At 45.9% G+C, this 142144-nt stretch overlaps 2 protein-coding genes across 15 annotated transcripts; one reads left to right on the top strand and one right to left on the bottom strand.

Annotated features, from left to right (window-relative positions):
* The first annotated feature begins 20620 nt into the window (after positions 1 to 20620).
* On the top strand, positions 20621 to 112021 carry CHD2 (chromodomain helicase DNA binding protein 2). 14 transcript variants are annotated; one of them, XM_052807869.1, is made up of 44 exons: positions 20621 to 20937; positions 32512 to 32591; positions 41368 to 41439; positions 42155 to 42244; positions 46445 to 46505; positions 52091 to 55296; positions 55632 to 55765; positions 69348 to 69567; positions 72365 to 72451; positions 78831 to 78892; positions 80267 to 80389; positions 80720 to 80869; positions 82381 to 82514; positions 83167 to 83392; positions 84124 to 84224; positions 84898 to 84942; positions 85102 to 85277; positions 85953 to 86077; positions 86710 to 86926; positions 87568 to 87657; positions 88585 to 88775; positions 89811 to 89999; positions 90514 to 90676; positions 91065 to 91217; positions 91731 to 91802; positions 92989 to 93138; positions 93764 to 93912; positions 94434 to 94530; positions 95279 to 95371; positions 95854 to 96027; positions 96959 to 97134; positions 98602 to 98643; positions 99686 to 99825; positions 100576 to 100714; positions 100853 to 101003; positions 102158 to 102280; positions 102603 to 102731; positions 103481 to 103621; positions 104803 to 104937; positions 106269 to 106447; positions 106852 to 106951; positions 107497 to 107713; positions 108084 to 108333; positions 108448 to 112021. In XM_052807869.1, exons 7-44 carry the CDS (start codon positions 55704 to 55706, stop codon positions 108779 to 108781), a joined length of 5505 nt encoding a protein of 1834 aa, XP_052663829.1. In that variant the 5' UTR covers positions 20621 to 20937; positions 32512 to 32591; positions 41368 to 41439; positions 42155 to 42244; positions 46445 to 46505; positions 52091 to 55296; positions 55632 to 55703; the 3' UTR covers positions 108782 to 112021. The 14 variants fall into 14 exon arrangements, with proteins under 14 accessions (XP_052663829.1, XP_052663830.1, XP_052663825.1 ...); XM_052807870.1 differs by lacking the exon at positions 20621 to 20937 and adding an exon at positions 23675 to 23814; XM_052807865.1 differs by lacking the exons at positions 20621 to 20937; positions 32512 to 32591 and adding an exon at positions 38268 to 38699.
* Positions 112022 to 114886: 2865 nt separating this feature from the next.
* Positions 114887 to 141081, bottom strand: RGMA (repulsive guidance molecule BMP co-receptor a). Its single transcript, XM_052808606.1, has 4 exons — positions 141003 to 141081; positions 133734 to 133849; positions 120495 to 121006; positions 114887 to 118078 (listed from the first exon to the last, which is right to left on the bottom strand). Exons 1-4 carry the CDS (start codon positions 141014 to 141016, stop codon positions 117377 to 117379), a joined length of 1344 nt encoding a protein of 447 aa, XP_052664566.1. The 5' UTR covers positions 141017 to 141081; the 3' UTR covers positions 114887 to 117376.
* Positions 141082 to 142144: the final 1063 nt, after the last annotated feature.

Raw genomic sequence — 142144 nt, 5'->3', positions numbered from 1 at the left:
CCAAAAGTGCTAAAGGATTCTCTGTTGTTTTCCTTCTGGCTGTATCACATATCTCTGGGGCTTCAGATGGAGCATCTCCCCATACACTGCACTTTTTAGGCTTTTCCCCCCATGGCATGATCTTAATGAGCATCGCCTTTAAGGCCTGCAGGCATCAGCAGATATGAGACTTCCAATCTGCCTGGCTCTGAGATTCATTACACTGAGATATTTTCACTCTGAGTTTCTAGTCTATCCAGATTCCTTTGCATTATCTTTCTGGTTTCCCTGGTGTTTGTGATCCCTTTCAACTTCATGTCACTTTTGTGAATGCCTGTCATCCTTTTGTTCAATCCTTCTTTAGAGTCATCAATAAAAATGTCAAAAAAGACCAAAGTCCTGATCTCTGCGATGCCCTAATAAACATAATTCTATAACACAATAACTCCCTGTTTAGTATTCCTCTTTGTTGGCAGCCGTTCAGCTGTGATTTGGTCCATGGACTATTGCATTCAGATCATCCAAAGAGCTAAATTTTATGATATGATATCAAATGCTTTACCAAATCCAAACATGCTCACAGATTTTTAAGATCAGAAAGAAGCATGAGAGCATCAAATCTGCTCCTTTCAACCCTTGGTTGAGCTTGCTAACAGGTATCACTAAAGCATGTCTTCCAGAATGTCTGGAGTTGAAGACCCCATGAGATGGGAAATAAAATACTTTGCTTCATTAATCACACATATTGCTTTTTTTGTTTTAAAAAACTTATTGTTAAATTTAATCAGGCTTTACTTGCTAGACATTGGTTTTGTGTCTTTTTTTCTCTACATTAAAGATTGTCTAGTATCCACTTGTTTCTTGCTATGCTTATTGATGTTTCGTGCAGTGATCTTTTGGGGTTTTTTTCTTTTTTTTACTAACACTGCTCTTGATTCTGCAAACTCTTCTTTTCATACGTACCTGCGTGTAGAAGTCAGTCAGTCTCTCTGATGAGGAGGATCTGCTCTCATGGGGCAATTTGCAGACTTTGAATTAGTGTTTCTAATTCTCCCCATAAACAGCTATCTGTCAGCTCTGGCAAGGCTCCCTTTCCTGCACATCTTGCTATCGCTTGTGGGTTCCCTGATGTACTTTAATTTTTATGTCTCCATACATAACTCATTTTCAATCATTTAAAAGCGTAGGTAAGGTTCAAGACTATCTTTAAACAATGGTCCTGATTCCCTACTCACTCAGATGTGGGCAAATGCAGAGCAACTGCTTTGAAGTCAGTGATGGAAGACAGGTATAAATGTCAGGGGAGACAGACACAACTCTTTTGATATCCCTGGCGCAGGTCATGCAGAAATAGCATCCCAAACAATATCTATGACCAGCTGTTCATCCTATGCCTCCAGTCATTCTCCACATACCTCAGATCCCATCTCCCAGCTGACAAGAAAACCAACTAATCAAAAAAATGGAATTACCTAATTTTCTTCCCCATTATCTGAGGCTCATAATAGAAATGTGAAATGACCTGCTGTATTTCAGCAGCAAAACCGAAGATGCTAGTTAACTCTCAGGTCTCAATTCTCACTACATCATATTTCCATTTGCAAAGGTCAGGGTCAAGCCTGGTGGGGTTTTTTCTTCAGGAAAAGCTCCCTACAGATTAAATGGGATTCTTTTGGAGTTAAAGAGGGAAGGGGGAGAAAAGGAAAGAAAGAGCCCCATGATTTATTTAATGGAAAAAGCCTAATTCTCAGGTGGTATAACTGAGGGTAGTTCTGCTGACTTACACCAGTTGAAGACTGGGAGCATCCTGTGCCTGTGCTCCACTGCCTTACCCCATCAGTTGTGGCCAGGATGATCTAGGCTTCACTCTGTCCTTTCATTTCAGTCAACAAGGGCTGTCTCATGCCTCTCTCTGTGGCAAGGACAGTGACTCACCTGCCATGATGTGGATTCAGGGATTCCCCAGAGCCGTCAGTGGAGGAGAGACAGGCAGCTCTCTCCTCACACTCGTACCTGTGATGGTTAGTAATCCCACAGGCAGGGAATCAAGAGGAGGGAGAGATATTTAAACATTTTCTTTACTTGCTCAACCTCTGAGTCCAAATATATGGGTGTCTGTGTCTGGGCTTCAGCTTGAGAACTGTAAATAAGGACCTGTAAGCTATCTTAAGCTTGTAAAACTCCCCGTCATCCTGAGAAATCAACTGATGTCGTCAGTCAGACCTGCCAGAACACACTTCATTACGCTCATTACTCAGGGTTGAAAGCAAGCTCCAGAGCAGCCTGCAGAGCTCAGACCTCGCAGAGCAAACAGAAAGCAGGGCGAGCACGGTACCCGTAAGGAGCCCGCCAAGGCGGTCAGCAGAGCTGAGGTGCTTCCTCTCCCGGGCTGTAGCGTTAGGTGAACGTGGCCGGCAGCCGGCTGCGATGCCGTGCAGAGCCGGTGGTGTGTTCCGTTTCCTGGCACCGAGGTTGCCAAGGAAGCAAAGTCGCAGGATCTCCTCCACGACCATCTGTGTTGTCTCATAAGGCATCAAATACATCAAGGAGATTTCTCCCCTGGGACATCATCTAGATGCTTGCCGGTGTGTTTGACTTGCACGGTAGTGAAATGCCATAAAGTTAAATGAATTATTCCAAAAGTGGAGAAGGTGAAAAGCCCTTTGCTGTGAGCTCAGTGCCACAGCAGTAGGAAATTATTTTGCTCTCCGTTTTGAGTTTCACAGTGTCAGAAAGGCCCACATTTTATATCTGAGTACCAGACCTCTACATCCTTGTTCATGTGCCTAAATGAGTGTCAGCCCCAGGCTATGAATTCAGGCCAGGGCGTGTTTGCCAGGGCTCTGCAACAGCTTTTCATAACAAGCTGCTCTCAGACCAGCTTCCCCGGTTGCGTGGCTTCCCACGCACGGCACCGCTTCCTAGGCATGCAGGTGATGGAGGGCACAGGACCTGCCTGCAGCTTAGTGACGACACTGGTAAAGACATCCTTTCTTCTCTGGCCATCCTTTTGCAGCAGAGGCTGCAGCGGGACTGTGGAAGCACAGGTTTCTCTGGGGACAGTGAAGCCAGAGGGTTGAAAGGGAGCAGCTTCTCTGAAGTGAGGAAGGGGGAGAGTGAGTCAGGTGGGAGCACTGATCCACGTGCTGCACTGTGAAGCTGCTGTACTGCACATCGGGGGCTTTTTGGAGAGAGAGGCCAAGCCCTGGCTGGCAAAGTTACATCCAGACTGTGATTCATGTAGCAAATGTGCTCCCGTGATGGAAATCAATTTGTTGGAGAACTGATGGTGCTCAGCATAGGTCAGTTCATCTCTCCCGGTTCCCTGCCCCTCTGCCCTAGATCCTGCAGGACCCAGAGACCACAGCCCACCCTCCACCAGCCCCAAGCATCACTCAGGTTGTAGGAGCGACTCAAGGCATCTGCAGGGGGTCAGCTCTTTTGGAAGGATGGATGGTTGTCCAGGTCCATTTGTGGGCAGCTGAGAGTTGTTCGGGAGCTTCGGCAACCTGGCTGAAAACAGCTTTGCAGCCCCCACTGAAAAGCTGCCCATGGCTGTAGGGAGGCTGCAGCGACTTCGTGCCGCAGGCTATGCAGTCTGGGCTAGATAAGCAGATTGCAAGGAAGCAAAGGGGTCTAGAAGAGCGTGTTTCTCGGTTCAGACTGGAAATAAGAGTGGAAGTTGCAATAGGACAAATCCTTGGTGGGAAACTGCAGGAGGAATGAAAGCTGGAGACTTCTGTGCTACTGTGTGAAACAGTGTTTGGGACTCCAGGGATAAGATAGTCCTTTTAAGCTCCTATTCCATTCTTCATCAGGGTGCAGTCAAGAAACAATATGAGAACAGTGATACGACCTGGGGACAGGACTCCAGTTCTCAATGAATACAAGGTTAAATCCAAGCAATTTTGTAACTTTCTCTTCCCAAGTTCAGGACCATTTTGCAGAACCTTTGGGGATAACAGAAGGAAATTTTCCTCCTCGTTGGAAGCTTCATTGCCATGTGATGCAGGCAGGCTGGGAAGAACCACGGAGCCACATGTGGTGGAAGAACAATGCCAGCCTGCCTCAGAGATTGGTGTTGCTGCAGCTTTCTCTTCTGCTATATTTCAAGAGGTTTTTAGTAACTCTTGGGTCCTCTTAAAACAGATTGTCTGATTCTTGGCAGTATATTTTGAGCGCCCAATTTGTTTCATGGCACAGAAGCATTTGCGGACCATGATGTTTCTATGTCAACACATGCTTGAGGAGGTAATTTTTTCACCAGAAGTGGCAGGTGTTAGAATCCAGATCAGGGCTCTCTCCACATCATTATTTTTAGTAGAGGACTTTTTTAATAAGACATGTTGATATGTTTTCTCTATGTGGGATTAAAAGCACTTTAGGCTCATGCACGGAATTTCGCTTTATAAATCTGTGGGAGTGCAGATTTTCTCCACTCTTGTCCACTCTTGTTATATTGCCTTTGTGAAATGGGAATAATAAACCTTGTCTGCCTCCTGAAGGGGCAGAGAATTAACTCTTTGAAGTTTGTAAGACCATATAAATGCCTTGCTATTATTAAAGTTACTACTACTCGGGGCTTTTAAACAGCTGCCACATTTCACTTCAGAGGAGGTTGCCTTGAACTGGTGGGTGAAGCGAACACAGTATATCAGGGTGTTATGCTGAAAAAAAGCTTTGGGATCCGTTAGGTTGAAAGGCACTATATAAATATGAGTTATTTGTAGAAATGGATTTTATAACCCTATCATTCTCCTCTGGTGTACCTCTTAATCTAAGGGTTTCAGTATCCTTTATGAACACTTAACAAGACCTATATTAAGCTTCAAGCCTCTTCAGTGCACATATTTTACATTTACATTGAGTCAATGCGGCGGGGACAGATACATTTTTTTGTTCAGCTTACACAGCAGGTCAGTGACAGACCTTACTGGCCTGCTTTGGTAATTAGTAATTCATAATGACCCGCTACACAGAAAACAGTGAGAGAAATACAGTAGCTTTAAGAAGAGGTGGCCTCTCAGCACTGTCATGGCTTTGGAAGATTCGCTGCCTCTTCCTCTCCTTGCAGCTTTTCTAGAAATAGCTGAAGACTGATGGTCTCGTTTAACAAATGTAGGCTCCTGCTGAGTGGTTTTGGATTACAGGCACAAGGGCCAGTCTCTGAGCCTGGTTTGATCTGATTGTGTTTGATCTGCATACACCCGTTCCCATACCTTTCATAAATACCGGGACAAGAATAATAAATGAAAGCCTGTGAGTGTCCCAATTAATGCAGTTCTAGAGACACAATGGGGAAACTGAGGCAATGAACTGGTATTTCAGACAATTCTGTATTCAGAGTGCCAGACTTTTGATTGCTGGAAGGTGTAGGAGTTAGGCATATAAGCATTTCTTGAAGGAAGACGCATTAAGATTTCACTGCTCCTAGTCCCTAAATTTCTATGCTGGGAACCTTTTGAATCTGCCTTGAATCTTTGTCAACGGAGCAAAAACATTTTTGCTAACTTTTGATTTAGTATTTCTGCTTGAGGAAGAAAGAATCAAATTTTGATCCATGATACTTCAGCAGTGCTGAACAACACTAATGGACAGTAGCTGTTTCAGCCTGTGTCTGGTAACACTCTCTTGAGCCTTCAAAGCTGCGAAGCAACAACAGGGCACTGCAGCTCTCTGGCCCTTCTCAGGCAAAAGTTTTTCTCATGTTGTCCTCAAGACAGTGTGTATGGGAAGGTAGCAGTGTGTTAATGTGCAGTGGAGGAAAGCCAAGAAATTAGTTGCTTGATTTTTCTACTGTCAAGCTTAGACCAAGTTCTGGAAGCCAACAGAGGCAATGGGGATGCATGGACAAGCCCACGGCGCTTCTCTGGGCACAAGGTTGCAGGGAGGTTCTCCATCTCCTCTCCGTGGGAAGCTTCCAGCTCCTAGTGCTGGAACAAGGTCCGTCTGCACCGTCGGTCAGGGGACGGAAAGCAGCAGCAGCAGAGTCCTTCCAGTCATCTCTGCAATCTGCTTTCAGGCCTCCCAATCTTGCCTTTATCTTTGTAATATTTAAAAAAGAGCAAACATTAGGTTTCCCCTGTGCTTGGCCATGTCTTTGGCCATACCAGATGGTAAATTTGTCCAGTCTTAACTCCGGTATCCCAACAGGTACCTGCGAGCCACAAATCGGTATGTGCAAAGGAGACAGTTGTTGCAGGGAACTGACTCTAAACCTCCTTGCCGGGAAGGTGCAATGCAGGCAGTCGCAAGAGGAGGAGGCTGCTGGCAAGGTTGCGGGCCCTCCTCTGCTGCCTGTCCCTGCCTTGCCTCTGCAAGCTCACATGGTCATGCCACAGAAGGTGCTACCCTGCCACCTCTTCTTTCTCCTGAGTGGGAATAGCAGATGGAGCAGGATGCTGCTGACAGACAGGCCTTGATCTGAAGGGACTTTATCCTTGGCCAAGGGGAGAGTTCAGTTAACGAGCCAGTTTAATTGTGGACAGCTTTTTATTTTACCTGTGAATTCTCCGCTGGCTGCTAAGTTACACATCAGGCAGCTGCAGACTGGCTCACTCTTGAAACGCAGCTGTAGCCACCGGTTCTTACATGATGCCCAGGTCTGGGACAGTGTTTTAGCACTGAACGGCCCTTGATCTTCCAGCTGCTTCCCAGGAGCCCGAGGCATTCGCTGCTTCTTTCTCCTTCTGTTGCGCCTACTAAAACTCTTCCCACTGCGCTAGCTCACAACTGCTACATGCTGCATCCATTGCCTGGAAAGGAGAAACTGCTTGAGGCAGGGAAAACCGTGAGCCGGTTTGGGCTCCTGGAGTGATCCACCCACCCCTCACAAGCCCAGACAGCTTCAGGGCATGAACGGTCTGATGAGCCCTTGTCTGGGAGAACTGCTGTTGCTTTCAAATTTATTATCTGCGTAGCAGAAGGCTGTACCAACATACCCTTTATCCTGCTGCAAGCAGCAGTGGGCACATTTGCAGGGGGGTGCAGGGATACATGGGTGGACGTGTGTGCTCTCCCCTGTGGGTCAGGACCAGAACCTGGGCATCCAAGTCCCTGGGTGCTTCCACACTGTCTGGGACCCTTCACTAGTGTCTTTGCCAAGTATCTATTGATTTCAGGCACATTGAACGCAGTCCTTTAAATGCATTTGTTGCTTTGTGTCTTCAAAGTACTCAGTGAGCATTAGCTAATTAATCTTTCTAGTGTGGCCTGTAAAATAGGTAAATATTATTCTTGCTCTGGAGCCAGAGAAGTGAAAACAAGAAGATACAGTGGCTCCACCAAGCTAACACAGAGAATTGTGTTAAGGCCAGTAGTGAAGACTCCTGACTGTTGATGGCAGTCATCATCTGTGCTGCATACATATGTGTGGCATCCTTTTCTAGAGGAATTAACAGTACAGACCTCATTTGTCATCATGGTGATATGCCGAGATGCAGCACAAATTCTGATTTCTGGCCCTGTAACCCACATGGGCTTCACCAAGTATGGAATTGCCAGAAGGGACAAAGTGGAGCGTGGTCCTGGTTCTCAGCATTACTGTGTATTAGATGCTCAGCTCTCTATGCTCAGTTGCATTTACAGGTGCCATGTGAGTTAGAAAATGAAATACTGTGAGACAGCCAGTTCTTTTACAGCCACTTCATGTACAGCTGCAAAGTAAATCAAATTTTGAAGAGGCATCTGAATTTAGGATGTTTCTTTCCACCAAACCACTGAAATTCCCAGACAGGTGAACTGTGGAGGTATGAGGGTACCCTGGATGTGAAAAATAAAGCAGTTTCCTATTGCTGTTCTCAGTTTGAGCTAAAATTTCCCTATAAAAAATATGTAGCTGCCAGCACTGTGGGTGGAAATTATTTTCCTTAATTTTTGAATAACATAAATCTTTATAAGAAAAAAACACAGCCTAAGAGCTTGACACCATTTTGCCCAGTTTGGGGATCAAAAGTGCTTTTGTTCTTTCTGCTGCTCCTGTTGCTTTACATGGAGAAGACTTCTGTAAACAGAGCACGAGACTGCCCAGGCAGCGGCAGAGAAGAGGATTAAACTCCAGGAGTGAGGCACAGACGATACCTGGAGGTGACACATTTTGTACTGAACATTTCATTAGCTCCCACAAAGCTGTCTAGCTGATGCCTGTTCATTAGCCACATGCATCCCAACCCAATTGCCCATGTAGCTCTGCAAGGAATCCCATTGCTTTATCCCAACGGTGCCACATACAAAGCAGGAAAGCTCCAGATTTCAAGCTAGCCCCTCAGTAGGAGATACAATTAGGGAGTCTGGTCCATCAATATTTCACTGCATCTCTGTTCTATGAGGGAACGGGCAGTGGGGTGTGTGTAGCTCATGTGCTTCTTGAACTTATCTCCTTGACAACTCTTTAGTTTAAACAAAGATTATTTTGGAACTGGAGCTGTCAAAAAACCCAGCAGCTCCAGGAAGTTTTCTTGTTAAAATATGTTGGCTCGGCAGCACCATCTTCTGTTCTGCCCTTTCAACAGCCTTAGATGTCACACTAAAAATGAGTGCATGTGCCTTGGTTAGCTCGGGGCAAAAGAACAGTTTGAATAAGATTGAGTTAATGTTTTCCATGCTGGGAGTCGAAGCCATAAAACAGATAAAGCACAAGAGATTGGAAGTGTGAGTCCAGCTCTGCAGACCGAGGGGGAGGCAGGCAGCAGGGACCGGTAAACCCCTGCAACCACAGGCAAATCTCTCCGAGTCAAGTGGTTTCCCAGGTCAAGTACCTTCACTTCAGTCGTCGTAGTCCTGCTTATAGGACTTTTCAAGGGCCGTGACCCCCTCATTACTGCAGTGGCTTCGAGGGAGTGGGAACTCAGTGCCTGCTCTGCACGGTCCGTCTTGCACTCCCGCTGAGCCCCGCTTTCCCCGGATTTTTGCTGTTGGGTTTGCTAGGCTTCGAGGTGAAAAGATTCCTCCTTGCCAGAAAAGTTGCCTGATGGTTGCTCTTTGGTGGTGCTGCATAAATGCAGGTCCCACTCGGCAAAGTGCAGGGAGATCCAGGGACAGGAGAGGAGGCAGGGAGAGGGCAGAGGGGAGGAAGGACTCGGAAGAGCCAAGGCAGACTGGGGAATTCTCATATAGTGGTTGAAAATCAGGAGTTACAGGAGAAGCTGCTCCTTGTCCCACTTCTCCACAGCACATTGGGATTCAGGCAGAGATTTGTGGCATGAAGGTTAAATTAGGAGGGCAGCTACAGTAATTTCTCATATCTTCTTCTGGCTGGCTGCTGTCTCCTCTCAATGTCCTGCATACATCCTCTGGGCTGGCAGCTCACTTTCTTTACCTCCAAACACAGCTCTGCTTCTTCAGCCCACCATATTTGCAACTGCCCATATGTATCACCATAGTGTGTGTGTGAGAAAGAGAGAAAATATCCGTATTTACCTTTTACTTTAGAGTATTGTTGCAGGCCCTAATTAATTAATATCTGAGCAGCTCAGATCCTTGCGTGGCAATCATCACACAAGAGAAAAGTGTTCTTATGAAAAATACAACAAAGCCATTAAATCTAAAACACAGCAGCTTTCTTGTAAGAGACACTCTGTGGCAGGATTCTGCAACACAGCAATCAGTCTCGTTTTAATATACAGACTAGGGTAATGTAAGAAATACTTGGAGAGCAGCCACAGCTTTCGCAGCAGCTGCTGTTACATTTTTGTCAGGATTAAGTTCATTTCAATTATAGAAAGGTTTGTGATCACCTGCTAGGAGGTTTTTCAGCAGTTCAGGAGGCCGAGGGTGTGTATACAGCTATATTTAAATACCAAATGCCTAGCATACTCTGACACCATCCCATTTGCAGAGCACTCTGCAGACATCCCCTAATTAAGTGTTTAAGTATAGATTCCTTCTCCCTTTATGGTGTGATATGAGCAGACTTTTTTGAAGATCCACATAAATCCTAATTTAATTTGGAGATAATTTAAAGGAAGTGTGGAGACTGAATAAAATGGACATCATGCCGCGCATCCCTTTGTTACTGCTGCATTACTCAGGCTATGCCAGAAGAGGGCTAAGCATTGCACCCTTTGGTGCTGCTTCAACACTTCACTTCATACAATAAAGCCATGAAATGTTCTGTCCCAGTGTAAGTCCAGAGATGCCAAGGGAAACCTCAAAAAGGAGTATTTTATTTTGAACAGAAGTCGATGGACAATGCAGGCAGCAAAAAGGCTGAGAAACCCGTGTGGAGCCTGGAGCCCCCCATGCAACCTCAGAGGGAGAAGAGGACTGCGAGCCAGGACAAAAAATGAGTGTCCAAGAAGTGGCCTATGGTAGGAGGATGCGGAGTTTCACATGGCCCTTCTGCCAACCACTGACCCCAAAGGTCTCTTCCACGATGTAACTGGGCCCAAGGAGCCAGACCCTAGTTGGCTGCAGTGTGAAAGGGAAGAGGCTTATGGGGATTGTTCAGGGTTTTAAGTGTGTTTTGCACAGTACTTGCAGCTTGTGCCATTTCCCTCCCTGCTCCAACCCAGGTACAAGCGCAAACACAGACCTCTGGGGCTCCCAAAGCTTAATCTTATTAAGACTTTGCCCTTCTGTGCCTTTATCTGTAGGAGGTTTGCAGAATTAGCAGCAGATGGTCCCACAAGAAATACCAGTATCCCTGTTGGACTGCAGGAGAAGGCAGGCATGAAGCGGGGCAGCCATTCACCTCCTGCTTCACCTCCTGCTCCCCATCGGGTGGCTGTAAGGGATGTCACCTTGCGGGGCTGGCCAACAAGGTCACCACTGATGCTCCTCCTTCCTACCGTGCCTCTCTTACCATCAGACCCCGCAATCGCTGTGAAGGTGGCAAAAAAGGGACAGAAAACAAAGAGACCAGAGGACTCTGGCAGCTCAGGCAGAAGGGAAACCTTTCAGGGCAACAACAGCAAGGGCTTGGCAGCTGTGGGAAGTGGCTTCTGGTGAGAAGGTCTGGCACCTCGTCTTCTGATAGCAATGCTGGCAGGCAAGTCACAGCTATCATTTGACCTGGGGAGCAATGTGGTTTGATTGTCCTTTTAAAAATAAATTAGGAAACGCCAATTTTTGAGAAGTGTCAAAACAACAGAAGCTTCCTAACACTTTCCAAAGTGCTGCCAGAAGGTTGTTCTCAAAGGAATTAATTTTGCCTAATTAAATATCTCCACAGAGCTCTCCAAGTATCAAACCAAAACATCAACACACAGCACTTCGCAGACTAATCAGAATCACACTGGAGATTGCTGAAGTGTTAACGGGCGGAGCGGATGGTCAGGATGGAGGAGTGGGAAGACAAACCTCCCTTTCCACCTCTGCCCCACACAATGCTCTTCATCCCCTGTCTCAGTTTACCTGTCTGTTAAATGTGCAGAAAAAACTTCCTATAGCGTGGATTTACCCAGAGGGCAAGCTAGCTGTGGTCACAGAGTGGTGCGGCAGTCTTTGAGGGAGTTGGGAGCTTTGTTTTTTTGGATGAGGTTCAGATGAGCGGGGATAGAAGCCCTGGTGGGATCTGGAGGATTACATCTCATTCTGCACTACAGCAACGTGACTCTCATTGCTTGCAAACCCTGAGCATTCAGGCCTGTCAGAGGCTGGCTCCCATATGTCTCCGTTTTGTTGTACGTTGCAGCAGAGATGGACCAGTGGGTTGAGCTGCATCCTGGAGGCAGAGGGCTGCCACCGAGTCCTGCCCTGGAGCATCCTCTTGGATTGCTAATTCACACAAAAAATCCAGCATTTTTGCTTTCAGTCTGATTCAGTTACTGTCACTGGCTCCTTTTTAAGTCCCTAGGAAGAAGAAACCTCGTATTACAACCAGTTCTGTTGCTACCTCCAAGTTGTTGTTCTCAACTTCTCCTCTTTATCAAAGAACAGTGTGTTTACATCCATAGCTGTGTTTTGTCAAGTTGGAGAGATTTTTGACACTTGGAAAATAGAGCTTTTTAAAATGTTTCTTACGTCAACACCTTCCTTTTTATAAAACCGGGACTATTCATTACAAATCAGGTTGAATGAAAAAAAGTGGGAAATAGCAAAGTCCTCAAAAAAGTATAAATAGCCAGTTGAAATTGCTGGTGCAGCTTGGTACATGGTATAATACAGCCATTCAGTGCAGGCTCAATTATTTCTCAAACTGGTCTAAAAAGCCCACTGGCTTTGCTACCTATTATGAGCATTTACTCTATTTATAGGAGACATTTCTACATAGAGCAAACTCTGGATGAGATTTGACATGGTGGCCACCTGATGCTCCTGTAAAGTCCTCCCTGATTCAGCTGCAGTTCGCAATGCAAACGTGGTGGCTCAGCACAGGACAGGATCATCTGCCCGCCAGACAGGAGCATCTCACCCTCTTAAAAACTGTCAGATTACTGATCCCTTGCAGCAGACAACAAAATTATTGCAGGGTATGGTTTTTTTGGCTTTTTTAGTGAGGTGACAGACACTCAGCTGAATCGTTTGCATGCTGGATGATTTCTCTTGACAGGGATAATCTTGCTGCAGTAGGAAAAAAAAAACCCCAAATAACCTTTTGTTTTGTAAAGTCACTGCAAATGATAAAGGAGATGAACACAAATTATCAGTACTGTGTATCTGTAACATAAATTATCAGTGCTGTGTTTCTGTAACAAATTATCAGTGCTGTGTATCTATATCCATTTAAAATTTTCTATTTATAGCACCTCACATTGCTGTTGGTCTGATCCCCATAAATGCTGGGTAATAGCAACAGGTCTCCCAAGGGTGGATAGGGGCTAAAGATGATTTTCAACAGGAGGGGGAGCTCTCTCTGCACCAACTGCTGGGAAACCACTGCTTGCTTCAGGCAGAAAAAATGTTAGGGGAAAAGCTATGCTCACCATTTTGTTCCTTACGTGTTTTCTCATATGCTTGCAAGAATTTCACAGGCTATTTAACTGCAGTAATTTGGTTTTATATATATAGTAATGCTCTATAAATCTAATAGTAAAACAAGCTTCCATGCAAAGTGTGCTTTCATTTGGCCTAAGAAACAACATATCCACTTAAATGCAACAGCTTAGATTTTTGGAGATGTTCCACCCAGGAAGGGGCAAGTACACTTGTCACACCCCTTAGAAATCTGCAGGTGGGAACCTTTCCTTTATAATTTCAAGAAGTTTACAGAATGCTAAAAGCTGTGCAAGACACAGCCACACTTGCTATCTGAATTTCCTATTAAAAAAAAAAAGTTCAAATCAGATCCAAGTATTATTGCCCTTTTGACCTAAATAAATTTAAAAAAAATAATAATCAAGGATTTACAATTTATTTGGGGGGGGGGAGGGGAGAAGAGAAGAGAAGAGAAGAGAAGAGAAGAGAAGAGAAGAGAAGAGAAGAGAAGAGAAGAGAAGAGAAGAGAAGAGAAGAGAAGAGAAGAGAAGAGAAGAGAAGAGAAGAGAAGAGAAGAGAAGAGGAGAAGAGGCTGAACGATTCATTTCTTTGACAGTTTTGTGCATTTACAAATATACAAAATCCTTGTTTTCTGAACACAAGGACTCGAGGAACTGGGGGCAGTTTCCTTGTTGAGGGCTCCTGGCCCAGACCTTGCTCAGATTTTTCAGCACTGCACACCGTTTCTTGTTCAGGGTGTTCTGGAACCCCCTTATGCTCACTTTCGGTAATATTGCTTCTTACTTTTCAGTTTGTCTTGCTCCCTTGTATGCCTGAGGCAAAACACCGACCATCCGCACATTCACCCCCACGCTCCCCAAAGTCTGCCCGGCGGTAACCCGCTCCCGGGCGGTGTGACCCCCCCCCGCTGCCTGGCACTGCCGGTGTGGCGGGCAGGGCGATGTCCTCATGCCCTTTACCTGCCTGAAACCAGAGCTGGAGCTTACGGAGGCGGATCTCAACCCGGTTCGACCCCGCCAGCGGTGCGACGCTGGCCTCAATCCTGCATGCTGCAGAGAAGCGAAGTGTTTTGTTTGGGTTTTGAGGGGTTTGGGTTGGGGTTGGATTTCGGGGGGGGGGGTTGGTTGGTTGGTTGGTTTGGGGTTTTTTTGTTGTTGGGGGGGGGGTGTTGGTTTGTTGTTGGGTTTTTTTTGTCCGCGGGGAGTTTTTCCTGAATTTCCAGGCTGGTTTTTTTTGTTGGTTTGTTGTTTTTTTTTTTTTCTCTCCGGTTTCAGCGACCCCCCCCGAGCTCTGCAGCAGGACCCCCCCGGTCTGCGGCGGGGTGGGGGTGGGTGTCTCCCGCCACGAGGTGGCAGCAGCCGGTTGCCGCCGGGGCCGCCGGGGCCGCCGAGGCCGCCGGGGCCGGGCCCCGGGACCGGCTGCGGCCGCGCTCGGCACCGTCCCTCCCCCGCCCCGCCGCAGTGATTCCTCTGCCCTGCAGAAAGGGGCTTTTTTTTTTTTTTTCTGACCTCTCCCCGGCACCCCCCATGAGGGTCCTTCGCTGCGCCTTATAGTGGACTGGGAATGGGCACGGGGGGTGACAGCTCCAGCGTCACTGATAAGGGCAATATTATTGACAAGTGACGGTGCGTTAGGGCGGTCTACGGTTTGACTGAGCAGGCCCTGGGTTTAAGGACTCCTCGCTGCTCCTGCTGGGTGGTAAAATAGGTCTCTCCTACCTCTGTCCTCAGGGATCCCTAAACGGATCTGCGGGAGTTGAGTTCTATTTTCTCTCATATTTTGCGCTTCATTTCATCCTGTCCATTTGAATATCAGATGTAGTTTAATTCTTCTGGCTGTTAACACACGGAGCAAGTACGGCAGAGTAGCAGCCCTTCATTTGACTTCCTAATTACTAGCTTGCTTTTTCTTCTCTGCAATAGGAACGTCTTAACTCATAAGTGAGAATCGCTTTCCAATTTACTGCTATGGACAAAGCAGTGCATGGCAAAGACGTTTCCTTTTTGCACACTTTGTTGGTTTTGGCTGGATTTCAGGTCTGACCTCTCCCTATATGTATGTAGGTATATACTAGATGTTTATGCACTATTCTGGTTGGTGCTAGACAGAAAGCATTGCCAGACAAGCAGACGTTCTGTTTTTCTCTTTTGCAAGGGCTTTACCTTCAGCTCAGAACAGGAGGGATTTCAGTCTGCTGGTATCAATTTGATTAAGAACATGGAATATTTTTCATTATTTCTTTTGGGGTTTTTTTTTTGTTTCTTCTCTGTTGGGATATTCTCAAGCACTAGGAAATTATGCAATCAAAATGACTGTTTAACTCATTAGTTGCAACAACACATAATTGCAACAGCCTTTGGAGTCAGCTTATGCCTGACTGCTGAAATAGTTTTATTCGCGGATAGAATATTTCTGTGTTTAAAGAAGAAAGTCCGTGGTACATGCCCTTAAAGCCATGACTTATGCTTCAACCTTATAAACAGATGGGGAAAACCATACAGTTTGTTTTGTTTCTTAGCCTAGGAGAGCCATATTCACCTCTCAGCTTTGGTCACAAAATCCCTGGCAGAATAATGGCATTTCAGGACTGGTTTAATCTCTCTGTATTTCACAGTTACTTCCATGAGGCACACAGGGATCCTCAGCATTTCACAGTGACAACAGGACTGAGATGTGGACCTGCCTGTGCCAATCTCCCTCAGCCAGCAGCAGAGAAGGGTCTTGAGGGTAGAGCAGTCCCAGCCCCACCTAGAAGAAGGAAACGGGGCCAGTGTACCACATATTAACCAGTTCCTGGCAACCCCCTCTCAAGAGAGGTCAGTACAACCCCTTCGGTCCCGTTTCCAAAGGTGCATGTGCAAGACTTGCATTTACACACCCAGGTGAGATGGCGAGGAGACACCACACACCTTCTCATCATAGGCCAGGCTCCAAGTGTGTGTCGGGCAGCACTGTGCCTAGTGACTGCCTTTCTCTTTAAAGGTAGCTTTAACAGAAGCTGGAACAGCAGGGATGAAAATTGATGCAACTCTCCCAGCACGTCAGTGGTCTCATTAGGTACATATTTAACAGGAATAAATTCCAGCGCTGAGCCAAACCACAGCATTAGAGGTGAAGTCGGAGCACCTGCAAAACCCAGTGTCCTCTGAGCTCTGAATTAATCTCTCACCTACCTTTGGTATTTACATTAATTTCTTCATTACAGGTTTTTTGTTTACCCAGGGTAATGTGTCATTCTTCCTGCTGGAGCTCAAATTTTAGCCAGGTGCAAGTCACAGCAGAGCTTTGCCAAATGACCTGCTGCACTGCACTTGACAGCACAGGGAGAACTGCAGTTCCTCAGTGGAAGAGGAGAAGCCCCAGTGCTGGTATTTACCGGCACAGCCATGCTAACAGCAGGACACAGGGATAAGGCTGGGATGCCAATGTTTGACCCAGCCTGCTGATGGACCTGCCCATCTTGTAATGCCCTTGCAACAGAGGGCATCGGCCAAAATACCAGTTACCCCTTACAAGTGCTCACAGGGGTGTTAGATTGGCATTTTTGTATGTCCTGCAAAGGAATATGCATCCTCTAGCATATTCCTCCAGACTGACACCATAAAGCAGACAACTGGCACATGTTTCTCCATAAGCAGGAAGTCTCATTTCCTTCTAATTTGTGTCCTGTATTACTGCAAAAATCCCAACTCCCTCCCCATGTCTCCCGTCACACCCACACCAAGCAGAGAGTATGTGCCGTGATTACATGCACACTAATTAGCAGGCTAAAATGCACGTGCAGCCTGGCTGGGCAGCTGCCGCCGAGCAGGATGGCAGATGGCCGCGCTCGCAGCCTTCCTACCCCGAGCTTGAGAGGCTGGAGGCCGGGTGGGGGAAGGGCTTTTCGGGAGACACACAGAAACTTCTCTTTGGTTCTTCTACACGTCTTTCAAGTGTGGTTGGATTTGGCAATGGAGCTCAAAGCGTTGTAGGAGGCACTGCCAGGTCGTGCAGCACAGCATTCCCATAGAAAAGTGGGATAGCGGGGCTGGGTTGAGCTGAGCTGGCTGCTGCCTCATGTGACTCCACAAAATCTCCCTTCTGCATCTCCTAAACATCCTCAGCAAGTCTGGAGTTGCAGATGTTCTCACACCAGAACAAGCTCCTGTTGGCTGGAGCCTGTAGCAGTTTCCAGACTTTGCCTTTTCTGGGGTAACATAGAAATACATGCTGGAGTTAGAAAATGTATAAATATTGAAACCAGAAGTGGGAGAACTTCTTTGTAAGAGTGAAAGAGTTGGTAGGCTCCATCCTATAGTTCCTCTTCCTATAGTTCCTCTAGACCTACCTGGCCCCTTAGATGGTCATTTACTCCGGCATTAAGGCAAAGCAGAGTAAGCAACAGGCTCTTTCTCTTCCCCTCCTGATTTTGCAGTGTACTCGCTGTGCTGGCTTAGGAGAGAGGAACCAGCTGAGCCGAAAGCTGTGGCACTATGGGGCTGTTTCGGGGTCAATGTGCACCAACCCAAGTCCTCGGTGCTGCTGGCGGGAGGCATCTTGTACTCCTCTGTCCCAGTCCCCTATTCCTGCTCGCTGTGTGCTGGCCCTTGTGCTCAGGGAACTGATCCAGCTGAAAAGTAGAGAAAAAAAGGAAATAGGTGGAGTCTGAGTCTGGATTAATTCATCAGTCTGGCTGACAGCATGACCACTCTATAGCAAGCATCTCCACAAAAGCAGGGGCCACTTTCTTTTTGAGCAGCAGCTGATATAGATGCCAGTTATTAAAAAACATCGTCCATAGGCACAAGCACTGGTGCCAAGAGCAGTCCTGCCTTCCTCCAGCCCCGGCCACTGTTTCCCAACACCACAGTGCCCCTGCCTCGTGCTGACGGGTGGTTTCAGTCAGATCCAAGCTGGCTGGAAGCTCCTGGTTAGTTGTCAGCTAAATTAGTTCCCTGACCCAGCACCTGGGATGGCTGCGTGTGGCCAAGGGTGGTGAGAAGGACATCCATCTCTCACATTCAACACTACCATGGATTTGTGCCCAATTAAAATGACTATTAACTGTGGTCTTTGTTAGTAGGATTGACAATGGCAACTTTTAATCAAGCGTTTGGCTTGCGGAAGAGGCAGAGGAGGGAAAGGATCACTTCTCCATTTACCACGGATATGTTTCAAAAAAAAAAAATTCCCTGTGAGTAATTTGAGTGTGATACAGTCGGATTTTAAAATTCAGGATTTAGGCGTGGGAGGGATAAAATATATTTTAAATCCCCACTTTCTCTCCCCAGCCAGATGAATTTTAGCAAAGATCAGGTTAAGGTGGTGACTCTTTTCCATGTTGGCTCTTGAATGTTTCTGCCAGAACTGGATTTTTATGTCCCATTTATAAGGGGGCTGGAGCAGGGGAAAGGTGCCGTAATGGAAGTGCTGACACCACTTCATCACATGGCAGCCCTGCTAACGATGCCGTGGAGCTGGAGGAGCCGACTTGGCAGTTTATCCAGGGCCAAGCCTGACAGAAAGGCTCTTTGAAAATAACTTACTGCTCTAAAAATAAACACAAAAAGACTAACCTTCTTTGCACTGAATAGGCAGCAAAATTGCTCTCGGCTTTATTGGCATCCCAGGACATTGTCCAGGGCTTCCCCAGCCAGCGCCGCCACAGGATGGGGTTAATTGCTTGAGGTGTGGTGGGAATTGTTGGGTGTGATTTATTAAGGCTCTTTATCTGATATAGGAGGTACCTGAAGGAGAGAGACAAAACTAGCTAAGCCGGAATAGCCAAGGCCTTGCTGAGGGTGGAGGCAAAGTAGGGTGCAAGACTAAAGGTGTCTTATCTACGCTGGGTCCTTCTGTCCCTGTGGGACTGCAGGAGGAGAGCTGCTGGCCATCAAGTGTCCTCCCAGCCCTCCAGGACTGTGCTGGGCTGGTGCACGCCAGCTCTGGGCTTCCTCACACATTTTTCATGACTGTGATCCCTTCTGCTTGTATGGAGTGGAAATCTGTTCCCAGGTAGGAGGAACAAAGGCTGGGTGCTTCAAGCCACCATGCTGTGGTCTTCAGGGAGTTTCTGATTGTGTTCTTGCAGGAGCTGCCTTTCTGTTTTCTCCCATTGAAATGCACGTTGTGCCACAAACCACAGGGCAAACAGTCGGCAGAGCAAACCAACTGCAGGTGTAGGCAGCAACTGCTCTGCTCAGTGCAGGGCACACAGACCCGGGAGAGACGGTACTATGGAAAAGAAGTTGCTGTTTAACACCATGTGAAAGCGCTTCAGCTGGGGACACCACCATTAATCTTGATTTTTCAAGAAACCAAGTCCAAAGCTGAGTTTTGAGCAGAGCTGAACTCAGTCGTTTGTGGCGGGGACAACTCTGCAAAAATCAGGAAGTTCTGAGGCTCGCTGAAGCAGAAATACTCGTTCAAACCACAAAATCTAAAGGGAAATTTAAGGGAGCCTGGGGCTTTTAGCAAGAAATTGCTCTTTTTACATAACAAGAGTTTCTCATAGCAATGCACCTGTGTTTCAGCAGGGAGGTGACACTTAGCTAGCAGGACCCAGAGCATGGGAGATGCAACGGATGCTCAGGAGGTGGGAGACCATCACAAGAGCTGGGAAAATGAATTCAAAATGTGTATTTCAAGTGGTCTTCTACAGTTTGGAAAAATGTAGGGCTTACTTGAAAAGCAGGCTATGAACATGTTAAGGTGAAAAGCCCCAACGCAGCTGTGCTCAGCAAGGGCCCTGGCACGGTGCAGCACATCCCTTACTGCAGTGCACTGCCTCACTTCAAAAAATGTATTTATTTAGTGGTGGCCAGTGGCTGTGTTTACCCATCCCCCTGTGACAATAGTATCCACTGTGTGGAAACCCAGGTTGCATTAGTAAAGCTAGAAAGCTAACAAAAAGCTGGGGCATCTTTGTATTCACTCCCTTGTACGTGTTTACTGAGCTCAAACCCTTTTGCTTTCTTTGTCTCAGACCACAGCCTTGGAAATGCAGTAGAAAATTCCAGCAATTCCCTCCAGCCAAGCAGAGGCTGCCACATGTGCAGGTCCATGCATGACCACTGGTTCTCTCCGCCATCAGATGCCTTTATGTAACTCCAGACTCAGACTGAGATTAGTTTTCACCCGGAATGCACGTTCGCAGTTCTTCCAGAGAGTCTCTGTAGGAAGCCTTGTGTGCTGTTGAAGGGTTTCATTTCATTTCTCTGTATTGCTTGTAAAAGGCTTCTTGGAAACCAGATCTTTCCATTTTACTTGTGTTCACTTATCTGCCAAAAGCTGTTTCAAGTTACTCTTTCCAAGCCATATTAAATGAATCCTTAGGTAAGAAGGAGGTAGCAACAACAGGTACTGTGTATCTTTGTTGAGAAGTCACCGCTTCTAATTATGTTCCCTCCTTATAAGCTTTAATAGCAAGGTATACAAAATGAGGTCAACCTCTATTAAATGTAATGACTTTCCCTGCGGTGCTTGCAATGAAAGCAGCTTCACAACAAAGGTTTCTGTTTAAGGGCGGGGGGGGAGAGTTTCTATTATAAAGAAGTCCCCTAACTCGGTGCAGGGGCTTCATTTTCATTTGCGGGCTACAACAACATGAAAAGATTTGGGTTGAGATTTTAACCAGTGCTTATCTGAGAAAAATACATAGGAAAAGATGAATTAAAACATGAAGATGGGGAAGAGCAGAAGCCATGCTGCTGCAGGAGCTGACCTAGAACCAGTCTGGCAAGCAACACCTTAAATTGCAGGCAGCTGCAGAGAAGGCAGAAAGCACAGCTGCAGCCTTGAACTAAACCAGGGCCATCGTGAGCCACAGGTGCATGCAGTGAGCAAAAAGGTTATAGCAAGAGGAGCAGGGTTGCTTTTCTCTTTTTGCTGCAGGCTAGTCGCAGTTGGTTCCCCATAGGTGCCCTGAAGAACAGGCAGTGTGGTCTGCTCCTTGAGGAGATGAAATGAAACTTGTAATGGAACGAGGAGCTAATTTCGAACCCTGCAAAGAGTGCTGTTTGTGCAGCAGGGCTGTGACCCTCTTGCTGGGCAGCTCTTGTGGCCGTGTGCCTGTCAGGCAGACATTGCTCTGTCCAACCGGTAAGTCTGCAAATCTCTGATTTTCACATGGCAAAAGTACAGTAGGTTGAATGGGCTGTTTGGTGCTGCTGTAGCTATCTGCGTGGCTCTTTAGCTTGGTAATTTAAGCTAGGTAGGTGCAATGCTCTCTTAAGAATTAAGTTTTCTTTTACGCTAGAAACTGGAGGTAAACATGGCCATAATTTTTAAAAATTGCTGTTGCCCTGATAATAGTCCAACAATTGGCAAAGTAAGTTTGCTCTTTCTTTAAAGGCGTATTTTCTTCCTGCAGCCTTGCAGGCAGAAATTTGCCAGGCAGTTGTTAAAACATTGTGCCTGCCAAGCGCAAGAGGATTTTTGGCATCAGCTCTTGGCTAATATTAACTGCGCTGCGTTAAGGTCGCCATGTTTGAGGCTGTGTCGAAAGCAGTTTTAGAAAGGCAGCCGATGGCTTGTTCACCTCCTGCCTCTGGCTGCTGAGCTCTTCTTCCCCACCTCCACTGCAGCTTAGCTCTCTGCTTTACATTTTTTATCACCGCAGTCAGTTGAAATATCATGCAAATGATATCTGCCTTTATTAATGCCCCAGCGTGCTAGTGACGCACTACAGCCTTTCTCGCAGGAAACAAAAAATTACCCTGGGGTGCGCTGGGAAGCGGGATGCGGGCCAACCTTCTCCGCCAACGGAGATTCTCGCCCTTTAAGAAAAAGCCTGCAGTAATTTTCCATTACCCTGCGTGGTCTTGTCTACGTGGCATGAATTGTTTGTGGAGGCTGGAGCATCACGGGTGAGGCGCAGGCCCTGATCTGGCTGCCGTTGCTTGGCTACGCGCTCGGCATGCCGGCAGCACGCCAGGCTCCTGGGAAGCACCTTTGTTCCCGAGGAGGGATTTGAGTTGTGTTTTCATGCTGAAGGCAGGGGACAAACGCTGCTTTTCTCAAGCAGCTTGGCAGAACTGGGATTTCCAAATAGCACGAGCCAGCCAAAATACTCAGTAATAATAATATGCTGGGGTCCACCTCCTGTGATGGTTTCTCTGCCTTTGCACAAGGAAATGTCTTATAACGAGCTTGTGTTTTTTGTTTGCTGTTGCACTGATCATAATAGTCACTTAATGAAGGCAGCGTGTTGAATTGGGAAGAAATAATGTCAGCAAAATCTCCCTCTGCTTTTGTTGTTTCCATCTAATAAACTAGACAGTTGTTGTTCTGCAACTTGATAAACAGATTTTTTTTATTTTTTTTTTTAATGTAAGCTCTGGAGTCCTGATGGGTGAGTCTCTGCTCTAGTGCTCTGAGGATTGTCTGAAATGCCGGAAATATTTCAAATGCCACCGGCAAAATCTGCAGCGGCATAGAGGATCGGGTTTGCGTGCTTTCCCTGCTCGCTGGGGCTAGGCTTCAAGTACGGCAGCAGTGTTAGTGCAACAGGCGTTTTCACGATGTCTCGAGCATGGCTTCAGCTCCAGGATAGCTTATTTTATTTGTGTCCATTAATAACACAGCTTTGTGTTCCTCTGCTAGCAGCCTGTGTTCTCAAGGACTCTCCCTACACCAGCAGCCAAATCTACACTGATAACTGTTAAGCAAATAAATCCTCTCCATTAGGTAACACTGCTATTTGCTTTCTGCAGCAGCTCCACGCTCCCCCAGAAGCTGGCCCCCAGGAGGAATGAACAACATGTCCTTTTGGGGCATCTGGCTACCACTAGAAACCCAAGAATTTAAAAACTTGCTATAGGGTGGAACACATTGAGCATCAGCCTTAATTTTGCTTCATGGAGTATGAAGCCAGAGGGGAATTTTATGCTCATAACCTGGCATCCTTCATCACACAGATGAACGAACCTCACCTAGCAGAGCCCTGGCACAGCTACAGAGGGGACCGCCTACCCAGCTTTGCTCCTTGGGGGGCTCCAGTTGAATCGTGGCTTTGAGGCATCTCTCCCTGGGCACTGGCATAGCCCTACCTGCAGCCCTCCCTGTAGCCCCATCACCCGGCAATGTTTGTCTCCTAACCGCAACCTCTCTGAGGTTTATAGTTTAAAGATGTTGGCTTCCTGGAGCTTCTCTTGAAAATTAGCAATGTTCTCTGCTTTCTGTGCTCCTTTTCTTTTTGGTCCTCTTTCCTCACATCCAGCTTTTCTACCACCTCCTCCTCATCCCTGCTGCTGATGGCTCTGTTGCTGTCACCCAGCAGCTCAGCGGATGTCCCTGCCATCTGGGGACCTGCACAGCACTCCCCACATCCCGGAGAGCCACGCAAAAAGGCTGGAGCTGGACATGTTTAGCAGTTTGGCTGCATGCTCTCTGTCACCTGGAACATGCTTGTCCTTCATCAGTGAAGTCTGACTTGTATGTTGGGAATGACTGAGCAGGTGTTTAGGACAGTGAGTTTCCATATGTCTAGGTCAAATTTTCCCATGTGAATAACTCGATGGTTAGAAACAGCACTTTATCCACCTTACACCCTGCTTGGCTGACTTTGTTCAGTTAACTTTTTGATTTGACTTGTCTGTCCTTGGATTGTTTTCAGAAAAAAAAAAAAGCCAACTACTGCCTCTTAGCAATTTCAGAAAACCTCAGTATCTTAGAAAACATGAGTTTGGCTCTTGAAAAGCAATTGTTAGTAGTAGCCCTTTTTCTTTTCATTGTGTTTTGAGATGTGAAAAGCAGAACTTCTGAACTCTTGAATCTTTCCAAGAAGGCAAGCTAATGTAGCCACTTGTGAAGGAGGATCCCTTTCTGAAACACATTTGGCCCTGTGCTGTGTCTGCTACAATGTGCCACCACCACAGCTTGCCTTTGCTTGGGATTTGCTCTGCACAATGAAAGGCGGAGGATCTGGTCTGCCAGGAGGAGGGTTTGCCTCCCTTGTTTGAGCAGTTAGGAATGTGGGTGAGTCACTGCCTTGTTTGAGGAATGAAACCTTCCATCCCAGTTTCTTATGCCTTTGTTTGCTTTTAGAACAGCAGAGTTGTTGAAGGTAACTCTCGCTCCTGTGGCTCCTCTGTGGCTCAGCCTTAACATCTGGTTTCACATGTTGTATTTCCTTCTTAAAAGTACATAGATGAGACTACATCTTTCTATGTGTGCTCAGAAATCCGTAGGATCCAGCAGACCTTATGAAATCAGAGCAGGCAAACCCACTTCTGTCCCCAGCACAGAAGGCTCGTTTTCAGCACAACCTGTGCAGCAGGGTGTAGTTCTTCTACAGCAAAGTCGATAATTAAAATAGTGGCAATTTCCAAATACAAAATTAGAACAGTCTTTGAGGACAGGTTTTTTTTCAGGAAGGCAAGAAAAGCAGAGAAGGAAAGAATGTATAGGAAAGACACAAAATCCACAGCACAATTTTCTAGCTTTTCTAGCTTTCAACTATTTGATTAAGCTTAGGGACCTGTGGCCATTTTGTGAATGAATTATCTAATTTCAAAGGTTTTAAATACCTCAAATTATACTACTACCTTTGAAAATAAGGTCCTTACTTTATGTGGATGCTTGAGTTTAGGTTCTTTCTTTTATGTTTTGTGGATTGAAAAAAGGAGATATTAAAAGACTCTTCATACATACATTGTGCTATTTTCCTTTACTGCAGTTTGACATCTAAACCTGATCTTTTTTCCTTATATAATAGATAGCTTTCATTCCTGGTTTTTTTTTTTTTACACTTAGATGTATTCCCAGTTATTCCCAAAAGCTCAGTATTTGTATTTATTCCACAGCAAGCATGTGACTCAAGTGACTGCATAATTATATCAAAATGAATTTGGGTTCCTCTTGTTGCAAAATGTTGTATGGCTACAGATATGATTTGAATGCATGATAAGCTCCGAGTATTGAGATTACAAGAAAAACTATCTACAAAATCCTACGGATTAAGGTCATGCATGAGATATTTAATTCTCCCTCCTGTGAGGTTCGATTGCAAGATATAGTCTGCTCCCACTGACTTCTTAAAATGAGAAAGCTTGAAAAAAAAATTGACCAGATTCTGTCAAATTTGCTTTGTTGCTAGAGGAGCTGGAGGTGTTGAAGAAATAGGGAACTGTGAGGAAGGGAAGAAGCAGGGACTGGGGGGGTCAAAATCCCTGCTGGCTCACAGCTTGAAAGCCATCAAGATGACTCTTTTTCTCCTGGAATTTGATCCACTATAGAATTAACTATATCAGAAGGTGTAGTTCTTCCTCTTCTTTGTTGCTGTGATTGCAGCAGTGTTTTAAGGCTGCAGTTGGGACCAAGGCTCCATTGTGCAGGGCCAAAGAATATGTGTCCTTGTAAGTAAAAGATGCAAGGTGAGGATAGGAGATGTGGAGAGCAGAATGGAGATCATGGGGGAAGCACCTTGGCCCTGTCGAAATTGTTGTTTTGGTTTGGGGTTCCCCCCCCCCCCCCAAGGCAGATAAATGATCAGACAATATGCCCCAGAGCCTTGACTTGATGGAAGGTAAAATTGGGATTGCTCTCTGTGGGCCAGCCAGTCCCTGAAGACCACTGCTCACCTCTAAATCTGCCACGAGCTGAATTTTTTTTTTTTTTAATAGAGGTGGCCATTCTTCTTCTGCTTGAATTTGCTCTGAGTTCACCAGTTCTTTTTTTCCACAAGCTATTGAAAATCATCTGATGGCAATAACTTCCAGTAATCTATCCTGATGTACAAATGGGGTGTATCTTTATGGAGAACAAACCAGCCTGTTTTTAACAGTTAAATATCGATCAGCTACATGCACTCCCTCTCAAAATAACCTGTGGATGTAACAATTTCACCCTGTTGCAGACGTTATTAGTCTCTTCTGTCCTTCATGATGCCTGTAACTAGGGCATTGCTGCTGCCTGACTGTGTGTCCCAAGGGAGCCTGGTGGTGTTTGTGCAAACCTGATTGGGCTGAGAAAGGGGTGGAGAAATGCAGTTCTCTGCCCAGGATATATTTAGTGAATGCAGCTGTGGGAGGCAACAGGAATAAGAGAGCTCTTGTATTGCCAGAGCTCTGGCAGCTCACATGCTTAAATAATCTGCTATTTTCTTAGCGATGCATTTTCCCACCTCTACAGTGTTTTTAATTTGAATGTAAAGTTATACTTTAATGTAGTCAGAATTCTTCCTGGAGCTTGAAAGTGAGATGCATTATGGTGCCAGCCTTGCTGTGGCCCTTCAATGGGAGCAGCAAGCAACTTCCACATGCGCTGGGCCTTCTCGCTGGCAAGCAGGGAGATTTGACTTCATTTTCACCCATTAGGGAGGCTAGTGGTGTAGGAATATGCCTTTCACATACACTGCAGCGCTTGCTTGGACTGGTAGCAGATCTGCAACGCTAGTATGGCCCCTTCCAAGCAAATAAACTCTGCTTCTTGCTAGGGCTGATGAGCTGGGATGGAGAGCCTGCTTTTGGTATGTCAGGGCACTTCATTGTGCTGTGCAAACTGCTGCTCTTCCTGGCATCCCTGGGAGTCTGATCCAATATTTGCTGGTGCATCATGGAATAAAAAAAGAGCACAAAAATAGGTTTACTGACCTGACGGGTCAAGTGGGAGCATGTCGCTGCTGCTCTGCATTAGGACTAATTTGCCTGTACTCTCTGGCCATGTTCAGACTTGCCCCTGGAGAAAAAGACTGAGGCTGGGAATTCCCTGTACATCATCTTTCCTGGCTTGTTCAGCAGCACAAAGCAGGCCATGAGCTACTCTGCCTCAGGCATTAAAAGTTTATGACAAATTAAACTGCAGAACATAAAAAGAACTTTTTTTTTGGTCTTGTTCTAATGCAGTTAAGGGGTTAGAAAAACAAGACTGGTGCAGGGAGGTCCAAAGTATGTCTCTGTGTCTGAGCACAGCCTGGGGATGATGGAGACATACACATTTAGAGGGAGACAGACTATGCCATTGTTTTTTCAGAGCTTGCCCCACCTTATGGAGTTTTTCCATATGCAGCAGCCTTGCTGGGAGATGGTGCTGGGTCTCACCTGCCAGTGCAGCACCCTGACTCTTCCCACCCCACGGTGGGCAGCATGGGTTTGCCCATGGCAGGGACTTGTACCCACCTGAAATCTGTATTGGAAATGCAGGTCCTGTGGATGGCTTTCATGGTTCCACCGCAGGCTGGCACAGACCCTGAAACACATCTGTCTTTTATTTAAATTGTCCAGTATATGTGTTCTGGATATAGCTGTCCCACCTTTGTGTGCTGTGACCTAAGGGAGTTTCAGCGGTCAGTTTGTGTATCAAAAGTATTTAGTACTAAAATGCAGAAAAATGCATCTGTGAACAAATCTGCACTGAGCTCAATGCCCCGGGTATCCACACATTCTTCTCTGTCCCTAATCTTGCTGAGTCTGTGCCTGAGACTTGAGTTTTTTCAGCAGTTAAATGGTTAACTTCAGGACTAATTGGCTCTGAGAGCTCCAGTCCTTTGCAACAGATTATTGGCATGCTGGTAAGAGCAGCTCCCTTCCTTCCCTTCCCCCATCATTATAAAAACATGTACTGTAGCGAGAAACCAAATACCACATGGCGCCCTACACGGAGCCCGTCAGTGCTCCAGCTCGGTATTTAGCACAAAAGTCCCTTTATATTTGGGAAGCGGAGGGAGAAAATTCTGGAAACACAAGATTGCGGTGATACTGGCTGAATCAGCAAATTTATTTGCACTGCACAGGGCGCTGAGTCCAGAGCCCCGCTTACCAGCCCAGCCTGCGTGCACCCACTCATCCCACGCCAGTGTGGGGAAGAGTCCCGGGTGTTTTCCACAAGCTGAAGGCAGATGGGGAAGGCTGGTCTGTGCACAAGGAGGGCTCTATGCACTCCCTGTCGCTTCTCTGTTTGTTAGATTACAGCTTTGCGGAGGGCTCTCGGGAGTCCTGGAGGGACTGAATGTAAAGAGAGAAAAATGAAAGCTGGAAGAAAAAAAAAAAAAAGTTGCATTTCTGCTTTCCTGCAAGGAGGCGTGTGTTTTTAGGCAGCTGTCTACAGAGGCAGTCGCCATTTCGTGAAGCAGCATTAATGCAGCAGGAGGAGACATGTTGTGTTCATAGGAGTTTGTATTGTAAGGTTTTTCTCCTTGGTTTTAATCAAGAGGCTTTTTCGTTCCACCTTCACCCTCTTTCAGTCCAAAGGCTTTCACTTTTAAACTTAAAGTAAAAAAGTAATAACAAGTAACAAAAACAAGGAAAAAGGGGAAAAGTTCTCCTGAGGGAATCACAGTGTGCAACCAAAATCAGGTCTCTCTCCAGGAGACTTAAAAAATTCTAGAGGTGTAACATGGTTCCAAAAATGCCGCCAAGCCCATAGCGAGGATAACCAGGATGATAACATGGCTGCGCACCCAGCATTGCAGAGGCATAGCTGAGGCGTTCAGGGAAAATGTAGTACATCAGGTATGTTTTGAATGGAGTATCTGTTTCTAGTATAAAAATATGCCTGACTGGTCTGTGCACACGCGATACTGGCCCTTTTTTACTTGCATAGGCTGACTTGACCTCCAGGTATTGAGATATTAGTTTTGATCTGAAATCTCTGACTACCGCCAGTGCTGCAGAACTGCTCATTTGATCACAAGAGAAAATACTGACTGTGGCAGGAGCGAGGTCTGACTGAATGTCCTTCAGTGCAAAACTCTTAGAGCAAGGAACAGCATTTTTGCTAAGGGTCTTTGGTGTTAGAGTTTACTTTTTCCACTCCGGGATCTTTCAATTGCAAAATACATTATAAGGCTTATTTGTTTAACAAGTCTCTGGGAGCTGGGAGAGGGAGCATTAATGCTGGCATTTGGGAATACAACTGATATTATTGCATTTGATTTTGGTTTCGTGTCATTATTTTCTGGTTTCAGAGTCAGGAAAAGCTGTTCATTTATTTTTCATGTAGCTGTATTTTTATCCTGGCTTCTTAAGGAGGCAGGGCTTATGAAATCATGCTGTTAGAGGCCTTGAGCTTTTGATCTGATGTTCAGTTTCAACAAATTTCAGTTCCAGAGTTTCTGTACTTTGGGGGAGGCTGCGAGTTACAGAGGCAAATTAGTGCTTCTGCTAAAGAATGAACTACAAAATGAGTGCAAAGGCTATCTCTTCTGCTTTCCTTGCTGACCAAGCAATCAGTATCTATGTGCCAGTTGACTGGTCAGTAACGTATAGCTCAGAAGTATCCCAGCCTCTGCCTGAATATGGCAGAGCGGGGATGCTTCTGCAATGCAGTGCTAGTTGGGTGTGCAACTGCCGACTATCAGGAAAGCAGGCCTTGTTATTTCAGCTGCTCACAAAAGACTTGATAACTTCTAGCCATGATATTCAAATCCAAACTAGGACTGCAAAAAGTATTAGTCATATTTAAAGCCAAGAGTAAGTCAGGTTCCTCCATGTTAGTCGCAGTTGAATTTTGCAAGGTCTTTGATCTCCTTGCTCTGGGTCCAAAAGAGTGTCTCCTTTTCAAGCCTGTCACCTGCAAAGATTTCTCTGAGAGGGTGATTCCTTCATTACAGAAAAGCAATGTAAAGAAACTTTTTTGCCACCTCAAGATCATTATTTTCTTGATTGCCCTTTTGTACTCTGCTAAGGTTACAGGTCAACTGTAACTTGAATGTAGCGTGCAGCAATGACCAGCAATACATCTAGCACAGAGCTCTAGTATGAAGCTCACGCACATCTTTGATTTGTTCGTGTAAGACTGTGTATTATAATGATAATATAAAGCATAAAATAGCTTTCATATATAAAAATTACTTTTCCAGCATATACTAATGTGCCTTTCTGAACCTCTTAATTAGGTTATATTTTCTCCTAAACTTAATTCCATTTTATTAACATCATTTGAGTAGATTTCAACTTCATTTTTCATTATCTTTAGAGAGTGTGTGTGTGTATATATATATATATATATAAAAGATAATCCTTTATTAATCTTTTGAACAGAACTGTTTTCGTTCATGCAGCAAAAGTACTGTCCCAGAATATTCACTATCAGCACCTGATATGCTAGCCAGGAGCACAATATCTTAATAATTGGAGTTGAAGAAAAAAAGGCAGCTATTAAAGTCCCAGTGTTTCACTTTTGTTCGTGTTATGATTCTAAATTATTCAAGCATTTGTCTTTATCCCCTACACATACAAACTTGTGTTCCCCATACATCTTTTTCCTCCAAAGTCTTCTATGATCTCCTTTATCTTATACACTAGGTCAGAGTGTTCAAATGTACTGCTTAGTACCAGTAACGTGTGTCTTGTTACAAGAAAATTTTAGATAGTTTCCCAATTAAATGCATTTTATTTTGACCTATTTGCTTCTACTTAAATCTAACATTTTGTCTCTTGATAGTCAATATTCTGTTTTATGGAAAGGTTTTAAAGGTATGCTGAAGGAGATGAATAAGAGGTGAAGTACTTAGCACAATTTAATTTGTATTATTCCTTTTGCCATTATTAATGAAATAGGCAAGAAAAAGAAATGTTGGGGAAAATACAAAGAATGGTGATGCAATTATACCTGCATGTGCAAAACTACATGCTTGCTCTTACTTTTGAAATTTACACCTCTGCTTTTATGTTCTCTTTCCTTCCTATGGACTGGGTTAGTTCATTTCAGTTACATTTTCCAAGTACTGACATACATGTTCATTCCTAAATTCGCTTCATATGCTTCTAAATCCTTAGGACAACATTCGGTTTAGACACACCAAGAAAACCTGGAGTGATTCCACTGACCTAAATGTAATTACTCAGTGCTGAATTAAAGGCACAGGCACGTAACTTAAGACCCATGTGTCTGGAGTAACAAGATGACATAAAAATCTCAGCTTTTGTCATTAAATTAAATGTTTCTAAGACCTTAAAATAAGATACATTTGTAGAGAGAGGTAATAGCTTCTTGATAAATCCACTATTAAATCCTGGAGAAAACAAGTCACGTTTTGGGTGCATAGAACCTTGTTCAGGTCTTCCATGGGGTGAAATTGCAATGGAAGTTGCAGTCAGATTTTTCAGACAGCGATGAAGTGCTGTGGATGTCTCACTCAAGATGTGTTTCATTCCCTCTGCTGCTTTAATTGTACAAAAAGCCATTGACCTCATTTTGCGACAGGACTGTACCAACAGTGTTTTCTTGGGCTGCTTACATTTTCTCACCAGCTCACCTTCTAACACTAATCTTTGACTAAATATATATATAAAAAAAATTACACTGTGAATGATTTCAAGCTGAGACAAGATTATCACCATTAATGGCTTGGTCAGAGAGAAAGAGTATTTGTTTCAGCATGCAAATCTGTTGCCTGCAACAGTTAAACCTGGTAATTCTGGAGTTTAGATGGATGACATGCCTGACATGCACAAAACTGCTCCAGTCCCTAGGCTGATGAGCTCTCCTAGCTGGATAAAGCTCTGGCCGGAGCCAGTTTATAGTGAATCGACTGTAGAAAGAAAATATAAAAGCTCATGGGAAACATCAGTCTGACACAGAAGCTATTTCTCTTCAGGTGACATTCTAATCCAAGTGTGTCCCTGATATAAGTATCACTATATCAAAAATTGATTGGACCCCACATCTAACAAGTATTGACAAATATGAAAAAGTTTGTTTTGAACTACGAATATAAGGGGTCTTCTCTTTTATGTATATGGTACATTACAAGAGGGTGATTCAGTGCTTCGTCAGACTGTCTATAAAATAAAGTATATGCTTGTAAGATTTCAGAAAAAAGGCTGGCTTCTTTTCACTGCATGTGGCAATTTGCTGAATAATGCATCATTTTGTCAACAATTATATAGCAATCAATAAAACGCCCTACGGTGCTACCTGCACACAAGAGACAAGAATGAAGATCGTTATGGAAACAGGCTTGAAATTTGCTTGAAATAAAAATCCCAGTTCTATACTTGTGGTTTTGGAGGCCTGGGTTGTTTTTCTTTTCATTCTAGAGTAGCTGTAATTCATCTTGTTCAATTTGAGTGAAATTCATCATGTTTGCAAGGCTAGTATGAAGCCCTTTGCCTCCAATCTTCCAAGGAGATTTACCGAGAAAGTATACTTGTTATTCTTGTCATCTAAACTTTCCAAAGTCTCCACTAGAACTCAAATGGAGAGTTAGTGGGGGGAAAAAAAAAAAAAAAAATAGAGCTTACAGTTGGGGTATTTTTTGTCCTTGATTTTGATGTGTAAACACATATTTGTGCTAAGTCTGTGTTCCCTTTTCTGATCATACTCCTCAAATACTTGAGCAATCAAGCTTTACTGGCTCATGTTTGCAGCAAATAAATTTCAAGGATGGACAGATGAATGCCTTTGGAAAATGAACTTTAAATCTGCACAAGGAAGTAATCATGCTAGAATTTCAAATTATCTAAGTTTAAAACAACCCCTAAATTATTATTAATTTCATTGTCTAGATCGTCTAAAAATGTATTATTTCACGGCTATGTTTAAAATCCAAATATTCTGAAGATTCTGATTAAAAGTTATAAACTGTTCTTTTCTGACTCTCTGTAACAATTGTGTGATATATTGGAAAATGGGAGAACAATATATTTATTTTGAAACGTAAGATCAGGTATAGTGCTCTCAACCTTGCCAATGCTTCTCTCTCTCTCTCTCTTTTTTTTTTTTTTTTTACAGGCTCTTGATAAAATGATGACCATCTCCCAGCTCAGCAGAATGCTCCTATGGTTCCACAGACCGTACTTAGAGCCAGAAGGGTAAGATAAAGCAAGCTGTTTGCAGCTTCTACCTTTTAAAGGGATTTAAAACCTTACCAATATTTCTAATCCTTGCATGTTTCCAGTCCTGCAAGTTTCCAAGCAGCAAACTTCATCAGTACAGAGGAGTTAAAGTGTGTAAGTCAAGTCACACAATGTGCATGCTGTACCTATAGGTATTAAAAGTTCCTGGGAAGGTGCATATTAGTTTCTGATTTGCTTTCAAAGGTGATTTCAGTAATAAGTAAAGTTGCATCATTCTTTTTCGTGTAAGGAGACATATAATCGCTTGTTAGCACTTGTATAAATTCTAGTGTCTAAGTAAGTACAGGCAAAATGGTCAGTCGTTAATTTTTTCTACTGTGTCCCAGCCGTCTTATAAAAGTTTGCCAAGCTAAGCAGAGTAGTTTGTTACCTAAAAGCTGACCTTAAAAAAAAAAAAAAAAAAGATTGTTTTGTACAAGTAGCAGGGGTGAAGAAAAAGGGGTAAAGAAACAGCTTTGTTCTTCCAAGCTCCAGTGGCTTACTTTAAGAAGCAATTAAACATATTATTAAAAAATCACCCAAGTTCTTTAAGTTCAAAACAATCTAGAGTTTTAAACTGTCATAAGATTTCATCAAAATAAGTGCTACTGTATCTTTCCCGCTTTTCTTATACCTCTAAGATTGGCATTTAAGGCAATCGCTGTATGCTAAGTGTTGACCAAATACAGCATAAGTACCTTGACTGAGATGGTTACTATTTCTTATAGTTAAGATGGCAACAAGGGATAATTTGAAGATGATCTCTGATAATAACAAAGATCTTCAAGTTTCAAACCTCTTTAAGAAAAGTGGACTTGATTTCTCAAGTCAAGTTAATATAAAGCACAATAATGAATCCTCTCACTAGACAACAGTTACTGGTCTTTTATTTGCCTTATTGTATACAGGAACTCATGCAAAACTGAAATAGCAAGGTGGGTAGGTTGTTCAGGAGCTCTTAGATCTACAATTTGAGCTCAGGCCACAAGATCATGTGTACAGAAACAATACTGATTCTTTCATGCATTGTGACCAGCAAGTTAAAAATTTGCTTAGGAAAGACACTTAAAACCCACAAAAGATATTGGTTCCATTTCTCACTTCCATTACGTCTTTATACATTTTATTGATAACTTATTTTTCTTTGAAAACAGGAATAAAAGAGCTGAATCTTGGTTAAAATCACTTCATTTTGAATAAACCGAAAAAGCACTGGAATTTGGCTTAGCAGACTGAAAGATTTTTTTCTTTACCATGTGTTTATGACACTGATAAGAATTTGTTTCTAATTATTCATGGTAATAAATCTTTTTCTTTCTGCTCACAAGGTTCATCATTCTAAACATGAGCACCATAAAAGTGCTAGCAAAACCACCATATTAACATAATCTTAGTTTTCAGTGTTAAATCCTAGAAACAAAAAGGCCGTATGTAAAAGTTCTCTCTATGTGTGTAGATGTGTTTGCAATTATTCATTACAGGCTGGAACAAAAGTCTGGATTTGAATTCCAGTTCCAGACTCAGAGCAGAATGAATAGCACAAGCTGATTGCTAGAGTTGGTTTTTATCCTTGCTGCTGGTGTTATTGCTTGTCTTGTGACAGTAGCAAAAAGCTTTAGCTAGGATCAATGTACCATGAACATCTTCACCAGTCACACAGGGAAGTTGGTTCCATGCTTAGAAGAACTTTGTCTTTATTTACATTTCTGTCGATGTTACTCTGTCACTGCTATGAGAAGCCCACAGATGACAGCAGTGCAGGCATAGCCATACTCTTACAGCATCTTTGTGCATGCTGCTCCAAAATCCTAGGTTTTCAGAAGTGTGATAGAAGGTAATTTGTATCTGCCTGGACAATTATTGTGATTTTAATAGTGAATTACTGAGGAAGGAAACACAAGGGAAAAAAAAAAAGCAGATTGATTGTTTTAGTAAGATATTACAGGTTACATACAAAACCAGAAAATAGGACTATACTTTATTCAGGACAAAGCGACAATTTCTGTGAACACCCAGTTTGCAGGAAGTTAAATGCCTACCACAAAACAGCTTGCTGTGTTCAAAGGGCATCTGATATCCTGTTTGCATATTCTCTATCAAAATAATCCAAACTATTATGTTTGGTTTAGGGCCTAGAAAATTGTTATTGATTTCTCCTGAAAAGTGATAGAGTTTTGGTTGAAGAAAAGTTCGGTGACGTTAACACATCTCAATCTTGTTTAGACTCCTGTTTTCCACTTCAAAAGGCAGATGCAATACTTAACCATTTTGTCAAATATCGGTGTCAGATCTCTGGCCTTCCCATTATATTCATGTCTTCAAAGAGCTGTATGCTACATTTGCACCTCATGTATCACAAAGAACAAGCTTCTTCACCAATCTTTTGGTATCCTCTGGTACAAAGGGCATGTTGGGGCAGGCAGGGAGGGGACACTGCCCTGCGAAATTAGTGTGCTTTTGCATGTTTTCCCTAAGGGATAACAACAATCTGCATGGGAGCTGGGGGGAAGGAAAAAAGGTTGTAGAAGAAAATAGTTTGGGTGAGTACCAGAAAGTGAGGTTGTGTGCCTCCATCTGGAATTCTAGCCGCAGATGCAGTCTCAGAAAATAGTTCCCAAATTAGTAATGGAAATATTAAGTTGTCTCATTATTATCAGACATGTCGTTCGTAAAACATGGCTGAAGTGTTTGGTCTGATGATACACAAAGCAAGAAAGCATGTAATCTAAAAGAGAAGAAAAAAACCATATGGAGGAATTTACATTTGTGTAGAAATGCTGAATTTAGAAGGGGAAAAAATGGGGTGACTGCAGAGGCAGTAGGAATGAGAATTTTGTGATTATACAGAGCCGACCATGGGAGATAAAAATGTGAAAAAGGAGACTAGTGCTGTTCTACTGTTTCATTAGGAAAGAAGAATGCAAACAGATAGACTGTTATCAGTACATGAACAGCAAAGTTGTCAGACAAGTGCTGTGGCTCTGGAGAGAGTGACTGTACTTATGTTCACATACATACAACTCTCTTGAAGCCAAGAAACAGAAGAGGGAATGAATACTTGTGTAAGCTTTTTTGGAGCTGCTTTAGGCCTTGGTGGCCAGGAAGCAAAAAAGCAGCATTGAATATATTTAATGATGATATTAGACTTCCAGTAATATTTTGGTTACATGTAGCAGCAATACAGCAAGTGACTTTCAAAAACATTTCTATCTGTAAATATACATGAATAATTTTTTTTAAAGAAGAATAGTCTATTATACTAGACAGTCTGGTATAGATAGAGAAAATCAGATAACAGTTTGAGCATACAGGTTAGGTCTTGTTCAGTTACAATCTTACTCTTCTGGCTATAATCACACTATTACAAAGTGCAATTAAGTCTTGAATGCCTGATCTCTTTTCTTCCTTTCATGTGGTTATTACAAGTGATCATACTCTATATATTTTTCTAGAAATGTACTCGTATTCTGGGAAGAAACAGTAGAAAGGCTGGAAATGGTACACTAAACTTCTAATCTTGGTCCTTGCTGTAAAGTCATACCTTGCAGTGTTGGCTGAAAATGCTGACATAAGTTGAAGTGCTTTTGCTGTGCCCTACTTTTATCTAGTTCCTGCCTTATTCTTGGCTGCCTTTCCCCTTTCTTCACTGTTGGTAGTTTTCCAAGGAGGACAGCATCTGGGTTCTGTCCATGCAAACACCTTTACATACAGTTACACGCGAGTAGCTCCACTGAGAGCAAGAATATTAGCCTTTGCAAGAATCTGAATGGGAATGAAGTTGCAGAACAGGCTTCCTGCTCTCCATAGTCTCTGTAGACCAGAACTTCCATTCTTATTCTTGTGGAGAAAAAAAAAAAAAAAGGCCTTTTGCCCTTTTCCAGTGAGAAGCGGTATTTGCTGTTTTGCTCCACCATTGATTCCTTGGCTGGAGGCTCCCATGCTGTAGTACCTTTATGCAGGCCACCACCATCCCTTCTTTGAAGATGGTAACCACCTTATCACCACTGTCTACAAGCCAGTAGATTTGTGTGTTCCTCCCCTGCTACCCTATACAAGGAGGCCTGGCTTTTTTCTATATTTTGAAAGCAAATACATCTCTCGGGTCAAAATAATTTCTCCTTAGGGACATTTGTGAGTGATTCTTTTCAGCTTACCAGCTACTTCTGGCTTTTCCAGGACCCAGCTCGGGAGATCACTGATGAAGTCCAGCTACATGATTTCAAGTGCCAGACTAGCTCCTCAGACCTTCCATAATCTTTTTGAGCGTTGTTGGTTTAATCGCTGCCATAACTACCCACATTATTAGTACAAAAAAGGAATGAGACACCTTTCTCTCTGCTATTAATGGAGCAAGCTGTGCAAATAGGAGAAAGGCATGCATATCATTCAAAGTGGCTGCTGAAGTATGTAAATACTAATTATGCTGTTCTGTCTTGTTTATTGGGTGTGCCTCTTGCAGAGGAACATCATAACTGACTGGCAGGGGACAGGCATGTATGACAGTGACCAAGAATGAGGGGGATGCTCTTCTATCATACTGGTATCTGAAGCGGTTTCCATGGCAGTAGTCAAAATAGGAGACAGTGTCCTGGTGAGGTTGGCATACGAGGCAGTTTCTATGGTGTTGGCTAAAAAAAGTAGGATACCTAGTTTTATTTGGGTGTCTGGTGTTTTTGAGATGTACTAATGAGGACTGGGATTGACGCTGCAGAAGGGCAGGTGATGCCGTCGCTCTGGCTCTTTCCAGCAGCAGGGCTTAGTAGCAGGTTGAGCGTGTACAACGCGGAGGAAGCCCACGGCAGTTGGCTGTACTCGGGTCGAGTGAGCCAAGTGTTTGTGGCACCATTTTTTGTGGTGAATTGGGGCCGGTGCCCGGGCCAGGGCCCAAGCCGGGCTGCCACCTATCAACGGCAAGGGCTCATGAGAACAGAGGTGCTTTTTGTGGGAATGGCAGCAGAGGGTGCCATAGCAAGCTGGGCCGTTAAGCGAGGGGTTCTTACAGGCCAAGTGCGGGGGGCTGAACCTCACCGTAGCTCGGTGCGGGTTGGCGAGGAGCGCCTTGGGCAGGCTGAGGTACGAAGAGATTTCCGAAGCCTGGGCTAGAAGGGAAGGCGGCGCCCAGACCCAGCGGGGTCAAGGCTGAAACGAGGCGGGGTGGAGCTGGGGACGCCCCCGGCCAGGTGGGCCTGGGGAGGGGGGCGGCAGCAGGGCCCAGGGCCGCCGGCGGGGCGGGCGCTCCGCGCCAGCTGCCCGCCGCCCTCCTCCCCCTGAGGGGAGGCTCGTGCGGACGGGGCGCGAGCCCGTGGCGGGCGGGGCGGGGGCGCGAGGAGGCGAGCAGGAGCCAATGGGGAGCGGCCGGCGCCGCTCGCCAATGCTCGGCGGCGGGCGCTGAGGCGGGGAGCGCGGCCAATGGGAGGCCGCGGCCGCCGTGCGCGCGGGCCCGGGGTGGGGAGGTCGAAGGAGGGCGCGGCGCGGCCAATGGAAGCGGTGCGCGCGCTCGGGCCTGGCGGGGAGGGCGCGGCGCGGCCAATGGAGAGCGGCGCGCGCAGCCGAGGGCGGTGCGGTGCGGAGCTGGGGGCGGGGGGGGGGGGGGCGCTGCGCTGCGCGCCGTAGGTAGGGGGCAGGGGCGCGGGCCCGCCCCTTCCTCGCCGCAGTGAGTAGTGAGCGGGCGGCCATGTTGTGCGGGGGGGAGGGGAGGAAGGAGTTGAGAGGAGACGGAGAGACTCTCTCACACACACGGCACAAGATGGCCGGGGAAGCAGCCGCAGCTGCAGCCGGGCTCCCGGGCGCTTTCCCCTTGGCTCGGAGCGGGGAGGCCCGGCGAGCGCTCCGGGTGCCGGTCTCGGAGGCCAAGTCGGGCCCGGCACTCTGGGGGTTCCGGGGCGACGGAGGGCGGCGAGCCGGGCTGCCGTGCGGGGCTGCCGACGGGTGGAGGGTAATGGCGCCGGGCTCCGGAGCCCTGCCCGCGCCTCTTCCCTCGCCGGGCGGGCGCGGGGCCGTCCTTCGCCGCGGGCAGGGCGAGGAGGGGAGCAGCGCCCCGTCCTCAGGGCCCCCGTTGCCTGCCGACGGGCTGCTCTTCGCCGGGTAAGTGCCTGAGTCTGCTCGCTTCTCATTGTCCTTTGTCCTTGGGAGGAAAAACAAAATGTCCTTGGAGCCGGGAGGGGGAGGGGGCGCCTGCCTCTCCCTGCCCCCCCTCGCCGCTCGCTGAGGGGAGCCTTGGGGACCCCCCTTCGTCTCCGTGGCCCCTTTCGGGTAAGGGGGCAGCCGCGCGGTTTGGGGAGGGAGCGGCGGGAGAAGGGGTACCGCAGAGGGAGCCCAGCTTGGCGACCGCCCCGGTGACACTCGTCGGTTCCCGGGCTGCAGAGCGCTCCCCCCCCCCCCCCCCCCATGCAGCACCGAGGGGTCTCCGTACACCCCGTCCCCCAATGCAGCACGGAGGATGGGGGGCAGCTGCGGACGGGTTCCCCAGTGCAGCAGTGAGGAGAGGGGGGGCTGCAGACCTGTTCCCCTCCAGTGCAGCATGGAAGGGGGGCATCTGCAAACCAGCTTATAACTCCAATGCAGCAGTAAGGGGAGGGGGGGAGAGGTGAAGACTGTACTACATCATCAGTTAAATGTTTCGCCCCAAGCCCGAATCTGTTTAAAGAGCATTTGTTGCCCATTGCTGCTCAGATGGGGATATGTTTTCGTAGTTTGTAAGAACAAAGACGCCATGTCCTTTTCTCTTAAAAATAAAACTTGGTGGTTTTTTTGTGGGGTGTTGGCTTTTAACTCTTTCTAAACCAGTAAGAAAAAACAGGCTGCGGATGAGACAGCTCAGTACTTTACTGAAACAATAGATAGAAATTTACTTCACTTGAAAAACAGCAGTTCAGGTGCAGAACTTTAAAGAAAACTCTTAAGAATTACGTGCAATATGATTTTGCAATTAAAACTGCAATGCAAAAACTTACAAGCTTAAAAAAAACAAAGCTCGGTCATGCCAAGTCTACAGTTTAAAGTTGGCAAAATACTACAGTTGTGATTTTGGCGAAACTATGAGAAGAAGAGGCAGTTACTTAAATAAGAATTACATGATAAAGAAACAAATGGGTTTGTGTGTGACATTAAAAGCTTTTAAAAAGCATTTATTGGGTGTCAGTTTTGTTTTTAGTATTCAGTTTGTGCGTTTTTCAGGGAGCTTGCAGTCGTTTCTGTTTACATAGCATTTTTATCATTGTTTCGATGGTTAATAATTTAGAAGTTGTACAACACCTATTGCAAGACTTTCTAAAAATGCAAGTTTAAATGGAATGCCTGATGTTTGTTTTGCGTTGGCTCGCATTCAGCAATTATCAATTTAAGGGTAAAATTGTAATTCCAGAGGTATAAAAAGTCACTGTAGTAGAGCAAGAGGTAAATACTAAGAACTTTAGTTTTAATTGGAGATTGTGTATAGCCATATTTGTTGATTTATCTGGTGTACACTTGTACAGGATTATAAAACTCCGTGCAGGTTTTAAATATTGCAGTTGGAGGTAAATCTACGTTTTTCTGTACTTCTCTGCAAATATGAATCTGTCATTATAACTGTGAAAGTTGGCTTTTTTTTTTCTGGAAATATAAATACAAGTTTCAGCAACCATTGGACTTCTATCACCTTTATGCAAAGTGTTTGGTATCTTTATTTTAGATTTGGATTATGGTACTTTTATAACCCCAGCAACAGTTCTGCAGTGTAGAACAGGTTGAGACATACACACTTTGCTGAAAAGAAAGTTCTAGCTTTAGGTGGGTGTCTGCTGTATTTTTTTTTTTTAATACATTAGGAGATAATTTTAAAAATAGCTTTGAGTTGTTTCTTTCAGCTACTGAAAATAAAATAGCAGCTAAGTGTCTCTGAAAATAAATTGCTTTTAATTATTAACATTTTATTCAATAGTTGTGCATTTTTGTATATACAAGGTGTAGGAATTTAATTTATATTTAAATATCTTTTAATGTAACATTAAAATGTTTTTTTTAAATTACTCACATATTTACAGAATTATTCCAGGCTTCTTCTAGAGTACGAAATAATGGTGATAAATATAACTGCTGAAAAATAAAATGTTAAGCCTTTTCACAAAAGGCGAGAAAAGTTGGCTAGAGGTAGTGCAAATATGGTGTTCCTTGTGTTAAAGAGCATAGTTTGGGATCTGATTAAAGGTTAAAGAAGCTGAAGGCTTTGAAACTGTATTCTGAAGGGCAAAAAAGATATCTTTTTGGGGGGAGATCAAGTAACTTATGACTTAAAATTCAGAGAAGCTGATGACAGAAGCCATTTTCAAATTTGCTATCACTAGAGTTTTTATTTAATTTTGCATAGCCTACTTCTAAAGACTTTAATGTGAAAAAAAGTACAAGGACTGAGAGGTATTGTGTGATAAATTACTCAAGAAGAAAAAAATCTAAAATTGGCTAGGCATTTGATCTTTAAGTCATTCAAAATTAAAGTAATGGGAGACAGAAGAGCAGATTGCAGTTATTCATGCAAAATTATAGATCATGCATGTTGTATGTCAGTCACTCTTCATCTCCAGTGTTTTTCTTCAGCCAAGTATGTACAGCCACCCGTACTTTTATTTTTAGAGTTGAGTTCTAAAGATACAGTTACTGCTATCATAAGTTTTTCCCAACTTAATTACCTAAAGATCAGTAAATTTCAAGTATCTGACTTGTTCTGCTTTTCTAAAGCAAAATGCTGAAAATTTTGATACTTTCTTTTTTTTAGGTAGAATTCCATGAACAATACCTTATTTCCTGACTGGCTTCCAGAAGAATCGTTCATACCTTATTTTCTTAGGTAAGAGTGGTTATAACTTGTAGTATGTTAATTTCCTTGTTATTTTTTTGATCTTGGGATTTGCCTTTTTTGCTACTGTGCAGATGGGAAGAAAAAAACCTCATTTTTAAATTGGAGTGGACCCATTTTATAAATTATCTGGAATTTTTTAAAGCCTTTTTTTGCAGATATGGCTAGACTGTCTTAAAATAATGAGATGTTTGTGCTACTACTTCTGTATAAATTTTAATTTACTAAGGCTATTTAATAAGTGGATTGTTATTTTTTTTATAGATGTATACACATACATATGCATTGTATTTGGTGGGAAATGACAGTATGTTCATATAAACCCAGAAGTTCCATATGTCCCATTTCACCAGTGAAAACATGCATAGAACTTTAAAAATTGTTTGGTTTTTGTACTTAATGAGTTTGTAGCATTAACGCTTGGGGATATTGTAGAATTTGTGTATGATGGTAATGACCCTAGATTTCAGGTATTCATACAGAAGGAGATTTTTGGGGCCTGTGTCTCGATTTTGGAGACCTGAATGCTAATGCTTGGCAAGAATAGAATATTACGTTTTCGTACTGTGGGTAAAATTTTTATTAATCGTAACACACTTTATGTGTTATAAAAAAGTTTATATTAATCAAGAACATTAAAGCTCTAGGTAAAATCTGTATGTACCTTTGTTTTCAGACAAACCTGGTTTTGTTTTTTTCTTTAAAGGCTATTACTGGATATTGTTCTTGCTTCCAAAGATTCAGATGGCTGTTTGGGTAAAAGACCTTGAGCAAAATTCCGTGCTGTGCATACCAGGTATGTTATACTGTGTTGCGGGTTGTTTTTTGGTGTTTTTTTTTATTATCCTGGAAGTAATTTTTCTTTTTTTAGCAAAATAAACATTGAACATTTATGTTACAATGTTTTACTGTGTTGAATTTTCTTTCAAGTTTTAGTGCATTTGAAAACTGTTAGCATGTACTAGATACAGTAATGTTAATCTCTTTTCACATCTTGTAAGATTTTTATGGTCACTCTTAAATAAGACTTTTTTTAAGAATCTGAAATGACCATGTCAGCGTGTTGTAAAATAAAGCTGTGCTTATGAGGATTGCCATATCTACTAAGGTCATTCAGTCTAATCAAATTTTAGAAATGCTTTTCCTTCAGTTCAAGGTATTGCTTCATTAGCAAGTGACACTCATAAGCTTTTCCTTTCCAAGAAATTGTTTTTATACATTAAACTTAGAAATTCTCTTTTCAGTGTAAGTTTTACTCTAAAAGCCTAAACCTGCACCCAGTCGTTATGAAGTATCTTACTGTCCTTCTTGCAGTATAAACAAATCAGCTTTCTAATGTTTGATTTTTTTTTTAATTTCTTTTTTTACACTTTAAGGTTCTGCATTTAGAGACAGAGTAACGTGTTACATTTGAGTCATGCTTTCACCACTGTGTAATTAAAAGTTGGGGATCTTGTTTGCCTGTCTTGACTGGTTCCTTTTCACAGCTTACCATGCTAATGTACTTCAATACATGTTCAGAATCTCAAAGCGTAAGGTGTCTTCATGAAGACATGTGTATCAGGATTCTCAAAAATACTCTTGATAATTTGCTTTTAAAAATTACATAATTTATCACAATAACTTAAGAAAACAGATGTTGTGAACCCCTGTGGCTTGGATGAAGGCTTCAGCCTGTTCATATAAGAGAAGTCATATACCAATTTTGCATATGCTTTTTAAAAATGTCTCTTTAGGTTTTAATAAATCTTTATCTGCAGTAAGTCACTGCTAATATGCAAGGCAGATTTCAAATAATATTTACAGAGAATAGACATGTACCATGCACCATGGATGTCCTGCAGCAAAACACAGCTATTGAACAAGGCTGTTAGGTATGTTCTAGACCTTCATTGTGTAACTGTCTGATGGGAAGTTTGAGAATTAGAAGTTTGTGTTAGAAATGGTCTGTTACCTTGAGAAGAACAGCAGAACATAGGTGAAATCCCATGCAAATTTTCAGTTTAGAGGGTCAAAATGACCAGATATTGCACAGTCTATTACAATAAAGGCAAGACTAGCCTGATTCACATAAAAGTCTGATAGTAATGATCAGACTGAACTTGTCAAACTCAAGACTTGTATTCCTAATGTGAAATCCTTAAAAGTCTAAAGCTGCAACTTTCAATGGACCTGCTCTTAAAAAAAAAAAAAAAAATACAGTGCTCAAAAGAAGAGTCATCTTGACTGACCTGAGTGTTTTATGATGAATATGAAATTGAGCACTTTGATCTTAATGATCTTACATATTTCCTATATCATCATGATGCTGTTTGTGCTGAATAGATGTGATAATAAACCCAGTTTTATATGTCCCCTGTTACTTTTGTGAGCTCTTTGGAGCTCCCTTTTCCTGTAAGAACAACATACTTTCACCTAGTAAATGGCAGCTTGATCTTTTGGTTAGGTAGACCTCAGTAGGCTAGGTGCACACTACAGGGGACTTGAGGAAAGTTTTAAGTTCATGACCACCGTACAGCATACTAATGAGGATTGATGAGGTCAGAAGAATGCTCTCTGGTCAAGTCTTAATAACTTTTTCAGTAGAGGAAGCTGTTCTTCTATGGTGTTACAAAGCCATATTAAGTATCTCATAGAATGAATTTGTAGCATTGGCAGCTTATATCGAAAAACATTGGTGTAGTGATATATTTCATGTTTGCCAAAATACTTTCTTAATTTATCCCAAGAAAGAATCTGACGTGGGGTAAATAGCTTTAGAACATCTGACCTTACCTCATGCTGTAAAAGGAGATGCACTTTCCTGATTCTTAGAGCTAGCAGTGCCAATCTTTTGGTGACAAGTCATGGACCTATGATGCAAGGCATGGTTTACGTGGAGTAGGCCGTACTGTACTTATGACGTCATTCTATAATTTAAAAATAAATATAAGCCACAACTATAAGGCTACCTTAAAAAAAAAAGTAAATCCATGTTTGTTTTTAAATAAGGGATGGATTTTTTAATCATGAAGGGGTTACAACAATTACTGTGAGTAGTCTGATTAAAAGATTTTCAGTTTGACATTTATTAAATAAATAGAATTAAATAGGAAATACAGGCATTAATCTGAAAGGCTAATTTTTTTCAGCTGAAACTTGTGTTTACTAGCTCTATAGTTTGTGGCTCTTGGCATAAACCTTCAGCTTTTGTGATGCATTCTGTAGTTCAGGAATGAATGTGTTTGGATATTAAAATTCAAAAACTCAAAATACAGTGGTATATTTTATAATGGTGGAAAATTGATCATCGTGATCATATGAATGAAATGTAATATGTTATTAACATCTTGGTGCTGTTTTTACAAAACTCATTGTTTGGTTCATCTGTTCACTTCAGAGTGGAGAAGTCTTACTACTACCAAGTGATACCATCCTAACATATTAGAGTCCTTTTGCAAAATTTTGCTGAGGTCAGAAGAATGTGCTCTGGTTGAGCCTTGGTGACTTTTTCAGTAGAGGAAGCTGTTCCTCTGTGGTGATATAAAGCCATATTAAGTAACCTCATTCAAGTTTTTGCGAAATTACTATAACTGGATGCTAACTCTAGAATTAAAGAAAACAGGAACAAACTTGAATGCAGATGGTGTATGTTTAACTGTGCTGTAAATTATTAAAAATGGCTGAGAGCTGTAAGTTGAAAGTCTTTCCATCGTTAACTTTTACCTAGTCTTCATATATTAAATTGCAGTTTCTGAGTGGCTTTTTTTTTTTGAGTGAAATGGTACGTATAGGACAGAAGGAGATTTGAAGGGCATAAGTAAACCTCTTTATCTAGTTCATTTCTTATGCTTGGCATGACTGATAGATGCATCTTGGATGATCAAAGTCTAGCAACCATGTTGTGTTTCTTCTACAAAGTGCCCATCCACCATTTTAGAAGTACTTCAGTTTTGTGCTTCCATTTAATAGCAACTGTTGGGTCACATTTAAATGCATGTTTTAAACTTATAAATTTCATGTTTGTTTGGAAATTCTAGATGTTTGTGCCAGCTTACTACTATGATTTTTTTGTCATTTCCCCTTTCTAAAGGGATCTTTTTCCATATTAATAATTTCAAGTAAATTACATCAACAAAGAAATTACAGTTCTGTTCATCACAGCTTGCTTTCTGTGCATCTGAGTAGCTATCAATTTGAAGACGAGAATTTAGAATATTGTAGAAAATAATGCACAGTATGCTATCACTGAACAGGTTCATTAATTTTTATGTATTTGAGGGTATATTCCAATATAAGTAGATTCTGAGAGATCATGAGAGAAACAGTTTTTTGCTTGTACGTTAGGTGGATAACTTGTATGGCTCATGATAGTGGATGACTTCATGCAGTTGAAATTTACAGTAAAAAAACCAAGGCGAGTTCATGAGTTGTTTTAGAGTTTTAGGTCGTATTTTAATCTTACTACCTCTGTTTAAGATGATTTTGATTAAATGTTTATTGATGTGGATTGCTAGTAAGCATTTTCAAAATCAAGTTTTCAAATTTGAGCCTTGTCCACATGCAGATCACTTTGAGATATAGAGTAGGTAACTTGTTACATATCAGTGTGTTAAATAATTCCACTTCATCTAGCTGATACCACCTCTCAGTAAAAAGAGTATTTTAATTATTTTTATGTGAAGGGCAGATCAGTTAGTTGAAGCATACTTCCACTTGATGCCTGATTGATTGATCTTTCTCAAAAATTGAAAAAAATATTTTTTTGTTGTTGTTGCTTTGTTTCTCGAGGAATTTATGTACAGATCTGAATTCTTTGGGTGGTTTGCACAGGTTCTATGATAATGGGTTGCCTAGGGGGACTTTTTTTTTCTTTTTTTTTTTTCATTTGTGGATAGCGCTTTTGTAATACTCTTAAGCTAGTGCTTTGGTCTTCTAGTCCCGAAAGTTTGTTTTTTTTTTATTATTTTTTAATTTTCTTTTAATTTAAGTGTTTAATATATCCTTTTCCCTACAGATGTGTTGAGGAATTGATTTACTCACTGTAAGCAAAATAACTGCTCTTGATTGAAGCGCTGGTAAGTTGTTATTCCTAATAACATTTACTTATTAGCTTTAAAAAAACCCCTACAAACACACATGGCTGTAATGTTTAACTTGCTCAAGTTTTTGGCTGAAAACATCCTAAAGTTCCTTAAAGTGTGTCTGTGCGTGCATGTGTGTTTCTAGAAGGCTCAGTTAGAAGGACCACAGGATCATTCTTGCTGGGTTCTTAGGAAATGAAGCTATACTTGGATAGTACTCTCAACCTGTCTCGCTGGAGAACAGCTTTCATATCTAATTGTAGTCTTCTGCTTCTGTGATTTGACTCCATATTTTGTTGAGAACTGTTAAATCAGTTTGCTTGTTCAGAAGGTTTTGGTACACAAATACCTGTCTCTACAGAGAAGTACTACACGCAATTTGGATAACAAATGGTGTGGAAAGTATCATAGCAGGAAGAACTTGTCTTATGAGCATCTCATGTTGTCCTTTTTTGCTTCTGTGGGGATCAGTGAGAGTCTGAGCAGATAGTAACTGTCTTCTGTTCTATGATTGTTCTGTTTCTGTTCTTCATTCATAAAGCTTCAGCGTTGCAGAAAATGGTATGTAATGCTGATACAGTTTCCTGTATTAAACTTCTAGCTGATAGACTTCATTTTAGGAATCATTCCTCATATAGTCAAAATGCAAAATTGGCAGACTTGAGTAGAAAAATACAGTCAGTTCTATACTGGATAGATATGGGGATAGGATTTTCTTCAGTTTCCTTAACTAAAAGGAATTTGGTCTTGATGACGTTTTGCTGTCTCTGGCACATTCTGTGACTCTCTTGGGAGTTGTCTCTGGAAAGACCGAAGTCCTTTTGTCTTCCTGTCTGCTTAAAATTCAGACTTCTTGATTCTACATTTTTAATTAGGGCATCCATTGCATTTTGTGTACATGAATTAACTTTTTTTAGTGGGAAGCTCTGTTCCCTGTACAACTATGCTTCGGAATATATGCTTTTCTTTAAAAGAGACAGTTTCTTGGAGACAGTTCTTTCAGTTTGACATGCTACCTGATTGACTAATGCCTTCCTTAGACTGCAGATAGCTTGAGAAAATATTGTTCCAAGATGCAAATATTCTCTTGTTTCAGTGGATAGATGATAGTGATTTTTAACTGTCCAATGGCTCTGTATGTTAGCAGAGACCTTCAGCAACCATGCTTACCTTGTACAAACTGCATCTATGCTGCCTCAGGTGCTAGAAAAGCAGCTACTCCCTGTTCATACTCTGAAGTCCCATGCTTTCTTCTGGTCTACTCACATGATGTGGAGGCTAGTGTAGAGCTGTTTTGAAAGTAAACAGGAGTATGTGGGGGTAAGGTGCAAACCTCGCTAGGCCATGTTGATGTGGCCTTGTGCTGCTTTTAGGTATATTTCATTTTGAACCAATTTTATCACTGAGTTTTCAGTCCTGAAGCAAAACAGTAGAATTCATGAACTTTGAGAAATTCAGTTCTTACTGTGTGTACATGTGCTCAGTTTTGACAATCTTTGATTAATGTTTCATCTCTTCTACTACTGTGTTCTCTAAGTTTTATTACTTTGTTCTTTCAGAAGTCATAAACTATTTTTCACACTGCAGGTATGTGTAGAACAGCCTATTTCTTGCTATGTTAGAAGTAAATGTTACTCCTTCCAGCTGTTTCTCAAACATCTTCCTATGCTGTCCACTGTTGCCTTTTTTCCCCCCATGACCTGCTATAATCTCTAAACATGTGACTCATGTTCCATTTTTATATTAATCTTCATCTGTTTCTTACATCTATCTTTGGGCATTTTTTCTGTTTTCTCTCATTGGATTGTAAATTAGTTGTTGTCAGATCTGGTTTCTTGAGCAGGAATTTGGCTCTTCGGTTACATACTGAGTAATTCTTCCATCCTTTTCTGTTTTATAATCCTTACTTAAAGGAAGGGGTGAATGTGAAACTGTTATTGACTTAAAGAAACAGTTGTCTTCAAAAGAAGTTGCTTCAGAATGCATTTATAAAAACATCCAAATGTATGGCTTTTTAAAGGATCTAGTATTACCTTCTCTGGTTAACATAATGTTTAGTTGAAGCACTGATTTTTTTTTTTTTTTTTTTTTTACTTGAAGGGAGGAAATACTTGAAAACAGCAGGAGCTTTATTGAAGTTGGCATACTTTGCTTAATGCAATAAAATTTATTATTTAAAAATAATACCCACAAAAGAGTGCATCTGTGAATAAAGTCACATCTTAACTTGAAATTAATCTCTAAATCTGAGAAACCTGGCAAACAGCCTTTCTTAGCTAAAAATACCTGATCCTACGTGAGTTGTGCTTTTACTGAACATCTAATAGTGGTAAAATCAGACTTAGGACTGCCCAGAGTACTTGAGTTTCTTTTAAAGATTGGGCATAATGTCATTATGGACTTCAGATGTCAATAAAGGGCATGTCTGCTTTTTCCTCTAGTGTAAAAGTTACCAGAGATGTGTCTTTGAGAAAAAATCTTGCTTTAATGAACTTTGAAGTGTAGAACTTCAGGTTTGGTTTGCTCAGAACCTCATTCTGTCCGTTCAGCTCCCTCTGTTGGAGTGAATTCCCTTTACTAGCAGTATGTCACCTTGGTTTTTAAATTCAAGCCTCAGAATGTGAGAGATCTCACTCTGGAAAACTTTGTAAATGTATTGGTGTCTTACGCACTTGTGCTGATGCCTGAGTGTTTTACATGTTGTGATTGGCCTTCAATCTCGCACTTTCAGAAACGCAAGGTTCCAAGAGATGTGAAATGGCTGAAGCCATGTTTTTGGCCATAAGGGATGTCTTTTATTGCTGTGGTCTCTTAATAGGTAGAGCAACAAATAATTACAGAAAACTGAGGAGAAAAACTTTGTAAACTCAGATGTTTCAAAACTGTTGCATTAAACCTTTGGGAGTGGTTGTGAATGGTTTATGTCCACTGATACAGAATGTCAATATGTTACCAGTGATGTGATGGAAACTGAAAGTATTACATGACTACCCAAGTGCCTTATTTACCATGACCAAAATAATGTGTTTGGAAACAAATACAGTAAATAGTAGATAATATAAGCTTGACAAATGGGATGATGCCTAATTGATGTTACAGAAGGAATGAAATACTCATGTCATCTAGCAAAAAAAATTGGGCTCTTCAGTGGCTACCTTAAGTGTAGGATCACTGCAATATGTCTTAGTGGAGGAGTATATTTTTGCAACATTATCAGAACTTCTTAGTAAAATGTGCCTTAACTCATAAGTAAACAAATGCTGTGAAATATTTTAAAGCAAATGTAGATTTCGCATGAAAAAGTGTACGGATTGCTATTAATATTTTGGCCATTAGTGTAGCATCTTTTTTATGTATGAATAACTCTTAGAACAGGGGCTGTTGTAGCATGTTCTTAATTATAATATATCATCAGTTCTATTTACTGCTAATTATTTTACAAGGTCAAGAGAAGAGTTTAAAATTAATGTGGTGGGGTTACTTGCAAAGTTTTTGGTGCAGCCAAATGTAGGTGAACCTACTAGGGAAATTTGTCCTTAAATTGCATTTGGCATATCTCATTAGTGTCTAAGGCAGAAGGCTAACCCAACTGAAAACAGCCTTTTAAGGTTGACTAATATGTAACTAAATTATATTTTGAGAGGCGGGGAAAGCTGATGCCAGTAATTAAATTTCCTTATGTTAAGCTTCTTACAATAACTATAAAAACTATTTTATCAGTCTTATTTATGGGATTTCCACTGTGCTCGTGTTAGTACTTCTGAATATTTGATTGTGACAATAATGGACAACTTTGTGGTGGTTTATTTTTCATGTTTTGGTACCTCAGTCAAGGCATTAACGTTAAAAATTATTCAAAGTTTTAATTTATCTTCAAATGCCTAAATGGATTTGAAATTAGGCTAGTATACCAATAAGAACTAAAAAAAAAACCCCAAACCAAAACAACCCCCAAAACCTGTTTATTCAGTTCAGTAATAGAGGGGGGGGTAGAGGGGGGAAGAAAACCTTTCAAAATATTTAATTCCTGTCTTAACTGAGGATGAGTTGAACGCTTGAACCAAAGAATTTCTGCAAACTTGAATGTTCAATTTCTGGTTCTGAAAATGTGAAGATCCTGTGGTTGAATACTATTACAACTACGCATGTTGTACAATGCAAAGTGAATTACCAGGTCCTGTATTCCACTTCTGTGTGCTGTACTTCTTTTCCATTGTATTTAAAACAAGGAATTCTATAGAGGAATATAAAACAGGACATAAGGGCAGTTGTGGAAGTCAGACTGAGGCTTGTAGCACTGGTTCCATTGCTGTTTGCTTTGCTGTAACTGGTTATTTTGAAACGAGAATGGGGAAACTGGAATGATGAGGCAGAGACCACTAGATGGCTCCACTGATTTTTGCTGTACTGTGGGTAATTTCTGTATCACTTGCTCTGAGAATCTGCCCAGGATTATCAGGGGAACAACATAGTGATGGAGTTGGCTTTCAGGCTAAAATGAGGTTAAAGCTATACACATTCGAAAAAATAAATTGACGTTTGAGTGCAGATACTCAAAATCATGAAGACATTTTAAAACCTTTTTTGTATGTCAGTCTCTTCTACAGTTAACATTGGTTTTAAAATGATGTTCTTAACACTTAGTAACTTCCTGTACTTGATTTTTGCATGTTAGGAGGAGGAGGGGTTTTTTTTTTTTTTTTGCTTTTTAAGTACATGAGCTTATTTTTCCTGGAAGAAAATGTAAAGATGGGGACATTTGGTTTGTATTTATCCATGTGGAAGTCGTTTGATCAGTTTGGTTTGTCACTCACCTGTGGGCTTGGTTGCTGTTACATGAAGAGTAAAGCTTGAACATGGATCAGGAGTAGCATGGTAACCTTGCTAAAGGCAACTGGTGTAACTTGTTACCGTTTTCATCTGAGTTCTGACATGTCCTTTGCCACCAGTAACTAAACCAGTCATTCCATTTGTTTTATAAGTGTGTGTTTGCTGTTGCACTGTATGTCTTTCATGAGCTGGAAAACTGGGTTAAGATGGTGGAATGTCTTGTCTCCAGTCACCATCTGTATATATATAGAAGAAACCAGTTTTCATGCCTATTACATTGGTTTTGATGGATCTATGTCTTTGAAGAAAGGAGCATTGGCAGTAGTTAAAAAATTTGGCTTATTACAATAAACTTGGTTTTCCACTAAGCAGTGTCAGCTTTAGTAGATGGATCAGTCCAATAAAGATGGTTGCCAGAGCAAATATCTCAGATTTCCCACTATTGATTTTTCTAGTGTTTTAACACTATAGAGAAATTTAAAATGGAATTTATGGAGCCTGAAAGGGTTCTTGAACTTCTAATAGTTCTTCCTCTACTTCTTTATAGTTTTGGTTAAAGTTTGTATTTTTGACTCTTGAACTGATGATTTGACGTTGTTCATGATAAAAGTAGATGTTCTGGAATGCGTAATATGGAATGAAGTGTCAGTTATATGTTTAAACTATCTTCAAGGTATGGTAGTTGAATGTCTTAGTTTAAAGATATGATCTGTATTCCAACAGCATTTTTCTTTTAATTTTCCATAAAGAATCCAATCAGATGAAGAGTGTCAAAAGGAGTCTACGAATGAGACACCAAGATGGGAGTTCCACTGTTGATTGAGAGGTTGAGGAAATGGACTAATGCATGAGTGCTGTGATATGTCTGTCCAAGAAAAGGATGTTAAAACATGGACTCTCGTGTTGTTAAACCAGAGAAGATCTGGGTTGTGATCATCCTATCAAAATGGACTTTGCACTTGAATTAATCAGGGGACTGTATCAGTGACTATCCAATGATGGATCTGTTTGAGGACTGGGTGGCAAAATTTTACTCTCAGTTGTGTATGCATAACAGGCAAATTCATTTGGTAAGAGATCTGTTGCTACCCCTTTGGAGAAATGTAATGTTTTTTTAAGTGACTTAATAAAAGGTTTTGGTTTCTTTCACACTTTGTGTTTGTCCTTTCTGGCTGAATATTTTTTTTTTTTATTGTGTTGATATTGAAGTGGGTTACGTTTTTGGTTGCTATTAAAGTGAGAAAACTTTAGCTGCTAAGCACTAAAGGCAAGGTAAAATTTTGTGCTGTACTTAATTTAAAATGTGTTTTTCATTTGCAAATTATGTTCACTTTGCCATGACTTCCAATGAATTTTTATTCGCTGGTTTGTTCATTCAGGTGCTTAATGTTAGGGGTTTTTCAGTAGTTGGCTTATTGTCAGGGTACTTCTGCTGAACTTTCTGAAGTTATTTTAAGATGGTATTGATAACAACTGAAGGCTGGGCAAATAAGACAATAAATGAGTACTTGAATGTTTTGTGTAACTTTTTTAGGTATGCTTCTTTGGTTGTACATGGGTACAGAAACTTTTCAACAGATTTCCTGGACAACAGACTTCCTAAACAGTCTATCTGATCTTAAAATTGTTCTTGTATGAGTGTCCAATCTGCTTCACCGCTATTGAATGTAGGCTTAGCTGCATGACACTGTACCATGTATTTGATGAGAAAAAATGGGAGTTATTTTTGGTATTGCTACAGATGACATGTTAACTTTTACAAATGTTAAAATGGTTCTAATGTTCAAAAAACAAATTTCCTTTCAAGTTTTTTGTGGATCAGATAGTTAAACTGTAGGTGCCTTCCTATGTATGTTTCACCTGAAGTTCATAGTTGTCTTTGTTTTATGCTGCAGGGCCAAGTTGACAAACCTGGTGCTGAGATGACCTAGGTGTTTTCTTTTAAAAACAAACAACACACAAACAAAACCAAACAAATCCCCATTGTGTGTGTTTAACCATTTGGCTTGTTCAGACTTCTTTGTAAATATCTATTTTTACCATGATGAATTGTTTGTACCTGTTTAATCCAGCCATTTTGGTGATACATGCTTGCTCAAGTTTGGTTTTGCCATGTGTTATATGGTGGAGTTGGATACTGGGACCAACCTAAAGGGATCCTCATTCAGATGAGTGGATTTCCTTAGTGTTACCCCATATTGCTTGGAATGGTCTTGCATGGTGTTTTTCAGTTCTTGTAGTTTAGGTGCAAGGGGTCTTCTGTAAATAATTGGTAAAGTGAAATTCTTTAAAATGGACTGTGGCAACAGAGCATTCCTTCTCAAACCCCTTGATGTGGAAAGATGGGAGGTTGTTGGAGGATGTGAATGGCAAGTGTGTGGAGGAGTTGATGGGGACTATCTTGGTTCTACTGGTGGAAGCCAGTTTTTTTAGGCTGTTGGGATGCTGTGCCATGAACGTCCCCAGAGAAGCCCAAACTAGCCCATTTACCCGCTTCCCCTCCAGCATTCCCCCTATGTCTGATTTCACTGTCTTGTCGTGCTGCTTACGAATATGCAAGATGTCCTTGCGCTTTAAGGAGTCTGTTGCTTGTGGAAAGACAACTGGTAGTGAGAATACAAGTGGTTAGGGGATGCTTGGATCTCCTCCATTTCCTGTGTGATACATCCTCTCAGTACTAGGATGTTGTATTTGAGATGTTGCTTGATTTCCAGTTCTGCAGCTCGGCTATTATACGGCTTTAAAATTAATTTGTTGTCTTAAAATCTGTTAATGAAAGTTAATGGGTTAAGAAAGGGAATTAGAAATAACCCTTTTAATGGTGTCAGACTTATTTTACAGTAGTGCCTTCGCATAACTGATGAAAATTGTGTAGCTGTTGGGTTTTTGTTGTTGGGGAGAACCACTAGGGAGGCGCTGTCGAGCTGGAGGGGGTTGTCAGCCATGCGGGGCTTGCTTAGGAGCGTGTGATGCCCATGTCCCAAGCTTTAAGTCCAAGTGTTGGGTGACGAATGGTGGAGCTATTGTCTGGGGGTACTGCCACTGAATTGAAAAAAAGCTACCCCTTGGGTGGGGTGAGCCCCAAGGTGGGTTGTTGCTGGCTGCATGGCTGTTAGCTCCACTTCCATTCTTTCAAAATGGCTTGTAACAGCACCACTTCCTGTCCAGGGAGGAAGTAATTTTAGCCCAGGCACTGAAATATTTAGCAAATCTTTAAAACAAAAGGCACAAATTCCATTTCTTTCTGGTTTCAAAAGGGTGCCTGAGCCACATGGGGTTAAGGTGCCCCTTCAGCTGGGGTAGTTGGAAGAAGCCAGGGCTGTGGGGGTAGCAGGCACCCTTTAGGTGGAGGCTATCTCTTTTTTTGGTAGAAATGAAGGGGTGGGTCTATGGTACATCACCTGAGTTGTGGGGTAAATGTAGAGAGTGTCAATCAAAGGCAGAGCTCAGAGCTGGGAAGGAGCTCTAGATGGCGGCTGTGCCTTAGAGAGAGCGCGCTCAGCTCCGTGCCTTCCCCAACACTTTACGCAACTTTCCCTAACTTTCGGGCAGCCTCAGGGGGCCCCCACAGCCCCTTGCCTCTCCTAGGCACTGATCGGGGGCCGAGTGGACCTTTTTCGGGCAGAAAAGCAGCTTTTGAGGGCTCCCTTTTCGTGCCTTGCTGGAAAGAAGAAGCCGTGGAGAGAGCCCAGGTCGTTGTTTTTCCAGCTTAGAAGCCATGGCGTACCTCCATTTTTGTGCGCTCTCCTAATGAGCTTTTTCCCCCGGACATTTTTGTACTAATTATCGCTTCTTTTGCTTTATCAGCGGCATATTTTTGGGATTAGAATATATATTTTTTTTCATTCTCTGAAATTCGTATTTTATCATTATAACTTTAAATATTTTGGATCTAATGTTTTTCCACTACCCGAAACTAATATCGACTTGGTCCTGGCGGCGGTGCATGGATCAGGTAGGTGAGCAATTAATAATAATAATTTTTAGATTTCTGCCGTTTTGAGTACTTTGATTTTCGACCGATTTGAGCTGTATTGGGATGACGCAATAAGATAGAGAGATTATTTGCATCCAGTGTTACTTTGGGAAAGTTTGCAGGATGCTTCTCTACTGTGTTTATTCTCGGATTTTTCTTCTAAAAACGATTATTTGTTTTAAATCTCCGTTTTGCCGTGTTGATCAGTGTTGTGTATTGTTATAACAATATCATTGCAGCGTCAGGACTTTGTTCCTGATAATGAAAGCCAGTGAAACGAACTGGGACCTTACCTTTCTTTCAACTTTTGACAGTAAATACCTGGGCACAGGACTTCAAAGCAAACAGACACCCCTGACCCCCTCTTAATATTTAAGAATAAAAAGATGATGAGAAATAAGGACAAAAGCCAAGGAGAGGAGGGTTCAGTCCACAGCAATGCATCGAGGTATGATCTATCAACTTACTTTTTTTTTTTTTTTTTGCAAAACCTGTGAATACCCTGTTTACTTTGACAGCTTTGGGTTACTGTCAGTGCTTAATACAAAACATTTTACGGATTTTGCTTCCTTTTTAAGGAATGACCTTGAGATTGTTAGCATGCCACACCCTAATTTTTTTTGGTAGCAATTTCTGAAAGTTGTGTTGTGACTTAAGGGCCCATGTCATAGTCAAAAGGTACTGTACCTTTATTCAGGGGAGCCCTTTCCTCTGTATTATGTTTTTCCAGCTTTTGAATTTTAGTTTTTAGGTTTTTTGTGCTGTGAAAAATGACCTTGTCGGTTAGGCATTGCTGCATTGCACCATTTTACATACAAGGCAAATTTTTCTTTGAAGAATCTTAGAAGTCTAAACTTTAACTGAGGGCCATACAGAAGCCTGGTGTAGTAGTAAATTATAGTAAATAGACACAAGAAAAAGTTACATGAATGAAAAAAAGCTCATTTTAAAATATAAACTGGAAAGTGCCTGTTTGTCTGATACTCCTTACTTCAAATTTTATTTGAGCTTGTAGAACTTTGATGCTGTTTAGGTATTTTAGAATATTTTTATACAATTTAACCAGACTTCCTCCTGCTAGTGATAGGATTTCGTATCATAAAATATATGCTGGGACTGTTAACGAGAGGCTCCAAATGCTTTGCTTGTTTGTTTAATGTATTTTTTGCTCAGAGTGTTTTTATTTACTTTTGTTGAGTAATGAGATTCTTCACAGATTTTTATAAACTTAACCTTGATGTGGGAAAAGTATGAAATACTGGAAATGTTTGTTTGCTAGGAATGCAGAAGTATAATTACTGAATTGCTCATTTTGTATTTAAGGGTCGGCTTTTTCAAAAATTGGAAATTAAACTATATGCATTTTTGTTTTCTGGTTTGTAAATACACTTGAGTTTTGCATTTTGTCAATTTTAATTGAATCGTGGCCTGTTTATTTTTCTCTGGTGTTGTCTTCAATAATTTTTAACCAACACTAATAAAAAAGAATTCTGAACTGTCTGTTGTATCACATGTGCTCTATGTGATGTTTGCAGGTGTTTGAATAGTATTCTTGATGTCCAGTATTTAACCTTCCTTAAACACACAAACTTGAAATACTGTGGGAATATATATATATTATCAAATTAGTGTAACCTTCTAGCATAAACTTGGATGTTATTTTGGATGTATTAAAATTGCAGTCAAATTTTAAATCCTAAAATGGATATGGGTAAGTTTGTTTAATTTGAAATTATTATTAACTAAATCAGCCTCAGGGACTGTTGAACCATTACATACAGCACCCATACAGACCTTTTATAATAATGCAGTTTAAAAACACACCAGACTTTGAAACTGTGCTATCTTTATATTACTGTAAATACTGCACACAAAATATTGCTTAAAAAGTCAGGTTTTAAAAAAATTACTAATGATTCAGCTTATTTAAGTCTTTATGCTTTTTTTTTAAGTGCAGATTATCAGCAAGAGCAATAATGGGTATAATTTGTTCAGGAAATCTAAACTAAGGTATTTTATCGGTGTTAGAACTATTACACTGAATAGGAGATGAAACTGCAGACATCTAGCAGTAGTTCCACAGAATGAAGACCTTTGGGTTTTTTGTCCTTAGGGGTATTATATTTGCATAGTGTCTCATGAGTGCTTTTGGTGTTTTCCTTGAAAGGTTATTTATCATAATTGATCAATTTACATGTAACACCTGTTGTGTGAGGTTACCCTTCTCCCCCTTCACAGTTTTTTCTCAAAATAAACCTGCTGTGGGTAACGTCCACTCACTTGAAATGTGGGAACAATTGAGCACAGGGTATTTGTAAGTGAGCCCTGTCGAGCTTATTTTTGAGCTGTGAGTCAGCTGAATGTCGTAAAATGGGCTTTACTTCCTGAGGTTGACTTGAAGTTGTAGGGGAAATGATTTCTAGGAAGTAAAGCCACCACTTTGCTTTACTGTAGTCCAGAAATGCACTGATGTCTGCACTTCATGTGCTGCTGGCCAGCTTTCTCCCCAGTTGTGAGACCAGCTCAGCATTTGTGGAAATAAGTGAAGTCCTGTTACACAAACCCTGGTGGGAGGCCTGGGTGATGGAGACGGATGGGAAAGGTAGATATGGCTGGTGCCATTCACCTGGGCTGGAGAAGCAAAAATGCAGGATGAGAGGAAGGTGTCAAAGCAGAAGAAAATGTAATTCCTGTACACCACCTTAGTGTCCTAACTGGGGAATATGTTTGGAATTGATTCCTACCTTTCCTGTTCTAAGAAAGCGTAAAGGTATATATGCTGAATAAACAAAAATACCTGAGAATTGTCCCAAACCAAATGATTATTCTTGGGGAGGAAAATGGTGTTAACTCTTCACAGTTTGTAAAGCTGAGGGGTGTACTTGGTGCCTTTCTAGATGAACAGCAACACCTGTCCTTTGTATATTGACAGTAAATCTTTCCAAACTTGAAGCTGATTGATTTCATGCAACTTTCTCCACCTCGGATAAAAGTTGGTACGCTGCAGTTACTAATAACCACTACCTGTGTACCTGGGACTTGCATTAAATAGTTGAGCGAAATCCTGGTGTGTTTTCTAGCATCTTCTGTGCTGCATTTCTGAAAGGCAGGTGGTGTGAGAGGGTACATCCATGGTGCAACCCTCATGTGAACTTCAGAGGTGAGAGGCAGGCTGGGGTCCCCCTGAAGTTCGGGACTGAGTTTTGTAGGGGATAGCAAGTAACATGCAGTGGATACGTTGTTCTTCTAGTTTCTTCTGGCCCGTGTCTGTTGCAGTTGCTGTTGCACTTCCTAAATGCCCTGGTGTGGGAATGGTTACTGCTACAGAAGCTGGAGGGCTGAACAAACCCTTGCATCTGTATCCAGCTCTTGCCTTCTCTAGCACTAAAACATCACTTTTGGGGGGAGAAAAAGGTTGGGGTGGGTTAGATCTCAGCCTGTTTTCTGTTCAGAGAGGTGGAAGTCTGAGGTCTGAAATGGTGGGGTTTTTGCTCAGCGGCCACCTTACAGAGGCAGAGTGCTCTGCAGCGTGTGCTGCAGCCTTCGCAGAGCAGAACACCCTCGTTTTACGTGGCAGCCATTTTATGAAGATGTAGTTACACACGAAAGAAGAGGATTTGGGGGGCGGGGGGAGGAGGGAAACGAAGAGGTTAAACAAAAATTGCCCTCCCTGGCTGCCGATGACAGCCGAGGGCATCCCTTTCCCGTTTCGGTGGTGCTCGGGAAGCCCCCGTTCCCTGTGAAAGGAGAGGGGAAGGCTGCACTGCCTGGCATTTTGGTGCGGGTCCAGTTGAGTCACAAAATGGCTGTTCCTTTGTGCCGCATAGCTGACAGACATACTGCATTGCACTGTGTGTACTCTAAAAACAGCAGGAAGTTGCTGGTGGGGAGTTCAAAGGCCATCTTGTGCTCGCTGGGGACGGCGATTGGCTGCGCTCGCCTGGTAACAGGCGGCGGCGGCTGGCGCGGAGGCAGAGCTGTGCCTGCGCGTGATGGCTGCGCACGCCGCGCCGCCTCTCCCACGCCTGCCCCGGGCTCTGCTGGGCTGTACTGGGAGCGTGGCCCTGGAGCGGGTGGCCGCCGCTGCCTTCCCTCGCTTCCTCTCATCTGGCGGGCGCGGGCCTTTATTTTACTTTTTTTTTTTTTTTTTTAATAGTGCAGGCTATTTTGAGAAGCAAGTGACTTGAAAAGGAGCAGGGTTATTTTTGGTGCGGGTTTTTGCTTTTTTTTTTTTTCTTTTAACTTCAAAAGGAATTGCAGAATATAGTAGTATTCCTGGAACATCTGGCCTTTTTTTATAGCATTATGGCTTTCAGCATCCTTAAATCACTAAAGCTCACTGTTGATTTCAGTGTGCATTTTGCAACAGATTTTTTTTTTTTGAGCCGAGTGGAAACATTAAACACATTTCTTAAACTGCTTTTAACTATGGGTTTCAGCTTTTCATCCAGGCTGACGAGTTTATTTTTTAGCTGTTGCGGCCATCGTGTATATACAGGGTCTTTCAGTTTCATTTGCACTGCTGGATTCTTTAACAAGGATTTTTTTTTATTTCCTCCCTTTTTAAGCTTTAACCCTTTACGAAACTGTCCGGAGGCTTTTTTGGAAAGGGAAAAGGCTTGGTCAGTGCAGGAGACAAAAGGAATAATGTGCAAGGAATTCATATGAATAATGATGTAATGTGCAGCACAAAGGAGATTGTTCTTGTTTTGCTTTGTTACTTCTGTTTCACATTACCCTCTGGAAGGAAGCAGTCTCATCTAATTACGAATGCACAATTCTGAGACTTTCAACTTCTCTGTTTCCTGTTTTGTGATTGCTGCCAGGAATGGATACAATACATACAGTGCTATAAAAAAGGTTCACCAACTGCAAGAAGCTACATTTAGCTGAAATTTAATCTCTTCTGGATTGTTCTTTTTAGTGAAACATCTTAAGATAATTAATCAAATTTTATGTAGTCTCTAAATGCATAACTGTTTTACTGAATAAAAATGGGAAAACAGGATTAAAGAGCTCACCTGGGTAATTCTGTAACCCTGCAAAAATGCTTCTGTGGCACACGGTGTGTGCTGCTGCCAGGACATTGCTATGCTTGTGTGCACGTGCATGCATGCATGCTCCCACGCTGCTCCTGCCTAAATTTACTAGTGCCTTCAGCCAAGAGAAGTTGATGTGGCTGAGATTGTAGATTAGAGCCTGTTCCGCTTTCTGTTGGGTTGATATTTCACCTGCTGTACTTTGAGGGCAACAGTTGCCCTTATCTGTACGTTCCCCCATTTCCTATATGAGCTGAAGCTGAACTCTCCCACGGCTCAGGGAGAAATAATGTCGTGTTGCAGTGCCACAGGGTCATACCCCGACCGCTTATAGGGGATGGCACTTCTGAGAACACAGGATCTCACGTGTGTGTCTTGGGAGCAGCGTGGCTGGCTGCATTTGGGCTACAATAACCGCATTTGCATTAACACAAACATTTCCACTGTTAACTTTGTGTTAGAGCTTTGAGAGGGCTCAGAGGGAAGGCCAGGGAGGCAGTGATGATTAATTTTAATCTTTCCAACTCGGTATAGGGAGAAACCACTTCCCATCTTTGTTTTCATGTTTCACCCCTCAGAAAGGTGTTCATATGATTAGCAGGTTATTGAGTTGCCAAGTCTGTCTCTGAGGAATTTTTATACTGACATGTCTCTCTATTCAGGCTTATCACTGCTAGTTTTAAGGAGCAGATGAGGGTACCAGTGGCAGATGCAGTGAGACCAGCTGCGTGGTTAAGTACCTGGGACTGTGAGCAGGAGTGTAGGGACTGAACTGAAGCTTCTGGTGCCGTGCCTTGCTTCTTTTGAACTTGAGACAGCTAAAGTAAACCTATTTTGGGTGGGTTTGGCAGCTTATGCTGAAATTGCATCCCTGATACATAACCTGGAAGTGTGTTATATCCACTGTGTCTTGTTTCGTGTTGCAGACAACAGTTCCAGCAGGAATTGCAATGTTAAATTAGGCTCAAATTCTGAAGATGGAGAAGTGCTTCTAAATCTCCCATTGCCCCTAGCTGAAATCCAGCTCTGGAAGGTGGTGACAATGGATGGGGAAAGATTCTGTTCTGCATTATCTCTCCTCTCCTTCAAGGAAAACAAATACAAACAGAAAGGCATTGGGGGAGGAGGTGGCCTGGATTACCATAATTAGATATAAGTAGCCTTGTAGAAAAGGATGTACTGTTCTACTGACATGGTGTCTTACCTGTATTTTTCTGGTATGTTTTTATTAAAAGATGTGTGCTGAAATGCCATTTGAAGATGCTCTTTCAACAGGTGGTGGTGTGCTTGTAGAATCTGCCTTTTTATCCTGTAAAGGATCCTTGAAATCAAAGCAAAAAAGACTAGATGAAAAATTCACACCTAGTGACTTGCAATGAAGCTTTTGTAAGTCTGTCATGCTGTTAATGCTTCCTTTTTCTTGGAGCAAGGAGTGTCTTGTGGATATAATAAGAAGCAAAATGTTCATGAGCCTTTCCAAAAGTGCAGTAGCTCTTACTACATCACTGCTTGTAAATTATAATATATGTATAGCTTGCTTTATATTTACCTGTGGGCTGAGATAATCTATGCTGTAGTATATGTGTTTTTCTGGCCTTGACTTCCAATGTTAAAAAAATAAAAAGTTTGAAACAGTGATCTCAGATTCCCTTCTGGTATTGTGCTGGTAATGCTCGCGTGGCGTTTCATCTTGGCAGGGTTTCTGTGGAGTATGTTTGCCAAGTGCCTGGTGCTTCACAGACGGGATGCTGAACACTTCATTGCTCACGAACCTTTACCCTGGCTATGAACAAGTGTGTTGCAATGTCAAGAATCCACTGACTCCAAACACCTGGCTCCTTAGGAAAAAGTTGTGTTGTAATTATTTGTTTCTTGCAAGTTTTATTGCTAGGTATAGATGACTTAATGGAATTGCTAATATATTAATTATAGGAGTCATTTGCATCTCTTTCATGAGGAGGAACCTCTGCTGTTAACTACAGAGTTGTCACCAGTTGAGAGCTTTGAATGCCATGTGCTCTCTGTAGAAGGGAGGCTTACTGATGAGCCTTAAATCTCGTGGTTAAAAACAGCTTTTAACAGTCACTTGGAATAAAACCCTCAGGCCAGGTCAGGCTCCCCTCTTCTGAACTGCAGATCACTTGGAACCAGAAAGGAATTTGTGCACCTTCATGTTCTTGTTAATGATTTTGGGTCCTAAATGTCCGTATTACTGCATTTCTTTAATCTGTTAGGTCTTAAAGGAAGTTTGCAAATGTTAAGGGAGAAAAAACAGCCACCCTTTCTCTACTAATTTAAACCAAAATTGTGTGTTCGCACTCTAATGCCCCCCCCCCCCCCCCCCCGCGGCATCTACTTGTCCTTTGCAAAAAGTCGGATGCTGCCTGTGTGCAGAGTTCCCTTTGTGCTGCCACTGAGCTTTAGCCTGGCTGTCCCCTGCTGTGACAAAGCAGAAGCTGTGGCTGGAATGGCAGAGGGGCACAGGGATTTAACCCCTCCCTGCCTGCCGCCGGCCTTGCGGGAAGGTGTGTACCTCTGGGTGTTGGGAGGGTCTCAGCGGTGGGTGCTGCCAGGAGCCAGCCCGGGTCCTGCGGTGGGTGCTGGATGTGGAGCTGCCTTCCCGGGGAGGGAGAGGTGGGCCCTTTTCCAAACCCTGAGAACTGAAATTGTCCTTCCCTTTCTGTGTAGGGGAGGGGAAGGATGCTGCCTTTGGAGATTCTCAATGGTGTTCCTTAATCAAGCAGACAGGTTTTGACTCCTTTTGTCACTGTGCTATTTTGTTTTTTTCTTTTCTTTTTTTCTTTTCCCACTAAACATCCCAAGCGTTTTCAGCCTCTGGCTCAAAGATCAGAGAGCAAGAGAGCCAGCTCTCCTAATCGTGAATGAACTGCTCATTTTGCTTGCTTGTGCAAGCATAATGTGGTGTCTTTGTAGTGGAGGGAAAAAAAAAACCAAAAAAAAACCCCCCCAAAACCACTTTTGGAAAATACTTGTCATTCAGGATAACCCAACGTGCTTTACCGGGAGCTGCAGCAGAGCAGTGAGGGGTATATTTAGCTCATTGTGTGCTCAGGATTGCTTTGCCTTTGGCGTTTGGGAGTCCTGTGCTGGGGCAAGTAGCAGTGGCCAAAATGTGTGTGAAGATTTCCCTCTGCCTCCTCCCCTTCCCCTTCTTTGAGCCAGGCTGGAAACCTGCACAACCCGATTCAGATGGTCATTTAGATAGGATACCTGCTGAGTGCATAATCCCTCAGTTGTTACAGTAGCACCATGGCCCTATTGTGCCTAGTGCTGTGTAAGTATAATTAACACCCTACCTCTGCAAGCAAGGTTTGCAGGCACATGTGGAAGAACTGTGTTATTTCCCATGGTAACTCTTCTCACTTGCCTATTTAAGAAAAAAGGCTGCTGGTCACAAAACGAGCTTGGGGAATTTTTTTTTTTTTTTTTGAAGGACATGTTGGTTATTTGGCAGGGGCAGCCCTGTAACCTGGGGAATGTTTGTTGTGCCCCTTGAAAGCCTGCCCCGAGTTGGCCAAATTATATTGTCAGTATACAAAGTTGTTTGAGACTTGCTTCTAAACAGTATGAAAAGGCTGGCTGTGTTTTTAGTATATTCTAGTTTAAGTTCCTACTTTGAGACAGATCATTGTTAGAAATACATACCATGCATGGGTATGGATAGTAGAGTAGCAGGAATATTTTTCTTCCCTTCCCCCCATTTCCACTTTTGCCTGCAGAAAATAAGTTGGGAAAAGCTCTTACACCGACCGGCCCTTCTCAATGTTTATCACTCAGAAAATCTTTGCCTTGGGAGAAAGGCAAGCACCAATCACTCTTTTTAATAGACTTTTAGAATAAAATAAAGGGAACTCAGAAAGCTAGGAATGAATTTATCTTTAGTATCACAATCTGAGTGTCGTTTGCTTAGCTCTCCTGCAAGCTCCGTGTGCTGTCTGTATGGCCTTGGCTACACTTACTATAGTATTTGCTCATGTTTTTTTCCCCAAGGCAAGGGATAGATCCTATGAAGTTCTCAGTCCTCTGTGGTCCACATATTATCCCCTCTTTATCGGATGATCTATGGCCAGAATCAGTCCCGTGTTTCCCTTTTGTTTAGCCTAGAGGTGAAATTTAATGTGGCTTGGTGCTTTTTTACAGCTACTGTGTGACTTGGGTACATGCATCACCATTAACTGATGGTGCTTGTTTTAATTTGCAACGTATGTAGGCATTTCGTATATGTTCATATATAGTAATAGGGAACATCACATTTATAGATCAAATATTCAAAGGAAATGTTTAACAGCAACGTGGTATCCAGCTGAGTCAGCGTATTAGCATCTTCTGTGGTTTGTTGCTGTCCCTTTGTGTATACAACAGTTTGTGTGTAGGTCACTTTAGGAAGACACGTGTGTTTAAATAGCTTTAAATTGGTGGCCTTCACGGGATTTGCTGATCTGTGTTTTGGAGTAAATCTCCCTTTTCTCCTCTGCAGCTCATCTGGGCTGCCAAATGTAGTATAATTCCACTATCCCTGGTTCCTGTAAAGGCTTGGTCCTGATCTTACTTGCTAAGCCGGCAGAGACCTATTTTGCAGTTTCTCTGGGCTAGTCTTCTGATGTGTTACCAAGTTCAAGTGGCTCATGGAGGAGTCCAGCGGCCCAGTCAGTGCTGGCAGAGGAAGAACAAGGTGAGTACTGGGAACACGGGCTGTGGAGTGAGGATGGGTGGGAGAGGGGAGGGGCTGTCTCCCGGCTACCTGCCTTTGGCCTTTTGGTGGCAGGAAGCCGAGATGGGGTTGGACACCTGGCTGTCAGTTATCCACAGGACACATGAAGCTGTGTCCAACAACGCATAAGGGTTAAGCGTATGTTTGCCGGAGGGGAACAATAAACTTGGTTTCTGATATTATCCAGCCCCTGATGTTATCCAGCCTTGAGAGTTTGTGCCAAGGACCTTCTTGAGCCTGCACGGTGTGGTTTTGCTGGTGCCGAGTCCCTGTTGAGCTTGCGAAGCCCAGCGGAACATTACTGTTTGGATTCAAACTTGTTTAGATTCAAAATGTTCACAACAATTCTTAAAGCTAGGAGGAGCTTGGCTTGTGGGAGGGTCTTGGGTCATTAATCCTCCTTTATCCCCCTGGCTGAATTCAACTTCTGTTCATCAAAAGCCAAATTTTAAAGTCTGGGGCAGAACGGTCTTAGAGCCATTCCCTTGTCAGCTCTTGGAAATGCGTATTGGGTCATTTTTTCAGCTTGTCTTGCACCTTCTGGAAATATATATACTGTTTGTACTTGTTGAGAGCTTATAAAAGGTTTTGTTGCTGTTAGCAATGATGATCCCCTATAAAATGAAGTCATAAGTGAAATATTAAACACCAAGGCTGCAGGCTTCAGGCATGCTCTAATTGCCTTGTAAACTTAGATGCCTGATTGTAAAGGGTCTTATCGCTGCTGTTCAGCTACTTATTTCTTGGAAGGAATGTGTCCTTCTTGGTAAGGGATGATTTGGTTTTCTTCTTCCTCAAGCCAAGAGCAGGCTCTTAATTAAAACAGAATTATAGCCTGAAGTATTTCTTAGAAACCAGGGGAACGTATTTGGCTGAGTGTTAGCAGATCTCAATTTTTATAGGAGTTTCTCACTTCAAGAGAGTTACCAACAGTCCAGCTGTAGCTTTCTTGATGTTCATGGGTGTTTCTCTGCCGAATTTAGTGAAGGTTGGACTGGTTGAATCATGACTTTTGCGACAATTAATTATAGCTTATCCCCCACTTACAGTTTAATTGAAAGTAGGTCTTGTTTGGATGTTAACTTAGGGGGATTAAAGCAGGGCATATTCCAAAAATAGCTTCTGAAAAGAGGACTTAAATCTCCAGTTGTGTACAGTGTAAGGCCTGACTTGACATACAATGTTGCTAATCCTTCATACTCTGTTGGCAGGTAGAAATGCTTCCTGATTGTCTCGGTGTTAGAAACCGAGGATTCTTTTATGGAATTAGCCTTTTCAGTTCTCTTTTTTTTTATTCTATCAATGTAGAAATAAAGACAAGCACATATCCTTTTGCCTTTATAACAGGTTGTTTATTAAAAAAGAATTATTTGCAACAACCTTCAAAAGGACATACCACTTCTCATCTACGTTTCTTTCCTTAGCAGGGCAAGCACATGCATACTTGTACATGCAGATGTGAATGTCATCTATCTGTCACTAGAGAAGCCGCCCTCTTTTCAGATGACACCATTCACATCTTGAAAAAAAAATTATAGTGTCCAGATAATGTTGTGGATAAAGCACATGAATTGCAGCTATTGATGTGCAGAAAGGCTGTGTCCCTGTGTCCTTGAAATAAAGTTTAGGGCCTTGAGAAACAAAGAGCTCCAGAGTGGGAGGAGGCCAGTAATTACAGTTCTGCCTTTAAACAAATACTGCCAAAGCTGTCTGGCCTCAGTCTAGCCTGGGTTGTTATAATTTCTTCCAGCTATTGCTAATAAATCTGATTGAAGAAAAGTGTCTTCCTCTTTCATGTGTCCCCGTGGAACATGGGATGCCAACATGACTCAACCAGAGCCTGATGTTCCCACTTTGCATCGTGACAGTAGAGGTTTGGATGCCTCCGGATCCCATTCTTTCGCGGAGGTCGAGCCTCCGTCCCTGCAGGAGGCTCTGCGGGACGGTGTCCTGCCGAGCCCTGCCCGTGGAAACTGGCTGTCCCCAGAGCTTCTGGAGCATCGTTTCCTTGAGTGGTGTGGCAATGCTTCCTAATAAAATTCCCTTGGTTTTCTTGAAAAAGTCCTGAAACTCTGAAAATTCTCCAGCGCAAAAGTTTCATCACTCACTCTAAGTAGACTCAGTTGCAAAGCCATGTGTTTGAGTGGGACGTTGGGAGCAGATGTCAGCAGATCTGTGAACGTGCTCAACGAGAAACGGTGCGGAGGGCGGCAGGCGAGCAGGGAGAGACGCGGTGGATGGTGCTGGTGATGGGGTGTAGCAGGAGAGCACAGCGATGGAGGGCTGTGGTAGAGAAGAGGGGACTGGAAGTTGCAGAAAACGTAGAGGAAGGGACAGGTGGTGGCAGGGTGTAGCGAGACGGCTGTGTGTGGGGCTGTGCCTTTGGTTGTCGTGAATAGGGGTAGGACAGGCGGGAGCGAGCGGGTGGCCTGGAAGGATGGTAGTTCAACTTGATTTTCCAGCCCTGCTAGGAGGAAGAGATGCGATGCCCCCGTCTCCTTCGAAACCAAGCTGGGACGATGCAACCAGCAACCATCGGTGACGGTTCATCCTCCCGTCTTTGCCGAAAAGGCTCTATTTCTGTTACTTCAGCCTCAGAAATTCTCACTCCACGCTGTCTCTTTTTCCCCTGCGCGTGCTACCCTCTTCCATTTCAGGACTTGCGAACAGACCCAGAGCAGCGGCCGCCACCGCCACGGAATCGCAAGATGGTGGAAGAGGGATGGCTGTAAAATGGCGGCTGGGAGCCTGGCTGCGCGCCCTGCGCCGAAGGGATTTCTGGAGCAGGTTCCCGCGGCGCTCGGCTGCTGCCCTCTGCCCGCTCCCTGGGAGATGGCAGCCGGGATCTGAGCTGCTGATGCATGAGCTGCTGGGGGCCAGCCCCCTTAGGTTTCACAGATACCTGAAGAATTTTTATCTGAGTGGAAAACTTACTTCCGTGGTGTGTGTAAATGAGCCCTGTTTGCATGTGGATATACCTATGAATAGTAGCTGACTCTAGCGATCCCCTCTCTGTAGCGTGTATTGATTTCTGTAGACCTGTATGTAATTGTACACGTGCTTTTGCTTTTTTGTCTTTCTTGAACTGTGCCTTCGGTGTATCTTGTTAATTCTGTAGTTTTGTACAAAAGGAGGAAAAATTAAACATCTGGGTTCCCTCTGCAAAGTTTTCCTGACTCTTCTTTTCATGATGTTCTATCTGCAGCATGCCCTTAAATACTACACAAGCATCCAGCTGCAGCTCAGGAGCTGCCTTGGAAAGAGATGCTCCTTGTTCAAAAAGTTTGCAGTCTTGTTACTGCTGCGCTGCATTTTGGTTTGTGACAGAGTGGGATTTGTAATGCTGCCATACTAGCATGTATGTTGTATGTCGTAATGAGTTTTCTGTTTTCTTTAATTGGATTTTAAATTAAAAATAGATGTTGGAGGGATCGGGCAAAGGTATTTGAGTATTTTGGCCACCTAAAATAGTTTGGCCTCTCATTGATTTCCTTTGTTCAGGAGCCTGTATTTGAGTGAATGTTCTGTATATTAACCCATTTTAATGCAAAGGGAAAAAAAAAAAGAGGAATACACCTATCTGATGTTTTGCTCTCCCATTATTAGCTACTTGAGAAATGCAGGCTGCACAGCATTGGTGTAATACTTTAAACAGGAATTGCCCCAGCCACATGCCTGTAAAAGCTCCTTTCTGCTGCTCTGTTGCTGAATTTATTCTTTCTGCAAGAAACGTGGTATTTACTATGATATATAGTATTATGCATGCAGTATTTGGTGCTGGCCTCTTTCAGAAATTGGATGTCAGATTTTTGAACCACTGGCCATACTAGGGTGTAGTGGAGAGCCATGCCGGAGCAGCTGCTTATCTTTAATACAGCTGGATGGTCTCTGGACACTCCAGCTCCTGATATACCTTATTCTTGCTTGCTCTGAGCGAGCCAGATCCTCTCTGGAGGACCTGTGCTGGTGGTACTGTTAATGCTTCTCTTCATGTTACCACCACTCTTTTTGTTTTGGCTGATGAGCAGGAGGTACTGTACATTGATTTGGAGCCTGCAGTCTTGCCCGTGTGTTCAGTGCTTCTCCTGGGAAGGAATTACACCTGCTTCAATGCGCCTGTTTGGGACCACACGGTTCACACTTGGATTTAGGCTGTTCCAAGCCTATCGTAGCTTGGAGATGGCTCTGGTTTTCTCGCTGCGTATTTCAAAGCTGTGACAGTGCAGTTAAAATGTAATCTCTTCTTTCTCTACCATCAGTCACTCGGCATCCGAAGAAGCCTCTGGCTCTGACTCTGCAAGCCAGTCTGAAAGCGAGCAGGGCAGCGAGCAGGGCAGCGAGTCAAACAGCAGCTCGGAGTCCTCTGAAAGTCAGTCTGAATCCGAAAGTGAATCAACAGGTTCGAAATCCCAGCAGACCCCTCCTGAAACCAAAGAAAAACCGGCCTCTAAGAAGGAAAGGATAGCAGATGTTAAAAAGGTATTGCCCCCACTGCTCTGCATAGCTGTGTTACCCTTGTGCCCAACATGAAAGGGCAGACAGCAGGACCTTAATGAAGCTCTCTTCAACTTCCCTGCCACTTTGCACATTGACCAAACAGCCTTCGACCCCTGGTGTCCCCAAGTCACTCATTGGCTGTTTGGTCTGTGTGCTTGTGCCCTGCTGGTGTCATCCTTGTGAGCAGGAGCTTGTGTGTTTGATGGAACAACCCTTTGGGCACCAGATAGATAATGATGGGGCTGACTGGTGCGAATGAGGGCAGGTGCCTGTCATCAATACATGACCCTGTCATTTCATCCTCTCCCTCCATCTTTCCACTCCTCTCTCCTGTCTGTCCTCTCTGTCCTCTGCCTCAGAAGTAGTAAAGCTTCCCCATGTGATACATAATCAGGAGAATGCTTGTCTAGGATTTGGGCCACTTTGGTTTGTTTCCATCATTGTCTTCCTTTTTGAAAAAAGTAAAGAAAAAAAAAAAGGAGGAGGAAAAAGCAATTTAACTTTTAATATTTAAATTGTCCAGGACAGTGGTTCTTTGTTGTTGTTTTTTTTCTGCAGCTTCCCAGCTAGCCCCTAGCAATACCCCCTCAAGTAGCTGGGTTTGCCCTCCACCTGTTGCTGCACAGGGATTGCAGGTGTCTAATGCATGTGGTGTCCCTCTGGTTAGCGAGCACCCTCTCCAGTGCAGAAGCTGTGCCTTGGGTACCTGCTTTACCTGAGGGATGGAGGCACCTGAGTAACACAGTGTAGTGTGAGGTGAGAGAGAGGAACCCAAATACCCATTTGGAGACAGGAACCTGGTGAACTGAGTTTACTTGGAGGGAGGAAAATCAGGTTAGGTCAGTTATTTTTTGTTTGTTGTGGTGTGTAACTATCATGTTCTTCTTGTTTGCACTTTGTACAGCTTGCTCATGAGAGTGAGTTTTATGGAGAAAGTGGCTATGTATGTAAAGACTGAGAAGGAAGGGTAGTGCTTTCAGCCTGCGCTCCCCACGTACCTGCAAGGGAGAAGTTAAGGATTTTGTTACCAGCTTCTCCCTCTCACAAATCTCTAGGCTGCCTGCTCAGGTCGTGGCTAGATCTCCTGTGTTCAGACTGGCAAGGAAGGATGCGTTTATAAGGCAGTTGTGGTAACACAATATTCAAATTTATGTTTTATTGTTGGTAAATGGGGATTAAAGGAAGTTTTTCTCTTCCTCTGTGGGCTTCTAAGAGCATGTCCCTGACAATAAACATTAAAATTATCGTATGAGGGAGTGCATCCATACACAGGGTGATAATTAACATGGATGAAACATGAAAGGTCAGGGCACCCTCTAATAAGAAAGCCTCTCCCTTCCTTAATTTCTCTGTTAATGGGTGTTTTCCTTAGCTAGGTCTAACCTAGGCATGTTGATACCTGTTCCCCTTGAATAACCAATGCAATTAATTATTATATTATTGTTTATTTTGTATTTCTGTCTAGATACACCCATGAAGGTGAGGTTAATTTGCATTAGGTGCTATACAGATTTGTCATGGGAATTGATCATCCAAAAACTGTGCCATTTAAAAGATGAAAAGACAAGTTCTTCAAACAGTTCAGGGAGTATTTTGAGTTTTTCTTTCATGTGAATTTATCTCTCTGTACCTGCATGCCCAACAGATATACACCTTTGCAATCTGTCCATTGCAGTGTTATCCCATTACTCTTTTAACAGTAGCAGAAAAATTGCCAGGCTGCAGCCTTGTATTCATCACGCTCTTAATCCCAAGTTGCTGCTGCATCTCGCAGTGTATTTTGATTTCCTTTTCCTGCCAGTGGCTTGCAGAGACATTTGAGGACTGGAGGGAAAGAGAAGCAGAAGAAGAATGAATAGGTTTAGAAAACTGTGAGAGGATAAGCTTTGCTGAGAGAGAGGGATTGTTGATGTAGGTGTTTGAGAGGCATGTTGGTGGTTTGTATCTGCCCTGTAAGTCTTCTGGTGTCCTGTGTCACCAACACAGCTCTGCATTCATATCCCTCAGGGCATCAGTTCTTCTCTCCCCCTTCTCCTCCTGTCCATCCAGCAAGAACAAATGCATGCTGTTATACACAGTGTATTAAACTGTTTAGGGCCTGGTTACAGCAAATAGAGCACAACCATTCCCAGTAGTCAGCTCTGCACATCCACATGTCCCACACTGCCAAACCGCATTCGCATCAGTGCATTCAGGAGAAGAACCAGCAGCACCACCGCCTTGCCTTGCCTTGCCAAACGACAGGGTGCCCTGGTCCATTTGCCATCCAGGCTGGGCCACAGAATTCACTTTTGAAGTTGCTGCTGCTGCTGTCTCGTCACTGGGCTCATCAGGCAGCTGGTGGGATTTTCCCTACAGAAAGGAATTGTGGTAGAAGCTGTTAGTGACAGTGAATTGTCCTTTTGAGTTGATAGGTCCATTCATTCCACGTGCAAGGTGTTGCCTCCTTATCTTCAGCACCATTGCTTGCAGGGGGGCTGGCTATCTCAACACTCTGTCCTTCAGCCTGAATGAGCTGGAGAGTAATTCATACCCTGGTGGAAAGATGGACCACTGTAAAGATAATGCTGAGATAAAACATGTTGCTTTAGAGTGCTACCAAATACCCCCAAATAATCAGAATCCTTTTCAGCCAGTTTTTTAAAGTGTCCATCTACTGGTTGCTGATTCCCTAATGGTTTTATGTCAATTTTTTTTAAAAACATTCACCATCGAACTTCTAAAATGTCAGAAATAATTGGGGTGAAGCAGGCCTTCTGATGGTCTGTTTATTTTGCAGATGTGGGAAGAATATCCTGATGTTTATGGGGTTAGGAGGTCAAACCGAAGCAGACAAGAACCATCGCGATTTAATATAAAAGATGAGGTAAGGAAAAAAAAAAAAAAAAAGAATGAGGGATTACTGAACATATAAAACCAGCCAAGCCCAAAAAGCAAAGACAGGTCTCATCTGCATTGCCTTACAAGCACCAAGTCCTAGCTTGGTGCATGGATGTTGGAGCTCACAGTTAAGGTCCCAGTCCTGCAGTTGGATCCACTTCGCTTGAGACCTCTGGAGTCAGCGGGACACTGTGTGGGCTGAGGTCTGCATGCACTGATCTGATTGCTGGAATGGGGTGTAATGCAAGTCATGCTCTGCTGTAGAAACGTCCTGGAGAGAATGAGTCCGTGTTAAAAAAAAAAAAAAACAAACCCAAAACAAAACACAACACAAATCCAACCAGGAATAAAGGAAACTTCCCAGAAACAACTCATAACAACAAAACAGTCATTGTTGCCCATCCTGGAATGGATCACGCTGAGAAATGCATTTGTGTGTGTTCAGCTTTATGAACTATCACTTTTCTTTGGTTGAATATTGGGGAGTCTTTTATGTTTCAGTTGGAGGTGACAGTGGTCTGAGCCTGGCAGACAAACCTTCTAATTGTTCCTTTTTCAGAACATTGGGTTTTTTTCTGAACATGTAGGAGTTAGCTGCTGCCTTCATTTGCATCTAACAGGCTTTCTGCACAGAGTTTTTCATCTGCAGGTCTTCAGGAAGGTTGAGTAGCTATAGCAGAGGGGGAAGAAAACCAGGGAGAGGCATAGAACTAGGTACAAAAATAGGCAGTTAGGACTCTGAAGATAAGCAGCCAGATTTTCAGCAGAGCGGGAGCCCAGTGGTGCTTTCTGATGGTCAGGCTATTTGTGCTTCACCACTGAAATGCGCGTTTTGATGCTTGAGGGGTCCAAGTCGTGTGGCAAACGCAGGTCTCTGGCTCCTTGTTCTGGTGCGTTATTGTTGAGCCTTGCGGCACCCCCAGTGCCACCATCTGCTCCCCCCCCCCCAGACTCCTATGCTGGGTGTCCCGCATAGCAGCAGGTTAGGAAGGGGCTTGGGGCATATCATTGATTTAGCTTTTGTTTTCCTTTTCAAGTTCGGCAAACCCCAGGCTCGCTGGCCACCTCTCTGTGCGATGCCCCGGCATGCACTGTGCTGGCGATGTCACACCCACCACAGACCTCCGCTGCAGACCCGAGTGCCCTGTTAGGGGCTCAGGTAAGTCCCATCTTTTTTTGTTTTACAATATTACGTGGTTTTGCAAATGTTGTTTTCTTTTTCGATATCTTTATTTCCTACTACTTAAGGTACGATAAAGTTTAAAAAAAAAAAAAAAAATCCGAGATGTAAAAACTTTGCTATACCACAAAATATTGTAAAAAACAAAAAAAAGTCCTCCAAATGACCCCACTGCCACCTTCGTGAAACGGAAAGCCAAAATTAACAAAATTGGACCACCCCCTTCCCCTCTCTCTCCCCAAAGCAACACTGACTGGTCCCTGTAGGGCGACTCCCATCTGCAGCAGAGTCTGATGGAGGGTGTGACGTGTCAGGAGCACAGTGCTGGGGCCTCGCAAAGAGCAGGAGGAGATGGAAAGTCTTGCTTTTGGAAGACCTAAACGCCAGCAGGGAGGAAATAGCATAGCTCGAGCCTGCATGGTGCTGAGCACTCCTTGCTGCTGCTGCAGCTGGCAGAAACCCAAGGCATTTGACACCTCTTAAGATTGCTTTTTACCTTTACAGGGTTAATCCTGTCGCCAGTGACCTGCTCTTGTGGCTTGCTGCTTGGGACTTCCAGCACAGTGTCTAGGAGCTTTTAATTGCCTTCTTCCCTAATGCTTCTCTGCAGTATTAGCAAACAGCATCGCCCAGGCAGCATGGCAGGCTCAGAGCGCAGAACAAGAATCAGCCATCACACCTCCCCGCGTGCTGCCCTGTGACTCACCCTGGTTAGGGGAGATGGTGCGTAGGTAGAGGTGGTTCAGTTTTTGGGGCACTGTTCAATCACTAGTCTGTCCTCTGAGACCAGCAGTTTGGGTAGGGTTATTTCTGTGTTAGAAATTATTGCCTTGTTATTTCTGTGTTAGAAATGATTGCCTTCTGGGAACTGCCCAGAGGCCACCGGGCATGTTGTGTAAGTCTCTGAGCTGCAATCGGAGAGGGTGATAACTTGCGATCGATACTGAGGTGTGGGCTGAAAGATCAGGAAGCGAAAGTGCAGTTTTGCGTAGGGGTACAGAGCTGCTCAGAGGACTAGAGCTGTCTCCAGGAATGAGAGCACATGTGAGTTTTTTAGTAAAAACAGTACTTGCCCATGTGTTTTCTTTGCAGTTAATAAATCAGCTTCAGGTTTCAGCCAGGGCATGTGAGACATGCAGAGCCAGGTGCCTTTCAGAGTATTCTGGGGCAGCCGAGAAATAAATGTGCCCAAAACAGACACAGTCTTTTTACTATAAAAAGGATGGTTTCAGATTGGAGTTAGTAATAACTGGCATGGTGCATCTTTTCTGTGAGAGACCACAAGTCATGCACCAGAGGTGCTCCCAAAATACAGTTGGTTTTATTATTGAAAAAAAATTCTGCTAATTTGCATTTTGATCAATGCTCTGCCTCATGTATTCGCTGGAAGTTCAAACACTACCAGTATCACTGGGAAAAAGAAGTTCAGAAGGCATAAGAAAACTAACCTGGCAAGCTGAGATTCTCCAGCTTTTCTGGAGCACTAGAGCTTGGCCTCTGTTAAGCCTGAAATGAGCAAATCCTCACTTTGACTTTAGTCTGGAATGTTTCTTTCAGCCTGTTTAAGCAAGTCTTCATCTCTCCTAGGAGGCAGTGTGAGCTCAAGAGGCTCACCTGGACCATGCCAGTGGCCTCGAGTTTCCATTTCTTCTGCCCTGGGCTAGCAGTGAGGACACTCGTGGACAATCTGTAGGACCAGAACTTTAAAGCTGCTGCTGTGTTGCTCTGCTTGGTGCTATCTATGCATGCAGCATCATTATGTTTTGTACAGTGTTGCTCCACAGCAAAATATAGCATAATTAATCTAGTAAAAGTGTGTGCACTTTATGTGCTGGGAGAGAGAAAGAATAAATTAGATGGGAGGAGTCAATGAAGCATGGAGAGGGAAAGCTGATCCCTTCAGCTGGAGGTGGGGAAAGCAAACTGTAAGAGTCCAGTTCTTAGTCCAGTTGGAAGTAGTGGTGCAGGAATAGGTTGAGCATGTTTGTAGTGTTTGGTAGGGAAAGGGTGAACTAGGGAAGGCAAGTTATCTTTCCTCTTGGCCACAGCAGCAGCACCCCAGAGGGGCAGCCTGAGCCCAGCAGAGTTTTGCCAGTGCTGGTACTCAGGCTCTGAGAGTGAGCAATGTGCCCCCAGCATCTCTTGCTGGGCTGACAAAAGCCCTGGTGGGGACTGGAGACTGATTTCGTCAGCTTAGCTTGTGTCGTTCAGGGCGGTGATGTTATTAAAATTCCAAGTTGCATGTGATTTCCTAACTTGTCTGCATCCTGATGATGGTGGATGGCAGGCTGGAGTGCAGACGGGACCTCAGGTACATGCTCTGGACCTGGCGTGCTCCCAGCTCTCTGGTTATCATCTGCGCTTCCTTAACCGAGGAATTTACCACCAGTCAGAGCCGGTAGGTTGCTGTTGATACAAGCACAAGCTCTGTTTGTGCTGCAGAGTCCAGGGCAGAGGTGCAAATCTCACCCTTGGGCTGATTTGAACAAGTCAGCTTAGAGTTTTGCAGCTGGGTCCTGAAATGTGGATTTAAGTGGAATTAAGAGGTTGCTAAAATGTGCTTATGCTTTTTAAAAAAAAAAAATTTATTATTTCTGTATAAAATGGTAGAAAGCTGGAGCCTGGCACCACAGGGTCAGAATGCCAGGAGGAGTTGGTGAGAAGGAGACGTGGGTCAGTGGTAAGCAAGGGAGCAGGGAGGAGAGGCTGAGTCACTGGTGGCTGCGCGGGGCTGCAGGCACGGAGCTTCCAGGCACTCGGGCAGGGAGGATGTGGGAGCACAAGGCAGGCAGATGACTCAGGCTGGGGACTGGCTGCGTCAGAGGAGATAGAGCTGGGCTTGACACAAATCCAAAAAAGACAATGGTGTCTTTGAAAAACGTAACTGAAAGTGGCTGAATTGCAGTCACAAGTTAAATTTTTCAAGGCAGGAAGAGGTGAGGAAAAGACGAGTCATTAAGAGATGAGCATCAGCTTTGTAGAGATGGCGACAGAGCAGGAGGAGAGTAGAGGCGTTAGGAAAATGGACACTAGAAACTTGGAAAATGGGATTTTGGCAAAGAAGTGGAGTTAGTTTCAAAGAGCCAAAGGTTGTATTTGGTTTTCTCCAAATCTGATCTTCTCTGACACAGAGCAGAATTAAAATCCACCTCTCTTTACTTGTGGTTTGCCAAAAGACAGCAAAAAATAAATCTGCATTGAGGGAAAGCTCTCAAAAACCATGCCAAAATTGGAATGGCAAAGCATCATGCTTCAGAAGGAGGCTAAGAGATTAAAAGAGAAAAAGAAAATTGAGGACTTTTAAACTCTGCTTGTTGAAACTGAAATCTGTGGAATGCTTGGCTTATGTTGCAAGGGTAGGTAGGGCTCTCCATGGTGTTTGCCAGTCACTTCCTGGATGCTTGGTAAATAAGACAGGGATTTCAGGCAGGGCTGTGAACAGGTGGATGAACACGTGTTCGTAGTAAGATGCAGTGCAAATAGTGTTATTGTGTCACATGTAAATCTGACACCAAACCACAGTGAAATTCAGCAAAGCTCTTGGTCTAACATGGCATCCAGTATTTCAGTTTATTTTAATGGAAACACTGATGCAAGCGAGAATGAAATTTCTGTTGGTGGAAGGGAAGCTGGAAAATGGAAATAAAGGATGCAGAAAGAAAGCAGAGGGGTGGGCCATGGCTCTCCAGAGCCTCAACTTTTTCATGTTGCAGCTCACACCATTTCACAAAATCCTTGTGTGAACAGCTCTCGGTTGCAAGCTTTGCTAGCTGTACCAGGAGGGTGGTGGGCGTACCAGGAGATGCAAACTGAGGTACCCGTGGTGATGGACAGACATTACCTAGAGCTAAAGCTGAATACTACAGCAAAAAGCAGTATGAAGCGGAAGATTTTCAAGAAGTGTGTAAAGCAAGCAGTCTTGGAGGCTGCTTCTATCATTTTAATGCTCCTTTAGAAATCTCGCATTGGTTTCTTTAGTTTTCTCCCTGCCAATTTCAAGTGTATAAGGCAAAGTCACCTCTGGGTTGAAGGGTGTTATTTGTGTGGTAATCTGTTTTTATGGTTGACTAGTTTTTAAGAAAATGGGGTTGTGTACAACCCGCCTAAAGATTTTTTTTTTTTTTAGCTCTCTTGGTCTATGGGAGTTAATGATGCCCACATTTAAAATAGTACATCAAGTAGTTAGAATATCTCTAGATATATTTAGCCAGAGAGACTTCACTGGTGGAGACTGGAGGATTAGGAGAGGGGAAAGCAGCAGAGCATGGCTCTGCCCCAGTCAGGTCCTCAGTGACTCAGGAAAGCAAGGACACTTGTGATGAGAATATCATCTTTTTATTAGAATTTCCTTCCTTATAGGAGTTTCTCTAATGAAGGCAGAGATCATAATGCACTTGTGTGGCTGCAAAAGTTTCTGCAATCACAGAAACTAAGCCTGAACGCCACCAAATATTGCAGGATTCCTGTCGAAATGGCAAGTATGGGCACTTGTGAAAGTACATTCAGCCACTGCACTTTTCAGTTAAAAGCTTTGTAAAACAGCTGAGCCTTAGCACTGTGGCAGGCCCTGAAAGTGCTGTCCAGAAAACACAAAGTCACGCTGCTGCCTGATTCTCAAGCATCAGGTGGGAGCGATGCTCACCTTGCAACATCGGCAGAGGTGGCAGCAGCTGAGCCGCCCTCCCTGTCTCTTTCTGGGGTATGTTTTGCCTCTAGTGCCGGGCAGTGCAAGGCTTGGTGAGTTAAATTCACCCCGTGGTTTTGTAATCCACGGGGTATTGCACACATTGCAGGTCTGCCTTGCCACTGCTGAGATGGCATCTGCCAGGTATTGGAGATTGATGCTGAGGGGGAGGTGGGTCACAGCCTTGTGCATCCCAAGCTCAGGAACTCCAGGACAGATGTTGTAGTAAAGCTGTCCAGCGTTTTTGCAGAGAGTTACTTTCTTCATGCTGAGAGCACAGCGGCATTAACCCTGCAGCCGAGGCGGCGCAGAGGGAAGGGTACTGGGGAACTGGCTGCTCTTTTGCAGCCCCGTCGCACCAAAGCATCCTTCCAGCGCTGCAGTGAAAGACCAGTCGGGCTGTGTCCAAGCTCAGACCGCGTGCATGCGTTTCAGTTGTGTCCTTGAGGAGACAGTCCAGAGTGAAGCCTACAACCTGATTTTCTTTCTTTTCAATTAAAGGCAAGTAGTGAATCTGAAAATGAGAGCCCAAAAAGAAGAGGCCAGAAGCAAATGAAAAAAACGTAAGTTTCTAGGGAAAGGGTTTTGAATGGTGGTACTTTGTTTTGTTTTATTTTTCAGAATAGTGGTATTGGATTGTTTGATAGGTGTTGTCAACAAGGCAATGAGCTTGTAAAATAAATTATTTAATATTTCCAGTAATAATACTTTGGATGACTGAAATTGAAGTATGAATATGGATCTACAGATGGATGCAATTTCCCAACTTTTCGTTTGTTTACATTTTCGCACTTTGCCTGTGACGGAACCTGAACAAGTCAGGTTCACTTTCTGTTGTCAGTCTTTTAACTTCTCCATCATGTTACTTATTATCCTTCAGAGATACTTAAAATAGTTTAATCCCTTCTCCTCCCACCTTTTTGATTAACAGAGAATAAAATGCCAAACTTATCCTCTTTTATCTTTTATAACCCTCTGCTAAAACAAAAGAACTTCCATAAAGGATATTTTGGATGTCTGATCACTGTAACTGAGTTCACTTACGGTCATATTTTACTGCCTTTTTCCATCTAATAAGTACTTTTTAGTTTTTCCAAACACTAAGGTGAACTGAAGGGAACTACAAGCTGCCTGCTGGAGAAAACTTAAACACAGCCACATGATCCTGCTCCCTTTCTCCTGTTTCTTGTCTTTTAATTTTTCATTTAGTTGTACACATCAGTGCAGGAGGGAAGGTAATAAAGCGCAGGGAGGACTGTGGTAGTATGGACCTTTCTCTCTTGGGCAAGGGGAATAATCCTTGTGGACTCTCCACAACCACTTGGAGAGAAGAGGGACTCCTTCAAAGGGTATTTCGGAGCTGCAGCTTTGCTCTGAATTGCCAGCAGAGAACATGCTTCCTTCTACTAATGGTATGCTGTGATTTGGCTTCATGCTTGGAAACTTTAATTGCCTGAATTTAGATGGCAGGAGACTTCTTGCTCCGTTTTCCGGGCTAGAAGGAGATCAAGTAACAGTGCACGTTGTGGCTCGTACTCCCTAAGTGAAAGTGAGCACTTCTCAAGATTTTTCCAGCTCATTTCAGAAATGCAGAAGTGGAAAAGAAAAATAAATAAATCGAAGCGCTTGCCCACTGAGTTGTAAGAAGTACAGCTCTGCCACAAGCACTGTTGTAGTATGTGTTAAGAGCCACTCTCACTCAAGATATACTGCCGCTACATGAACTAAAACCCAGGTGACTGAGGCTTCTTCCTAAAAGCAGAGAATCACACCATAAAATTTCCCATGCATTGCACTGAACAACCAAGAGCGCAGTTTTGAATTTTTTCTCCTAATTATGGCCTGCTAGTATTAACCTAGATGGCTTGGATATCTGATTAGCCAAGTATTTGTGTTGAAATATGATTGCCATTCATGACCTATATTTCTGACCGTAGAAATAAATGGAAAAGAGAGGTCTCTGGTGAAGAAGAGGATGAAGATGGAGGGGAGCAAGGCACCAGTGGAGAGAGTGAGCCTGAACCGAAGAAAGTTAAAGCAAGAAGACCTGCCCAAAGGAGGTAAGGAGTGGTTGGTTTAATCTGTCTCTTTTTCTACATACGTCTTTTCTGCCTGTGCTGGGTGGAGAGGTAATCTCTATTTGTCGCTGAAGAATGGGTTTTTTTTCTGCAATATTACCCTTGTTTACAACCTAGTAAACCTAGGACCTAGTTACTCTCTGGTCTACCCATTTCATGCTCCAGTGAGTGATGCAGTGGTTTCCATGGTAGTTGGAGTAGACTAAATCCCTAGGAGTCTAATATTTGAGATTCATGCTTTCTTAAGGACTTACTAAAACGGATGATTATGTAAAACACGCTGTATTATGGCTTTATTAATTCTTATTTTAGAACAGTGGCCAAAACCAGTGTTAAAAAGCCTCACAAAACCCAGCGTGGGAAGAAGAGAAAGAAACCAGACTCATCTGAAGATGACGATGATGATGAAGATGATGAGACTCCCAAGAGACAAACTCGACGAAGAGCAGCCAAAAATGTCAGGTATCAAGAAGTGTGGGGTAGATGATGAGAGCTGGCTGGCTGGGAAAGAGGGGGCACCCCAAATTCCCTGCCCTAGGCACTGACTCCCTGTGTGATCCTGCAGAGAGACTCTCCTCTGCCCTGCAGATTTCTGTTGGCTGAGATGTAGTTCTTTTGACAGGTTCATGCTGCGAACATCTGACTTCTCTTTACCTTGTTTTGCCATCTCTAAAGGAGGGAATATTTACCAGTCCCGCTTAGAGAAACGTGAGGAGGTTTGCATAATGTTTCTAAAGTACTCTCAGATGAGATTAAGAATTACAAATAATAGATTAAAGTGAGTAAAATGAGCTGTGCTAGATTGGACCAGTTGTCTGAAAGTCGCTGATAGCTGTCATGGTTTAACCCCAGCCAGCAACTAAGCACCACGCAGCCACTCATTCACTGCCCCGCCCCCCCTCAGTGGGATGGGGGAGAAAATCGGGAAAAGAAGTAAAACTCGTGGGTTGAGATAAGAACGGTTTAATAGAACAGAAAAGAAGAAACTAATAATGATAATGATAACACTAACAAAATGGCAACAGCAATAATAAAAGGATTGGAATGTACAAATAATGCGCAGTGCAATTGCTCACCACCCACCAATCAACACCCAGTTAGTCCCTGAGCGGCGATCCCCCGCCCCCACTCCCCCCAGTTCCTATACTAGATGTGACGTCACATGGTATGGAATACCGCGTTGGCCACTTTGGGTCAGCTGCCCTGGCTGTGTCCTGTGCCAACTTCTTGTGCCCCTTCAGCTTTCTCGCTGGCTGGGCTTGAGAAGCTGAAAAATCCTTGACTTTAGACTAAACATTACTTAGCAACAACTGAAAACATCAGTGTTATCAACATTCTTCTCATACTGAACTCAAAACATAGCACTGTACCAGCTACTAGGAAGACAATAACTCTATCCCAGCTGAAACCAGGACGTAGGTAATGCCTTGGGACAGAGCATTGAGACATAGTGGAGGTAAAGCATTATCCATTCCCCAATATACCTTCTCACATTTTGGCAGTCCTAGTAAGGGACTCACAAAGAGCCACCGTAAGACTATTTTTTGGTGGTTAAATGTTCATCAAAGATGAGAAGTGTAGTTCCTAGGGCAGTGTAGGCACCCATGCAGCCTTTTGATGCTCTGCAACCTCCATTGTTAAACATAAAATAATCTTTCACTGGATAGAGGAGACTTTCTCTATTGGTGGTCTTGCTTCTGCTGTAGGGATTGTTCCACCTCCTCATGAAGCATCTGGTGTTGGCTATGGTCAGAAAAAGTATATGGACAAGATGGAGTATTAATCTGATAAAGTGTAGTTATCTGAGTGTCTCAGGGGAAAATACTGAATGGCTAGCTTAAGAAATGCATGTGGTGAACATGCACTGAACCCCAGGATAAATGCTGGAGAAGGCTTGCTCCAGTCATTCTGTGTGTTTCTGGACTGGGAGGAGTCAAGGGCTTTTTTATTAGTTTGATTTTGATCTTGTTCAGTTACAAAGAAGATGATGATTTTGAGACGGATTCTGATGACCTGATAGAGATGACTGGGGAAGGAGCTGATGAACAGCAAGACAACAGTGAAACTATTGAGAAAGTCTTGGACATCAGGCTTGGGAAAAAAGGAGGTGCGTAGCTCTGGAAAAAGCCTTTATTTCTGATGTCAATCATGTGCACTCACAGTTTCTCTTGAGCTGGTGCAATGCTTTTGCAGCTTCAAAGTGGGGCCAAGGGTTGTTTCAGTGCTCTTCACCCTTTCCTCTATGCCTCTTATTTATGTCTTCTAGCAGCTTTTGTAAAATCTAGTATTGAAAAACCTAAAATGTCAAGTTTATGTGCTTGGCAGCTTTCATTTAGCGTGCACGCATTTTAAAGACACAGTCATTGTTCTGTAATTCTTGCTTTTCTCCTCTTTGAAACATAAAATAGATCTTCCAGTAGGGTCAGTTTTCATAGCTCCATTGACAAAGCCATAATGAAAATAAAGCCACTGTTTTGTTCTCATAGCCTTACAAAAGTGTTTTTGTAGAACTGAATAGTCTTGAACATTTTCAAGAGACCTTTGAATTATACTTAAAGAAAAAGCATTTATGATAGATTTAAAAAGATTCTGTTGTATGGAAAACTTTTGTGTGCCTGTCTTCCTGGCTTGCAGAATCTGTAGGATATTCTTTGTGCTGTCACAAAAGATGTATTAGAAAAATAACTTTCTGCTCTAATGCAGTTCGTGTCCAGTGCTTGATAACAAAGGTACCGACTGCAGCCTGATTTCTTTTGCAGCCACTGGTGCTTCCACCACAGTGTATGCAACTGAAGCCAATGGCAACCCAAGCGCTGGCTTTGATCCTGAAAAGGATGAGGGAGAAGTTCAGTACCTGATCAAATGGAAAGGCTGGTCATACATCCATAGCACATGGGAGAGTGAAGAGTCCCTGCAGCAGCAGAAAGTGAAGGGCCTGAAAAAGCTAGAAAACTTCAAGAAAAAAGAGGAGGAGATCAAGCAATGGTATGCTTTACTTCAACCAGTGATTTGGCCTTGGGCAAATCTTTTTTATCCAGAGGTTTGCAGAGTCATGACTGAAAACATTTGATTTCTTCTTGCAAAGCATGTTTTATCCAAAGTAATTGTTTTCGGTGCACGACGCTCACGTCTCTCTTTGCCTACTGATGAACATCCCCCCTCATAGAGATGATGTCTGTGGCTGTGGTATTGAAAGAGAGAGGAAGAGGCATGAAATCCACAAAATTGCCACTTCCCAGGCTTAAGGATTGGACAACAAATAAATGGTGCACAGATTCTCCTGGCCCAGGAGGTGACATGAGGGCCTGCAGCCTTATTAACCCTTGTTAATTATGGACTTGTCTGTATGCAAGTTTTTGCATCAGTTTATGTCTGACGTCCCCAGGAACTGTAAGGGGAGCTACGGTGTGTTTCCAAACTGATAAAGCTGGAGTAGCAGCTTCTGTCTCTGATTCTGGTTTTGAGACTGATTCTTGCAGCAGAATAAGGCATCATTTAACAGGGAGACATTATGAACATCTCTGACATTTGCTTCTCAGTAATGATTTATGATTTAGGAAGCTTTAAGAAACATGTCCTATAAGGAGTAGCCTGCTTCAGTGACTTGTCTGAATGACAGAACCATGTAGGAAAGTAGTAGTTCTATATGTGGCCTCCATGAGCATTATGACAGAAGCATTATAGTGGTTTTTTGTTTTGGATTTTTTTGCATCTAGGCTGGGCAAGGTATCACCTGAAGATGTAGAATATTTCAACTGCCAGCAAGAGCTAGCTTCAGAGCTGAATAAACAATATCAAATAGTGGAGAGAGTAATCGGTAAGTGAACCCAACACTTTTGTAAAGGGGTGAAGTAAGATGTGGGAACTTCAGTCTCTAGTGACAGAAGAATGAATGCATGTCTCTTTCTTCTTCCCTGTCCTCCAGTATCTCTGGAGAAAAAACCTGGTGTTAAGTATATTTCAGTGTGTGAAATTCAGGGATATGAACAGTAGAAATCCAGGTTTACAGATTTTTATTTACAAGCAATACAAATCAATCACTCTGCTTGCCTGGAGTATGGGATGATACACTAGTTTGCAAGGGGATGTTGAAGTTGCTGCTGCTGAAGTTCTTTGACTTCAGCCCTTTGGATGCAAGGTGTTTGCATCCAAAGCAGCAGTACAGGCCTGGCTTTTGTGAGAACCACTTTCTGTGACGTGGTTGAGGATGTGGTTAGGCTGCAAGGCAGCTCAGGGGTTAGATTTTTATGATTACTTATTAAAAATAAAACCAGGACTCACTGAGCACTTCAGTAATATCACAATCACATCAGTCAGAGGTGCCAGCATCCAGTTGCTTTGGGAATTGGCTTGGGGAGCTGTTGAACCTGTTTCCATACCATTCCTATACAAATGCATGGGGTGTGTGGCAGTGACAGCCGGCCTGCCCTGCTCCCTCTGCTGGCTGCCAGCGCTCCAAACCCTTCCTTCCCTTCTCTCTCCAAACACAGCTGTGAAGACCAGCAAGTCTGCGACAGGGCATTCAGATTTCCCAGGTAAAGGAGCATTTTTTCTGGTCCCTCCAAACTTTTCCTTCTAGCCGAGACCTGTCTTGTGGTTGTACAGGTGGTTCAGACTGCCCCTGTGAACCATGCTTGTGGTTCAGCCACAGAACCACAGTTGCTGAGGTTTGGGCTTTTTTGCATATTTTGCAGCAAACAGTCGCAAAACATCCTCAAATGACCCAGAATACCTGTGTAAGTGGATGGGGCTGCCCTATGCCGAGTGCAGCTGGGAAGACGAGGCTCTGATAAGCAAGAAATTTCAGCACTGCATTGACAGCTTCAACAATCGTAACAACTCCAAAACGATTCCTACCCGGGACTGCAAGGTTTGCTTGCTTCTCTCCTGTTGCTGGGTTTCTCCAGGCTGGGTGATGACGCAAGCAGTGGGAATGTGAAGTTTTGTCATGATAAAAGTCAGAGAACATTTTCCCATCCTCCCACTGGTGTTTGAATGGTTGTTTGCTGTTCTTGTATTGTACTTCAGGCAGAGATGTGAACTCCCTCTTGGTTTCATTTACTCTGTGCATAGTGAGAACATTATGCCCCCCTGGGGAGTAGGAGGCTTAATTAATTCTTGCAAAGTGCTTCCTCCTCAGAAGAAGCTGCTGCAGAAATGCAAAGTTTTAATATCAGTTGGATGAAAAAACAGCACACCTGGAAAAAGAGAAAACCTGCAAGATGCTGATATAGTGGAGGAGAGGGATAGAGATAAAGGGAGAAAAACCCAAGAGGACAAAAAAGAAAGTGGAGCTTGTTCCATCTAGTGTGCATTATGTACAGCTTGCTGCACTCTTGTGGGGACTCACAGCCGTGGTCATCAGAACCAGAGGACAGCAGGCAAAACATAACACTGTGGAGTGGTTTTCTGAACTGCAGACATAAGCGCTGGCTAGGAAAATGTGGATGGACTTTAACCAATGAACAGATATATATTCATTGCTGAATTTTCAATCTTACTTTCTTCAGTGGGCTTACAGCAGTGTGCTTACCTTCTTTTCCAGGTGTTGAAGCAGAGACCGAGGTTCGTTGCCTTGAAGAAACAGCCTTCTTACATTGGTGGTGAGAACCTGGAGCTGCGAGATTACCAGCTGGAGGGCCTCAACTGGCTTGCTCACTCATGGTGCAAGTACGTACAGCTGCTTTGTGACGTTTGTTTTGTGTCTCCTGAGTTTTGTCCCAGTAGGATCTGGCCTTGTTTTCAAGTGAGGTCTTCACCCGGCCCTCTTCTGCAGCTTGAAGGATTTCAAATGTTATCCTGCCCAGCTGCCTTGCAGACACTGCAAGCAGGAGCTATCCTAAAGCATGAACCTAAGAAACCTTGTGCAAAAACAAAAAGCATTTTCCCTGTCTGGGCCTGTTCATGTGCTGGACTTGGCTGTTGTGTGAGCCTACTACGTATCAGCCCTAATTTTCCATTGCCTTAGCTGAAAAAAATGTTTCTGGCTCAGCATGCTTACACACTCATTGAAGTCTTTGAGAAATGTCCTTCTAAAATTAGGTCACCGACTCCCCTCTGCCTTTGTCTTTGTCCTTGCTTGCCAGTTTGGAGTCATTATAGTCTGTTCATTTTTACAAGTTATTGTGCCATGTACAGTCTGGATGTCCCTGGGATCCACTCAGAAGTGTTCAGATAAATGTTTTTGCACTGCCCCCTTTCTGCCCCTGTTATGGATTGCTATTCATGCTGGTGCACAGTAAATTAGTAGTGGCAGAAACATGCACTCAGACAGGATTTGTGTTTGTTCTCTTCCTTTTCAGGAACAACAGTGTGATCCTGGCTGATGAAATGGGCCTGGGCAAGACAATTCAGACAATATCATTCCTGTCATACCTCTTCCATCAGCACCAGCTGTATGGCCCTTTTCTGGTTGTGGTGCCCTTGTCCACTCTCACCTCATGGCAGAGAGAGTTTGAAGTGTGGGCACCCGAGATAAATGTGGTGGTTTACATCGGAGACCTCATGAGCAGGAACATGGTGTGTAATCAGAAACCAAAGGATGTGGGGTTGGGTAGAAACGCTGGGTGCAAAGCAGCAGCTTCTGTGTAACATGGGTGACACACGTTCTGCTGGAGAGGCTGACGGATAGTACTAGCAGTACTGCAGGCAGCTAAAGCTGGTGTAGCTCAGCACTTGGGTATAATTTGCTGCTGCGGGGACTTTTCTACCTTATTCCCCCTCTTAGAGTGAGCACAGGAGTCCGGGCCTCTCTCAGAGAGTCTGGAAACCACTACTGCGCTGGGGTGAAACATGCTGCAGTAAGGACTATAGCAGTGTGAAAGTGCTTGCCTCCTATGTTCTGAATTATTCAGATGACAAAGCACACAAATGTTGTGAGTCTAGTGGTGTCAATAATGAGGTGATGCGTTCATTTGGCAGATGGGGGTAATGTCACAACAGCAAGTTGTTTGACCTTATTTTGTTACCTGCACAAGGGCAGTTGAACCATGTGTACGCTAAAACAAGCTGCTCCTTGGGCATGCTGAGCTCATCAAATGGCACCCTGAACAACAGGGTTTTGGACTTGGTTGGAGTCTCTGGCTATAGCTACACTAAAATAACAATTGTTAACTCTTTCGATAACATTGGTCAAAATTAACATTTGTCTCCGCTCACAGATACGTGAATATGAGTGGATCCACTCTCAGTCTAAGAGGTTGAAATTCAATGCACTTATTACAACATATGAGATCCTCCTCAAGGATAAGGTGAGTAATGGTCCAAGGATGTTTTTATTCAGACTTTCTCTCACATGCAAAGGGGGAAGCCAGCCCCCAACTAGTGGGTTTCACCTCTTTCCTCTGTGGTGATGGAGAACATACAGCTACTATTTGCTTTTGCTTGCCAGTAATGCAGAGGGAATGTGGGACACCCGTTATAGTGTCTTCACTCTTGTACTGCACAGCTGTGTTATTGTTTTTACTTGTAAGACACCAGGCAGGGCAGTAGCTGGATTTTACCTGGTTTAATTTAGGCTAGTTAAGAGGACAAAATGTTATACTGAACCACTGGCCACAGTGTTAACAATATCTGGATTTTTTCACTTAGGAGAAATCTGTCTGCTTAGGAAATGCTCATCAGCCCAGCCAGTGCATCACTGAGTCCTAGCAGAAAACAAAGAGCTTAATAGTAATGCAAAAAACAAACAAAAAAATTAAATCAAAACTCTCGGGTTACTTTGACTTTATAGGCTTGTTCGTCTGCTCTCCTGCTGCTGCTCCAGTGGGGCTAGTGCTACAGCAGGGCCCCAGGGGCATGGAGAAAGGAAGGAGTAGGGGTCTGGGGGAGGACTCTGCTTTCTGGGTAAAGCAAAGTTCGATTAAAATAGGTATACTTGCTGAAAGACTATTCAGATATGGCAGGAGCACTATACAGTATGGCTAATTTTCACCATTCCTTTCCAGGAAGGCAAAACTAGTGTAGGTATCTTGGTCCCAAGGTTATGTTAATAAGAAACTCTTGTGACCCCAGCTCCTTTGGTGGTGGGTCCAGCAGGAGGGCTAGGGCAGGACATCCTGGAAAGCACACACTGCAGTGCTTTCTTGCCATGGAGAGGCAGGCATGTGCAAGGTGGTAGGGCTTGTCTGACCCATTGTCTCCTTGGGGCCTGTTTTTTTTCTCTTCTTTTCCTCCAGGCTGTTTTGGGAAGTATTAACTGGGCCTTTCTAGGCGTGGATGAAGCCCATCGGTTAAAAAATGATGACTCTCTGCTGTACAAAACGTTGATTGATTTCAAGTCCAACCACAGGCTGCTGATCACTGGCACCCCACTTCAAAATTCACTCAAAGAGCTCTGGTCTCTGCTGCATTTCATCATGCCGGAGAAGTAAGTCTCCTTTTGGTCCTTCAAAAAACACCTCTGTGTCCATTCTTGTCTGTTAAATAGACTTGAGGGAGTGCAGAATGGCAGAAATTCCTGAATTAAACTCAGTGGAGTTAGAGCAATGAAAGGGGAACAAACATTGGTGGGGAAAATCAGAGGTTAAATGACTAACACATGGCGTATTTCTGGCCGCAAATTGAATGGGGAAACCTAATACATGCCTTTCAAATCTGTGTGCTGTCTTAGAGCCATCTCTAAAAAGCTAAAACTTGTTTTAAGCAGTCATCTCGACCATTTCTGAGGTTTCCAGTACATTGTGGTTCAGCCATCCTCGCCAACCATTTTATGGCAGTCTCTGGGAGTATTGCTCAAGGACGGTGCTGTCTAGCTGATTGTTCGCCTGTCCACGTTATAACAAATGTTTTGTTTTCTTTAAAACAAAATGGGCTATGTGCATTGCTAAGACTAAGACAAGCATGCCCCAAAACTCACTAAAATTATGTTTGACTGCAAAAAGAGCTGTCCCCCAAATTCTTTTTGTTGGATCATAGAAAGAGTGAAGGAAAGGTTTGAGGTCTCCCAAGTGGAGGAGAAGAGCAGATCTCCACATTTCAAAGGAGCTGTTGGAGGACGCAGCAATCCAAAAGAGCCCTCAGAGCAGAGTAAAACATAGTGCAGTTGCCAAAGCCCTGCCTAGGGGATGGCACTGTGGAAGGTTCAGAAACTGCTGCCAGGTAAATGCCAGCAGGAGACAACAGAGCAGAATACTGGAACACTTGGGATTTTGGGTCCTGGGAGTTAGTGTGAAGCTCAAAGATAAGATGTTAGGAAGGCACCTAAGCCCAGAGAGTTCTTAGCTTTGCCACCAATCTGTTCAGTTAGCCAGAGCAGAGTGAACCATTTATCCTCCACTGTATCTCCATTAAATTGATGATCTCCTGTCTTCTTGTGCAGCAGGAGCATATCTGATAGATGCTGTTTGGTGCGATAAGACAAGAGGTATTCTGACTCCTCTCTGCTCCTCGTTTCTGTTGCTAGGTTTGAGTTCTGGGAAGATTTTGAAGAGGATCACGGGAAGGGTAGAGAGAATGGCTACCAGAGCCTTCACAAAGTCCTGGAGCCATTTCTCCTACGCAGAGTGAAGAAGGATGTGGAGAAATCTCTGCCAGCCAAAGTGGAGCAGATCCTCCGGGTGGAAATGTCTGCTTTGCAGAAACAGTATTACAAGTAAGTCATTAAGTTATGGGGAGTGCCAGTAGAAATGGGCACATCTTTCTAGTGCCTTGGGAATGTGTTTCAGTATAGCTTGTCCTTCAGAATGCAATGTGGCAGCTGTCACTTGTAGTACCAGGAGCTTCCCAGTAGGAATCTGAGGTAGTGTAGTTGGTATCTTTCCCTCTAAAAAAGCATCTCCAGACCACTGGAGATGCTTTTGTAGAGTGATACAATTCAGCTGGTCAGCTTTGCAGGACAGAGGCTATGTCTTTCCTGGGGGAGTAAAGCTCCCCACAAAATTGGGGTGCTGTTTAATATTAAACTGTAATAATATCAATAGGAAAGGAAGATCAGGGTTTTTAGTGAGGAAACAGCAGTATTCTGTAGAAGAACTGAAGAGAGATGGAGGGAGGGAAGTAGACTGATGCCTGAATAAGGTGTCTCTGAAGGTTTTGTTCCTCCAAGACTCCAGCGTGCCCACTCTGCACTGTGAAATAATCTGGACTTCTCATTTTCCTGCCTGCAGGTGGATTTTGACAAGAAACTACAAAGCTCTTTCAAAGGGAACGAGGGGGAGCACATCAGGTTTTCTGAACATTGTGATGGAGTTGAAAAAGTGCTGCAACCATTGCTACCTTATCAAACCTCCTGAGGAAAACGAGAGAGAGAATGGCCTTGAGACCCTGCAGGTGGGCAGTGTCTTTGGTTACCACCTTTTTTCCTTAACTTTCCTTTTTCTTCTGTCCTTCCACCAAGATAAGATCTGGTGAAGCTTTAGCTTCTGCAGCTTCTCCATTAGAAATAGTGATCACAGCTAAGCCACTTGAATTTCCAGCCCTCCAATTCCACTGTAGGCAATGTTTTGTGGCCATCTAGAGTGGGAGTTGCATGCAATATAAGATATATCTTGGATGATTCATTATATGTGTGGTCTCTGCTGTGTAAATCCAGATGATTTGATTAGAAATGTATGGGACAAGCATGACCCCAAAAGAACCAGATCTCTGCATGTCTCTGTGTAATGTACGTAAGGGTAAGACTGGAAAGCATCAGCTGGAATGACGGTTACTCCTTCAGTCTCTGATCAGGAGCAGTGGAAAGCTAATCCTCTTGGACAAGCTGCTGACCAGGCTGCGGGAGAGAGGCAACAGAGTGCTGATCTTCTCCCAGATGGTGAGGATGCTGGACATCTTGGCAGAGTACCTGACTATCAAACACTACCCTTTTCAGGTGAGAAACATCACCATGGAAAACAGCGGGGTTGACTTGAAGTGCAAGAAAAGGCAGTGGGAAGCCTGGGCAATGGGAGTCACTGAGTTTCCCAGAGATTGGTGGCTGGGATTACAGGTTGCACTTATTGAAGTAAACTGGAGGGAACTGGGAAGTCCTTCATTTCAGTGCAGCCCCATCTCCGCAAAACGCCTCCTCTGACAGGCCCCTGCTTCGGGCTGCGTCCTGTGATAAACCCCGAGGAGAGGATAGAAAACGCAGAGACCCTGGCTGGGAGCCTGTAACGGGAGCTGCAGTGTCACCAGCTGTGTGACTGTTGCCTGAGCATACACTCCTCCTGCCCTCGCGGCACAGCGGGCTAAGGCAGTGCAGTTATTTTTAATTGGCGGTTATTTTTAATGATTAAATGCTGCAGGCAGGGAAGGGGGCTGTCAGGCTCCCAGAACTTGGGTGCAGCAGTTCCTCAGGGCTCCTTTACCTTCTTTCTTTTATCATTATTGTTGATTTTTCTAGCGCTTGGACGGCTCGATCAAAGGGGAGATCCGAAAGCAGGCGCTGGACCACTTCAACGCTGACGGCTCTGAGGTACCGCAGCTGGGGCTGTCCTGCCTCGGAAGGGTCTGGGTGGGCTGCCTGAGCAGCAGGCATTTACAGCTGAGCTGCAGGTGGTGACTGCCAAGAGGGGATTAGTTCAGTTCATTTCTTTTTACAGGACCTCAGATACTTTTAAAGATGCAGATATAGAAAGTTTTGCAACTAGCTATATTGCTTCTTTTCAATCTCTCACATCCAAGGAACAGGGCTGCAAGTCACATCGCCAGGAAGTCCTGAAGAGGCCAGGAAGAGCCAGAATTTAGCAATTCTCTCCCCATGGTCTGGGGAATGAGGCGGTTGCTAAACGATTCCTCCAGTCTGAAGCTGGTTTTGGATATGAAATGGCAGAGGCAAAAGGGGGATTTTAAGCATTGGCAGGCAATGGAGTCTGGTGTTGGAGGTGAAAGTCTCCAGCGTAATAGGAGAGGGCATCTCGTCTGGGCTTGCTGACTCACAGTGACTGGTGTGAGGCACTTGTTTTGTGCCACAGTCAGCCCAGCCTTGAGAAATACCCGTCCTCGCTCCAGAAGCCTGGACTGGGGGGAATCTTGTCTGACATAGGAGATACAGCTTCGTGCTTCATGGTAGTGGGAAGGGTAACAAATAAAGGTGAGGAGATGACAGCAGTGTGGGTGGGAAAGGAGCAGGAATGCCCACAGTAGCTGCCCTTTCCCCCTCTCCTGGGGGTATCCATGGGGGCTCAGACATCCTGGCTCTAACCTGGCACCCCATGCCCTTGGGCAGTGACTCAAACAGTCTGTTAGTTGCTGATCTGATCCCCAGCAGGTTTCAGGCAACAAAAAGCATGTGTTTGCCTGCTGCCTTTGTAGGAGCCTGGTGGGCAGCGTGGTTTGACCTTCAAAAGCAACTCGAAGGTGCCATTGCCCTGAGCCGTTTGCGTTGCTCTCCCATAACTATGCAGGCCAGGCTGTTTCTGGAATAGCATACCTTTCACCCCTGCCAGCACTGCCTCACCTTGTGCATTGGCTTAAAGAACGGTGGTACTTAGCCTGCCTGAGTAGAGTGTGTGGGAAGGAAATCCTTTTTCTGCTTAAGAAGCACGAGTGCAACAGAGCCCTCTTTCAGTTTCCTTGCATAGCTTTGAAGTCGCCACTGCTATTTTATGTCCACAGTTACATGCTGGCTAACTCACGGATGCTTTTTTTCTTTTCCCCAGGACTTTTGTTTCTTGTTGTCAACACGAGCTGGTGGGCTGGGAATTAATTTGGCCTCTGCTGATACTGTTGTTATCTTTGACTCGGACTGGAACCCCCAAAATGATCTTCAGGCTCAGGCTCGGGCTCACCGTATTGGACAAAAGAAGCAGGTTGGAGGAGTTTCCTGGGTCATTTTCTCTGTGGTTTCAGTGTGGGCATCTAAACAGGCTCCCACCTCACCAGAGCTTCTGAAAACATGGTCTTTTTGCCCTCAGTCCTGACTCCTGAGAGTACTGCCAACTCAAGAGAAGCTCATTTAAAAGCCAGGAAACAAAAATCAGCCCAAATTTGCCAGGTGACAGGTTTTTCTGTTGGCTTTGGATCCTGGCATGGTTCAAAACCAAGAACCCAGCCCGTGGCATTGCACTTCTCAGCCTAGTGGACTCTGTTCTTTCTTGCCCTGAAAAACCTGGAGAGTAGAACATCCACCTTTAGTAGGGTTTTATTAGTTACGTGAAAAGTTTGATGCTAGTTTGGATTTAGAGTGATTGTTTCAGAAGATTTTTGCTCTGTGCTTAGTCACACTGCAAGATCTGTGTTAACCAGCCTGATTTTAGCTGATCCCCCTGAGATATAAAAAGTATGTGAAGGTTTTTATTCTAAAAAGACACATCTGTGTATGAAGGGACCATGTCAGCAGACTAGTCTCCTGTGAAACCGCTGAGGGATGCGTCACTGTGTCAGCAGAGCATGTTCAGGTCCAGGAAATAGCTCTGTTCCTTTCTTGCCCTTCAGGTGAATATTTACCGCCTTGTCACAAAGGGTACGGTAGAGGAGGAGATCATTGAGAGGGCCAAGAAGAAAATGGTGCTGGATCATTTGGTTATCCAGCGTATGGACACCACTGGCCGGACCGTGCTGGACAACAACTCTGGGAGATCTAAGTAAGTGATGGTTTCAGGAGGCAGAGATGTCTGGTACAGCATGTGGCATAACCAGCTTTATCTGCTGGTATCTCACAATATTTGTTTGATCGGGTACAGGGCAGGAGGCTAATAAATAATGGCAGCTTCCACTGATTTGGCTTATGCAACCATTAATTTGGACACATAGGATAAAGATGATCAGAAATAAAAAACTAGTTTTAATGTGTTACCTGTTTCTCCTCCTGTCTGCCTTCCAGAGATCATCCTGGTCTGAGGGAACCTGATGGTGGTGGTGGAACAGCTGCAGTTTGACAGTGACCTCAGACTCTCCCAATTTCCACCCAGTAGATAGAGGTTGTCCCCTTTTCAGTGGCTGTCTGTGCTAGAGTAGGAAAGAGATGAATAAAAAAGCTTTTTATAGTGCTGGGTAGAAAACTTACTTCTTGCTTTAATTAGGAAAAACTTTGGTATGGTTTTGTGCTGTAGCAGTGCTGACTTAACAGCTCAAAAAACATTTTCCTTCTCATTTGTTCTTGCAGCTCAAATCCATTCAACAAAGAGGAGCTGACAGCTATTCTGAAGTTTGGAGCTGAAGATCTCTTCAAGGAGCTTGAAGGGGAAGAGTCAGAGCCTCAGGTAGTTTGAAATTGAAATCACGTAGGTGTTTGTAGTCCTCTGCAGGTCTGCATGGGGGATCATGTGTGCTCCTTCTTTGTACTTGCCCTGCGCATGAGAGCAGGTCAGTCAATAGGGCACATGTGAGTCCAGAGAAGCTGAAGAAAGAGAGCTCTGGGGTTGGGGGATCAGGGGGTTGAGGAAGGCCTTGTTGTTCGGGGTTAAATAGTAATGGTCACCAAGAGAGTCCCTTGGCTCCCAAGGATTCATTATATAGTTATAGCACAGCCTCCTGAAAGCTCCTCTTCCTGCCTCCTGAGCACTTCTTCAGCATCCTTTTTGGGTTGTTCTCATAGAGAGGCAGGAGTCAGCACAGTAAAGTCGAATAGGTTGCTCTCTCCTGCCTCAGTGCAGCATTGCTAGACAGTTTAGTATTAAGTGCTTTGACTAGTTCCCTTAATGCCCTGAGTAGCAGAGCTTCCCCCAAGGGAAACAGTCCACAGTTAACACATGTCACTGTCTGGAAATTTTCCCTGCTGCACAGCCTTTTCTTCTGTCCTATCATCCTTATTTATACTCTTTTGTACCACTTGAGATAGGTCATCCCTGCCCTTGATGATGACACCCTGCAGATATTTGCACTTTATTTAGCTCATATCAGCACAGTGCGTGTTTAGCTGTTGTACCCCACGAGTCTGTTCTCAAAGCCTCTTATTTCCTGCTGTGCTCGGCACCCTCAGCTTTATCACTCTTTCTTTCTGACTGATAGGAGATGGACATTGATGAGATTTTGCGTCTGGCTGAAACACGAGAGAATGAAGTGTCCACCAGTGCCACCGATGAGCTCCTCTCCCAGTTTAAGGTATGGACCCCCAGGCTCTGTAGTGGGTTGCAGGAATGTGGCTCCCCACGTCTTGCCACGGTGGTGAGGTCAGTAACAGACAGGACAAATCAGGCCTGGTCAGAGGTGACCCCTGTACAAAGCAGTTCGCTGAGGGGTTGTCTGGGTTCGGTAGCTGGGGAGATACGTAGCTATTAATTTAATTTCAAATAAGTGATTTTGAAGGCTGTCAATTAAGTGCAGAATTTGCCAAATTTGGAAACAAAACCGGTTACTTACACAGGCTCCGCAGTACTTCTTAAACTGCACATACTTCCTCAAAAGCTGTTAGCCCAAAGACATGGCAAGGAACAAGGAATGCAGTGACATAGGGATCAATTATAAAGTAGTTATGGAAATGTTGGCAAAATTCCTGTGGGGAAGGAGATGAGGCTTAGCAGACAGCTCTAGGGTATTCCTGCCAGGGGTAGGAATTTCTAAAAGTGTTCCTTTGCTTATAAAAGGTGGCCAACTTTGCAACCATGGAGGAGGAAGAGACAGAGCTGGACGAGCGGTCCCAAAAGGACTGGGATGATATCATTCCAGAGGAGCAGAGGAAAAAGGTGGAGGAGGAAGAAAGGCAGAAAGAATTGGAGGAAATCTACATGCTACCTCGAATCCGGAGCTCAACTAAAAAGGTACAGCCCATCTCAAGGAGCTGAGAAGCAGGAGGCGAGAGCTGGCAAAGGCAATGCTCAAGAGAGGCCTTCTTGCCATCTGAGTACTTCTTTCCCTCCTCCAGAGCTGGTTAGGACTAAAGCACAGAGGTAGCACATTGACCTCTTGTTGGCATCATGCATTGGGCCCATGGTTTGTAATGCAGTGTGAGGGCCCATACTGGATTTGGTACGACTCATCGTATCTTAGCAGACAAAATAAAGAGAACCTGTAGTGAGCACAGGGCAAAATATCCAACTGTATAATGCAGAATTTACTGCAGTTTATGCCATTTTCTGGCTGTTTCTTTTCCTTGGGCTCTCTAGCTCCCTGGGCTGCTCTTGCCTAAATGTGGCTTTTGCAGGCAAAAGAGATGGTGTCTTCCCAAGTTTTTTTTTAGGTGATGGGATCTACCCCAATCCAACAGAAACCAGACTGTGCAAGGAAACTCTTTTTGGATATGGGACTTTAAGGGGTTATGAACTGTTCTCTGGGATGAGCTGGGGAAAAACATTAAAGTGAAAACTAAAGAGAAGGATAATTCATATCAGGTTATTCCAGATTCATTTCTGAGTTATCCTGGTTTTCAAAACAGCCTAAGGGACTGTGGCACAAACCCATAGTAATCAAGGTGTTTTAACGTATCTAATACCATAGTAAATCAAAATGCAATTGTGAAACTGCTGGCTAGAAGGCTCTAAAGGGAGGATGACCACCAGAGCCTTAGTTAGCTGGAAACTGCAAGGATGTGCAGCCTCTCAGAGTTGATTACATGGGCTTCTGCATCTTCAGGAAGAGATGCCAAGGTGTTTTACAGTCTGAATGTGAAATAGTGCCACTGTGTGGGAGGGACAGAAAAGGTTGGCAGATTAGCAGTTGTTAACTGTACTGCTGTTTTTCTGGTACATACAGGCTCAGACAAATGACAGTGAATCAGATGCAGAAACTAAGAGAAGGCTTCAGAGATCATCTGGATCAGAAAGCGAGACTGATGATACCGATGATGAGAAGAGACCAAAGCGCAGGGGGCGTCCTCGGAGTGTTAGAAAAGATACTGTGGAAGGATTTACTGATGCTGAAATCAGGAGGTCAGTGCTGAGCACAGGAGACAGTTCAGAAAACAAATAACGAAATCCCGTGCAGGTGGAGAAAACCCCAATTTAATCCAGCAGGTGTTCACCTGTAAGCATGTCAGTGGTTTAGGTGGAGATGGTTCATTGGGCCAGCTTCTGCACCTTTGTGTAATTCAATTTGCTCCCAGCTGATGACATAACATTCAGGTCTGTGTAAAATGGGCTGGATGGCCTTTAGTCAGGCTGCAGTGAAGCTGGTACCTTCCTAAAATTAATCCTTGTTATAACTGCCCTTTCTGGGCCAAGTGGATTGAGCTAATTCCATATTACACGTGAGGTCTTAGGTACCATGAGATACAGAGCTGGAGAAGCCAAGGGCTCTGGCCTTCCTGACATTTTTCTGGCAGTAGTCCTGCTGATTTAAGCTTTAAGTGAAAGGCAAACTCTGGCAAAATAACCCCATGAGAAGCACTGGTCTCGTTGATCCCGGTGGCTGTATATCCTCTTCTGCACTGTGTCCCTGAAGTCATCTGGGGGGAGAATTCCAGAGCATTATTTTCTTCTCATATCTTCTAACTCTTGAGCCTTTCCCAAAGATCTTTGTCTTATGGCTCTGCCCAGATGTTCAGCCAAAGATGGAAAAGAGAGGGTTGTGAGTTTTCCTTGACTCTCTTTCTGTCTCGGAGTTGATGTATTTTTAAACAGGAGATGGTCAGACTATTTGGATTGCGGTAGCTGCCCCATATCCAGCCCTGAAACACAGAGAAGGAAGGAGGTGTTGCAATGTGAACTATAGCAGCCGTTTAGGTTATTGTGATGTAGCAGAAAGAGGCTGTAAGAGTACAAAATGAAAAAAAGAAGAGAAAAAATTAACTCATTTTAAAAATAATCTGTAGTTGAAGCCACTGGGTCTACTCCCAGCACAAGGCACTGTCCAGTTGCAGCAATGGTGTCTGACTCTTGCCGTAAAGTTGTGTGTTAGCCATGGCAGTGATTTTCACAATAAAAATAAGACATAAAAATAAATAGCAATCCTTGTCTGCAAAATTCTGAGATGGATTGCACCACATTTGGCTCTTCTTTGATGGGTTGTTACATTTACAGCCTAAGCGTTAAAATTGCTAATGACATTGATTTAATGCCTCTTTTCTCCTTGGAAAAATGAAGTTAATCATTACCAATATGGTGTGAGCCATGCTTTCTTTCAATTTTTTTTATCCTACAGTTATGACTCTCCTCTCTTTTTCCTCATCTGCCAAATACCCAACATTCATAATGTTGTGTTCTTCTCCAGGCAAGGTCACAAAACTCTTTGTGGGGGTTAATGGATTAGGTTTCCCAGTCCTGAGTGATGCTTAGCTAATCAGCGTGGAATGCAAGGTTGATAATGTGGCAGGGTGTAATTAATATATTCCAGCGTATTTGTGATATTGGACTCACTTTTTATGGCAGTTGGTTTAGTTTCTGGTTTTTTTGGCTTAGGTTTATCAAGGCTTACAAGAAGTTTGGATTGCCCCTTGAAAGGTAAGTCCCAACCTGGCCCTTCTCCAGAGCGTTGTCACGGGGGGATGTTTTGTTTCTAAGAACAGCCATACACACATTGCTATGGGTGTGTGATACAACTTCCACAGATAGCACAAAGCCTCGCTGTCGTGTGATCAGTAACCCAAGCACTGCCATACAGTCCCTCATGTCTCAGTTGATGGGCACTGATGAATGCTGGCTGAAAAGCAGCTAAAGCAGTAATGGCATCAGCAGTGGAGCAGTAGTACACAGCATCATCCTTCTGGCAGAGTCTGGCCCTTGGGGCATTTCCACTCTGCCTAGAAAGGAGAGGGAGCAGCTGTCTGAACAGCAAATGCTACCCAAAACACTTGCCAAGCTTCAATATGCATATTAGTTTCAAGGCTGAATTTGGAGCATCTTTCCCTCACTGCCATATCCCTCTTGAAGGGAAGCGGAGAAAGGCACATACTATCCTCAAGTGTGGGTCTGCAGAGCCCTGCATGAGTGCTGTGTCCCAGCATAAGTGAAGGGAGGAAGGGAGATGATGGGCACATGTGCTGGGTCTAGAAAACTGTAGCCCTCGCTGAGGTCTCAGAGCTGAGGCAGGGATCCTTGCATATATTGTATGAGAAATGACTGTGTTTTTTCAGCTGGTTATACTCTTCTCTTGTGAAACACGAGGCTTGTGTGTGGGCCTTGATGTTACTAACTTCAGCCAGGCAAAAGGGATAGCAGGTGACACCTTTGACCATCAAATGGAGTTAATATTGAACCAGGAAAGCACAAAGGAACACTGGACAGTCACAGAAGGTGCCTGTTGTGCCCAAGATAGACAGTTCTCACCTTGGCTTTAATACTAAAAAAATCCAAAGGATTGGATCAGTTATACTACATCTGCAGACTAAAACTGTGTTGTTTCCTGCATGAACTTGACTTGTGCAGGTTTCATACATTCATACATATACAGCATTGACTACTAAAAGCTATGGAACAATTGCTCAGGAAGTGACTGGGAGGAGATATGCTGTATCAAATACAAAACTTTTTGCCCCTTTCCCAGGCTGGAGTGTATTGCCCGGGATGCTGAGCTGGTGGATAAGTCCGTGGCTGATCTAAAACGGTTAGGGGAACTCATCCACAATAGCTGTGTGTCAGCAATGCAAGAATATGAGGAGCAGCTGAAAGAAAATCCAGGTGAAGGTAAGCAAGAGGATTGTGTGCTGCTGTTATGATGTTTTTGGGGGTGTTCCATGGAGCTGGTGAGAAAACCGTTCCCTTGCTGGATGGGGAGGCATACCACATTGCTACTTAAAAGCAAAGCAGCAGCACACATTTAAACCATCCCATCTCTGCCAGGCAGCTCTTGCCAACGGAGAGAAACCCCTGAGTCTTCTGCTCAGACTGGCAAGTGCCATTTGGGTCTGTTGGCTTCTGCTGAACATCAGTTGTCGTGGGGAGAGGCTGAAGTAATCAGCTTATTTAATGCTGGGCCACAAGGCAAAACAGATCATATTTTAACTGTTCCTGGGATTGGGAATCAAACTGGTGCTGTGTACTCCGTGGTAAAGCTGGATCCACAATTAGCACTTCCTGGAGCTGGCATCATCAACCGCTCCATGTATGGCTGTTTTGTGATGTTGTTGGAGATACAGGGGTCTAGGTTGGATTTCCCACTGGGTCTCTACCTATTGCATCTGAACAAAACTACTGAAGCAACAGCTTCAGCATACTTAGATGTATTTTAAGAAAATTATACTGGGAGGTGTTTGGATTGCAGATCTAAGTGAGTTAGTGAAAGAAAACTTACATTTTGGGCCTGCCTTATCAGACAGCCTTATGTTTAAATAAGAGGTTACAGGCAAGGTCTTTGATCTGTGTGTCTAGATGTTCTTACAGAGGCACTTCTTTCTGTAAGAGTTCTCCTAGTTGCTGTATTTTATTGTTGAGCAGGGAAAGGACCTGGAAAAAGAAGAGGTCCTACTATCAAGATTTCTGGTGTCCAAGTCAACGTGAAATCTATCATCCAGCATGAAGAGGAGTTTGAAATGCTGCATAAATCCATTCCCACGGACCCAGAGGAAAGGAAGAAGTGAGTTTGGCTAAGTAGGCAATGCAGAAAGAGGCTCAGGGAATTTGGATTTTGTAGTGGAAAGAGAATAGCTTAGATATGTGGATTTGCTTTACCTCCAGCAGCATTAAAAGTAGCTCATGTTTGAAATGCCTTTAGGTACCGCCTGACATGCCGTGTCAAAGCTGCCCATTTTGATGTAGACTGGGGAGTGGAGGAGGATTCTCGCTTGTTAGTGGGAATTTACGAGCATGGTTATGGAAACTGGGAGCTAATTAAAACAGATCCGGAATTGAAGTTATCTGATAAGGTAGGTCGCCTTGCTTGTTGCTTGCATTGGGTCCATTGCAGTGTTCATAGAGAACATGTTTGATTTACTCCAGAAACAGATGTTTGTGGTTGTAACCACTCCAAAAATAATAATAAATAATAATGAGGAAAACAGTGACCTCCATGGAATGTTGCACGCTTGATGGAAAGCAGAGTTGTGTTATTTGATTGGCAGTAAATTTTCTCTGAACAGTACCATATGAACCACACCGAAATGATGCAGGAAGAAAATGGTAATGCTGACATGTGTGGTTACATGCACAGTATAGAGGGTGCATTGCATAATTGTGACTTGATATTTCCTTGAGCATCTCACAAGAAGCTGAGTCTGAATTTCTGTGTGGAAATAATTTTTCGCAGATTTGACACTGCTTATGTCAAGACTGGTCTGTGTTAGCTTTGAGGGTATAGTTACATGACTGGCTATGGCAGCAAAGCCAGCTGGAAAGCCTCCATCTAGTTCCTCTGTTCCTCAGTCATTCCCATAAGAACTGTTTATAGGGGCCATGTTGAAACGATCCAGGTTAAAAATAAGCCGCCATCAGTTGTGTCAGCACAATGGAAGGAGAGTGAACTGCAACACAGGGCTGAGGAATGTTGAGGATATCTACACCAGCTTTGTTGCCAATATGCTACATTCCCATGACATCCCCGCTAGTGCTTTTAGCAAAGATCAGACTGTGGCTGCAGCCTTGTTTTCCACTAAAAAATTCTGCATCTGTGTCATTGCTGTAGCAATGTTTCAGGTTACCAGAGGGGACCAGTCTTTGTGACAAGGCTGTCACAAACAAATCTGATGTGTCAAGGAGAGTGGACTCAGTTTTGCAACTCAAGGTCCCAAATACGGTTTGCAAAGTTTTTTTTCTTCTTTTTGCACACTTACAAGAAAGATCATAGAGAATCTAGAGAGCTGCCTCAGGGTCTTTTCACTTCTGCAAAAGGCCAAGGGGACAGATGCTTGCTAGGAGCTTTGCTTTTGGCTAGACAGGGAAAGTCTGTGTGGGAGCTGGAAGAAATGCTTGAACCTTCTTGTTCATTCATAAGGTGCAGTATCTCCAACCCTTTGCTGGGCCTGGAAGGGACTGCTGCTAGTGTGTATCTCTTTTGTCAAGGTTTTTTTCTTCTTTATCAAAGATCCTACCTGTTGAGACAGATAAGAAACCTCAGGGAAAACAGCTCCAGACCCGAGTTGATTATCTGCTGAAACTGCTGAAGAAAGATCTGGACAAGAAAGAAAACATGAAAGATGGGGAAGAGGTGAGATGTGGCTGCTTGATTCTGGGGGTTTCAGGATGAGTGGCTGGCTGATGGCGGGAGACAGTCTGTGTTCCCAGGTTGCTGAACGTCTTCTACGTGAAAGAATATGGACTTGTCTGTTGTCTGATTGCATTGTGATACTGAAAGGATAATTAGTAAGGGGCAGGTAATCATTACACTTACTGAAGGACTGAAGCTCATCAGGCTTCCTGCCACCCTGCAGGGCCTGCAGCTGTTTGCAAGATGTTCAGGAAATGGGGTATGTCCCCAGGAAGTAGCTGTAGCTCTTTGCTTGTCCTGACTTGTTCTGTGTTTTCACCAGGGCAAGCTAAAGAAGAGGAAACCACGAGTGAAAAAAGAGAACAAGGCTCCCAAAGTCAAAGATGAGCATGGGAATGAACTCTCTTCTCCTCGGCACTCAGACAACCAGTCAGAAGAAGGTGAAGTCAAGGTGAGTCAACTTGGTGGATAGTGGCTTTTCCAGGTTTCCTTGAGCTATGTGGTTACTGCAGAAACTCACCTTGAGAAGCACCCCTAGCAAATGGCCTGTGGAGTCAGGGGCACTACAGACCGCATTCCCACAAGAGACTGGCAAACGTACTAAAACATATATACAGCTGTTGGGGTGAAAGAAGGACCTTTCCCACCCACTCTTTTAGGTTAGTGCTTTAAGTGTTTTGGGGGATCCTGGAATGGCCATACACATCCGCATACTGACTTGGAGGAAAGATTGTCTCAGGACATAGTTTGTTGCCCTTATAAAGCAGAGAAAGAAGAATTGTTTCCCTCTCCTTTTCAGTACGTCAGCCAGTGGTAAAGCTGGAGTTTACCAAGGTCGTGCTGTTGCTTAGAAAACTTTCTGTCTTTGAGTGGTTTGGCTTGTAGTCTAAGGCTTTTTGTTCATGTGCTGATCAGTATCTACCTTGGGGGCTGAGCGTTCTCGAGCACAGCTGGCATAGGAAAGCAGTGCTTATCTACAGTTTGCCAGCTAGATTGGGGCTTGTCTATTTTTTATACCCTTTTGTCAAGGGCTGGGTGGATTGTAGCTGGTTAAGCAGGGCTTGCTGTCTGGTTAAAGAGGTGTGAGGGCAAATTTGGATGGACCTCAAAAATTGCCTGCGTTTCAAGGATGTAAGTTTTATGGAAGAAAGCGTACGTGAGGTGAGGGACTCCAACTTTGTGCTGTGACTGATTTTCTAGGAGGATGGCTTGGAAAAGAGTCCAGTGAAAAAGAAACAGAAAAAGAAAGAGAACAAAGAGAACAAGGAAAAACAGACAACCACTAAGAAAGAAAAGGAAAGCGATAAAGAGAAAAAGAAGACAAAAGACAAGAAGGAGAAGGTATGTGGTACTCTCAGGAAAAGTTTAAGAGATAGGAAAGTCTCTGAGCAGAAGGGCAAGCTATGAGACTTATGATTCATTAAAGGCCCTGTGTGAAAAGACATGAATGAGGCACTGTGGGGTGAGGTATTATTCCTTTTTCAGCCCTCCTGAATTCTTATTGTGAAGAATTGCAATAAAAAGTAGAAAAGGCAATATATCCTAAAGCTTGGGGGAATGTGAGCAAAAAGGAAGAGATTTTGTCAGACTGCCTTTAAAGTACAGTGGTCCCTGTGACAGTGATATGGCCAAATAGCTGATGTTAAGGAAGAAAGGGGGAAGAGCCTGGAGCACTCAGATCAAAGTTCTGTTCAGCAGTGATTTATCACAGGGTTGGCAGCTCCTTGTCTGTGTTCCCCTTTAATTTAAACGCACCCCAAATAACCCGACTGTCCACACCATCAAGACTGTAAGTTGTCCTTGTCGCTATTCAGGACTCACCAGAATGACTGTTTCAACATCAATGGTATGTTGTGGACTAAAATGTCCCTTGAATTTTGGGTACAACTGCCCTGAGGCTGGGTTCAAATTGGAAGGGGGGTAAAAGCTTCTATAATAATGACCTGAAGTACCTGTCCAAGGAACAGGTATGTACTGCATGCCCAGTGTGTTTTGACACTGAGGTCATAAGTGCAAATCAAGTTTTGTTGCGTATGTAGGGGAAAGTTTGCTTTTCAGTGATTTTTGGTATGGCTTTGACTGCAGGTAAGCCATGTGTCAAAATTTACACCAACAGGCTGATTTGAGGTTGCTTTCCAGAGGGTCTGAGGACTAGTGACATGGCATGAAATTGCAGATCCTCGTAGACATGAGACTACTCTGAGCTCTGTCCTTTGCAAGGGATATGTATTCTTTAGCTTAACGTCTCTTACAAGTCTTCAACATTGGTTTTCTCTCCATGAGTATGAATATCGTATTCATGTCCAAAATGTTGGCTCTGACTTCTCTCTACTCCCTCAAGGATGACATAAAGCTAAATAGAGGCATTGCAGCTAAACAGTTTGAGATCTTGGGAGGAAAGTTGTAGGAGCGATGCCTGGGGTTTAACAACTGCCAGTAACAGTAGTGTGGAGGTTGTTAGTTGGATCGCTTGAGATCCTGCAGTCTGGCTCATGTGATGTGTGTAATTTGTCCTTGTAAAGCCTAAAGGTGGGGAAGCCAAATCTGGAAGTAAAGGGAAGAGATCGCAAGGTCCTGTCCACATTACCGCAGGGAGTGAACCGATCCCCATTGGAGAAGACGAGGATGATGATCTGGACCAAGAAACATTCAGCATAGTGAGTATTTTCCTCAAGAGATGGGAGGGTGCTGGCAGAGCGCCCAGCGAGGCAGCCAGGGTTTGCTTGCACGTTATCCAAGGATGTGGTTTAGGTGTTAGGGTATGAGCCCCCTCCTAGTGCCTCACAGTGATTTCCTCTGGCTGATCTCGGAGAACGGCAGAGCAGCCCTGGATGAGAGTTGTCCACCAGCCCCCTCTGTGCCTACTAGCTGGCTGCTGTAAATGGCACTTCAACTGGAAGAAACTTCAAAGCTCTTTCAGCTCCTGATTCTCACCAAGCAATTGCACTGTTAAAGGGTTCAGATAACTCTCTTAAAAATTCAGCTTTGCATGAGTGCACATGTTCATCCCCTCCTTCTGCTAGGGATACCAGCCAGGGCAGGAGAGGGCAGCATATCAATAGAGCATGCAGAAGGGCTCTCTTCTTCAGCTGATAAGTTCCCGCTGCTCATTTGACAGGCCTGGGTTACAGAAGACCCTGCAGCCTTATGTGGCAGTCTCTCCTGTAGAAGCCAAGGAGCCATTGGGGCTCTCCCAGGTGGGGAAATATAGGAGAGTTTTGAGGGTGGCCTTGTATGGCTGTGGGAGGTACAGAGTTGTCTGAGCTGTAAGCACTTCCCTAGTTGTATAAATGCTCTTGCAGCAAACATGCCTGCAAGGCTCATTGTAAAAATAGCCTTTTAGTAAATGTTGTCATGGCAGACTCTCCTTGGCTTGACTTGCACAGGGAAATGCTGAAATATCACTGTTTAAAAACAGTTCTCTAAATGCAAATCTGTGTATTCGCTGCAGGTCCTGTGTTATTTTTGTCTGGTTTTTTCTTTAACTTTCCCTCTGTGATGCATGAAAGGTCCAGTCAGGCAGTAGAAACCTGTCTGATTTACTGAAAAAGAGGGTGCTTTCATCTCATGTCTTCCAGTTTTGGTAAAAGCGATAAAGCGACCACATATGGGGATGGACAGGGAGGCTATCGAGTGAGCACTCATTCAGCTGGGGCTGTTGGTTCAGCATGTTGATGCTCAGTTACGCTTCCCTGCCTGCCGTGGGATCAGTGCAAGAGCAGACCATGAACAGTTACGGTTTGCAAAGCAAATTGTTCCCCTCTAAAAGAGGGGGGCAGTGGAGGTGGGGAGATGCTCGTCTTTTCCTGATTATTTTCTGCAGCATGTCTAACAAATTGCTATTTTCATAGCTGATTTCTCCTTGCCTAATGGTCAAATAAAGCTAATATCTTGTGCTAATGAACTTCTTCCAGCTCTGTCTGATTAACAAGGGAACAAAGTAGAGCCCTGTGCCAAATCACTTTCTGCTCTCTGTTGCTTTTTCAAGTGCAAGGAAAGGATGAGACCAGTCAAAAAAGCACTGAAGCAACTTGATAAGCCTGATAAGGGACTGACGGTTCAAGAACAGCTGGAGCACACACGCAACTGTCTCCTAAAAATTGGGGACCGCATCTCTGAGTGCCTTAAAGCCTACACTGACCAGGATCATATCAAGCTATGGAGGAGGTGAGGGATCATTTTGTTTTCTTTGGCTGGTCTATCATATTTAAAAATGGTAGTCAGAGGCTGCTGGGTTTTGTGTGGATGAGTGTGCCATTTGCCTCCTATTTAACCTGTGCAATCTTGTGTTCTCTAGCCCACTCAGTCCATGACCAGTGTCAGGTGAGGGTTTTGTCTGCAAGTTGTGCAGGTTTCATTTAAATCAATTTCAGAGCTAGTTTATCTAAACCAGTGCAAACCTCTTTATTTTACTTTGAAGTACTTGGTTCCAGCTCTCCTGATCATCCTGTCCTGAGCTGGGTTGAGACTGTTTTCCAGAGAGGGTAGAACTGATATGATGTTGGTTTGAAAGCAGTTGGCAGTTAAACTGCTGATGTAGCAATTAACAGAAAATGTTCATGTCATTCTAGGAACCTATGGATATTTGTGTCAAAATTCACAGAATTTGATGCCAGAAAACTGCACAAACTCTACAAGATGGCTCATAAGAAAAGATCGCAGGAAGAAGAGGTGAGATCTGAAGTGCCTTCCCTCCAGTTGCTCTCTTTAAAAGTTGTCACACTTGAAGTGTCAATGCTTTCTGCCTCTTGTCATGGGCTTTCTTTATTGTTGGTGGCATTCTGTGATTTTCTTAACATCTAAACAGTCTGGTTGTATTTGCCTCCTCTTTCATGTGGCATTTCTCCTTTCATCTAACAACACTGGTCACTTTGTCCTGGCTGTTCTCACCAAGAAAAAGCATTGCTTGGTGTGGCACGTTGTGTTGAATTGACTGTTAGAGTGAAAAGCCTGGGAGTGCTGCCCTGTAGAGATAGGATGTCGAAGCAGAGCCATGTGGGGCAAAACTGTGCCTGTCCTTCACCACATTTGTACCATTGCCATTCATACCATGCTCAGGCATAGTTGGTTCACCAAGTCCTCAAAGAGGTGGGTGGCCCACAGCATGGGGAGTCTGCAGAAAAATCCAGAGCCTGACAGACAAGACCGTTGCTCACATAGTCTGAATCTTTTGGTGGAAGAGCAGTTGAGCTGTAACCATCTCTTCCACCTTGCAGGAGCAGAAGAAGAAGGAGGACATGTCCAGCATGAAGAAGCCGTTCCGCCCGGAGCCTTCAGGGTCCAGCCGCGATTCTGTGATGTCCCAGTCTCACGTGCCTCACAATCCTCATTCCCAGAAGATCCACCTGCCCCCTTCCCATGCCCAGCAACAGATGCACGGGCACCCGCGTGACAACTATGGCCATCCAAACAAGAGACATTTCAGCAACACAGGTGAGCACTGGCAAGCCAGGAGAAACCATCCCTTCTAACCTAATGGCTGTTTGCCCTTGGACACAAATCATTCTGGGACTTGTGGCTGATCAGATTAAAGGTGATGGGATGGAACATATATTACCACTGTATTTATTGCTGGACTAGAAAACATAATGATATAGTGATGAAAAGAGTATAAGAACAGGACAGAATAAGATTTACTAGAATAATAATAAAGAAATTCAAAGAATAAAATTGGGCCCACATAGTTTAGGGAGGAGAAAGTTAAAGGGGCACAGCAATAGTTATCATTTCTTTGAGAATTCAGCAAAGTGATGGGCTTAAACTAAAGTATGAAAGACACTTAGTGGTGCTTTCCTCGTTGCAGACCGAGGAGAATGGCAGAGGGATCGAAAGTTCAACTACGGTGGCAACAGCAACCAGATGTGGGGTGGAGAGCGGCATCACCAGTATGAGCAGCACTGGTACAAGGACCACCACTACGGGGATCGGCGATCTCGTGGAGAGCCCCACCGGAGCTCTGGGAACTACAGACCAAATAACCTCTCCCGCAAGAGGCCATACGAACAGTACAACAGTGACCGAGACCACAGAGGCCACAGAGATTATTACGACAGGTAATTCCCTTTCATCTCAGAAAGGCTGGGAGGAGTTTGCAACGATGCACCCGGCTGCGGTGGCCAGGCTTTCCTTGGGGAACTGATCTCCATGCATTCGTTTTCTCTCTGCAGGCACCACCACGATTCCAAGCGTCGAAGATCCGATGAGTTCAGGCCTCAGAACTACCACCAGCAGGATTTCCGACGGATGTCTGATCACAGGCCACCCATGGGATACCATGGCCAAGGACCTTCGGACCACTACCGGTCTTTTCACACAGACAAATCGGTAGATTACAAACAGCCTCTCCCTCCACCTCACCCTGCAGTGTCGGACCCTCGCTCACCCCCCTCTCAGAAATCTCCCCACGATTCCAAGTCACCTCTTGATCACAGGTCACCTCTGGATAGGTCTTTAGAACAGAAAAACAATCCAGATTATAACTGGAACATTCGGAAAACATAAAGTGACTGAGAGGGTGAAAGTGCACGTCTGAAATACTTGGTTTGATGCAACAGTAGCTGGTTTCTCCAAGCCAGCAACCAGGAACTCTGAACATGCTGCTATCATCTTGCTGGGTCAAGGAGGATTTTGGGGGAGTAGGTGAAGGAAGATTTTCCCTAGCTCTTGGTTCTGGTTTGGATTCCCGTTTCCTTTCCCCTCTTCTACCATTGAATGCTGGAACCAGCCTTGCTGCCTCGTTCTTTGTTTTGTTTTTGTTTTCCCCAATCCAGTGGACCCAAGGGAATATTCCCTAGCCAGTGTTTCCCCAAACCAAGAAGGCGGATCGATGCTGCTTAGGATTGTGCAGAAGGCTGTGTGCCTCTTCTGACTTGATGTTACATGACAGATGCTGCTTTGGGATTGGGGATAAACTGGTTGGGCTGTTTAACCAGCATAGGGCAATGGGAGGATATATTCAAGGAGGGACAAGAGAGTCCCTCAGCAGACAAGCTTGGTTGAAAGAGGGACTCGATGTCCCTGCAGAGTGACTCCAAAAGAGTTGGAGCCATGCTGGTGACAATCCATTGCTTTCCTGGCCACATTATCATTTCCATGTCTTCATCCATTTCAAGAAACTGGCTCTGCTTTGATTGTGTCCCCTGCAACAGAAGAGGTATGGGGGACCTTCCTCCTATCTCCAGAGCTGGAACTGGCAAATCTTGACTTTGGGGGGCTTTGGGATATGTGAAAAAAAGACAGACTTCCTTAACAAAGTCTTAGTTCACTTCCCACCAGTAGGAAAGAAATTGGGTTGACAACAGTATTTCCCAGTGGACAGGGCTCAGGAATTCATAACAGAACGCCTCGCCTCTTCTGATGTGGGCAGCTTGGATGATCCAGAAGCTAACAGATGCTGGCTGGGAGCTGCAAGGTCAAAAAATGGCTCTAGGCATCTGGGGATCCTTAAGCACCTAATCTCCCTGCCACTAAAGTCTGGTCTTTGGGCATCATTTCTCTCTGCACTTCGCGAAACAGTGATCACAAACCCTTACTGCAACCAAAGGATAAAGGATGGTAGAGCAGAGTTAAATAGGAATCCAATGGACTGATCACTGTTCAGCGAACTGTCACCTTCCTGCTGCTGTTCCAGCAGTCAGCAGTAACTCTGAATTGCTAAGAGTACCTGCACTGAAAGACCTTCTGTCTGTCTAAATTGGAAATGTGCCTGGGGGCTTAGCACCTAAGTGAGCAGGGAGACAATAAGGAATTCAGGACTGAGTCCTTAAAAATCCTTGGAGCAAATGTCTTAGGAGCCCAGCATGGCAGAGGGAAAAGAGGAGTCTGCAGCCCAGCTCGGTGGACTTCAGAGCAAACACTCCTCCAAGTATTTGAGCCACAGCATATGATGCAGAACAGTGTCCAGCCTGGAGACAGGTGTGGTGAGAGGGGTTGTGCACAGATTGCTGGCCAGAAGTAGCTTGGGTGATTATTTTTCAGGTCCTAGGTCTGTCTTTGTAGAGTCACATCCCTGGAGACCACAAAGCTCTCCCAACAGCTGGGCTGCCCAGAGCGTGGTGTCTGGGGATGCGACATCTCCCAGAGCTCAGTATTAAAGACCAGGCTGTTCCAGACTCCTCTTTTTGGTGGGGGAATGAAGCTGGGCCCCCTATTGAGATGCCAGTATCTGACCCTAATAAGCTGTCGTGTCCTTTCCCTGAAAGACTGAGGGGAGATGGGTGTTCAGGGCTGGCTTCCTGACTCCAGCCAGTGCCTTGGAAGGCACACACAAACCGACACTAATACCCCCATGTTGCCCCTCCATGCAGTGCATCCCTTGAAATCTGCGGCTGTCAGTCACTCCTTTCTGATCCCACTGCTTTAATGGGACACACAGGAAGTGTTTTGCTCCCCTTTTGTTTTTATTTTGCAAGATTTCTACCAAACGCAGGGCAGTTTTGCTTCCTTAGGGGCACTGTGCTGCCCCAAGAAAGTGTTACGCTTGTGTTTACTTGTGCAGGAGGAGGTGAAGGCAAGTCTTCCACAGTCCCCCTTGGAGCTGCTGGGTGATGGGAGGTGTTGAGATAGCATGTTTCCGCGGCGTTTCTCACTAAGCTGTGATTGCAGGCACGCTTTGTTGTGATATTCCGCAAAGAGGTCCTTTCTTTTCAGAGGTATTAGCTTTTAATGTGAAAATGGAAGAAACCTCGGAGGTGCAAAGAGAGTTGCTCTTTTTGTTCACCAAGTGGTGCTATCGTGATAGAAAGTTCGTGCCATACACTTGTAGCGAAATGCAATACTGGCCAGACCAGTGTTACGGTTGGTGCAGGAAAACTGACCCCAGCAAGAGGCATCTTCTGCGTCTAGACATAGGGGTTTCTGCTCATCCTGGGTTCCAGGTATGAAGTTGGTTGTGGTTTCCTTCTTGTGCAACAGCAAAAGCTTTACCCATATCCACTGAAGAGCTGTCCCTGCTGTCATGTTAGCCTGAGACTGAAGTCACATAGTTTTGTTCACTCATGGTGGGTGGGTCTTCACTGGGTTTGGCTTTAATGAAGCTGGAGAACTAGATTTGGGAGAAAGTCCTCCCTGAGTGCGCACACACATGCATGCATTTTATGTCCCCTCAACATAGGGACCGTAACCAGACACAGTCACTTGGATGTGAGCGGGATCGGAGGGGACAGGTCCACAGCCATAAACTTCACTGCAGTGTTTGTGACAACATCTGGTACAGCTCTTCCTTCCAGACCAGCTGCAGGATTCCCTCTAGCCTCTTTGCAGGAAAAAGTAGCAACTTGCTGGGTTTTTATTTTTAAAAAAATTGTTTTTCAGCCTGACCTTTTTGGAAATGGTGTAAACTTGTGAATTCACACGATGGAAGTCCTGCAGACTGAAACACGCTGCAGGGACAGGCAATGTGGTGCCCAACCAAAATGGATACTTAACAGTGCTCTGAAGTCCTTACGTGAACAGTTTAAGTGATCCACGCAGAAATACTATTCTGCTTTCAGCCGTTTCCTCCCGACCTCCTCCTTCCCTCTGGGGAGAGAAGGTCTCTTACTGTAAAAATGTGGACTTTTAAACCTGTTGACTAAAACCAGTAATTAATATTAATTTATATTTGTGAAAAAATGCCACTGTCCTAGTGATTTCTGATGTAAATATGTTGTTTATATAGTATGTATTAAATTTTCCTACATTGTAAAACTGCTGTACTTTTGATTCTTGTATATTAAAAAGTGTTACTGAGATTTTCAGAAATGCGCCAGTGTGTGGTGTGTCTGGGGAGGTCCTGTAGCCCCTTGGTATGGTGGCAGGTCTGGTGAAAGCACAGGACGAGCACCTAAAATGGGGGCTGTTATGGGATCACAGGGCCCTTTCCTGCCAGCCACGGGCATGCCGCGATGGGTATTTTCACTGTGCAGGAATAAGCATGTTCTTCACGGCTGTTTTACATAGTTTCGCAGTCAGTGGTGATAGAGACTTGGAAACCCCTTTGGATGGGAATTTCCACCCGATCAGGAGAAGCCGTGCGTTTCCTCACCCATTTCCACCAGGATTTCACTGGGATGGGACCAATGTTTATGTGTTTATCCAACCTCTGTCTTTTCTGGGTCTCTGGGAGTGCGGAAACTTCTTTTTGACCCTTTCTGGGGAGAATTCCCCTTTGTCTAGGAGAAATGCTGCTCCCGCTGCATTGGTGGAGTTCTCCACTCTGTCCCCAGCCCCTTCTGGGCAGGACATGCCTTTGTCTGGGTGGGATGCGATGGCATCCTGGAGGCTGCTTTGGTTTGGTCTTTACCCTCCACCTATTCACACTTAGGCCCCCACGGCAAGATGCAGTGCAGGGATTTGAAGCTGTTTCTCCCAAGTTATAAGAGCTCATTGTAAAAAGGGCTTTTCACACCTGCAGCCACTGGGTCCAGCCATTCCCAGCCTCTCTGCTGCTGAGCCAAGTTTCAGCCAAGAGTGAAATTTCACAGCTGAGTTATATACCCCTGAAAAATGAATTTCCTAATGGAAAGAGTGACTGGGTGTTAGCCACGTGTCTGCGGCAGGGAGAGGGGGCTCGGCCGGAGGGAGGCACAGGGACTATGGGGAGCTGGTCCAAGTGTCCCTGCTTGGAGCGTGGGGGTGTGAATCTACCTGAGGCAGGTGATCTTTTTGATTCAGCATTGACTCATCTTTTATCCAGGGGTACCCACAGGAAAGCTAGAGAAGCAGGGGCCTGAGGAACTGGAGCAGCAGGACAGGTAAGGATAGTGGCACCCTGATGCCAGGGGGACATAGGCATCGACTCCCCGGCACAGCTCAGCCCGGCATCCCCCTGGCATCCCCCTGCCGACCCGTATCGGCAGCCCCACGCTGCAAAGGGAAATCCTGAGGCCTTGTCAAAGCCTATGGGGACACCCCTTGGCGTGAAGCAACCTCCTCCTGCATCTCTGCGGGTCCAGTCAGTCCCGCGGGAGCACCTCCTCCGTAAGGAGGTGGTCGTGCAGCGCTGTGGCCACCCGAGGGTGCTGGGCAGGGCAGGGGGCCCGGGCTGGGCTGCGTCCACATGGTGCGGGCTGGAGCCGTGGTCGCTGCCGCTGGCTCATCTTGGTGAGGGGACCCATTGCCCAAGGTGGTCGGCAAAGCCGTTGTGCAGCCGCAGGGAGCAGGACCCCCGGCCCCGCCTCACACCCACCCCGGTGAAGGGACGGGGAGGCCGAGAAGCCCCCGCTTTTTGCTTTGTGCCGTGCCTGAGCGAACCCTCTAGAGGGCAGCCGGTTCCCAGCAAAAAGCCGGTTTTTTGGTGAACGACATTCTGCAGTTGTGGTTGTTCCCGGACAGCCGGGTGTGAAGTGTCCCCCGCTCACCCCGAGCGCTCGGATGCAAAGGTCAGAGCAGCCGAGGCTGTGGCCCGAGGCCAGGGCAACGGGGCTTGAAACCCTGCCTGAGACGCCAGCCTGTGGCACTGGAGCAGCCATCCACCACGGGATGACGTGCTTCAGACAGAGGGGTAGGATGGGACTGGACCTTGGACCCCCCCCCCCCCAACCCGGGGCTGCCCACAGAGGCTGGGGCTGCACCCTCACCACCCGTGGAGCGTGATCCCGAGAGCAATTGGAACCTCTCAGAGATGCCATGGGGTCACTGCTGCCATCACTGCCCCCGTGCCCTGGTGTCCCTGCATGGCCTGTGCCTTCCCCACGCCCCTCCTGGGGAAGCTTCAGTGCGAGGACGGGGCACCCTGGTCACTCAGGGGTCACCATGCCCTTCCATCAGCACTTTGTCCCACCAGGAGATGCAGGTGTGCTCCTGCTGCCTGCTCGCTGCCCAAGGCTGAGGAGCAGGGGATGGTTGGTGACCTCCTGGCAGGGCAGTGAGCGAGGGAGACCCGCGTCCAGTTTTCATATAACTTTGCAGATTGAGCTAACGCTGAGCTCTTGTGAGCTGCTGCAAGTGGCGGCAGGAGGAGTGGGTTTGGCTCTTTCTGAAAGCTGCCCCTTCTTCAGGGCTCTGAAGGAGGGGGAGGTTGGGTCTCGCATCTCTGGTGCTGGGTGTCGTTGCATGGATTTGCCCAAATAATGTATGTTTTCAGTTGGTGCTGGTGTCCTACCTGGCTTCAGCATCAACCTGTCCGCAACTGCTGGGGCAAGGAGTCCGTCAGCTTTTCAAGAAAGGAAAATTAACAAAAAAAAGTTGCAGTTTTAGTTTCCCTCGTTAGAGGGCAGTAACAGACCCAAATGGGGCCAAGAGTAATGCCCAAGAAAGGCGAGATCATTGAAAGGGGAAATTATCGGGGTGCACATCCCAGCTGCTGGGGTGAGCAGAAGGGCGATGGTATCCGCTTGGACTCCACTGCTGCACATCTCCTTTCCCAGCGAGGCTCAGCTCCAATAGTTTATCATCTGTATTTTCTCCCCCCACCCCTTTTTATTTTTCTCATTTGGCTGTAGATAAATAAAACACCAGAGTGAAATTCTCAGGAGAATTTAGGACAGAAATGAGCTCTCAAAGGGTCCTTAGGTTACAGGTGGAAGCAAGCTGCTTTTGAGTGAATGCAGAAATGGGGCTGCATTTGCGTCCTGCGTGGCGATCAGCACCATCCAACACACCGGGAACAAAACGAGACCCCACTCATTTATTGTCAAAAAACCTCAAACTTTACTTGCGTTTCTCTCAATAAATAATTTACAGTATATACACGCGGTGACACTCCCATGGGTCTCAACTCAGGGAGGAGGTGGGGGGGGCCTTCTTGTAACACCCCCCCCTTTGCCTACGTATTTTTTTTTTTGTTTCCAAGTATCGGGTCTTTCTTGGCCACACTTCACCTTTAACCAGAACTGGGTCAAACACAACCAAAATAAAGTGCTTCACTGTTTGCTTCTAAAATAGGGATACCCCAACCACCGTACAACAGCTGGCCACCACTGGAGTGCTCACCTGGACAGTGGGACTGAGCCATGCCATAATCAAACAGACTTTCCTTGGCTGGAAATTACCCCTAAACCACAGTGCATCATGCCGTAGGGTGATCACTTTATAGGAAAGGGAGGTCTTAAGGGAAGTATTGACTTGTTGGCACACTGTGGCTTGGCCAGCTAAGACTGCTTTCAAGAAGCGCTGTGTCTTCTGAGGGATGCCTTGCGCAGCTGCTGTTATCTATGGGGTAACACAGCAAGAAACAAATGTTTCCTCTGACCCAGTGACAAATTTTGGCTTTCAAACTTGCATTTTTGATTTCTAGGGAAGACAAAAACTTGGTTCTTTCTTGACCAAAGGAAACAAAAAGTCCAAATCAGCCTGGCTGAGCAATTAGTGCATTGGGAAACTAAACTGTCCTGTGTCGCTGTCCAGTGGTTGCTCTCCTCAGTGCCTCCAAAATGTGATATCCTTATTTCAAAGTCTCCCTAAACAGAATACCTGGGGCACCAGCAAACAAAGCAAGGAGCAAAGTAGTAAACACATCTTTGTTTCTTTTCTTTCCTTAAACATTTAAAAACCAATTACATCTCTTCATCTGTACAGTCACACGAGATCAATGCCAGGGCTCTATATATTAAAGAGACAATATAAATTACATCCATTGACACAATTTTGCATTTCTCTGCTGCTTTACAAATGGAGCTCTAGAGCTGTTAGGACACAATGAATAGTCTTGTTGAATATTTACACCAGGCTGCCTCTAGGCACCAGTTCAGATTGCCAGACGTAGCCTGTTCCCACCTCTTTTGGTGCTAGCTTGTCTCATCATGCCCAGAGACCTCCCTTGAGAGCAGGAGGTGCCCCCAAGAGTGACACGTGTTTTGGGGCTTGTTTCTGGGAACTTCCCCCTGAGGAAAGGAGGGGAAACCCATCAGGAGGTCTCCAAGATGCAGACCAAAGGTGGTCTTGCTGTTTGTTCGGTGAACGATGAGGTGAACCACAGAGGAACATGGAGAGGAGGAGATGGGCAGCACTATGTGGTGGGGGAAGGAGATTATCCTTGGTTTTGAGGCAGGGAACAGACATATGGAGGCAGCTGGGGGGTCCTCTGCTGCATCCCATCTCCTGGCTGGATTTCTAACATTGCCCCATTTCCGATTCTTAAGGTGCAACTGGTCAGCAATGGGGTTGCAAGTCGTGGCCCCAGGATGAGGAGCGGAGCAGAGACCTAGCAGCAAACAAACAGAGCGCGATGCTCCTGCTCTATCCCAGGGCCTGGCCGAGCTGCAGGCAGGCAAGTGGGTGCAAGGCTGGAGGGAGCTGTGGATCGGGTCTCCCACTGAGCAGCCTCCCTGCTGCCAGTTTTAGGGGACCGGAGAGCAAATGGTGCGAGGAACTCATCCAACGCTGGGCAGAAGTTACAGAAACCGCTTGAATACTGGCCAGGTTTCTCCTGTTGCCATCAGGAGTCCTCGGTGGGTCTGGGCAGAGACAAGGGAGCCACAAATAAAAAGTGAATCAGCTGAATGAACTGGCTAAAATAGGAGATGCCCTTTGAACCACAGCAAACATAAGCCAGGGCTTGAGGAACGTGTCGTCCTTCCACCCAGAAGATGCCTGGCACTGGCAGCTGGGTAAGCACGGGACCATTCCCCACCATTTCAGCCCCTTGCGCTGCTTTCTGCAACAACGGGGCTGCGGGCAGAGCGGGACATGCCCAAAAAGAGGAGCAAGGCCCTGGCGAGCAGAAAGCCCAGCCCTGTTGTCCTGGCCAGGCTTGGCCCTGTCTCGCTGCTCTGTGCCCTCCTCACAGGCTCTGCTCTCTGAAGATAAAGCCATGTTCATGCACGCCAATGTCACAGTCACCATGTCATTTTTGGGACCTGGGGGAGCGCTACAAGGAGGTGGGGGCTCCTTGGTACCCACGCTAGTGGGAGGAGGAAGAGGAGGAGAGAGGGAGGTAAGGAAGGTCCAGACAAGGTACAGTCCCGCAAAATCTCCTGACTGGTCCCATTGGCAGCATGTTCCTCCCAGGCAAAGGCTGGGAAGGCGGAGGACCTGGTGCGAAAGAGAGGGGCTGAGGTCTGAGGACAACACATGCGGCTCTGATATCCAACTTCCCACTGTCCAGCACCGCCATCTCATGCCTGGTTCTCTCCTGCTCCCCCTTCCCCGCTCTCCATGGTGCGAAGGAGCAAACCTCTATAACAAGCACAGCCAACACTGACTCAAACACAGCAGTGCTACCCAGAGGGCGGGGGTGGTATGTGAGGGAGCCATGTTGCCCGGGGCCAGGTCCCGTGTCCTTTCATAGAGGTGCAGCTTGTCTTTGTTGGAGTGAAGCATCTTCACGTCCTCAAAGGCATAGTAAGCAGCCAGCATGAAGTTGATGTCCCCTGTGGTGAGGAGGTCAAAGACGCAGGACTGAAAATAGAGGTCCTCCACAGGCAGCTTTTCCCTGCACTTGGCCGTGGCCGTTTCATACGTGAAGGCCTCGGGGGGGGCAGGCAGGCTGGGGCCCTTCCTACGAGCACGACCCTCTGTGGCCTGAGCCGAGCGGATGGTCTGGAAGTCAATCTGTTGGTTGAGCGGACAACCGCGGAGGCACAGGTAGAGGCCCTGACTGTCCCGGTCCTCCACGGCATTGACCACCTCCTCCGGCATGCGCACAGCGAAGGTGAGGTACCGGCCCACCTGCCTCACCACGATGGTGGTGCCAATGTATTTTGCCTGGATTTCGATGTGTTGGCCCGATACCTTTTCAGTGATCTTCAGGCTGTTGGCTCCGTGCTTGTCCCCACCATTCTTGGAGCCGTCAGCAAAGGCAGCGGGGAGCTCGTCCATCTCTGCCTGGTACACTTTCTGGTCCACACACTCCTGGAAGCTCTTGAAGATGATGGTGAGCTGTGGGTGAGGAAAGAAAAGAACAGGGTTACAACCAGCGATGACCACCTGTGAGCATACAGCCACCAACAGGAGCAGCATGGGAGGTGAGGGAGCTGTCTGCTTAGCCCGGCCAGAAGCGTGGCCTTCAGCTCATGGGCAGGTGCTTCACCCTAAGAAGTTGCCCCAACTTTTAGGCACCCAGACATGGCCATCCTGCTTCAGCACAGGGATGAGGACACCAGGTATGGAGTCAAGACCCAGAGGCTGGACTGAACGTACCACCTGGATCTGCGCTGTTATCGCCAGGCCCAACACAGGAGCTCCCTTGTAGCTGGAGCTGGGTGGAGTATCACTACTCACAGGCCTGTGGCGGCATGCCCGCGCATGCAGCACTGTCTTGCCTCCAAGGCCTGGCAGATGGCAGAAGGGGATGAGCCCTGCCTCTCTTAGAGGTGGTGGAGCTTCTCCTCTGGCTCCCATGGCATTTACATCCCAAGGGCTGGACCTCTTCCTTTCTCTGGCCACTCACAGACCAACAGAGTCTTCTCCTCTGGGCCCCAGAACACATCATGCTCCATCTCAACCATGCAGACACGTGTTCAGCATGTTAGAGCAGGCAGGCCCTTCTAGGGGTGATAGGGGCTGATAGACTGAGCCCAACACGGCTCCCCACCCTTGGCTGGGGTCAAACACGGGTCCCTTGCTGGACGAAGAACCTCACAGTGCTTGCTCTTCCCTTGCTGACCTGGCTTTGGAGGGGGAAGGCTTGATGAGGAGGAGAAAGAGTAGAGTTTGCATGGGAGGAAGAGTAACTTGCTCTTCTTCCTATGCAAACTACGCTTCCTCTTTCCCCTCTTGCAGACTTGCTCTTCCTCTTGCACCTCTTTCCATGAGGGAGGAGTGGTAAGGGGGACCTCCTGCCGCATATTCCCCATGAAGGGGCAGACTGAGACCTGGCCAGATTGGGGCAGGGCTGGAGGAGACGGCTGCTGAGTGCCCAGATGCTCCCCACCCCACAGCAGCCCTGCTATCCCCTCCTCAGCCACGTCATGAGGCACCACCATGCCCTGGGTTTCAGGCTGCACTACCCTTCGCATGGACCTCCTTTGGGTCCAGCCCTGCCTCTGGCTGGAGGAAGAAGGACAGACCAGAGAACATCATGCAAAAACATAAAGAGCCCCATGGACCGAGAGGCTCCCATCCTTTTCAACAGCACATGGTACTCTAGCAATGACCCAGTAATGCTTTCCACAGCTCATGCTGCAGATCTCATGACTAATCCCTCCTCACCACAAGCCCATGAGGCAGATAATGGGTGAAAAGCCTCAATTAAGATGGTGATCCTGGGATCCAGCCTAGAAATTGCAGGTCCCAGGGGTCCTTAAGGACCACTTTCCTCAAGCTTCCTTGCAAGCTTCAGCAGGTTTTGATGTCTTTTGGTAGGTAAGGAGTTGAGAGCATCATTAAGAATCTTTAAGGAGGTTTACTAGGGACAGATCAAAACCAAAATGCCAGCTGCAGCTCAGGTTAAAAAGGTCACATCCAGAGCTGAGAAGCAGTCCCTGTCCTACAAGTGCTTCTCTCCTCTCCCCACATACAGGGAGAAGCAGAACTCCCAGACACGATGGGACAGGACATCTTCCAAAAGCAAGAGATTGCCTCCTGCTGAGCCTCCCTTTTTTTGGCACAAAAAGTGGCCTGTTAGCTTTAGAGCTTGTGCACCATGGAGCAACATAACAGTTCATCAGCTCCAGGTCTCTCCTGAAGCTGAGGCCATGCCACGCAAGTTCTACTGTATCACAGCAGCACAATTTCACTTGGATTTTCTCAGTGTTTGCCTTGTAGCTTCAGGATGTTTATTTAGGCTGTCAAAGCACCTCCAGAACAGACTGTGCTCCACAAAATGCCTTGACTTGGCTGCAAACCACAGAGACAATTGCAAGCCTGGGCAGAGGGGAAGGCAGTGTGAGGAGCTCAGCTCCCTCCAGGCTTTTTCATGCAAGCTGGAACCTCCTTGGAGGGCAGTCCTGGGTTTGCTTGGACCTTGGGTGTCCCCCAAAAGATGCCACCATCATTCCTGGTCTGGCTGTTCACAGCAACCTGGAGTCCCCCAGGTGGGACGCCTCTTAATTTGCAATCCCCCACCTTGGCCATGATGGCCCTCTGAGCTGCAGCATCTCAGCCTGCTAACCTTGGTGGGGCTGGATGCACTCAGGAAGAAACCACAGGCCATTAAGTGAAGGTGGAGACAAAGGAAGGACAGGTGTCTGACATCTAGGGCCAAACAGTCAAATTCAGAGGACCTCCCACCCGGTCTCACCCTCCCCAAGGAGATGTGCAAATGGTGGAGGAGAAAGATGGTGGAAAGAAAGGCTGTTCGGAAGCACCTCTGCCCTTGCCCACCTCTCCTCACGGGGACATGCCTGAAGCTCACCTTGCTGGTGGCGGTGGCTGTGGAGCCAGGCAGCACTGGTGTGTTGGTGACCTGGACGTTCAGGTAGTTATTGTCTATGAGCGGCCAAGCCCCTTGCACCTTGCAGGTTTGGAAAGTGTCTGTGAAAGTCCTGAGGTGGGGGTCCCCGAAGAGCCCGCAGTGGGTGTAGTTGGGAGCGGCCGAGTGTTTGTGAAAGCTCTTCTCGTAGTGGCAGATTTCGGGGCTGTCGGAGCGCTCCTGGCTATCCCCAGGGGGCAATGTCCGGAGGCGGGGCTGGGACGTGGGACCATCCTTGGAGCAGTTGTGTTGCACCATGAGATCGTCTATGCCATGCACGGCAGAGTGGTAGGCCAGGTCGCCCCTGCAGGTGCGGGCGGTGCGGCGGGTGCAGTGCGCGTAGGCACGCAGCGCCGTGCAAAATTCAGGCACCTCCTCCGTGCCCAGGTGGTGGGAGCCCGATGTGGCTGCCCAGAACTCAGAGTTGCACTTGAGAATCTTGCATGGAGACGTCACTGCAGGAGGGGAGGCAAACACAAGATGGTCAATGCTTGCGTGCCTGCATGTGGGACATCCAACACTAGCCCCAGGAAGAGGTTGGTGTCCTCCTCCCGCAGCCCAAACTCATGACATTGGCTGTACCGCGTGACAGGGCCTTGCTTACCAGATGTGACCGTCTCACATGACCCAACTCTCATGCATCAAAGCCAAAGAAACCAACAGGATCTGCCCCAATTTAAGTCAAGAAGGGAAAGAGCATCCAGCCTTTAGATTAATGCTCCTGGGGGAAAACCAGGGTGTGGAAGAATGGGACATATTCATTAGCAGGGATAAGGGAGGATCATTAATGTGAAGGGAGATGCAATGGGGGTTTTAATGCCTTTTTAGGGTTTGACATTCAAAGCTCTGTGTTGCATGAATTACTGTGTGTTGTGTCCAGACCAAGCTCTACCAGCGCAAAAATCTGTCTGCCTTCCTTTTCCTCCTTCATGGGCACGGGGAAACCCAGCCCCGCCATGACCACCGTGCCCCAGCCACATGTTGACGTGCAGAGGTTAGAGCAGAATCTGTACCGTGACCAACCCTGCAGCAGAGCCAGCGGCCACCCCACCATCCTCATGGCTGCAGCGGTGCCGGAACAGTGCTTGCCAGTGCCCCCGTGACCCTGAGAAGAAGCAGGAGCCAAAACCCCTTTTTCTTGACTGCTGTGTGGCTCTGCCCAGCCCTGGGAGCCCGTTCCCCACCACGGCCCACTGAAAGAGAACAAGAGGTGGAGGAGAAAAACCAGTGCGGCAGGGTGCAGGGATGCCAGCCGAGCACCCGCCTCCCCTTCGCACCCGCCTTGCATTGCCCACGCAGAGGCAAAGCCAAAGGTAGCAGGGCCTTTGCTGGGCTCAGCTGGAGCCCCGGTGCTTGCTGGCAAGGCAGAGGGAGGCAAAGAAAATTCAGATCCTGCTCCCCTACCCCCCCTCAATGTCTGCTCCCTGGGGCAGTGTGCCCTCCCTGGAGCAGACTTGAAAGCAACTGTGCAAAAAGCACATGGCCATCGCTGAACATCACACAGTCACTGCTCTGCCCATGCCAATTTGGAGTCTTGCTGGGTGAACCCAGGCTCACACCACTTAAAATTCATGGTGTTTTCCTTCCTCTCCTCTTAATCAACACCCTCGGAGGGCTTAGAGACAGGATGGGCTCAGGCACAAAAGGCAGCAGGACAAGCCCCGCCATTTCCAGATGCTTTCATGGTGCCCTCTTGCAGGCATACACGTATATTCCTGTCTTGGGGTTTGTTTAGAAGGAGGCTGGCAAGGCATCTGTGCCAAAACCATTTCAGATTTGTTTAAAAAGAAAGTTACAAACCCCAGTATTGTTTCAGGGAAAACAGTATGTTTTAGTTTTAAACATTGCAGTGCTGGAAACCTAAACATAGTTGGTACTGGAAAATCAGAAAGGGAGACCAAGGCTCTAAAACACTAAGCAGTCCAGCTTTAAGAAACAAGCCTGTCTCCTCTCCCTTTCCAAGAAGGGTGAAGTGCAAATAGGAAATGGTGACAGGTTCCTCACAGTTTTAAAATTCATGTTTAATAAACTCAGATGCTAGCAACAGCACTAAAAAATCCAGGAGCTGAGAACCCAGGAGCTGTTTCATCTTGGCAGCATCCCATTTAAACTTGCAAGAAGCACTGTGGAAAGCCTTTAACTCATCATTGACCGGAGGTGAGATAATAAACTTTTGACCTGGGACGTGGGCTCATGTTTCTGCTAAGTCTTTTGCATATATGGGTCAAATTTAAAAATATTTATTATTTCATATCCCTTTCTTTTCCACCCCAAGAGTGTGGTTTTCCACCAAAGACATTTTGCTTATCAAAATGGGGCTTCCCATGACAGCCAGCTGGCTTGCAATGGCGTGTATTGCTTGGTGTTTCTCCTAGATGAGAGATGTGAGGCAAATGATGTCTTGTTACCAGCACACAGAAAAGCCTGGATCCCCAGCACCGCCTGCCTTGGCTCTGGAGGCTATACATTCAAACACGACTGTTGGAATATGCTATAGCTAGCACAATGCCTAAACTCAGAGGGACAAGTAAGGGATGGTATTTAATGCAAGGCAATTGCACACAGTAGCACAGTTGGAGTGACAGGAGCAAGCGAGTTTGCTGGCATGGGGAATGCAAGCAGGGGCATTTCGGGGCGAGACGCTCATGGTGTGGGTTTATCAGGGTGGAAAATAAGGAAATTGCATCTGACTCCTTCTGACAAAAGACTGCGAGCATAGCTTTGCAGGTCCCCCAGGACCCTCCTGGTGGAAGGTAGGAGTCAAAAAAGCATGCAGGATTGTGACCAGTGCCACCATTGCCGGTTATCCCAAACAGTTGTGGCATCAAGCAATTAAAACCATTGCTCTCCTAGTAGTTATGCTAATGTACAGCTTGAGGATGCCTTGAGGTTGCATGCGGCTGAATGCGCTGTCGCTGCAGACAGACTTGCCAGCACAGCCCCGGGAGGAGCTGGAGGACACATCCCCAGACATGCAGGACCCACACACCCCACTTCACCTGACAGCTCGGTAAGGCACCGGGATGCACTGTGCAAAGCAGCCCGTCCAGCAAGCAGCTTGCAGAGCCCAGGCTGCTCCAGCCCTTCAGCTGCTGTGTAGATGGGACTTTTTAGTAGGAATAAAGCCATAGCCTGTTGCTCTTTAAGGACATGCTTCGTTCGCTTGGATCAGGAGATGCCGGCATGAGCTGTGGCAGCCTATGGACAGAGAGGGCTGCTGCAAAACAGCCCCCTAAAATTCAGCGCTGAACACATCCCCGTGCCAAGCATCCCTGGCTGCCGCACTGCCCCAGGGTCACGCATGACTTTATAAGGTACCGAGTTAAAAAAAACCCAACAAAACCAAGGGCAGGGAAGCCCATCTCCTTCCTCCCTGGGCCTGAAGGGGGAGCGCTGTTCTTTTAAGATGTTATCGCTCTGGTTTTGGCACCAGTCCCCTTTTTGCTCTTTTGCTCAGGGCCCCATATAAGGCCAGATTTCCAAAGCCAGGTGCTGCAGCCACAGCAGCGGTGCGCGAGTGGGGCCACACACTCTCCCCGGCCGCTCACGCCTGGGCTTTCCCATAGACATTTCTCCAACCACACCAGTGGCCACTGGGATTGGCAAATCCCTCGCACTACTGGGAAGGGACCACTGCCGATAAAGGCTGTGGAGGAAAGCAAACACGACCCTCTCCCCCTCCCGACAAGCGCTCCTTGCCTCGTCCCCTCTGACAGCAGCTTTGGCACAGTGGTGCAGGCTCATTTGTACCCAGGCCAAGAAATGATGTTTATTCAATTTTGCATAATCTATTTTCCATTGACTCACAATGGATCTGTTTTTCAACCACAGATGACTTAGCACGGAAACAAAGCCCTCTCAAGCAGGCTCCCCTGGGATCTCTGAGACACCCTCGGGTCTGGGTGATGCCACCACCCTTGTCCATCACAAAGGGTCCTTCATCCTGGGGGACAGGTGACTTCAAGCCCTGGTAGCCCAGCCACCTCCCAACCTCCCCATGATCTTCTCTGTTCAAGGGCTTGGTGCCACTCAAACCAGGAACAAAATTTCCTTTGGTATCTTGAAACCAACGGTTTCAGAAAGTTTAAAGCCAGAAATCCTTAAATTGCCTGCATTAAGACAGGCCCCCCCCCCCCCCCGCCCCCGGAATAGCCCGGTGCCCCACGTTTGTTCAGGTATACCTCCTATGAGGACTTCTGCGGTCTGAAAAGCCACCCCTTTCCTTGGCGGGCTGTTTCAGGAGTTTATAACCTTTACAAAATGCGGAGCTTGGTTCTAAGTGGATTTTATCTGACTTCATTGTAAGGACATAAAAAGAACCAGTGATTTTCTCCAAAGCTGTAAAAGGTGTGTTAGTAACCAGTATGTTTCCCACAAAGATATTTACACTCTGCAATCAAGTAACTTGTCAGTCCTATAGATAAGGTAAACGGTTTGCACTTTTAAGTTCTCACTGGAAGGTGTTTGCCCAGCCCGACCATCAGACCCCCCTCTCCTTGCAGGCTTGTTTCCTGCAAAACCTACCACCCTGACGGGTGATACCGATGCAGGACACACGCTTGCTGCTCTCCAGAGGTCAACCTTTTTGCCAGGGCATTGCACTGTGGCAGGTACCAAGATGTGGTGTTTGGCCATGACCTCTTCCAGAGCTCCCGGTTTGCAAAACACTGGTCCTCCATCCTGCGAACATCCTGTGGTCCACCAAACACACACTCAGGGGCCTGGGGTATCACACGACCCAGGTCCCACTGCTCTGCCCTCATCATTGGTACATTATATTACACGCTGTTAAAGTAAGTGTTCAAACATATTATATGCACACATCTAACTTTAACAGCCTTTCAATTATCAGTGCCCCCTATTTTCCCTTCAGCTGGTGTTGGGTTACCTGGATTTCATTTACCCAAATCACACTCTTTCAGAAAACTAGCACAAAATCAACAATTCATCTGTTCTGCAATTTCTCTAGCAAAGAGAATTACTGGAAATTAATTTCAGTAAGCAGAAGCCAATTCTTTTAAGACTCTTGGGTGCATGTTAACCAGACCTGTTAATTTTAAAGCATTCACTGCTAAGAGATGTTGTTTAATATCCTCTTGGTTACTAACGGGCTGGAAAGTATTTCATCACCCACATGTGATGCAAATACATCATCCCGTGTCTTTCCAAATATATGGATTGAAGTGTAGATGTGCAAGCCTCACACATGCAGTAAAAGGCTTTTTCAGAGAACACAGTAAAACGTAATTACCTTTGGCCTCAGATCTGAGCACCTAGGCTTAGGCTCCTAAACACATATTTATTTAAGTAATCTAAATAAACATATTTATGCTGACACCTGAATAGGAAAGGCACGATTCTTGGAGGTGCTAAATACTAGCAACATCTTGCAGCTTCAAGGAGATGTGGGCTGCTCAGCTCCCGGGTGGAGAGCAGTCACCACCAGTACCAAAATGACCCCCAAAGAGTTAAAAAAATCACATTGCTCCTCAAAAAACTGGCTGACAAGATCCCTTCCAGCAAGATTTCAGGAGTCCAAAGCAAAACCAGAGAGAATGAAAGACATCAGCCCTTTGAGTCCAACCACTCACGCTGTCCATGTCCCAGTGGGGAAGTCTACACGAGCCACCCCACATGCCAGTCATGCTGGTCCCACATCTTGGTGCCCATGTGGGCTGTGAGACTAGATATAAGGAAGAAATTTTTTACAGCGAGAGTGGTGAAACACTGGCACAGGTTGCCCAGAGAGGTAGTAGCTGCCCCATCACTGGAAACATTCAAGGTCAGGTTGGACGGGGCTCTGAGCAACCTGATCTAGTGGAAGATGTCCCTGTTCATTGCAGGGCGGGTTGGACCAGATGACCTTTAAAGGTCCCTTCCAACCCAAACCAGTCTATGATTCAATTTTACAACACGCATCAACTGGCGCCTCGTCACAACAGGGAGAGAAACGAGCCTATCGGTGCCACCCACAGCCCTGATGGATGGGGTGTCGTGGGCAGGGGCAGCTCTCCTGCAGCCCCACAGGGCACCGTGGGGTGAGGAAGACCCAAGGGCCACCTGACCCAAGCTTCGTGAAAGGATTTGTGCGGTGTGGCAGCGCCGGGCTCTTCCAGGGACCTCCTTTGAACTGTTAATCAAGCACAATCTTGCAGAATAATAGCCTGGTTATTATTGCCTTGTTTGCATAACAAAGAGGCCCAATAAAACTGATTTGACTGTGCTCAGAGGGGGTGTGAAAGATCAGCCCTGAGAAAAGAGCTGCAGGAATGCAGCAAACTGCTCCAAAGCCTCAACCCAGGAAGAAAGACAATGCAATTTGCCATCAAGAAAAGCCCAATAGACCAATAAATTACCCATGTGCAAAGGGATTAGATCAGGTTTCAGTTGCACTGAAGTGGGGGGAGGACCGGGAGGAGGGAACTGAAGGAGAAAAATAAACCTGACTCTCTTAAAGAGCTGAAGCTCATATTTTGCAAGGGCGTGCATGGGGAGGTTGCCTCGGAGGGGCCACCTTCCACGCTGGGGCCTGGCTTTTGTGCTCTCTTCCACTGGCAAAAGCAGCAGACGCATTAAATCCAGGCAAAGGACGTACTGACAGAGTGACTCTAGATGTATCCGAGAGCACACCCCAATCCATGCAGCTTCTTTTAACCCAGTCCTTGTCTTGCTCAAGAGGATGCTGGGGAAAGGCTTTCCCCAATTTCTTTAAGTCAAAAAAGGGACACAGAAGGAGTTTTCTCATTTCAACCTGGGTCAATCACTAACGCATCTGGAAGACCTGCCATGGCCAACTCCCTTTTGTCCTCCATGCCGAGTTCATGGCCCCTCATTTCTCCTCTCCAGGCACCGTGGAGACACAGGGCAAGCATGGGCAGGAAAAAAGCAGCGTCAGTGTCTTCACCGTCAACAGCATGAACCCTTGGATGCTGCCGATGGAGCCCTTGATTGTTCCTGTCACTTAGCCAGCTCTTTTGGCTCGGAGACTCAGCTTACCACTGACCCAGCATGCTTAGCAGGGGTGAATGCATCTCTGCCCAGTCTCCCCCAGCCAGCATTGCTCCTCCAGGCTCACCTCGACATCCCCATGCAGGGAGAAGGGTGAGCAGACACCATTGGAGAGGGCATCAACCATTGAGCTCGTAGCTGGGGCCATAAGTGGCTGGCGATGCTACTCTGAGAATGACCGGCAAAGCTTGGGAAGTTCAGGAGACGTGATGGGCCGAAAGGAGGAACCAGCTTTTACAGACTTCGCTCTTAAAACTTCATCGTGGGATTGCGGCTTCAGCATTGCTTTGGCCGCAACCATTGAGCTTTCACTTGCTCGGAGGAAGCAGCACTGGTGGCTGGTTCAGACAATGCAGGTTTTGCTCCACCACAAGCTGGTGGATGGAGGATGAGGAGGGAGGGAAGCCATCTCCTCTGATTCTCCATCTGCAGAAGGATGCTAACGAAGCTGGCTCCCCGCCATGGTGTGCCGTGGGCTGGAAAGCAGTGCTGGAGCTGCACACCTGACTCCCAGCTGGGGAGCGCCCAGCCGCTTTCACCAACAGTTCTCAAGAGCTGGTAAATCTCCTTGAGGGGAGTGGTCCATTTTACAGTGAGGACACTGAGGATGTGAAGGGTTTCACCCAAGACGAGCCCAGTGGGAAGAGAGGTGGATTCGCTCTTTCATCCCCTGCCTGAAGCATCACCCTCAGCTTCCCCCCCCCAGCCAACACCACCCATGTCCCCGTCCCTCAGAAGCAGTGGTACCCAAACAAGGCCACCTCCACCAGCCACCCCCATCCCCAAGTGTTTCGGGTTTCCAGCAGACATCACTCTCCCCACGCCAAAGCTGTTTTCCCAGGGTGCCTTTGAAGGCACGGCTGCCACCCACCAGCGCCTGGGGGCCCCCCAGGTGTGGCAGTGGGTCCCTCGCCCTCCTCCCCCTCACCTAGGCCATGGCGGGGCTGGCAGGGAAACGCTTTCTGCTCACAGGTGTGGATTCCCTCTAGGAATAATCATCCCTGCCGTGCTCTTGTGAAATTTCAACCCTTCAAACGCAGAGGTAAATGAGACACAAAACGAGGAGATGGAGAAAAGCCCGGAGCACATAAATCTGGATGAGGCAAATTTATACAATTAAATGCCTGCCAAAAAATTGTGGCATCTCAATCGGAGGCGTTGGTTTGCGCACAGGGTGTGGGGTGGCAGCTGCCCGGCTGGCAGTCAACAGCCCCATGAGCCCACCTAAAACCCACGCGGACACCTGACTGATGCTGGACCTGCACCCGGGGATGCAGGGGATCTAGTGGATCCCCTCCTGCAGGCTGGGCTCCCACCCGGCACCAGAGTCACTCCCCATCACTCGTGCCCATGGAAGCCACAATATCTGTTCCTCCTTCACAGCCACAGACCTTCCGAGGTTTATTTATTTTTAAATGTATCTGACTGATGGCCCCTCTGGACTCAGGTTTTAATTTTAAGAGAAAAAGTAACTTTCTAACTGGAACCCACCTCCCCAGTCCCACTGCTCCCCACCCTCCCATCCCCAGCACAGTGGTGCTCTCACATCACTGTGGGCTGGCAAAGCCCAGAGCCAGGATCCGTCCCTAAAATGTCCTGCTGCACGTCCTCGTCATCTCAGAAAGGGCTGGCTGGAGTGTGTCACACGGCAAGAAAAAAGGTAGCTTGTCCAAAACCCCAAATGCCATAGATCATTACTAGGGCTTTGGGGACCAAAGTCAACAGCTGTCCAGGAAGGAGAGGAAACCGAGGGAGGAGAAAATACTTTGGGCTCAAGTGAAGCTTGATCTCTGCCTGACCCATAAAACCCCCATATATGCAGGGATAGGAATTCCCTGCTTGCTGGGAATTAAATGGCCAAACTCCCCTGGATGCTCATGCAGCGGAAAGTGGGACTCGACACCCTTCTGGTGCTCCACCCTGAAGGACTTGCTGTTCTTGCATCTGCAGGGATGCCAGCCTCCAGCTGCCCCGCACACCATGGCCAGGCCGTTAGACAGAGCGGCTCAGTCTGCGCCTACGAGGGCTGCGTGTGTGTAGGAGCCAGCTTGTTCTCCGCAGTAAGAGCCCGATGACTTCATCAAGGGGATGGCATCTGGTTTTGCAGTTGGCCATAATTCAATTCTCCCCCTTGCTGCAGGAATTTCAGCTGGTGAAGCAGTGATTTACTCAGCCAGGCTGCACTTGAGTGCAAAGCAATCTTGAGGCTACAATCGAACTCCCTGTTATTTTGAGAGCTCACGGACAAGGGAATAAATATCCTCTTCTTTTCATCCCAGTAGTTGCCAAGTGCAGGGTACAAAGCTTTTAAAGGCATTTAGGGGCTCTCCTCTTACAAGTGCACTCCGCGTGCTGTGCACGGCCAGGCAGGGCCCTGCCTGCACAGCTTGCTCTTGATCTGCAGCATCAAGACAGGATTTGCCAGCACAGCCAGAAAAAGGCCAGGGCACACCTCACCTGCCCCACCACAGCTGCATCTCCGAGCATCCCCCATCCTCCCCAGAAACCCTTCCCCATCGCCCCAGCACACATCACTCCTGGTTTGCAGCATCCCTGAGTTCACCCTGGCCCCCTCCAAACCACCTGGGACCCTGATGCTCTTTTGGTCCTGGGTTCCCATGCTCCTCCTTATTCCAAGTTTGGTGTCTGCTCCAATGGGAAAAGCAAATCAAACACAATCAAGCCCATCTAGATGGATCAAACCCTCTTGTTTTTGACCTTCTTTGCTATCCTGCTAGCACTCATCCTTTGGGAGCTGTAGGGCTTGGCTGGGGGGTCTCCCTAAGGACTGATGGACTGAGGAGGGGCTCACTTGGGCCATGCATCGCCCTCCCAGAGCCTACAGTTGCTTTATGGGATGTGCCCATCAGGGAGCCAGAAGAAAGACCACAAAACTCGTCGTCGCTGGGGCCTGATCCAGTGCCGCAGCCTGGCTCTCCAGGGACAGCAGGTTGGTGCAGAGATCGAGCAGAGCCCCCAGGTTAGGAAGTTTTTATGGCTGCCCAGCCCTGTGAGCACTTTCATGTGCACATCCGACTCGGCACAGCTGTTCGGGCCACAAAGACGGAAACCTCAGCTGCTGCCATGATAAACCCAAAGTCACTCTTAATATCCCCCCATTCCCAGTAACCAAGGGCTAGGAATTTCAGGATTTTCTGGGGAAAAATGCAACATATCCACCCCACCTGCATTAAAAACAAGGCGTCTCCTTCCAGCCCCACAACAAGCCTTGCTGGCAATGGCAGAGAACTCCCTGTTCTAAGTACGAGACGGGCTCCGAGCAAGCAACAAAACAGGGAAGCCAAAATATTTCCAGGTTTACGTTTGAATCCCTCCCTTCTTCTCTGCCCTGACAACATCCCGCACAGGCGCGCTCCTCCCCTGCCGCCACCTTCCCCAGCCCCCAGCTCGGCTCCCCGTTTGCAGCATTGGGGAGGTGTTGTTTTAACAGCCTCTAAGCTCCCCTTCTCAATTTCAGCTTAATGCTGCGATCAAGTCCCTCCCTGCAGCTGAGACAAAAGCCATTTATCAACCGATCCAATACACCTCCAGTAGGGACGGGATCCTTATCTGGAATCAGCCTCATTACCCGGATGGACCAAGGGCAGAAAATCCCAATTTTTTGCGGAGGCAGGAGTGTGTTACAGCCAAAACAGCAAAGCCAAAGACAAACTGGAAATCCCAAAGCAAAGTGGAGTACGAGGGAGAGAGCAAAGCTTGATGTCTGGGACAAAACACCCAGGGCCAGATTTTGAAAGTACAAAAGGATACAAAAGGATTTGCAAGAAAACTCAGCACAGCCTGTACTGGGAGGCACAGGCAGGGGTCAGCTGAGCACCCCGGGAAGTCGGGGTCCCAGCTGGGAGGGGCCAGCACCCGTGAGCATCCGATGCTGGGCCTTGGCACAAGCCCTGAGGAGGACTTCTGCCAGGGAAACTGTCAGCAGTGGCCTGCTCTGCCCAAACCTCCTTCCCCAGCTGCCCCATGCTCAGTGGTCACCCTGACCCCCGCCGGGGGGACCCATGCAGAGGGGACCCAAGCAGTGCTCTCGGCCTGAGGGTGCTCGATGGTGTGGGCCGCCCAGGAGGCAGTGGGGTGAAGCCATCGGTGTGAGAGCAGCACAAGCAGGAATCCAGCCCGGGGTGTGTGCGTAGGGGGTGGGGGTTAAGCAAATAAATAAATAGGGCAGGACTCGGCGAGGCACCGACCTGACATGCTGAGCACCCGCTTGGGCAGCCTCCAGTGGCCCCGCTCACCCGGGGCTGTCAGGAGGGGTGCGAAGCTTCCTCGGGGCTGGGAACCCACAAATTCCCAGGAAGCACAGGAAAAAAGCGGCAAAGGATATGCCAGGGAATAAATCCCCCCCTTTTTCCTACCTTCCCACCCCAAAAAGCTTTCAACGAAAGCCCCCGGCATGCTCCCAGCCCTGCACACGGGGAGCACCATCTCCGCCTGCGCCCTGCTCCCGCGGGCTCTGGATTGCCTCGTTCTGCCAGTTCTTTGCACCTTATTTGACTGCTGAAGGGAGAATCAAACAAAGCAGCCAGCCAGATCTCCTATCAAGTTCTTTCTTGCACCGTAAATCTCACAGCCTCAACGCTTTGCAGCTCAACCTCTCCGAAAAGGGCGTTAAGCAACACATATGGGAGCAGCTCCAGAGTTTCCAGAAAAAACAGGGGGTTCAGCTTTCAGCCTGCTGGGAAGTCCCCGGGGAGAAGTGAGGTCCGGAGGGACACCTCAGTGCTAAGGGCAGCGCTGAAGAGGCTCTCTTTCCTGCAACAGGGCTAAGAGGGCAAAGGGGGGAGGAAGGGCGTAAAGCAGTTATTTATTTATTTACTACATGTGTGTGCAAGACTGCTTCACCTACAGTTATGCAAAAGAAAGGCAGAGGCGCTTTAAAAATTAATAAATTAATCAGAAAAGGAAAGTTTTACTCAACTAAAAAGATAAACGTGGAGATTTAAGCGTTAGAGCTTTTCCTCCTCCTGCTTTCTCTCCCCCCCCCCCGCCTTGCAAATGAAAAAAAAAAAGGGGAGGTAAAGAAACTGGAGAGTTTTGGAAGGAACAAATCCGCCTCTGTGGACTGGGTTTCCCCTCCCCCAACAAAAACAAGCACTCGGGGCTTGAAGGAATTTGCAGGCAGAGATCTGCCAAAAACATTGTGAAAAACTATGGGGGATTCATTGGAAACAGATGGCGTTTTCAGCTGTAATTCTGAAATTCTCTCCTTTTCTGACACAATACAAACAAACTGGGGCTGGGGAGGGGGGAGGCAGGGACCGGCAATAGGTGCGAGCGGCCGGGGGGGTGCGGGGAAGGGCCGGCGGGCTCGGGCTCGGCCGGGGGAGCCGATGCTTGCGGCACCATTTGGTTGCCATCCCGCCTTCGGACAGCACACCAGCTCCCGGTCCGGCCGGAGCAAGTTTTCCAAGGAAATAATGGTGCCGAGCCCAAAAAAGCCCAGCCCGAGGCCGGGGGGGGGGGGGCAGCGGGGAGGAGGGGGAGCCCGCTCCGCGCCGCCCGCGCATCCTCCGCCGCCCGCCGCGCTGCCCGGCCCAGGTGAGCCCGGGGCCGTGCTCCCCGCTCCGCGGGGCCGTGCCACCCCCCCGGACACCCCACCTTCCCGAAATCGCAATGCAGCGCCGCCCCTTTAGCCCATCCGCAACCGCTCTCTGGCTCTTCCCTTCCCGGGGGGGTGGGCTCGGAGCGGCCCCCGCCCCGCTGCACTCAAGGGCAGACATTTGGCATCTGGGGTGTTCATGTGGGGGGTCGTCCCCCCTCCCCCCCCGGCCCCTTCTTTTCAAGGCACAGAGCACACCCGGGAACGGGAGAACAACGTAACCTGCCTGACGCTGTCAGAAACAACCCCCGGCTGCCTTCGCCGGGGATTGCTTTGATTTCGACCATCTCCTTCCTTGTGGGATGAGGCAGCAGGGAGACAAAGAAGATGAGGTCAAGGAAAAACACCCACCGCAACTGCTTGGGGAAAAGGGAGTAAGGGGGGACGGGACACACCGAAACCGAGCCCCACTTGCTTCTTTTAAACATGTGGCAAACTGCTGCAAAGAGAGGGAGAGAGAAAGAGGCCCCGAGACAGGGGGAACCGAGGCGGCTATCCAAGGGCTGCGAGAAATACAGGAAAAAATTCTTCAAAATAAAGAGGCTGTTCCTTACCTGAAGGGAAGATGCAGAGAAAGACAGGGAGGATTTGGAAAAGTCCCAGGGCTGTGGATCCTGCCCCTCTCCCCATACCCATCCATCCAGCTCGAGCTTTAACCACTATCCTCTCCCTGGAAGAAGAGTTTAAAAAGGAAAAAAAAAAAAAAAAAAGGAGAAGGGAAGAGAGGAAGAGAAAAAACAAAAGGGAAAAATAAATCAATCGAAAGAAAGAATTGGAAAAAAAATCAAAAATCAAAAGCCCCACATGGCTCCGCGGAGCGATGCAGGGACGGGCGGCCCCAGCTCCGGGCTCCGGTGGCCTCCGCACTGAAAGATTACACAGACTTTTTCTCCTTCTCCTTCTCCTCCTCCTCCTCCTCCTCCTCCTCCTCCTCCTCTCCTTCCCCTCCCATTACAAAACAGCCCAAACCATCAATCATCCCGGCTGCCTTCCAATGTCTGCATCCTCTCCCTGCGCCTCCTCCACTCCGGAGCGCGGCCGCCCGCCTCCCCGGCCATGCTCCTCCGGCGGCGTGGAAGGGGCGGAGGAACGAGCGCCGAGCACCGCAGCCATGGGAGGGAGAGGGGAAGAAAGAGCCTGGGAGACCCGGGCGAGGGGGGTTATTGCTGTGGGTCGAGCCATCAAACCCTCCCGTGCCCTGTGGGGAAGGGGGGGGTCGGGGGGGGTGGGGTGGGGGGGGTCCCACGCAGGATGGGCTGCGGGAAGGGCTGAGATTTTGTCCTGTCTCCCCGCCTTCACGCAGCGCAGCTCGGCCGCAATTCGGGAGAGGGGCTTCCTCCCACCCCCTTGGGGTCTTGACACCCGGCGTGCCCTCCCTGCCTCTTTCCCACGGGCCTAACAAGAGCACTTTGGATTTCCCCAAAATTAAGCAGTTTAGGGCAAAAAGGCCATTGTACGGCAGAGGGGGGAAACTGAGGCAGGGAGACGCTAGGCAGCTCGTGCGGGGCAGGGACTGCGAGAGCGATGCTGCGGCCCCAGGCCCACTGGGCCATGCCCCCCCCCAGCACACGGAGCTCCTCCATGCCGCCCCAGCCCTGGCTGTGCGGTAGGTGTGAGCGTTTCACAACCTTTCCAGGTCATTCACCTGTACCAGTGCTGGCAGCAGTGAAGTAAGCCCAGATGACTCAGAAACAGCAAGTCTCACAGATCCTTATCATTAGACCGACACTCCTCGGACAGGGGGACGACTGTCGGGGGCCCCTGGATCCAGCTGCCAGCCCGCTGAGGACTGATGGCGAGGACTAATATGTACCTATGCTCTCTCAGGACCTCCACCACAGCCTAGTCTGCACCACCAGCCCGCGTATAGACCTGGACATTCAGTTTTCGCTGGGGGAAAGTCTCACCGGTTGTGTTGGTACAGTTGCCCTGGGGGTCTCACTTTGCAAGCACCCCTTAGAGACCCTTTGGGCAGATGGCAGTCCTGGGAGCACCCTCCCTGCTCGTGGGCCATGTAGATGGAGCGGCAGCTTGAAGCACACAAGCATTTGCCTGCTGGGCTTCAAAATCCTGCTCTTTTCTACCTCCTGCAATGCCACAGCGTGAGGAGGTGAGCAGAATGGATCTGCAGCCCCACCATCCCAGGGGTCTGTTCCACCCAGGAAAGGGCTAGGCCAGGAGGGAGGCATCCCCTTAGCAGCCCACTTGGATCTATTTAAAATTTCCCTTGAAGCGTGTTTTAGCCACAGTGAACTAAGACCACTTCTGAATGAGAGTGCCCGCGGGTGTAATACACTTTAATTAATATGCTTTAACTTCCCTGTTTTAGATCATTAGCTCTCCTTTGACTGAGTGCCCCCTTGCCATCCTAATGTTTCATCTCCTTTTTCTTGGGGATCTTATACAAAGGATAAAAGCATGCTGGTTGTTTTATACAACCCTTCTCCCACCTCTGTAAATGCCCTTTAAAAATGGGTCTTTCCTCCTGCAGCTTGGTATAGGCCAGGGATGCTCCTTGACTTTGCTTCTAGATGTTCTTGGAAACCCCCTTCTCTTCTACCTCACAAACACCCTTAAGGATGCTTTTTTGGAGTGATGGTATCTTGAAGTCTCCAGTAAGAGTTTGTGATCTCTTCCCTGTCGCAGACTGAATCTGTAATTCAGCTACAACAAATATCCCACGGAAGACGAGGTGAGGAAGACGAGATGGGAGTAAATATTGAAGAAGCAAAGATACCTGTTAATACCTATCTAGTTCTCCTTGCGGGGTTTGAGCCCCCTTGCCTCCAAATGAAGAAGGAGCTTCACTGGAGCTTAATCCAGGCTGCAACAGGAATTAAAATGCTGAAGCTTTTCCATCTGGGACCCAGATGGGATCCAAAAATCCTGAGGCCTTGCCTGCTTGACTGGAGATCTGTCTTGGTCCCGATCCTCCTACAGCTGGACTCAGATGATGTCCACTAAAGTCAGAAGGAGCCCTGTGTGCAGAAGAGCTGCCAGACCGGGCTGAGCTGGGCAGGAGATGAAAGCTGGCAGGCCGGATCCAGACCTGTAGCAAAGGCAGTGTGGGAAGAACGCCTACTCCAAGCACCTTTTTGTGGGGGATGTCAAACAGGGGCAAATATGTCCAAACCCTGCCAGCTGCTGCTACCACCCAAGAAGAAACGCCTGCTGATGGGATGTGTAGGCAGCTGGAGCTGGAAGGGGCCTGGGGAGGCTGGAAGGAGCCTGAGGGGAGGAGGGAGAGGGTCCATGAGCTGGGGAGAGCCCAGGCGGGGGGAAAGATCCAGGGGATGGGATTTCAGACCCCAGATCCCTTCCTCTTGCTCTCTCTCTGTCCTCTTGCAATGCAACTTTTGCTTTTATTTCAGTCTGAAAAACATCACTTCTGCTATTATCCTGGCTGATGACATATAGCATGATCTATTTATTTTTAACTCAAAAAACCATCTGAATTATGAACTTTTAAAATCCAGCTGCTAAATAGCTGCTGCAAGGCTGGCTTGATTGTTTGACCTGAAGAGCCACTTTGGTATTGCCATTTTGGGGCAAGCTGACAACAGACTGGAATCCAGTTTGAAGCATTATTTTTAAAATAAGGCCCTTGTTGGAGCTTCTGCCTTTGGTGTAGCGAAAACTGCGCTGCCATAAGGCAACGGTCCGATGCCCCTGGCTCCAGCTTGTAAAAATTTCTCCTTGATTTTGCTCAGTTGCATCATGCATTGCAAATGGGATTGCTGTTTTTGGCACCGATCAAAGCAGCGGATTTCACTGGAGAAAACAACAGATGTGTCCAAACCGTAACTGCAGAGCAGGAAAAGGCCCCAAATAAGGTGTGTTTCTGAAATCCTGCTCCCCCTTCCATGCTTTTCAAATAACCTTCACCTTTCTGATTAGCCGAATCAAAGACCTGGCCTTTAAATTGCTTACTGAATCACAGGCTGTGTAAAATCAGATCTCTGCCTTGCCTGATGGAGATATCTAGGCTTGGAGGAGCTACTGTGTTTTCCCCAGCTTCTTTCCTTCTCAAAGGCCGGCCGGGTCTCCCTGTTTAGGCAGCACCGAGCCCGATGCTCTTTGCAAACAGTATGTGGGAAACCACCCACCGCTAAAATGCAAACACCTCTGAGGCACAGCGGAGTTACGCTGTGCAGAGGCTCAGCTCTGGGGGCAAAGGCACCGCCGTGGTCACATACACGTTGATTCTCGTGTTTGGTGTCATTACGGAGGGGTGACACGCAAATCACAGCTGGGGTTAGCTGATAGCATTCTCCGAGGTGTTTGCAATATGAGCAGGAAGATTCCCAGTTCCCAGGGGAAACTCAGCTGCGATCACTCATCTGAACTTTACTTTTCTCTGCCCTGCGTCACACTGGGCATGGTTGTGGGCTTCAGTGGGGCTGAATGAACGTGTCTAATTTGAACCCTAAGGTTTACAGATGATACCTCCCCTTACAGCCTTCCTAATGGAATTATTCACTACCTGTAATTATATGGCTAAAATAGTAAACATGGGTATTTCCGAGGACTGTAACTAGTAGTTAGAGGAATGGATGTCAGGGCTCCTGGTCTGCTCCTGACTCTCCCGTGAACTTTCTGCGTGGCCACTCTTCACGCAAGTGTCTCCACACAGCTTCAGCACGTGCCTTTGCCTGCTCTGCCTCAGGACGAGACGTTTAATGAACACTGCTCATGGCCTGGCTGGGGTAGGCTGTGATCACCCATGCAGGAAGCTAATCCTGAAATGTTCTGCAATGATATGTGTTTGGGGTGAGCAGCAAAAAGCAAATCACTCCCTAAAGGAGGAAGAAAGGAAGTTTGGAGTGGAAACCCCCAAACTGTTGTCTGGGGAGGTTTGACAGCTGATCCCAAAAGGTTTGTGGAAGTAAAACTGAATACCTGTGCTCTGAACAGTTCCCTTACTAAAGAAAAAAACCTCTGAACAAGATGAAAAACCAAAAAAATCCCTTCATCTTTCTGCAGTAACAGCCACACCTCTGATGTTTGCAATACTGGAAAACGCTGCAGTTCATTTTAAAGACCTTCCTTTTACTCATCATTCAAATTTTTTTATCATTTTACAGTTTCCCTGGCTGACAGCACAAGCAGATGCTCTCCCTGAGCTGTGCACCTCGAATCTGCCAAATATGTGGCTAAACCCCCTTCCCTCCTAACCTGTTGCCTTCCAGTACAACGCCTGGTAGAGCTGCTGATGGAAAGGGTCCCCCCAGGGTCTCTTTAGTGCCCTGCACTGAACTTTTGCAGTAACTGAATGGGGCAGGCGGAGGTGATGGCACCGAGCTGGGCTTTGAAGACCAACCCACTCCTGCATAGCAAAGTGCAGAGAAGAGTTTGCTGGTTTAGCTAATCCACCTCCCCACAGCTGCCCCTGTGAACATTAGACTCACCAATCTGGCTGTGTAAAAAGAGGCCAGTGGGTTGAAGGTGGAATAAAATATAGCTTTGTAACACTAATAAATAAAATAGTAAGAATGCTTTGTTGACCTGCATCTTTGCATCCACAGATTAACAGCAGCCCCAACTGAAGTAGCTGTGAGTATCCCTGCTGTAGGCTCTCTCTTCGATATGCGTGCTCCAAGCTCACAGGCATAAAAGTCACCTCTAAATGCTCACAACCACCCAGGCTGGACAAGGGGAAGGGAAGATGGGCTGGTGGAAAACTTCCAGTCTCACCCATGACAGAAAGCAAAACAAGCAGGGATATTTTCAGGCAAATAGAGTTCATCACGTCAACTTTTTTTGAGTGGTGGCATTCATTCGTGACTCTCTCTTTCCCTTGCTTGCAAAGCCCCGTGGGGTGAGGCCTGACTCCTACACGTAGGAGCATGTAACCACCCCTTGTTCGGCAGTGTTTGGAGGGCTGGCTCGAATTCACCATCTGTGTATTTAGTTCTCTGCAGGGAGCTGGTCTTCCTGGCCCAGTCTCCTCTTTGGGGTAAATATCAAGCAACATCTCTTTAGTGTATCTTCTTCACATCTGGGCTGCCCTCTAAAAAAAAAAGGTGGGCTGGGAGGTTCCCAAGAGCAAGTTCAAATGGCCAAATGTCAGCTCAGCAGAAAAGGTGGATAAATCTGAACTGCCAAAAAATGAACAGCACAGAAGAATTGCAGAGAACTTGGTGTTCGTCAGCAGAGACAGAATTCGGTTTGTGTAATGGGACAGTCTTTTGCTGCTGCTCTTAAACGCTACTGGTATCTTGAGAAAGTGCAAACATAGCTCCCTAATTCTCCCCTCTTCTAACCTACAGGTCAGCTAAGGACATCTCCTGGATCTCATTTAAAGGTGGGAAATGGCATCGAGTGTTTCCAAATCTACATCTTCAGCCCTTTGAGAAAGGGGTGTTTGAAGGATCCTATGGAAAAAGCTCTGTGAAACCCAAGCACCTTTCCCAGGTCCCCTTCTGTCAATTCCTGACAGCAGTGGCCAGATATACAACCCACCGCAGGACGCCTTTCCTGTGCTCTCGGTCATGAAACACTAAGTGACAGTTCCATCAGCTGATTTAAAACTTTTTCCTTATTATCTGAGAAAGAGGCATGCCTTCTTATGGGGAAAAAAAAACCCAAACAACTTTAATCCAGCACCTCTATAGGTATTTCAACAAATGAGACTGGGAGTTTTTGTGGAGGGGGAGCAGTTTGGAGGTGGCACCGGGAGTCCTCCCGGGTGTGCGCGGCGGGGCTTGGCTAGGGCTGGGACTGGGACAGGGGCTGGAGCTGGGGTGGGCTGAGCTGGGACTGGGACTGCGGCCCCGCTGGGTGGTGCTGTTATCCCTACGCCGTCTGCGAAGGTATCCAGTTTATAAAATAAATGCAATCCAACGCCGCCTTAAACCACATGACATAACAGCAGCTTGCGAGCTCCCATTAAAATCTCAATTTGGGGAAATTGATTCTACCTCTGAGCAATTGCGATGCAATTACTCCAACAGGCAGCAATCAAGAATCACATCAAAACAACACCAAACTTTCATCTCCTGCCTTGCAACCACCACCACAACAAAAAGCACCTGTCTTGCAAACACAGCCCGGTTTACTTACATGTATATAATATTTAGGAAGGGCAACGTGCAGGTCCCAAGTGTGGAAGCAAGCCTCGACAGGGGCTGCTCTGGCTGCTGCCTCTGAAATGTCCTGACTGGGGGCTATATTCTGCCCCCCCCCCCCCGGCTCCTGGCTGAGGTTATGGGCTATTTACGGACTCAGTTCATCAAGAGCAAAGTCTCCCCCCGGCCAGACTGCCCATCCTCTCCCTGCGCACAGATGTGGCCGTCCCTGCCCATGTCCCACATCTGTCCAGCTGTTACACCCCCCCACCCCCGCTTCACTCGGAGCTTGCAAACACCCCAGCGCTTTACAACCACGGGAGTTAAGGGAAAGCTTTGTGTCTCTGCAAGCAAAGCACTCCGGTCTCGATAATCGCGATCAGCCCCGGGATGAGCTATCCAACGGAAAGGGGAAAATATTGGGGAGGATATTTGCAGTTCTCATCAGTGGTCTGCAAGGAATTATTCGATTGACTTAGCCCAGCAGGGTGCATTTTTAGTGGCAACCATCAGAAGGGAGGATAAATGAATAACCGTATGCACGCCAGGCTAGTATCAAGCCGGACAGAGGGAGCGAGCTGGGCAGAGAAAATGGAAAGAATCGAGGTTTCTTATCAAAACGGCTCGAGGGGGGGGAGGCAGCCGGGGACCGGGAGCGACAGCCTCAACAGGTCCCACGGAGGAAGGGCCATGCAGGGAGCCGGGGGCAGCATGCGGCCGGGGGGGGGGCCCGCGCAGCCCCCCGCCCCCGCTTACCTTGGCGGCCGCATCAGCCTCTCCAGCCCGCCGCGGGGGTCGGTGCAGGGAGCGGTGGCTTTTTTTTTTTTTTTTTTTTCTTCCCAGGAAGGGTAAATAAAACCAAAAGAAACCCAAATAAAAGAAACCCAAATAAAAGAAAGTCAAATAAAATAGGAAAAACCCCAAGGGCAGAAGTGGCGGTGGCGGGGGAGGGGGGGGAAAGGCCAACCGCAGAGCGCAGGCAGCCCCCCCTGCCCTGCGCAGGGCAGCCCCGGCGGGGTGCAGCGCGGCCTCGCTCAGCGGGACGCGGGGAGCCGCATCGCCCTCCCGGAGCATGTGAGAGGCAGCGGAGGAGATAGAGCCAGATAGGGAGGTCCCCTCCCTCCCCCCTCCCTCCCTCCCTCCGCACACGCTGAGCAGCGTCGTTAGCATGCAGCGGCGGAGGGAGGGCAGGCGCAGCCCCCGGGCAGGCGGAGGGGGAGCTGGGGGGGGTGTCCCCGCTGCAATCGTGTCCCCCCCCTCCCCAGCACCCCCTCTCCCTGTGCAGGCAGCCAGGGTGGGGGGAGGCAGAGCGGGGCTTGCAGGGTATAACCCCTCCCGGAGGGGTGGGGATGCTCCACCTGCAGCGGGAGGGTATGGAGGGGAAAGGGGGGGCTTGGGGGGGCATCCTCTCTCCAGCGACTGGGGACTGTATAGGCGCTGAGAGCGTCTTTGCCTGGACGGCGGATTGTGGCGAGGACTGGGGCTGGGAGCGGGAAGAGGAGCCGCTGCAGGACTGTGTTCATGCAGCGGGGAAGGGATGGAGACCCCAGGCTGCCCTTACAGCCCCTCGGTGTGCCCCCCCTCTGCCCCAGCTGCCCCAGCACCTAGCATTGCCTGAAGTTGGGCAGTGTGGCAGGCCCCTCCTCCAGCCTCCCCCACCATCGGGGTGAGCACCCATCTCCCGTAGGGGCCTGGGGGGACTGATTTTGGCATGAATGGGTGCCTGCTTGCTTTTCTGCCGCTGGGATGGGAAAGCTCTGGGTGCAAGGCTGTGCCAGCCAGAGTGTCAGGCACAATTAATTACTGCAGCCTCAGAGCCACAAACGCGCTAAATATGCTGTCGCCGTAGTGTGTGGATAATAGCAGCCCTTTGCAAAGTGTTTCTTTCTCCCCCCTTT

This window comes from Harpia harpyja, chromosome 14 (assembly GCF_026419915.1).
Source record: "Harpia harpyja isolate bHarHar1 chromosome 14, bHarHar1 primary haplotype, whole genome shotgun sequence".
NCBI lineage: Eukaryota > Metazoa > Chordata > Aves > Accipitriformes > Accipitridae > Harpia > Harpia harpyja.
This window is presented reverse-complemented; position numbering and strand designations above follow the sequence as displayed.

Bases quoted from the DNA above. Each gene is read 5' to 3' on its own strand.
- CHD2 (XM_052807869.1), top strand. From the start codon at position 55,704: ATGATGAGAAATAAGGACAAAAGCCAAGGAGAGGAGGGTTCAGTCCAC. The intron at 78,893-80,266 runs GTAAGTTTCTAG...TTCTGACCGTAG, and splicing joins CAGAAGCAAATGAAAAAAAC to AAATAAATGGAAAAGAGAGG. The intron at 106,952-107,496 runs GTGAGATCTGAA...TCCACCTTGCAG, and splicing joins AAAGATCGCAGGAAGAAGAG to GAGCAGAAGAAGAAGGAGGA.
- RGMA (XM_052808606.1), bottom strand. The intron at 121,007-133,733 runs GTAAGGAACAGC...CCCCTCCTGCAG, and splicing joins TCTCTGCATCTTCCCTTCAG to TGACGTCTCCATGCAAGATT. The intron at 118,079-120,494 runs GTGAGCTTCAGG...CCTCACCCACAG, and splicing joins CAGCCACCGCCACCAGCAAG to CTCACCATCATCTTCAAGAG.